The 144,179-nt window shown below is 34.4% G+C and overlaps 5 protein-coding genes, 1 long non-coding RNA gene and 2 pseudogenes across 8 annotated transcripts; 5 read left to right on the top strand and 3 right to left on the bottom strand.

Annotated features, from left to right (window-relative positions):
- The first annotated feature begins 14,915 nt into the window (after nucleotides 1–14,915).
- On the top strand, nucleotides 14,916–32,430 carry LOC130048025 (uncharacterized). The gene is made up of 10 exons (XM_056144013.1): nucleotides 14,916–14,921; nucleotides 15,675–15,716; nucleotides 16,433–16,529; nucleotides 16,680–16,737; nucleotides 18,147–18,342; nucleotides 25,086–25,122; nucleotides 25,964–26,023; nucleotides 28,051–28,206; nucleotides 28,635–28,720; nucleotides 32,302–32,430. The coding sequence occupies exons 1-10, from the start codon at nucleotides 14,916–14,918 to the stop codon at nucleotides 32,428–32,430; spliced, it is 867 nt and encodes a 288-aa protein (XP_055999988.1).
- Nucleotides 32,431–36,248: 3,818 nt separating this feature from the next.
- Nucleotides 36,249–46,024, bottom strand: LOC130052240 (uncharacterized). The gene is made up of 3 exons (XM_056156662.1): nucleotides 45,777–46,024; nucleotides 45,610–45,687; nucleotides 36,249–36,694 (listed from the first exon to the last, which is right to left on the bottom strand). Exons 1-3 carry the CDS (start codon nucleotides 45,976–45,978, stop codon nucleotides 36,270–36,272), a joined length of 705 nt encoding a protein of 234 aa, XP_056012637.1. The 5' UTR covers nucleotides 45,979–46,024; the 3' UTR covers nucleotides 36,249–36,269.
- Nucleotides 46,025–50,431: 4,407 nt separating this feature from the next.
- LOC130048019 (uncharacterized) lies at nucleotides 50,432–53,362 on the top strand. Its single transcript, XM_056144010.1, has 3 exons — nucleotides 50,432–50,658; nucleotides 52,155–52,283; nucleotides 52,575–53,362. Exons 1-3 carry the CDS (start codon nucleotides 50,432–50,434, stop codon nucleotides 53,101–53,103), a joined length of 885 nt encoding a protein of 294 aa, XP_055999985.1. The 3' UTR covers nucleotides 53,104–53,362.
- Nucleotides 53,363–54,070: 708 nt separating this feature from the next.
- Nucleotides 54,071–58,211, bottom strand: LOC130052237 (uncharacterized; annotated as a pseudogene).
- A 4,188-nt stretch (nucleotides 58,212–62,399) lies between these two features.
- LOC125675905 (uncharacterized) lies at nucleotides 62,400–67,509 on the top strand (annotated as a pseudogene).
- Nucleotides 67,510–73,826: 6,317 nt separating this feature from the next.
- Nucleotides 73,827–75,008, top strand: LOC130052235 (uncharacterized). The gene is made up of 2 exons (XR_008800601.1): nucleotides 73,827–73,864; nucleotides 74,734–75,008. It is a non-coding gene; the product is annotated as an uncharacterized LOC130052235 (long non-coding RNA).
- A 3,668-nt stretch (nucleotides 75,009–78,676) lies between these two features.
- LOC130052231 (uncharacterized) lies at nucleotides 78,677–86,092 on the bottom strand. Its single transcript, XM_056156647.1, has 2 exons — nucleotides 85,978–86,092; nucleotides 78,677–79,762 (listed from the first exon to the last, which is right to left on the bottom strand). Exons 1-2 carry the CDS (start codon nucleotides 86,026–86,028, stop codon nucleotides 78,731–78,733), a joined length of 1,083 nt encoding a protein of 360 aa, XP_056012622.1. The 5' UTR covers nucleotides 86,029–86,092; the 3' UTR covers nucleotides 78,677–78,730.
- Nucleotides 86,093–87,376: 1,284 nt separating this feature from the next.
- LOC130052224 (uncharacterized) lies at nucleotides 87,377–104,544 on the top strand. 3 transcript variants are annotated; one of them, XM_056156642.1, is made up of 4 exons: nucleotides 87,398–87,444; nucleotides 95,151–95,288; nucleotides 102,527–103,027; nucleotides 103,330–104,544. In XM_056156642.1, the coding sequence occupies exons 3-4, from the start codon at nucleotides 102,547–102,549 to the stop codon at nucleotides 103,908–103,910; spliced, it is 1,062 nt and encodes a 353-aa protein (XP_056012617.1). In that variant the 5' UTR covers nucleotides 87,398–87,444; nucleotides 95,151–95,288; nucleotides 102,527–102,546; the 3' UTR covers nucleotides 103,911–104,544. The 3 variants fall into 3 exon arrangements, with proteins under 3 accessions (XP_056012612.1, XP_056012617.1, XP_056012608.1); XM_056156637.1 differs by lacking the exon at nucleotides 95,151–95,288 and having other exon boundaries at nucleotides 87,377–87,444; XM_056156633.1 differs by lacking the exons at nucleotides 87,398–87,444; nucleotides 95,151–95,288 and having other exon boundaries at nucleotides 102,386–103,027.
- Nucleotides 104,545–144,179: the final 39,635 nt, after the last annotated feature.

Raw genomic sequence — 144,179 nt, 5'->3', positions numbered from 1 at the left:
TGATGATCCTGTTTTCACTGAATTGGAGAAGCGCATTCAAGATAAAATGTATGAAGTCAAACATTGTCGAACATCAAAATTATGGCTGTTATTTATTGAAATGGTTGCCATTTTGGAACGCTTCTTGGTTGCAGAAAGGACAGGGGATTGGCAGTTTCATGCAAGGTGAAGATAACGAACAGTGATCAATCTCATAATTCCTATAAATAATACAAAATAGAGAGTTGGGCAAACACGGACCCCTGGACACACCAGAGGTGGGATCAGGTGCTTAGGAGGAGTAAGCATCCCCTGTTGACCGGTCACACCCGCCGTGAGCCCTATATCCTGATCAGGTAAACGGAGTTATCCGCAGTCAAAATCAGTGTGCCAGACTGTTGAAACCCCTGTAACATCAACATGTTCATCTATCGACATTGCAGGAAATGTTGCCATATTTTGCAGCTACAGGTCACAATATGTATGCTAAATCTGTGTATTTGTATCTATCTCAAATGCAGGACCTAGACAAAATCCACCCAGAGGTATATATCTATTTCATGAAGCGAAACCATGTTTTACGTAGAACAGATCGGTATTGGTCACTGATTTAATTATAAAAACAAGTATTGATTAGAAGCGTGAAATCTACGGGAAGATTAACACGTGGAAGAGGAATGGGGGAAGCTCCGAGAGTGCAATGGCTTTTGTCTATGCCAACATTAGCAGAATACAATCAAGCAATTCAAACATTTAGTGACACAGGATACCAAATAAGTGACCAGCATGTCGTATGTCCAAATCAAAAAATGGAAAAGACATCAACGATATCAATGTATTGCGCGACTTCTTGAAAGATAGGGACCCGTTTTGTCTTACATGACAAGACTTTGCGTAACATTGAAACCGAAATGATTGGAGACGATTACGCAAATGGAGATGCTGCAAAGAGTATAGGGCGATGGAATCATACAGTCTTTAGCTGGACAATTGGCCTCATAAATTTCATTCAAAAAGAAAGATCAAGTGGTTCCTCTTGATATAAAAATAACATCGAACACATGTCACACAGTTCTCACTGATTGATCCTCAACTCATGTTTCAGAGGTTGACAGCCGTTGGATGAGAAACACTGAACACAACAGCTGAGTTGTTTCAATATGACTTTCAAGCTTTCCGTCATCAATGTTTAAAGTGCCCCGTAAGTCATGGGTGCAAAAATGGTAAATTGGTTCAGAAATACATTTGAAAATATAAGAATAAAAAATTATGATCGTGTGTGCATTCAATACCGAGATATTCCCCGTCAAAGTTAGCTATTTTTGCACCTGCCCGAAACCAATCAGCTGAACTTCCGGTTTTACAATATTTAGCCATAATGACGTGTGACGTCACAACCCATCAGTCTCAAACAGACCAGTATGGCAAATGCGAGCGATACCTCCGTTTCTGTGGACGAAATCGACCTCCACATATCATTTGCAGCGTCTTCCTTTTAAGATTATCGTAACGAGGCCGTACAGGACATCGTCCCTTACCAATAAGAGCCAGCTGCAATGGATTCCGATTATTTCGACGAGTTAAATGGAGAGAATGCTGAACGTGAACAACTTGAACTTCGTCGCGGAAGCACGGAATGGTAAGGCGCCGTTAGACTGTTTGTTTATAAAATAAATGTTGGGAAATACGAAATTGATCAATCATTTTTAACTGTACATCATTCTTAATTACTTTAATGATAAAATTACAGACGTCTAATCACCATATTACGCCTGTCCGCGTCGTATTCACAGGAATCATTTTGTCTGTAATAACAATGTTAGTGGTCGCACTGGTGTGTTCCATACCACCCCTTAGTAATTAGGGAGTGGCATGGTATATACCCTCAATTATCAATAGGCCTACTATTATTACAGACAAAATTATTTGTTCCTGTGGTGTATTTTCGCTCATTACTTCATTGGGAAAGAGGTGAAAAATAACATTGATTTTTCTATCCTCTCATGTGACACCCCCTTTATACTGTTATATCTGTACTTACAATTTTTCTAAGAATTTTTAAAAAAATATCATCTAGAGGAGAATTGTCTTACCTTTTCCCCATTATTGAGTTCTCTATTCTTTCACAAATCCACATGGTTTACAAATCATTTTAGGTGTCAATGTGGATTCTAATCCCATATGTCAGCTGCCAAGGAAAGTGTATGCTGCACCGAATTGCCAAGGGTTGATGAGAAGAGGAGAGTCATTCAACAAGGAACTGGCCTGCTTTACTGAACACCCTGGGTTTTCATCAGTGTGTTTAGATGTGCATGAGCTCGAAATGGCATAATACCAATACCCAGTATGGAGAAATGAGGGCAACAATTGAAGAGCAAATCAATTTTTTTTATTGATTTAATCAATACAAAATTCACATGACCATTTGGTCCGATTGCTAGTTTATCATTAGTGAATAATTCCAAACATTTCCCAGAATTACAGGCGTAACAGATATATAACACACAGGCAATTTGTTTGATGGTACTAAGGATACCTAGGGCACAAGGTGCGAGTCCCTCTACCCTCATGTGTTGTGACGGAATTCCTTTGCCTCTAAGGAGTATCAAGGATTCAATGCACCTGAGTGATTGTATGATTTAGTTGAAGCAACTTTATTTAAAAACAAATGTACGATTCATACATGATGCATACAAAAAAAATCAAGCACAACATTCTAACAGAAATGGCCCCAAAATAATACATCAAATTTCTAGAAAGCATCAGCTATACAAACAATATTTCAAATAAAATGTGTCCACACCCAGGAACGGGATGAGGACCCTGCTTTCATGTTCCCATTTTTTAACTCTTACAACTATTATATATACTATAAAGCTAATACTACATATACTATGCTAATATTTCATTCTATAAATTATTTGCAAAAATACACTGTTGCATGCAAGACCAAACAGATTGTTACCCAACGGTCAGACCCTATATCATGGTTGTTCCCAGTCTTTTTCTTATTTGTAAAAAATAACAAAATTTGTTTTCACAACCTACTACTCTATACGACTTTGGTTCAAATTTAAACAAAACCAAAGATAAAAGTGTTTCACAATGATTTAACATTTTTAAACAAGATTAAAATAGAGCACATATGTATGACCAACATATTTTTTATCTGCTTTACTAGAATGTCCAAATAGCTACTATTACGTTTTGTTCACATTCACACGGATGTCTCTTTCCAACTGAACATCGATGTAAAATGTAGCACTGCTTCTTCTTTATCAGGATGGAAAAATTCACTGCACAGTGAAGATGGTTGAGCTGGCAATGAGCATGGTAATGGTTCTGATGACCCTTGAAAAACCAAATAAGTCTCCTTCATCAGGACTGATGGACTGGAATAAATGGACACTATTTAAAATTTTATGTATGCTTTATATCCTTATAAATAAATTGCTCTATACTATATGTATTGTATTTTGATAATTACATTTGTAATAAAAATTCTCATTAACTTTGTTATTGCTGTTTTAAACGTGATTGAAAGAAAAGTGACAAATGCAAAAATAGTAAAAATGCCATGCCAATTAATTTTGATATGAATTATGATAGTGGAATATCTTTAGAAGTACATTCTTACTAATTGTTGGATCAACAAGCTTCCTACGAACACTTGAACTTCGGGAAACATCCGTCCGTGAAATGCGCACTACAAACAACAGTATACTGGGACGATCCTGTCCAGTCTGCACGGGTCAGTCTCACAAATCGAGTCTATGCTGCTCTCTGTCGCTCGTCCTTCGGGAAAACGTGGATGGAAACGGTGTCCGAGGGCCTGTTGTTGCTTCCTACAACTACACACATGCGTCCCTTACTCTTACTTGCAATTTCTCTTCGAATATTTCCTTCTTTTATACTCTCGTCTTGTTGTGAAGAAACCGTCAATGATGGGTTGTGACGTCAGATCCGGTATTACATTTTCAGTCTCGTTTTCGGTATCGTAAAGGTGTGAATTTACGAAGAAGGTTGTTTTTGCCCATTATATCGTTTATTGATTAAAAAATAACTGAAATAATTTTACTATCGGTATTTATTTTTAAAAATACATAAGATAAACCAAAATGTATAATTGACTTCCGGGACACTTTCAATCAAATGGTCTTTTAAAGCAGGCAGCAAAAGCCACGCTTGGTGAAGCTATATGTAGTACAGGTGGCTATCATGCTGAAGAACTTCCCACAACAAATGTGGTGAATGTTATCGATGGAGGCTCTGTACTGCATCGAATACCATGCTTCAAAGGACAGACGTTTTCCCGGATTTGCTCAAAATATGTTGATCATGTCAAAAGGCGTTTTCAAAATCCCATCATTGTTATGGATGGTTACATCAACTAAAGATGTGACTCGCATGAGACGCAGCAAACAAACACAATAACATTTACTGAGAACATGTCACTGAGAATAAAGAAGGAAACGTTTCTTTTGAATGAATCAAGTAAGCAACGCTTTGTTAAACTCCTTGTACGAAAACTACAGGAAAGCAATATTGAAGCCATACAAGTGAAAGTGATGCAGATTTGTTGATATGTCAGACAGTTGTTGATAAGGCAGACGATTACACAGTGGTTGTATATGGAGAAGACACTGATTTGCTGGTTCTGCTGTGCCATTATGCAAAAAAGTCAGAAACAATATTTTTTTCATCTCTGACAAACAAATGTCAATGAAAAACCACAGAGTTTGGGATATATCTAAAGCACGGTCAATTATGGGAATTGATGGTTGTCGTCATCTCCTTTTTATCCACGCTTTAACAGGGTGTGACACAACTAATCGTTTGCGTGACATTGAAAAACCTGCTGCTTTGAAAAAGATAATGAATGATATTTATCTAAAATCGCAAGGAGTTGTATTTCTGCAAGAAAATGCTAGCAAAGAAGATATAATCACGGCGGGAGAGGAAGCATTAGTCAGCTTGTATGATGTGACACCTCTAGAGGGTTTAGACATTCTCAGGTGGAGAAAATTTACGACCAAAACAATGTCAGTTAAGAGGCATCCTGTGGTCCAAGTGCAGTCACTTCCACCACCTTCTATTGCTGCCATGTTTCATTCAATGCGAGTTTACTAACAGTGTCGGTACTGGAAAAGCAAAACAGTTGTAGATTTCGATCCTACTGAATGGGGTTGGACGATGAACACTGGCAAACTCCTACCGATTTAAATGTCTAAACAACCTGCAACCGACTTCCTGTTGAAAATCATCCACTGCAATTGTAAAACTGACTGCGACAATAAGAAATGTACATGTAGCTGGCATAGCGTGTTCAGGTGGATATGTAAAAAGTAGAGGAATCAATTGCTCCAATTCAAGAAATACTCCAGAATCTGATGATGAGAGTGTAAACGAAACCTAAATTTGAAAATCTGTAATATTCCAAGTCTTTTACAATAAAAGAGATGTTAATTCCGTATGTATTATCTTTTTTTTTTCATGTTTATGTTGTAAACTAATTGCATCAATTGTACAAATCCAATCCTGTTATCAACTTACAAAATAAATTGATACCAATTGATTTGATATGGTTATTAAATATTTCTAGATTTTTATGATTTAAAAAAACCAATCTAATTAAAATCAGACTTCTTAGATCCGCGCAGTATACTCTGCGTAAGTAGATCTGACATAACCCGATTGGGGGTCATGTTCAGATGAACTTTATGTCAGCCAATAAGCGCGTCGGCTTTGAAATCGTCGGTGTTCACAATTCAAGGAAAATGGCTGCGATTGTTTGGTTTGAAAGAAATCGGAATTCCCAATTAATTTAATTTGGAAGTAATTCATATCGTACGTTTTGTTGTTTGTATGAACGGAATAAATTAGGCATTATTGCGAAAGTTTAAAATTCGTTATGCGAGAATATACAATTTTACAGTGTGGAATAAACTTCATGGGAGAGAGATTAAAGCAATTTGTTTACGAATTGCCAGGAACCGCCTAAATAGTTATCATTGTCTGAATGGCGCAATCTGGCTGGCTGATAGTTCTCATGAATATTCCGAGCGAAAGGTCATGTGAAAATGACCCTCTATGGGGTTATGTCAGATCCTATTGTAGCGATTGTGAGTGTATTCTAGGATCTGATTTTAATTAGATTGTAAAACAAATTAACTAAATTCGTTCAATGTTGGTTGTAAAGTCATAATTTCAATTGTACAAATACTATTCTGTAATTTGAGGTTAGAAAAAGTTGTTACCAATTGATTTGATAACATTATTATTTTCCCCCACATTTCCACAGTTTTTAATGACAATGATAATTAAAAAACCATATTTGACCCAAAACTATCTTTAATATTTCTTGTGAAATTGTTATATTACTCGGACAAATCCAATTCTGAAATTCGAGTTTAGAATAAGTTGATACCAATTTATTTGATATACTATTAGTTATTAAACATTGTCAGATTTCCGCGATTTTTCAATAAAAGCCCTATTTTTATCCCAAAATTCCTTCAATATTTGTTGTCAAAGTTTTTTGATCAGTTGTACATATTCAATCCTTTCATTTTGGTTCAACATAACTTGATACTCATTTTTTGATTTGATTTAGTTATTAAATATTTCCAGATTTCCGCGATTTTTCACTAAAACCACTATTTTTTACCCCAAAATTCAATCAATATTTGTTTTTAAAGTTTTTAAATCAGTTGTACACATTCAATCATTTCATTTTAGTTCAGCATAACTTGATACCCATTGATTTGATTAAGTTATTAAATATTTCCAGATTTCAGCGATTTTTCAATAAAAATCCTATTTTTTACCCCAAAATTCCTTCAATATTTGTTGTCAAAGATTTTAGATCAATTGTACACATTCAATTCTTTCATTTTAGTTCAGCATAAATTGATACCCATTGATTTAATTAATTCATTAAATTTTTCCAGATTTCCGCGATTTTTCAATGAAAACCCAGTATTTTACCCCCCACCCCCACCCCTAATTTTCGCAAAATATAGAAATTTATATTCTTAATATGTTATTTGTACATATAAGCAACTTTATTTTCAGTGGTACATGTAATTAGCTTTGTAGCAAATTTCTTGAGGTTTGGCTTAAATTTAAATGGATTGACTAGACTATATATCTTGATCAGGTAAACGGAGTTATCCGTAGTCAAAATCAGTGTGTCAAGAACGACCTAATAATCGGTATGAAACAAATTTGACAGCATTTCACCCGATTATAAGCTTCATTGGCAAACCAGATTGTCATAACGACCATAGAATGAATGCTGAAATCCCTGCACTATCAACTTGTTTGCCAATAGCCTGCCTCGATTTAAGAACTGATCATACGCAGAACAGGGTCTTGCGTATCAAATTAGCTGAGATACAAAAACATCATATGTAGGCAACAATGGAACACTGCTACATAAACATGGGAAGTTGACGACGGAGAAGCCGAAATCATCCCGATTACAATAAAGTTGAGTTGTTAATTTGCCGTTAACATCTATTTTCAATAAAATATCTAAGTATGAAGCAGAAGTGTACGACCCTGTGGTGTCTTATATCGAGTTCACAAGGATTTATCGAAATGACATATAAATGAAAATTATTATCGTTAATAGATAAAACGTCGTCGATATATCTAAATGTCGCATTTAAGTCCATAGCAAGATATTTTTTTTTTCTTCTCATCTAAAAGTTTTTGAATAAATTCTGCTTCATATGAATATAAAAACAGGTCTACTAACAAAGGAGCACAATTCGTGTCCATGGGAACTCCAACAGACCGTTGAAAGACCTGATCAACAAAGACTACAAATATATTGTCAATGAGGAACCCCAGCACATACTTATTTTCAACTTCAGAGTACTTGTGTGTGGTATTAGAGTGATTTTAACAAAGTAATTTCTAGGATGACTCATCTCTAGATATGAGTATTTCCGTTTTCCATTTTGTTGAAGAAGCAACTGTCTTTAATGTCAAAAAGTCTAGTCTTTACGTTATCGCGAGGAATGGTCGTGTAAAGTGTTGAAAATTCATACGTTTTGATGTTAATAATTGGAGAAAAGATTTTCGATTTCAAGTTTACTAAACGTTCTTCAGAATTTTTTAAAATCCACAATTGATTTACACCACTTCTGGCATATGTAGTGGCATAGTACGTTTAGCACAGTATAGTGGCACAGTTCCTTCACAGCTGTTAATATTTTCGTGAGGAGATAGAGGCTTGGTAGAACACTTACTGAATAGAGCAATGTATATTTGTTTGAATGGTTTTCATGGAAGTTTAGGAACCAGTGTAGGTATGGTAGCTCATATTCATCCGACCCATTGACTGCCAGTAATTTGCTAGTTGCTTCTAATTAAATGTGTTCTAGTAGTTTGTAGCAGTGCAGTTCTCCCAAAGCTCATTAGCATATTCTAATAGGGGACGAATAAAAATAAAAATAGTTGTAGGTCGCTAATTACGTAGGATATTTTGATCAATGAAAAGGTGAAGATAACGAACAGTGATGAATCTCACATCTCATATAAAGAATACAAAATCAAGAGTAGGGCAAACACGAATCTCTGGACATACCAGAGGTGTGATCAGGTGTCTAGGAGTATCAAACATTCCCTGTCGACCCACCGTGGGCCCTCTATCTTGATCAGGTAAACGGAGTAATCTGTAGTAAAAATCGACTTTTAAAGAACGGTTTAACAATTAGTATGAAACGCGTCAGACAGCATTTCAACCAATTACAGATTGATAAGGTATCTTCAATGATAGCATAGAGATAGGTGTCATCCGCAAATAGCCTTATGTTACTAAGAATGGTGAGAAAGGGCCAAGGACAGAGCCTTAAGGTACCCTTGCATTTGTTGGTTCAGTAAAGAAGGAAAACGCATCGACATTTACTTTTTATTGTCTGTAAGATTCTGCTCAACCCGTTGGGCAATATCACCAAAGATTCCATTAGTATATACTTGTGTAGAAGAACTTATGACACACTCTATCAAAAGCTTTCGAACATTCGCAAAATAGAAATCTCATTTTTTCAATTTATCTACATTTGAAACAATTGTATCATATATATCTACTACCTGCCTTACAGTTATGTCATCTGGCTGAAATCCAAACTGATATTTACATAAAGATATTTTGATCAAAATTGAGATGGTGTTTGAAGAGAATTTTTCCCCATGACTTTACATGTTACACTCGTTATGAACATGTGTCTGTAATCAAATGCTTGTAGATAATTCCCTTACTCTTAAATTGCAGTCATGATGGCTAAATTCAAAACGTTTTGGATTTTTCATATTGAAATTTAAGGTTTAATAACTTAGCTAGTTGCATTTTAATTGAAGATTATATTGGTTTTGATATTTTAAGAGAAAAGAGTTAGTTCCAGGTAGTTTAGCGATATTTAATGAACCAATTTTGATCTGCTACTTCTTGTTCATGCAAATAGACTAGGAATTATTACTTGTATACCAAAAGCAGGTAAACCTAGAGAATTTCTGAAAAATTGGCGCCCCATTAGCCATTTAATTGTTGTTTATAAATCAGTATCTAGGTGTATAGCTGAGCGAATAAAAAAGTATTAGGTACATTAATACATACAGATCAAACTGGTTTTATCAAAGGAAGATATATTGGAGAAAATATCAGATTGATTTATGACATAATGGAATATATAGAACACAACCAAATACCTGGACTATTAATGCTTATAGACTTTGAAAAGGCTTTTCATACTATCTCGTGGAATTTTATATATGACACACATGATTATTTTAACTTTGGAACCTCAATCAAAAACTGGATACATACATTTTATAGTAATATTAAATCATGTGTCATACAGAATGGAATTATATCTAATTATATCAATCCAGAAAGAGGCTGTAGAGGCTGTCTATATCACCATATCTTTTCCTGTTGTGTGCTGAAATTTTGGGTATTTCAATTCGCAAAAATAAATATATAAAAGGCATAAAGATAGTACATCGTTACTAGCTTGAAAATACGGATGTATATTTAATTGCTGTGATGAAATTTAGAAATTACTTTTAAAATTAAGGATTATCTCCCTCATGCATAGCTTTGATCCTTAGACGAATTTGACTCTAGTCTTTGGCACTTTGATTTTTTTTTTTTTAGTTCTTACAAGTTTATTGTTATTTCGGATTTTCAAATTTCGGCTTGAGCATCACTGAAGAGACATTATTTGTCGAAATGCCCATCTGGTGCATCAAAATGGGTACAGTATAAGTTTTGCATGGAGAAGAGTACAAGAGTTTACAATATGCAGACGATACATCACTAATCTCTGATAGATCACCTGAATCTATGGATGGAATTTTTGGAGAATTAGATTACTTTGCACCATTATCAGGGCTTAGAATGAATTTTCAAAAACCAAAAATGATATGGATTGGTAGTAAAAAATTCTCAAAAGATGTATATCATCATTCTAGGTGGAGTGATTGAGTGTATCTTGTTTAATGTCTCTCTCGAGATTTTTTCACTCATATGGAGACGTCACAAAGACCGGTGAGGGCTTCAAATTTAGGCTTATTCTCGGCGCTTACGGCCATTAAGCAGTGAGGATTCTTTAGCGTGTCACACGTACTGTGACACGGGACATCCGTTTTTAAGGTCATCTCCGAGGACCCGTGACATTCACACCTGATCCCGAGCGTTTGGTGACGGAACTGTCACTACCTGTTTTAACGACTTAGGTCTGTCGCAGTCGGGATTCGAACCCCAATCTTCCGCATGCGGGACAAACGCTCTTCCTCTAGACTACGGCGGCGGTTATTCTAGGTGGAAGTTTGAATACCACAACTTTTGGTCTTTAAGGCATCAAAGGTCTTGAGCCACGAACTACCAAAAATGGCCCATTAGATTTTAGTGAGTTTTACCAGAAATGCCCCTTAGGACGTCGACTTTCATAATACGATGAGAATTAATTATTGTAATGGTTTCGTACAGCGTTCTGAAGTTGAAGATGTTGGATACCTCATGAAGCCATTTTCCAGTATTTCTTCTTCCTGTGTGGTACTTTACCACTTTAAGTATAGTTTCGTATCGTTTACTTAAAAATGGCCAACACAATATGCAATATTTTTGAAGAAGAAAGATATGAATGTTAATTCATGATATTGTTTAGATGTTTTAAAAATCTGCTCAAAAGATAACTATCAAAATAATTTATGGCTAAAAAGAAAAACAAATTAGAATTTAGTTTCCATGACAACAATTTAAAAACAAGGTAGGCCTTTGTCAATTATATTATAGGGTGACATCTTATATGGGTTTGTCTGGAGCTCGTTTATGCCAGCAATCAAAAGCCTCCATATTTATCGTTCACACCGTTTCAGCCATTCTTTAGTCTGAACGGAAGTCCTATCAAGCTATATTTGTATCAAGCTTCAAACAGAATTTGATAGGTCTATACGACCACTTCTCCGCTTTGACGTCAAAATATATTGTCCTGTCGTTATAGATGTTTTAAGCTGTTATGACCATTTTAGTACCCGAAAAATGAAAGAAAAGCTATGCACGTGCATACACGGGCACGTGAGTACGACTCAGCATCAATGTTGATGTCATTCAATAGACATTTGATAGATATACTTACAGTATAAATTTCATATTGTTTCCATCATTTATAAGAAAGTTATGGCGATTTGAAAATCGTCCAATCACAATTTAGCACACGTGCATGCACGTGCCGGATGGTAATTATGACTATACACTTTTGTTAAGAATATCAAGATACATATACAATACAAGTTTGAAAAGATTTTGACAAAAAAAACAAAAAAGTTAGGGTCATTGAAAGAATTGAAACTTCAAAAGACAATGCACGTGCGTGCGCATGCGCGTTTGCAATTTTTATTACGTCGATCTGTAGATATTTGACATGTCTACCTATCCTGTAAATATCATTAAATTTCCTTGATAGGCATGAATGATATAAACGGTTTTGTATTATCCAATCAAATTGAAGCACACGTGCATGCGCGTGCAGAATTGAAATTTTGACGATGTGAAACGGTTAAAGGTCTCAAGTTATACCTGCAATATAAATATCAAACGATTTCATTGAAAAATAAAAAAGTTAGACGCATTCCAAAGATTGTAAACAAAAAATCCAATGCACGTGCATGCACATGCATGCATTTTCAGACAAAATGACGTTCGTTCCGCACATCTACAAAGAGTATTCTATCATCCTAAAAAGGTTTCGTCTTGATCCCTTCAGTAGTTTCTGAGAACACTCGTGGACAAAAAAGGGTGACAAGAATAAAGAAAGAATAATAATAATAACTAGACACGATCTCGTTGCGAGCAACGAGTAGGTCTTCCGTCCGATTTATTGATGCACTCGGAGTTAAAAAAAAAAAAAAAAAAAAGACAAATGAGTCCCAATTTAGTTTCCGACTTTAAGACACTTTAGATATAATCAATTTTTCATATCATAAGCTTCTGAAGCAAAGTTGCGGTGAAATTCGTTTGAAATTCGACTCTCCAGGCGAGCCATAAGGCCCGCGGGCCTATTTCTTGATGTCATTTGTTAGCCCTCTATAGACTCAACAACTTTAGTTCTATATGTCTTTACAAAATATTTACCTGTAAAAAGTTATTGAGATCGACCGATATTGACAAAAAATCGACTCTACAGGCGAGCCATTAGGACTATAGACCTATTTCTTGATATCAATCGATAGATCTCGATAAACTGAACAACTTTTGTTCAATATGTCCTTACAAAATATTTACCAGTTACAAGTTTTTGAAATCGACTGATATCGACAAAAATCGACTCTACAGGCGAGCCATGAGGCCCACAGACCCATTTTTGGATATTGATCGATAGGTTATGACACATTGAACAACTTTTGTTCAATAATGCTTTTCAAAAAATATGTCGTTTTAAAGATATGAGGCGTCAAATATTTACGATTTTGGCCCTTAAAATCTCTAATTACGTAACATATGACCTACTTTTTGATTGGATAAGATCAAGCTCGTTGAGATGAACATTTCCGCTTCTACAACTTATTATAAAATATTAATAGTTTCTGAGATATTCTCAAAAACATTTGGACCCTTCTGAACCCCTAATTTAAAGGGCCAGCCCGTTTTGCTTGATATCGTAAGAAAGACCTTGTCATTTTAAACATTTTTTGCTCAACAATTATTTAGAAATTCTTTACCGTTCTCGAGTTATCTCTACAAGAAATATTTAGGGGCCAAACTGTAGCTCCCTAACGGGGCCACATAGGGAAAAAACGAAATGTACATATTGTTTAGATTATCATTCTGAACAACTTTTGTTCAATAATGCTTTTCAAAATATTTGTCGTTTTCAAGATATGAGGCGTCAATTATTTATGATTTTGGCCCTTAAAATCCCTTATTACGTAACATATGACCTACTTTTTGATTTGATAAGAACAAGCTCGTTTAGATGAACATTTCCGCTTCAATGACTTATTACAAAATATTAATAGTTTCTGAGATATTCTCATAAACCTTTGGACCCTTCTGGGCCCCTAATTTAAAGGGTCAGCCCCTTTTGCTTGATATCGTAAGAAAGGTCATGACATTTCAAACATTTTTTGTTCAACAAGTATTTAGAAATTCTTTACCGTTCTCGAGTTATTTCTAGAAGTAATTTTTAGGGGCCAAACTGTAGCTCCCTAACAGGGCCACATAGGGTAAAAACGAAATATGCATATTGTTCAGATCATCATTCTGAACAACTTTTGTTTTTTATTGCTTTTCAAAATATTTGTCGTTTTCGAGATACAAGGGATAACAAATTTATGGTTTTGGCCCTTAAAATCCCTTATTACGTAACATATGACCCAAATTTTTATATGAATAGATTTGGATTGTTGAGATGAACATTTTTTCTTCTTTGACTTATACCAAAATATTAACGATTTTTGAGATATTTGATCTAGACTTTGAGCCCTTCTAGATCCCTAATTGAAGGGGCTAGCCCCTACATCTTGATATTTTCGAAAAGATCTCGTAAATGTGCACAACTTTTGTTCTACATGTCTTAACAAAATATTTGCAAGAAAAAAGATATTGGAGATGAAAGGTCAAAAATCGCCGAAATCGGCGACAAATTTTGGCATCCATTTTTTCAGGTCCAGGCGAGCGTTTAGGCAAATCGCCTCCGGTAAAATCGAATCCCCCACAAATCTTCTAAAATGTTTACTCTATCTTGTGTAGAAATTTCAAGACTCTAGCTTCAAAACTAACGGAGGAGATGCGTGGACAACAAGGCCCTTCAAAAAGTCACTAAAAGAGAGATAACTCCTGACCGGAAGTGACGTCAAGGACGAAATTTTGCAAGCAAAGTATCGTCACCAAAAGACATCTTTGCTGAAAATTTCGTGAAAATCGATCGAGAAATGGCTGAGAAAAACGCGTGTACTACCAAGGAAAATAATAATAATAATAATGAAGAAGAAGAACGCGAACAATAATAGTAAGGTCTTCCGCAGGAGACGGAAGACCTTAATAATAATAAGAAACAGAGTAAAACCAATATGTTCCCAAACTTCGTTTGGGGAACATAATAAAGATATCTACAAAGCGGAGCACATCCCCTCGCAATGAGTGTCTATATGATTTTTCTAGTTGTCCTGTAGTAACATTGACCTTTGCTCTCAAAATTAATGGGATTCTTCATCTTTTGATACATGTGAAGTCTGAAATAAATAGAGCAAAAAGTGTGGCTTAGAGTTTCTTCAAGCTCGTGTTGCACACGTACTTACATGTAACACACATACAGACCCGTTACTATATCTCCTCTCGCAATGAATAGCAGCATAGTGGATCGGGACTAATCAGGACTATAATCCTGTAGATTGAAGTGCTGTAGGAAGCACCATAATCGTAAACAATGGAGGTAATTTGTTTTATCAAAATTAAATTTGGAAACATGTTAGAGGTTTAACCTTTTTCCGAGTAGCATATAACAGTGCGACATTTAACTCTGGACACGACAAAATTCCGGAGTTTCGCCAACCCTTTTATTAAGGGTACACATAAACCCTTTATAAAAAAAGATGGGATTTTATGTTCACAAGACATGCACCAACATTTACACTTGTAACTATTATAGTTTTAAAGATATTTCACCTGAAATCATATGCCTAGTAGTTTATCAGGCTCAGCTCTGATATACATGGCCTGGACAAGGTGAGACAGTATCTGGAACCTAGGGCTGCCTTGTGCTCTGAGCTGAGATATATCCCTCCAGGCCAATTGTCAAGGAACTATCTCACCCTTAAATTTGAAATCATAGATTTCCCCATTAATTTTGTATTTTTCGTAAATAATTCAAAATAGTTATATTTAGTCTAACATCACCTCTTTTGGCCAATCCCATGTTTCTGATAAAAATTAGGAAGTAATATTCTTTATGTACAGTACATGAAATTATATAGAATCTCTTATATTATCCTTTGGTTTATTATTGTGCATTGAAATCTTTAATTCAATTACTTTGTATTTCACTATACCACCAAGGTAAAAAAATAAATAAATAGATAAAACCAAAGGGTTTTAAGGTTTAAATCAAATTGTGTCCATGTGACCAGTGTGTGTGTCAATTATTGTGTGTAAAATTTTTCAATTTTACTTTTATATTACATTTCAGGTACATATTAGCTTAAATAAAAATGCAGGACATCCAGGGAAGGTAAATACATGTAATAAACTATATAGAGAATGACTCATCATTTCAAGCCACGGCCCAGAGTTTGCATAACTCTCTCTCCAACCCATGGCTGCTTGATCACATATTGTAAAGTCGAGTATTCACACTCAATATATGATGCCGTGTTTAACCTGTTTGAATTCTACAAGCTGTGCACTGTGACTGCATCAGCAATAAACAGCAGGTTTTATGGAAACTGCGATTGGATAATCAAAGGTCGTTTCATAGGTCAATCTAACTCTATGCTTTACTTGCATTGATCAAAACTGTAATGAACTACGAGATATTCTCTTATCATGCAACGATGGCCAGATGGGAGAGAATCATATATATTGGCTGTGGTTTGCAATGATGAGTGATCTTTAAAAATGTCAGTGACCATGCAGTCATCAAAGAGAATGTGCATGATATTGTAAGAGTCTAATGTTTTGCCTGCACTTTCATAAAAGCAATGATTAAAATGTTACAATGCATGTGTTCTTGGCTCTGATTAATCGATGCACAGATCTTTATAATTCTTTTGTTTCTAAACAAAATATATAGTTTCAAATCACAAATATCACCTGGAAGAGACTGTTTTTCAATTACCAGTTGAAAATGTTATAAAGAACATATCCATTTACATATAATTATGATAATTCATCTAATATGTACATATGTATATGTATACTGTATTTATTTATGGCTTTATTGAATAGACTAAAAGAATAAGACCAGATGAGGATGCAAAAGTTTGGTGTCCAGCTGGATTAGATAAAGACGGATTTGAAAAACGGTTTATTAATGAAACAATAGGTATTATTACCTTGATACTTATGTACATGTATAAATCGCATCATTTATTTTACTTAAACTGAAAAGTAATATTTTTATATACAGTCTCTTTGTGTACTAATAAATGTCAAACTGTGTATGTCTATTCTTTGGTATAATTTAATTTTGCAGGGTTTGGTGTATTTACAACAAAGTTTTTCGAAAACGGAATATTTCTTTTAGTATACATGTATGTCGGTAATCGACTAAGTGAGAAAGACGCAGAGAGCAGAGAAAGGAAGCGCAGGAGGAAAAAACACAGTTACATGTTCTATTTCAAATGGAATGGGAGACGGGCGTGAGTTTAGTTTGGTTTTAATTTTATTAACAAACTGTCATATTTCAGAGTCAAAGAATATCATTGAGTTAAATGATATTTAAATAATCTTTCTGTATTCTGTACCCTATATACTGTTATCCCATTATGCTTAGTTTCAATCTGTTCGGTCCAAACTAATACACATGTAATTAATCTATTCAAATTTATTCTTGACTTGTACATATTTTACTACCCATTATTAGAGGTATAGAGATATGTGTCTGACTCTTTATTCCTTTGACGAGGATTGTTTGTTCTCTCTCGCATACTGTAAACAATCATGGATGTACATATGTACTACATTCTTTAAATTCTTCAGTTAAGAATTATTTTGAATGTTATGAATCTGCTTTGATTGAAAATTCACATGTACATAGCACAAATATAGTGCAGTATATCCTGTATTTGACATCTGCTTTGAATTACTAGTATTTTAGGTAAAAAATAATTTGATCTATTCACTAAATGTCTAAAAAATATTCTGACTTTCAAACTGCTGTTCCATTGGAAAATCAATATTGAACTGCCCAAGCAAATCATACGAACAATTAACAAGCATTACTTAATGCTGTAAAAGCAGAAACATTCCTTGGGGATTAAATTTTGTTGACGATATTTATCAATGAAATTTAATCCCTAACAAACTTTTTATACCAGTATACATGTATGTTCAGTATGATTATTTTTGAAACAACGGAATTAAATCCATATGAAACCATTTAAATTCACAAATCAATAAAATTTTAGTCCCACAAAAACTTCTGCCTTTACAGTAATTTCCGTAATATTTATCACTCCTCAAATTTATTAAGTTTGATTATTTGTAACTAGTTTGTTCATGTAGAACATGACTCACATATGATACACAATATAATCTTGGTTAATCAAAAAAAAAAAGAGACTTCTGTTACTATATTCAGACTCATTTAGGAACAATTGATTTTTCTAGGTTGATTTCAGATTGCCAAAAAAGGCAATGAAGAGGGAAATTTTATTGAGTATAGCAAAATGTTTATTGATAAGGGTCTTTGGTAAAAAAGTGGGGTTTTTTAACACCCATGTACCAAACATTTTCGTGCTTAGATCCAACAAATTTACCTCAACCCCAGTCAATATTTAAATGTTTATCGTATCTGTCCATCAATTCAAATGTTGACAGACAATCTTTGAAATATTGCATTTTCTTTCATATATATGCAGAGAACTATTTAAACAATTTAAAACGTTTTGCATATGCTGGGGTCGTACATGTATATTATAAGATTGTTTACATTTTGTAGTGTTGATGCTACAGATGTGACAGAAAGAATGTGCCATTATGTCAATGATGACAAGAGGGCAAATATAACCATGAAACTGAAAGTTTTTAATAAGTATCCAAGGCTGTATTTGTTTGCCCTGAGAGATATTAATGAAAGAGAAGAAATTCGATATGATTATGGTGATGATAATGCTCCCTGGCAACAACATTTACATGTAATGATTTTAAAGTGATGAATAATTTGTGCGTTCAAATTGACGTTTAAAACTATACTTTAAAGGACACATATCGTGTTTTCAAAGTATACAAAATTATATACATTTTGTCTTCCTTATGCTTATAGAAATTAATTGTAATAGTTCGTTCGCTGAAGTATTGCGATAATTAGCCACAATACGGACTTAAATCTAAGCCCCGATTTCAAAAAGCCTAGTTAATTAGATAGGTAGTCACGTGGTACAGTGACGTCATATGCGACCTTCGTCGATCAACTTCTTGTAAAAGTAGTGTTAGATATTTTTAAAAACTCGGGTTTTAGGGGCCTAATAAATTTACCATGGATAACATTTATTTCGATGTTAACAAATTTCCCGAGTCTAAATATCTTTTAGCCACCAGTGCATACAAATAGCGGCCCAAATGTAGCGAGGAAAGCGAGTATGAAATCTGCGAGTAAATAATGTTTACATGGGATCACTGTCTAAACACAATATGGTAATGTCATTTCTGTAAAGAACTGTAATTAGCGTTGTTGCTTTTTGAAAATAAACAGTGCAATTATTATTAAATTTATTTTGGAGAAGTTAGATCTAAATTATGATACGATTATGTATCATTGACAACTAGGCCTACTGTCACGGGTGCATTTCGAGAAAAAAAAATAATAAAAATTATCAAACTTATGGTGAAAATCCCAATACTTTTAGATTATTTTATTCAAGCAATTTTATTAATCATTATTTTTTTGTTATCTACACGTTATTACTTAGGAAGTGGGAGCGCTGCGTGCTGTACGTTAAAAAAAAAAAAATGAAAGCATTGTAATTCAATTCAAAGTTGGGAAATATCATATTTTATTATTTATAATTGAAAGTTCAATTATCTTTTATCTTCAAATTTCTTTTTTAAAACTACCAGTTGGTAGACACTGCTAGCGAAGTTCTGCCTATATGGTGTTACAAGGTGAAGGTCAGTTGGTGCGAGTGTGTATTGAATTTGAGAGCAGAACGGAAAGCATATGCCGTAGGCCTATATGTAACAGTGGGTAGCTTCGATAGAACCATTTTCTCGCAGTTTATCTACGTCTTTGTCCAAGTGCTTGTTTAAAAAAGTACAGGGACAAATTCTACTGGGTTTTTTATGGCAAAGTCGTTGTGCCGACAAAAAATATTCACGTCTTGTCCCTCATACCTTCCTTCGAAAATTGAAAAAAACCACAGTCCAAAGCCTCTCTACTGACAGCAAGTACACTCTTAAACGGCACAAAACACCCTAATGCAGTGTTATTTACAAGCCGTTAATGTGATAATTGTTTGTTTGTCAATTAAATCTAATCTGTTAATGAAATGGCTAACAACTGTTTTCAAATCTTCTCGCTCGAGGTCGCATATGACGTCACAGATAATGGCGCGTAAAATATCGAAGAAAATATGCATATCGCAAGATTTGAATTTCATCGCTTTCAAACTCGAAAACTACGCAAACTGTTTCCTTTAAAACACATGTAAAGTAGTTTTAGGCATGAAATGAATTAATTTTTTTGAAAAAATTAAAAAGTTTAAAAACATGCGATGTGTCCTTTAATCAGTGAGTAGCATACAGTACACGACACGAGTTTTATGCGTGTTCCACGCAACGCGATGGAACAAATTTGCCCCAAACACGGTGGACCTTTAAAAAATTGTCGTCACCTTTGAAGTCCTATTTTTCCGCGCGAGCTAGACATTGAAGTCCACGGCGGATCTCCGTGGATGTCACCTGTACCTCCGTCGATGTCACCGTGTACCTCCGTGTGATAAAACAAAGAAATAATTTCCGAAATGATTCACCCCAAAAACCTTTTCGCTTAGCCAGCATGCATGCCCTCACCCCATTACTTATTTAGAAATTAGCTATCAATCATTCAATTCTTGTAATTGTTGTTTAATGATACGTTGGTGTTTTCGGTACATATCCGTATGTAAACTTCCCAGCAGACGTTCACACCTTTTTATGAAACGCCCAAATTCTCGACATCTTGTATATGAACACCTGTGTTATTCCTTCCACTCGTCGGTACAATGTTTCACGGCACGTGCAGCACAATTTCACCAAATAAAAGAAGGGTCATGAACAACGACAATCACATGCCAGTAATTTCAATTTGATAAATAGCAGTTCAAAGAAATGTGTACCATAAGCAATGGTTTATTTTTACGTAAAGTTTTCAGTGTAATTAGGAATATGTGATTAAGGTCTGCTATATAAATGTACATGTTTACATTGGAGATGAATTTCATTATGTACTCAACTGTGAAGCAATGTGAGCAAAGAATCAAATTTTTATCACCTAAACAAATAAATATTAAGAATATCTTTACTTTTAAACAAACCTTTAGAAAACTCCGTAATAATAAAATAAAATGTTCTCCCCTACCTATTAATGCCCATACTTCACATTAACATGATTAATAATTACACGTTTTGTTTGAGGTTTTTTTCTAACTTGATAAATACTTTATTACACGCATGTATTATTTACTAAATGTATATATAACAGTTTTTTGTCTTTATATTTCTGTATACCATTGCATAATGGTAATGTGATCCAATGAATTGAATTGAGTACATGTACATGTAGTCTTGAAATATCACAAAGTATAGAGTTGACAACCATTGAAATAAAAATACAGACGTTTTGTCGTTTATTCGGTAACTCAATAACTTGCGCGTCTTTCTGAATGAAAGTTGTAAAACAAACGTACTAGGTCTTGGTCAGTTATAACATAATACGGGGGTAAAATTCATCTAATCTCCGCTAGCAATGGGTTTTGAGTCAACTGTGCCTTCGTGGACGAATAATCTCGGCTAGCGAAGATGGGGGAATAAAAGCCTAGATAGTCCGCTTGCATTAACATGTATTATGAAGGTGAAATCGAAGAATTATCCAGTAATTCCAATGATATAGCATGTATTTATTTTATTTTTGACTGAGAGGGAGATAGACAGCTAAGCACGTAACATCGTTTTAGAATGGGGGGGGGGGGGGTACAAGGTGAAATCGAAGAATTATCCAGTAATTCCAATGATATAGCATGTATTTATTTTATTTTTGACTGAGAGGGAGATAGACAGCTAAGCACGTAACATCGTTTTAGAATGGGGGGGGGGGGGGGGTGTCATTCATTAGTCTTAACCCGGACCAGCCGAAAAATTAAACATGTAATTATAAAGAAAACAAAATGGGAAATAAAAAACAATATCAGAATGAAAGGGGATGGATAATTAATCAGAAAGAAATTGTACTTTCAAGATTTATATTGAACGTATTAAACTTCCCGTATCTGCATACATTCATGAATATTATAATCAATGAATACCAATGCTCTCCCTCTCTCTCTCTCTCTCTCTCTCTCTCTCTCTCTCTCATTATCTAATGCATCTAAAGATTAAATTAAAGATTTTAATAATCGATAGCGTATATGAATAAAAGCAAATAATCATTTCTGTTTATATTGATATTAGTCTTTTTTTCATGAACTAGTTGCATTTGACACCGAGGATTTACATCCTTAAATATTGATTACAAGCACGTAGAATCGGAGAGGGTGTAATTTGAAAACTTGAAAGTTAATATTTAGCCTTGTAGCTTGTAGCGACCTACCCACTGCACGATTTAAGAAATTGAAGTCGGAAGGGGGAATTGAGACAGTTTCAGACTACTACCCCCCCCCCCCCCCCCCACACACACACATGCTCCCAATTTAAGGTTTTCGTAATCGGACAATTTAAGCACCATTTTTGTTGTTATTTTATTGCTTGTCAACAAATTTACACTACTTAACCGGCAACATACCCCTTCTGATACATTGAAAAATATAAGTAATGTTAGCACGGGGCTCTATAAAGTTCAATCTACAATTTGGTCATACTTCGTCATTTAATAATTTATTCAAAATTCAAAAAAATGTTTGTCGGGTTAGCGGTACTATGATGTATGACTATAACAATGACCTGTGTATAACTTGTACATTCCATGTAAATTCGAAGGGGTTTTCGCCTCAGTAGAACAATGGGGGTCAGCTAATCCGTGTATTTGAAATCAACAGAAGTGCTTAGCTTCTTGCGGAAAGTGTGAAATATATTGGGTCGGCGCAGGATACCCGTGATCTTAGACAAGATCTGATATCGCGCCGATCCAATATATTTCACACTTTTCATAAGAAGTCAAAACCCAAACCAGCTAACCGTAATTTAGTTATACTGTGACAAAGATCCTAGGAATTTGCATGGTATATACTAATTATACAAAAATCATTGCATTATCCAGACACTCACAATGAACATTTCTTTTTATGAAAACCTCTATCAAAGTACATCGAACATAAGTCTCGGTCAAATGTAATTAACTCGGGATTTTAAAAATAAATCATTTGATGGTTTGTATTTTTGCCTCTATTAATTACGTAATAAATTAATTCCAATTTGTCAATCATCGACAATGCTCTAATTTCTATATTGGATCAAGATATATTTGTCCCGATGCATATTAACACAATATGATGGAAGTAATTATGTTAAACTGCACATTTGTCGGAGAGAGAGAGAGAGAGAGAGAGAGAGAGAGAGAGAGAGAGAGAGCGCACATCGGTAATTATTAAATATCCCTATCACATGTTGTACATGTATGTTTTTCATTTACTGAATATACTAATTCGCATTCAAAACAGGAATTGCCTGCAAGTACGCAATATTTAAACATAGAATTTAAAGACTCCCCAAAAATACCGTACGGTTGCTCCACTGATGACTGAATGTGGGCGGAGCTTATCCATGGTCAATGTTATTTACCTGGAATGTACCTGGCCAAGAGATCGGTTGTTGTGTATATTTTTATGATATACACAGGAAATTTCTCAGGTTATTACAAATTATGCTTAGTGTCTTGATTTGTGCAAAAAAAAAAAAAAAAAATTAAGATTTCTACCTACATGCATACCGCATTTCTATTTCCCGTAAACCTTCAAACTTGGTCATATATATGTATTGCAAATGACAGGTTTAGCCCATTTCTAAACCTTTGCTTTTTAAAACTTCTAATTGAATTGTTATATATCGTATATAAATAATTTCCGAAATATAATATTACCTGGCGTTTCCAGGCACTTTCTGGTGTCCTGGGAGTTCGCGGTGTCGTGGGTGTAGTAGGTAAAATATCCATGTTTCGAGAGAATGAATAAATCCAAGTAGATCTGTGTACATGTACAACCAAATGAAGAATGGTCAAGATACCCCTCAATATGGGCCGTCTGTAGGGTTTCTGTAGCTGTAGTGTTTGCGTAATGGTGGTATCCCAAATAGAAGCTGACACGAAGTCTCCCCCCCCCTCCTCTCTCTCTCTCTCTCTCTCTCTCTCTCTCTCTCTCTTATCTTTATAAATATAAAACCGTGATAAATTATAAATAGAAATATCTCAATAACTCTCTCTCTCTCTCTCTCTCTCTCTCTCTCTCTCTCTCTCTCAATATAAAGCCGTGATAAACTATAAATAGAAATATCTCAATAACTTATTTATGCTTTTTTACTGTTGTTTGATTTCTGATTGTGTAATTTATAATCCAAGTGGTATCTCAAATAGAAGCATTTTTAAACTACTGTAACAGTTTTACGCATGGGCAATATAACCATTATACATGTTGATGTATCAGTAAAGAATTGTTCATGTTTTTATAAATGTAAAGCCACAATAAATCATTAATAGAAAATATTCCAATAACTTATTTTTTTTTTTTTTTATTATTATCATTGTTTGATTTCTGATTCTTTAATCTATACTACATGTATAAAGATGGAGAGAGAAAATACGATGATAAATTGCATTGTATAGTGGACGTTAGAAATTAAAATATTCTAGGTGCGAGTCAATGCTATCAAAACTCAGGTATACAGGGGCTTTCCTCGAGATCTGAAGACTGCCGGTCATCATTAGCCATGATTGTTATCAAAACATCTTTCTCAGGTAGCTGTAGACCACGGTCTCTGCAAACGTCAATCAACCTAAGCTCTATTGTTAAAAGTTTGATTGACCAGCGGCTTATCATTGATCGCGACACAGGTAAAATTTGGGGGCGTTAACTTAAAGTTGGGTCTTTAAGAATATATTTTAATGAAGAAAGAAGACTAAAAAGAAAAAAGTCAAAATCAGGTTTTCTTAAAAACATAATATATAGTGTTTGGTATCGTTGGAATTGGCTCAAAATGCTGAAAAACAATATAAGTATCAGGAGGGGAAATATTGACATTTTTTTCCTTTCTTAAAATTCCATTCTTATCTTGATTATTTGGCCTGCGGCACATTTTCACATCTCCCGCAAGGCGCCCGTGGCCAGAACAAAGCTCTTAGCAGCTGTGTGTATTCGGAAATAACACACACCGTGGAACACGGCGGACACGGTGTATCTTCGTGGATTTTCCACCGTGGTCTTTCCACGGTGGGGTGTATAAAACTCGTGTCGTGTACTGATACGTTTAAAATTGTAATGATCGAGTATTCTTATAGTTGAATAAATGAGGACTTAGAAGAATTATATGATGTACCTTGTCCATTATTGGTAACTTTTACTTCCAACAATACACATATGATTTGAAATTTTGATTATGGAACAGTTCAAGATCATTTGAAAAGTTCAAGATCAATTCAGAAGGCATACTGCTACTTCTAAAACACAGTATGTTTGGAATTTTACATTGATGCATTTAGAACACCAAGATGGAGATGGACATAACTGAAGTAGTAGGTGAAACAGTTTTAAATTATGACTGATACTATATTAACGTGTGAAAGTTTTGAATCTGTAATTATGAGTAAGGGGTCATCCATAATTGTCAACCACTTTCCAAAGTGTGCAAAAAGCACACTTTTTGAGACCCCCCCCCCCTCAAAAAGTGTACATCAACCATTTTCAAATTCCCAACAAGGAGATCGACAATCAAGTTTATGAGCAATTTAGTTCAAACAATGAGTTCTTTAATATTGGTACCCCTATTTCTTGTTATATATGAATGATATAATGTTTTATAAATGTGCAAATCTTGTGTACATAATAGATTTTTGTTTTTATAGAAAAAATAAAAGATGTCTCTTGTCGTCTTTTCACGATAAAATAAAACCGAACTCCGCGGATATATACGAAATAAATTTGGAAGAGAAAAAAGAGTGTACGGTAAAATTGTTGATTTTTTTTTACCTCCCTCCCCCCAAGCGTGCTTTTTGCACACTTTGGAAAATGGTTTACAATTATGGATGACCCCTAAAGTTAAATGTATTTTGTAATTTTCCGTTTGTTATAAAAGGGAAGGAAATGGGCCAGTCCTTTGTGAGTCTTGTGAGGTTCAAAACAGGTCCATTGCGAACGGGTTTGGCACACAAAAGAATCCCCACTGCTTAAAGGCCAGAAGTGCCTAAGAAGGGGGTCTAAATCCCTGACATATGGTAATATGTGTATCAATATGGGTGAGATAATGATGAATGGGATGTTCAACAGTCTTCACACAATTATTTTCTAATAGCCTTTCTTAACATTTCATGCTTGTATTTGAAAACCATACTTCAATTTTGAGTAATTATAATTCTTTCAGAAGATGATGATCCCTTTGATCTCAAAAAGCCAAAGAAATCAGAGAAAAAGGTAAGAAACAGTATGTTTAGTTTTCTGTATAGTGTTTTATGTGTAGTAGATGGCCTGAGACGTAATTGTACTCGTATTAAGATATCCTGAATGCTTTATAGGATTTTACATAATAGCTATGCATATATATATATTGCCAAATATGTTACATTTGTCACTGTGAATAATCTGATCAGAATCTAGTTGTAACACTTTTTCCATAAAGCAATCTTCTTTTTGTGTGACTATTTTAGGCTATAAAAGTAACTCATTGTTATATCTGTTAAAGAGACACTACAGCTCATTTTGCGCAAAAATCATGAAATGACAATTTTCCCAGCACTTTCTCAATTTTTATTGCATTGTTGAATGTATGAACTTTGCGAAAATAACATTTATCTAGAGTTTGAAATTCTATTTTTAACGTAAAAATTAATACTTTTTGATGGCCTATACAAAAAATATCGAAATATCTCCTCCTTTCGGTCTTCAGACGCATGCGCATAGACAGTAAACAATGCAGCATGTCGTCCAGTGAGAGAAAGTGTAGTGGATAGATCCAGAATTTTGACAAATTCTGTGAGAAAAGAGGTAAAAATTGAATGACGTAAAACTCATACATGAACTAAAATTTGGTTTGAGATCGTTATGACAGTTGGAAAACAAAGAGCTAGGAGAAACGCACGCAGGACTCAGTCAGTCAGTGGCGGATCTAGGATTTCCGAAGGAGTATGTGAGTAAAATATTAGCCAAAGTATCGGCCATTCTGGGTGCAAAACCTGGATTTTCACTCACAATTTGTGGCGAAAAAAGGAAGGAGGGGTGGGGGGGGGGGGGGTGGGGTGTCTTGGCCCCCTCTAAATCTCCCATTGAGACTAACCGCAAAGACACTGCTTTGAACACTGTTAAAAGTAAGTGCTATTTTTATCTGCATACGACACATGTTAATTATAAAAACATTGGTCAATAGGAATATGGGAGGGTTTTCTGTTAAAATAATGATTTATATAATTACTTATTTATATTATAATGAGCATGGAATAATCTTATATTTGAAAGGTTAGTGTGAACCCCCTTGAAGGGGAATTTAAATAATTTCCTACACAAAACCTTTGCTGTCATTCAAAATCACGTGATGTAAATAAGCATTCAAAAATCCGAGTCAGCATGAAGAAACCTTTGAATTCCGGACGATCTTCAAAGAGCAGTTGAGAGTAAATTGATGCATCCAAATTGTTCAAAATTGTCAGTTTCGATATGATTTTTATCATTTTATCAATACGTGTTTTAAAAAACACTTTATTAAAATGTGGAAAATGAGCTGTAGTGTCTCTTTAATATGTTGAACATGTAGATTCATTATTTTATATTTTGAAATTAACGTGGCAATGTATGTTTATAGCATAGTAAAATCACGAGGATGGTCAAGTAGATTATTTTTGCATTCAAAGAGTTACTTACAAACTTGAGTGATGCATTCTATGTTGCATATTTGGTTTTTGGTTTTTTGTTTTTTTTTTGGTTTATTATTTTTTTTTTTTTTTAGATCTCAGATACATAGTATGTATTTTGTTCAGATGTAATGCTAACATAGCCTTATAAACTTTACCTTGTTACTTGTGAAAGTTTTCATTGAAACTATTCAAACATTGTACACTCAGGTATGTGGTTACTTCATGCTTGTCAATTATCTCATTTGGAGATGTGACCAAGACCGATGGAGGACTTCAAATTCAGGCCCTTGCTCAGCGCTTACGGCCATTGAGCAGTGAGAGTTCTTTAGCGTGTCAAACTCACTGTGACACGGGATATCCGTTTTTAAGGTCATCTCCGAGGACCTGTGACATTCACACATGATACCGAGCGTTTGGCGATCTAACTGTCACTACCTGTTTTAATGACTTAGGTTTGTCGCGGCCAAGATTCGAACCCCGGCCTTCCGCATGCGAGGCGAACGCTCTAACCCCTAGACCATTGTGACAGTTTGTCTTTCGATACTACCTGAATGTCACTACATGTGTATAACAATCTATGTGTATGCTGATATGTGTGTCTTAGAAAGAGTGGAAGAAGGAGGTAAACATCAGGATTCACCTTCATCTCAAATTAAAGTACTCTTACTTTCAGAGAAAATGTCCAAGCATGATGAGAAAATAGGGAACAGTGCCATTGTTTCACTTACAGAAGCCAATGTTCAGGATTATGCATGTTCAGGTATAAAACAAATTGCATGTAATTACTTCTTGCTGTTAACAACTACAATGTGTGTAAAAATTGGTGTCATTTTGAAAGAGAGAAGAGGTTAGAAGAGAGAAAGAATCAATTTTGTTTAATTTTGGCACCTGAATGTCACTATATGTGTGTAAAATCTGGTGTCATTTAGAAAGAGAGAGAGAAGAGGTTAGAGAGAGAGAGAGAGAGAGAGAGAGAGAGAGAGAGAGAGAAGCAAGCATTCTTTACATGTAGTATTACATAAATATTTCTTTTTACATTTTGAAAATCTCCATGAATGTCACTACATGTGTATAAGAATTCAATGTATATAATGTTCTTTATCACTTAGAAAGAATGTAAGAAAGAAGTTTACAAGATAGAAATAATGTGCATATTAACTATAAACTTTCTAATGTGTTGTCTTTCAGGGGAAATGTCTAAGCAAGGACAGGATGTTGCAGTCAATGACTGTGATACATCTTATAATGCAAAAGTTGGAGATACGCTCCTGCAGGTATAAGCAGAATTTATAATTTGTAAATGAACACACAATAAAGATTGAGAGAGAGAGAGAGAGAGAGAGAGAGAGAGAGAGAGAGAGAGAGAGAGAGGGGGGAGAGAGAGAGAGAACAACCTGCTTCAGGATTTCAGGAATCTTAAATCTGTATATGAATTTGTTAAATGTAAAATGAGTAAGAGAAGAAAGTATACATATTTTTAAAAAACGGATGGCTGCATCTCTAATATCTTTGTGGAATTTCACGGAAAATATCCTGGCATGGCTTGTTTTTCAGACAGTGACACTGATGCAGAAGATGTGAAGGATTATACGCTTTTAGGTATGAACAAGGTTGTGGTCAGCTACAGAAGAAAGACATTAGAAATGGAGAGAGAGAAAAAATCTCAGTAAATGAGATCAGCTTGTATTTCAGATATTCTTTTCTGCAAAATTTGACGTTTTACCTGATTGTTACTACATGTGTATAAAAATCCATGTCATTTTGAAAGAGCGAGCGAGTGATTGACTTGACAAGGAATTGGTGTTTAACAAAATGATAAGGATGAAACCACAGTACATGCAAATATATACGGAAAATCTTTAAAAATATTCTTCTCTAGAACTACTGGGCCAGGAAAGCAGAAATTTACATGAAAGCTTCCCGGCATAGTGCAGATTCAAGTTTGTTAAACTCATGACCACTGGAGTTATGATGGGCCCACAATAGGGGATAAGCTTTACATAAGTAATGAATAGAATTTTTTTAAATTGTTCTTTTTAAGAACCCTTTGGGCCAAAGAAGTTTACATTTGCACGTAAGCTTCCTGAGATAGTGCAGATTCAAGTTTGTAAAAATCATGGTCCCCAAGGGTAAGATGGCGCCAAAGTAGATGGTCAAATTTTACATACAAATATATATATAATTGGGAAAATCATTAAAAATCTTCTTCTGAAAAATCACTGGGCCATAAAAGTTTATGTTTACATGAAAGCTTCCTGGGCCCGGTTTTTCGAAAGCTGATTAACTTTAACACAGTGTTAACTCGATGTTAACTTCTGTGTTAAAGTTAACCATGTGATTATAACTGTTTTTCAAAATGCGAGTTTGCGTTAACACTGTGTTAACTTTGTGTTAACTTTAATCCACCTCCAGTACCTGTGTTAAGTCTAAACACAGTGGTTAAAAATGGCCGCCTACTTCATTTTCTGTCCGCCTCAGACCAAAAATCATGAAAATTTCAAAGGCTTAGACATTCTGAGGTTTGTATTGATGCTGAACTATGACGGTGTGTTGTTTATGTTGTCATAAATTGATATATTCGTCAAATCTCATGAAATTTACCTAAGGGGAACAGCTAATGGAAAAAACTAGTACAGTTGGATGATGGTGTTACACTTTTCTGTCAGTGGCAATATCTTGCACGCATCTATAGATACTTTTGGCAGAAACTTTCAATAAGGGGGGGGGGTGTCAATAAAACTCGTATTATATTCACTAATATGAAATCCTGCAACAGGACCCATGCTTAAGATGTAATTTTACCTAATTTTGGCTTTCAAATGTCAAAGTGTATGCAAGCCCTTAGTTCATGATGATAATCTCCATTGAAACGCCAACTTTAAACACCATCGTCTGCACTGGCCTTGACCTTTTGAAAATCCCTTGTATCATTTACAACTGATTCAAATGAAGATTTGCATGCATGAAACGTACATACATGTATTTTCTTTTTGAAGGCTATCTAATATAAACAGTATTCCAATTCAGGCTAATACAGAATAGTTGTTAACACAAACTTAGGAAGAAGAGTTTTTCATTGTTGATATTCCAGATTAATCTCCCTTAGTAGAAATGGAGTGGTGGATCAAGTGTTATGTTTAAAATAAAAAGAATATTAAAATAAATAAATGCATAAAAAGAACATAGATATAAAATGCTATAGATATGTATGTGAACAGACTATCATAAGGTAAATTTATTTATCATTTTCTTCATGAATATTTTTAACTGTTTTGGGGGAAATAAGACTTTTAAAGAGTATTAAAAAAAAAAAAAGATATTCTTAGAAATTTAGCATTTTTTATAGGCTAGCATCGTCGTTAAACTCCTCCCATAAATGTTGTCCAATTATGAATCAAACAATATAGAAAACCATATGTTTTATTTCCTAGTTCAAAACATGTAGCACCTCACCCCCTTATTTCTGACAACATACGTTTACTGTTATTTTTACATGCAAAGTCTGACACCACCATTCCCCGCTTTTTCATATCATAGCACCAGTGATTGGTAGTTGAAATGTAAGCTTGAACTGAACGCGTATATTTTACTGATAAAGGATGAAACCGACCCCCTCCCCCATCACGCAACTTAGGATTTTAGGTTCGGTTCGTACAGAACAACTCATTTTAGGGGGGGGGGGGTGTATAAATTATTTTGTTTTGGCTTGTCAAGTATTTTCAGACAATTGTGAAGTCAACTTGTCGACTCCCTATAAACCCCCTTTTTGATCAACTATACAATGAGCCTGCTTTCTACAACATAAGCACCGTTTTTCTCAACTAGGCTTCTAAAGGCCTAGTATATATCATTATATCTAATACCTCTATGATTATTCAAATTGAATAGACTATAATAAATGCATTTATACAAGTATAAGTGCATGGCTCACAGTCACTGTCATGTATTTTGAAACAAAACAATACATGAACATTTCATCAGCTATCTGCCACAAACAAGACTTTTATTTACTCCTGCATTCTTATTGTTTACATAGGAAGTACATGTGCATTATGGGTAATCAAATGATTAGCAAGTGGTTAACTCGGTTAACACAGTGTTAACTAATCAATGTGTTAAATTGCTTTCGAAAAACAGAATTTACCCATTGTGTTAGCTAATCACTTGGTTAGGAGTTAACACTGCGTTAAACTTAACCACTGTGTTAAAGTTAACCAGCTTTCGAAAAACCGGGCCCTGACATATTACAGATTCAAGTTTGTAAAAACCATGGTCCGTGGGAGTAGGTTGGGGCCACAATAGGGATGAAAGTTTTACATGCGAATATATAGGAAAAATCTTTAGATATGAGCCAAGGTGACTCAGGTGAGCGATGTGGCCCATGGGCCTCTTGTTTTTAAGTCAAATGCTTAAAGGCCAATGTTGTGAAGGTGTGCAGTGTAGAAAACAGTTTTTGGATGATATCTCAAGTAGCATTTAAGATCTTCGCAAATTCCTTATATATCAATAACCCATTATTTTCTATGTGAAATACATGTACTTAAAAGTCGCATTATCTTATTGGATCCTAGTGAGATTTTCGCATGAAACTGCTGGTTTTTTAAAAATACCTAAATGTCCTATGCATTTCCTACGTCCTATATTATTTTCTTGTTCAAAGTTTCTTAATGATGTCTAAATTAGTATTTGGGATGTTGGTTTAAAACGTTGCTTGTTCTTTTCTTATTACAAATAAAGACCCCTTTTGTAATGAATGTACAAAATAAAATTTTAGGAAATTGTTTCATTAAGTAAGGAACGTAAAATTCCAAAACATTGTTTGCTGTACTTGATAGTAACAAAGTTTATATTATAGTTTCAGAATGTCCTACCATTGATCCTGGAAGTGAAAAAAGTATCTGAGAGTGAAAAAAGCTGCGGTAGCATAGAGAGTGAAAAATATCCCATGCTCTCTGGAAAGAAAGAAAAAGACATTTCTTTTTAAGGTGTTCCCAAAACTTCAAACGGAAACTTAAAAAACAAACTGCATGTCTGCTTTTTTATGAGAAGATGATTGCTAATATTGCAAGACATCTTGAACTGGCACACAAAGCAGAAGTTGAAGTAGCCAGGGATTTAGCTTTCCCCTAGAAAAGCAAAGAAAGGGGGAAAATGAGGGAGGAACTTGTGTGTGAATAAAGGAGACTTTGCTCACAACATATCTGTTTTCAAAGTATTAATGTGTGCATTATGTATAACGTTATTTCATTTCTAATTTTTGCCACTTCAAGTGCGCGCAGATTACATGATATCAATACCTTATGTGTGTACAGTTCATTTTTTGTTACTTGTCAAATCCTTTCACATTATAATAATGCATATATATGTCTTGTTTCCTTGCCCCTTCTTATGTGTGGTTTTATCTATCTACTTGCCAAGTGGCCTTTGGGTTGGGTTAATCCAATTCATTTTGCCTTGGATTCATGGCCTTGATTTGTTGTTGCTACCCACCCTTTTTTGTGGGCAGGCAATATTTTTATGCTAGTCTTTTTACATATGTGTATGCAATAGGGGGTCATCGTGTTAGACACCCTATCGGATGTTTTTATTTTGTATATATATGTTCTCTTTCTCAATGTTAATTTTATAGATGTATGTAACAGGGGGTCATCTAGTCATGATCTTAATTTTTACTTGGTTTTAATGACACCCTGTACTGTATATACTTTTCGTCATTTACTTTCTATTCTCAAACTAGTTCTGATTTGCCTGCTTTGAGGAAAAAAAACGATTCAATGCAGTCCACTTGGCTAGTGCTTTTGAGCTAAGGATAAAAAAAGACATTTCTTTTTAAGGTATCCCCAATAATTCAAACGGAAACTTAAAACACAAACTGCATGCCTGATTTTTTGTGAGAAGATGATTGCTAACATTGCAAGACATCTTGAACTAGCACACAAAGCAGAAGTTGAAGTAGCCTGGGTTTTAGCTTTCCCCCAAAAAGCAAAGAAAGGGGGAAAATGAGGGAGGAACTTGTGTGTGAATAAAGGAGACTTTTCTCACAACATATCTGTGTTCAAAGTATTAATGTGTATAACGTTATTTCATGTAATCACTTGTAAAACCAATTTTTTTAAATATACGTTTTTTTCTATGCACTGCATATGTAGATGCAATAACTGAGACTTAACATTTGAAAAAAAGTTGTTCATGATTCTTTGCAATTGTACGATGAACCTGTAAGTTATATAATTAAATATAATGCTAGATTTAATACTTGTCTTGTCATTCAGTCTCGAAATGGTGGCTTTCTAAATGGAAATGTTTACTATGTACTTGACCTATATAGCTTAGCCAGAAAATGAAGAATGTATGCTTATGCATGTAATATAAGTGTAGCGAAAAGTATAAGAGGGAACTTATACTGCCTCGCTAGAGAGCTAGGTTTTCTAGTGATGTGGTAGAATCTCTCTTGACTATGCAAGTTAAGCAACGGCAAGGGTGATCAGCACTTGACTGGGTGGCAGCTACATGTTACAAATTGGTGGCAGTGGTGGGATAGTCAAGTGACGCTATTCCGTTACACATTTTTTGTGTCAGAAGTGGGATAGCCATGTAGTGCTATCCCGTTTCATAAGCATAGGGGTAAACTGCAATTGTTCTTACAAGTACATTACCTTGACCAATTAATAGCACAGGCACCTGCAGTATGGATATTAGGCCTACTACCCCCCCCCCCCCCCTCTTCTACCAGTATAATAAAATACACCGATAGAAGGCCAATCTCTAAAGCTTACAAAAAGCATCAAATGATTACATAAATCGATAGAGGGATGAGATAGACAGGGAATTCACACATTTCAGAGAAATTATTGCCACAAAAATTTACAACGGGAGGAGGGGGGGGGGGGAAGTAATATCCATACTTTAGTTGCCTGTGATTAATGGAGCCCACACAAATCTGGGTGTCAACTACCTACATTAAAAATATTTTTAGATAATAATTCTATTTGTTATAAAACTTTGATTGGCTGGTTATTGAAATACACTATTGATATCCCACTACATGTGTATGACAGGAATATACTCAAAGTAAAGACATGTGTATGGAGTGGTTAATGAGATGAGATAAATACATGTAAATTCAAAATTTAACGCAAGTAATCGGTTTCATGTGTGTATCTGAACATTGACAATGTAGTGAGAATGATGTGTGTGTCAGTGAAGAGTCACGTGGTCAGATGAAGTGGAGTTCAGGTGAAATTTCAAATTTTTAATTAAAGGATTTCATGGGTAATAAACCCTGTTGGCACATTAGAGCAGGCTCTCTTTTACAAATTTGCTCAATATTGCTCTTCCACATGCTTAGAAAATAGTGTAGTGACTTTCAGGAGTAAAGTCATGTGTAGTGAGTTTCAGGTGTGTGTGTGTGCTATAGTATACATGTTAAAAGTCGGGATTGCATTTTACGGGGTTTTCTTTTTCTTCTTTTCCACAGCATGTACAATTATAACAACTTTTTGAATTTATATATGCGTGATCTAAATGTGCAAGTTGGTATGCGAGGAAATTTCTGTGCAAAATTTATGCAATGTAGTGTTTAAAATCCATGTAGCACAGAAATAAAGCATTATGATTAAGAAGCCCATAGGCCACATCGCTCACCTGAGTCACCTTGACCCATATCTAAAGATTTTCTCTACATATTAGTATGTAAAATTTTGATCCCCTATTGTGGACCCATCCTACCCCTGGGGGCCATGATTTGAACAAACTTGAATCTGCACTATGTCAGGAAGCTTTAATATAAATGTAAACTTTTCTGGTACAGTGATTCTTCAGAAGATTTTTAATGACTTTCCCTATATATTTGTATGTAAAACTTTGATTCCCTATTGTAGCCCCAATCTACCCCTGGGGGCCATGCTGTTTAGAAACTGAAATCAAGTAGTACCAGGATCTTATGTACACGGTTCCGATTTTATGGCATTTGGATCAATTATGGAGAGGAGAGCTTTGGTTCCAAGTGGACCCAGGCGAGAGTTAAGGTTGATATATTGAAAAAATTTATATTAACAATTGAGTATCAATTATGGACATGTATAACAACTGATAACAGTCTGACGGTTGATTAATATAAGACACTGGGAAGGGACTCTTATTTTATTTATTTATTATTATAATTATTTGTCATAAAAGTTGAAATCACTGTGTGTATCTATGTACCTAGAATTGTGATTTCTCTCATATATATATATATATATATACATATATATATATATATATATATATATATATATATATATATATATGTGTGTGTGTGTGTGTGTATATATATATATATATATATATATATATATATATAGACAGTTTAAGGCAAAATATATATCTTTACTAAATGTTACAGCTAAAAGATACAAATTTTGAAAAAAGGCCAGTGCTTGAAACATTCCTCGAACTTTTGATTGGGCTCGGTATTCGTGCAAGTTATTTCCGTAAAAAGAACCAAGCGATAAAGCTAAAACGTTCATAAAATCAAGCTCATTTGATCCTTTATTAACACAGCAAAATGTTACTGGAAAATATTGACCATGATTGTCGCTCGGGCGCGCAGAATACAACTACACGCGGACTTAAAAGTTCTTGAAATGACTGGAAGTACCAAATTGGATTGGGAACAGATTCACATCGCCCTCCCCTTTCTTTAAAACATATCTGTCTTTCTCGTACTTCATTCCTCTCCTCCCACAGCTTTATCGCCCTTTCCTTTTTTGATCCCCTCCTATTAAGCCCCATCCAATCCACTGACCCACACAGACACTATTTGTATGTAAACTTTATTTGTTAAATACTCCATAGTGAAAAACATGCATCTTGCCATGTGTTGCTTACGAGTGCACCAACAGGACTTGCGCTTGGATGAGTACGGATACTCAAGTTGTCGTTTTGATACAATGACAGTACGGCTATTCCTGATGTACTTTGAGATGCACCATTTCCAGTACTGGATGGATCAGTCCGACCCCTTTGTTCCCCGTTCACAAGTAGCTCAAAGGGTATATTTCCAACAACAGGTGTGACCCATGTTATTACGTAAAACCCAGTTCTGGGAATTCTGTATGTTCCACTAGATCTTGAATATCCAGTATTTGTGTCTGTGATTACTCTGTCAAAAATGAGGGTTTGACTTCTCCCTAGATAATTGACGTCATTTGAGAAACAGGCATGGAAAGCAACTGTAGTCGAAGACGTTCTCTTTCGAATTTTATCTAAAATGATAGTCGGTTTCAATACAAAAAAAGTAATAAACACCAAAACAGAATACAATCAGCAGTGAATATTGATAATATAATATGTAATTATAACTTTCCTAACGGGAATAATACCTTCGTGAAGTAGATTGTTACTGAGTTCATACTGCCATATTTTTATAAGTTGTGCATTAATTTGACAAAGGGTGAGAGCCATGTCATACCAACCTACATGTAATAGCCGTCGCTGCACAATAATTTGCAATCACTGCAAATTTGAATAATGTAGATTTTAAAATTTCATGTAAGAGATGCAACCGATGAAGCAAATCGGTCTCCTCTACCTATATGATGGCTACTTTGTGCCATGTCGTCTTTTCGATATTTAAGAGCGAAAAAAAACCAACAGAACGAATTGATGACAGAAATACTAGTTGCGTTGTTACGTCTTACAATAAGACATACGACAGAACAACAAGAGAATCGTTAGGCGAAAACCCCAACGTATTCAACTTACAAAGCATCAAATCAACCTCTAAAATTTTAATTATTCTCAATTATTTCCAAGGGAACACAAGAATTGTAATATGACATCTTCTATTTCATCAAAGTATAGAATGCACTTCTAGGAGGAAAATTTAAAAAAAACCTTCAATTATGCATCAAAGTAATTCCGTTGTTTTTAAGAGGCCGTCCACGGAGATATCAGGCAGTAGCTATAATACGGCTGGCACATGCAATTCCCCAAAATTTTATTCATACCCAATAAAAGTTAAGGTCATACGCCAATTTTATCGTATGTAAAGTGAATTTCACAAAAAACATTGTTAGATGCCAAAACTTGGCCTATTTCATAAATTGGAGGACACTATATAATCTATAGAAAATGATCATTTTGTAAAGTTAAATAATACCCAATACAATAAAATTTGTCCAGAACGTATAAACAATATTTGAAGGAAATTCCTTAATAATCAAGATGAAACAATAAAATTGCTGGGAAACAATGCTGTTGTTGAGCATTTACTGACAGAAGTAGCCAAAAAACCAGTAATTTGAGTTACCTCCCTTGGCGTAAAAAATGTAAAATGATCCAAAACTTGCGTAAATTGTAATTTTCGAAGAAAAAAGTATTTATTTAGAACATTTTTGACTTATCTAGATTTTTTTTATCAAGTGTAAACGTGGAATTATTTTTTTTTTAATTTGATAGTGAAAAATAAATATTCAGCCCGGACCTTATCAAAGTTTCGTGGGTAAACAGATATGGCTGACAAGTGATAGAAACGTGAAGTTTTTCTAGGAATGGTCCTTATTTTAGGGACTTGTCAACCCTTAATAATTGTTCAAAAGACATAAGTGGATATTCAAGATATTTTAAAGTTGGAACTGCGTGTAATATTCAACCGAAATTGACCCCTTGCTGTACAGATCGGGGTACTTCGAATTCGACGTAAAAGTTTAACTGTTTAAACTATCGTGCACGGTGCAGATGCTTACTAGTATGCCGAGGTCATTGCGATTCTTTGGGGATTTAATGGAGGCAACCACCACCAAATGTTGTTATCTACTACACAAAGGAAAGTGTAAAGCAGACAGAGCAGTAAACTTCAATGTTTGAAGGGAAATATTTTTCCTATTTCAAGTTGTTGTTAGTGGTTGTTCCCGTTGGAAGTGGTAAGTATAAATGTCGAATGTTCTCTGTTATTTTTCTTTGAAAACTGTCTTTGATTGCTAGACAATTTTGATGCAAGTTCTCATGATGTATCAATGCAAACAATTCATTTGATGAAATGATTCTTTTTAAAATAATACTGATAAAATGATAAATACCCACAGTAAAAAAAAACCAACAACATTAAATCAATCTGGGAGGGGGGGGGTGTGTGTGTTAATGTAGGGATTTTTGAAATCTGTACAAAACAATGTTCATCTACAAATCATTGAATTAAGAAACAATAGAATCACACAAAAACAAGATGAAAGTGGTGAAAAGTTCAGTAAGTGTTTATAAAAATGTTTATTGTCCTGCAAGCTATGTACATATCAGCATGCATGCATAAAAAAATAATATATATTAAAATTATTTCAGATTAGTTTTGACTGATTTTTTTTTACTATCTACTTTTCACATGTCTTTGTTTTTTGGATTCCTAGATTTAATAACTATTAAAGGATGAATGAATCAGTGTGAGAGGGTAGTATATGTACATGTATGTATGTGACAAAAACCGAATAATAAATATAAAAAAAAATAATGATTTATTCATGTAATTATGCAACTACAAGAACCATTATGTGTGTGGGGGTGTGGGGTGTTAAAGGTTGATGTACATATCATTGATATACTTTTGTTTCTTTCTCTAAATTTAAGCTGAATGGATTATAAAATTCAGGTGTTTTAACATGACACAAAATCTGATGATTGATTTGCATGCACACAGATACTAAAGTGTATTAGTGTGACATACATGTATATACCAATTACCAAAGCTTGATAATGAATACAACGCCCATTTCATTACAGATTTGGAAAATAATTATAGTCAAATCACCCCTACTGCAAGCCAATTATCAGACTGTATCAGTGAGTATATTTATTTATTTCAATCAAAAGATTTTAAATTCAGAACATGGTACATCTGACTTTGTCATAATTCATAAATTATGTAAGTTTAGAACTATTACAGATAAGAGCTTTAAAATTCCACATTTGACATGTATATTTCTTGAGACAAATCCTGACCAAAGGCATCCAAAGTTATGATGTCACAATCCGTTTGTTTTAACTCACTTGACAGACATACATGTTGAATATAAAAACTTTAACTTTGACAATAATATAAGAATGGTTAGAGATGGGGGTTGGATATTTCAGAAATATGTGTTCCTTATGTCATATGATAGTAACATTTTTACCTTACGTCCTTGACCCTTCATATTGAAGTTTTATGTGATGTCACCATGCTACACACAACACATACATGCATTTTTAATTCGTGACTGTTATCAAAGATTTTAACCCACTCGACAAGTTTTAAACTCTTTTCAGACAATTCTTGTTTAGATAATTTCAAATATGTATATATATATATATATATATATATATATATATATATATATATATATATATATATATAAGTCAGAGGTGATGTTTTGAAATCAGAATGTGGTTTAATTTTTTAATCAATGAATATATAGTTTTATTTTCTTTTAGCTCACCTGAGCTGAAGCCTCAAGAGAGCTTTTCTCATAAAAAATTGTCTGGATTCTGTTGTCATCATTGTGGTAATAATTTTTCCCATTTTCATCTTCTCCAGAACCAGTGGCCCAATTTAAATCAAACTTTGCACAAACCAAAAGCTCCATTGGGTGAATGAGATTCATTTTTGTTTAAATGAAAGGTCATGCCCCCTTTGATGGGAGATAATCAAGAAAAGACAAAAATAGGATGGGTCGTGTAATGTATGAAAATATGCAAGCATTCCCAGGTTGTGTAGATTGGAGTTAGTTCAATTCATGACCTGGGTGTAGGATGAGACTATAATAGGGGGTCAAAGTTTTATAAGGGATAATATAAGGAAACATCTTTAACAATCCTCTTATCAAAAAGAGTATGTCAATGATTAGTCATATTCATATGCAAGGATCTTCAGGTAGTGTAAATTTTATTTTGTTCAATTCAGGGGCTAAAGAATTAGGGTATGGAGGAGATCAAAGTATGATATGGGAATATACAGGAAATTAAAACAAATTCTTTTAAAGGTTAACAGGGCCACACTAAATCCTTTCAAAATGCAAATGTTCCTAATTTGTGTTGATTTCTATGCGCCCATGACTAAAGTCGGGGGTGGGGGTGGGGGGAGGGTGGCAATGTCTGTCTGGAACTTGCTCATGTTAGTAATAGGGCTCTCATATTTCATATTTTTAATCCTTATAATAAGACATTTCTTTTGGTATCAATTCTTTTTTACCTTTGTGTTTGACCTACTTTTAACAAAATATGACCTACAGTAGGCAATTCTCCTGAACTATATATAAGGTAGTCTAGCCTTTTATGTTTAGTATTTAGATATCTTATGGCAAGAACTTTCATTTGATACCATGCTGTTTGATATTGTGACCTTGGTTTTGAAGTTTAACCCAGATTTTATTATATTGATATTTTACATAATTATATACAAAATGTGTATATTCTTTATTACCAGACTTTTGATTTAGTACCTGACCTAAGTCTTTAAAATAGCATGATTTTCAAAAACTTTAAACTGGTATATAGTTTCTCAACCACTTTGGATTGGGCTTTGATGTAGATTTCACATATTATAGATTACTAATGAAAAGAGCTTTACTTTTGAACTTCTGACTTTGACCTTGTTGACCTACTTTTGAAAAACATTCATTATTACCAGATCTGTTATATCTTGAGGGATAAGGTATTGGGTTACTTTGTTTCACATGGAATGCCTAATGACCAGAATTTATTTTATATCATGACCTTTGACCTTGTGACTATATCAAACATATGATCTTGACTTTCTTAGTGCATTGCTTACAGTGCTATTTAAACATGTTCATCATTTTATTTCCATTAATTTACACAACTGTTGTTATTTAGATCTCAGCTGAGTCCAAGATAGGAAGAGGCTTTGGAGAGAACACAGAATTACTACAGACAAAAGACTTGTGAAGTTATAAGGGGAATTGCAGAACTCATAGCTCCACTTCAATCTAGATATGTTGACAGTTATTTCACAGAAACACTTTGTAGCTGACAAAGATAATCAAATGATGACCACTACTTTAACTCTATGGTTGCAGCATATTTCAATTTTTTGAAGTGACAAATTTTATTCCTGTTTGTGAACCAATATTCAAAAGAAACACTGCTATGGCATTAGACATAAATTAGAAGAGAGTGGTGGGGTGGCAAAATAAGATTCCATACTGTGAAATGTATCAATTGTTAATATATATGTATCAATATAAATTCAGTGCCTATTTTCATAATTTCTAGGGGGAAAGTTTGTTTGTAACAAATGTCAGAAATATGCACTAGCTCTTTCTTTGCAAACCATGCTACTAAGTACCAGGCATTAAGACATGATTTGTTTATTGTCATTTGTTAAACAGAGACAGATCCAGTGATTTGAAGGGGGGGGGGGGTAGTTACATGTAACCTTTTATACATCAGTTGAAGATACTTTATGAACATTTTCCATCACTGGGTAAAATTCAACAAACATGTTGTGTATCTGGAAGTGGTCAATATATATTTCAACATCAGAGTAAACATGCATTAAAGGGACTGACTCACGATTTTACCCAAAATTTTGTTTTTCACTTTTAATGATCAAAATTTACTGTCTAATGTGTTTGAAAGATTTTACATGAAAATTAAGGTTATACATCATCACAGAAGCTCATTTTAGAGAGTTTATTATTTGTTTCGTAAACAAAGATTGCGGTATGCTATTGTTTACGAAATTTTCAAAAGAAATGGATATCGATCTAAGTATTATTATATCTTTCACATTTCAAGCATTTTTGGGGTGAAATGTGTCATCTAAAAGTTAAAATTTGTTACTATGCAAAATTAAGATGCATTATATTGCAAAATCAATATTTCACTTGTTTGTTTACATAAAAAGACTCGAGTCTTTGTTTACATAACACATATTTAAGGCTAAAATATTGCTTTTATTCTTGCATTCAGAAGGTCAAAATCTTGGCTGTCAACATTAAATGAGCTATATTTCTAATGTTTAACATCAAAAATGAAAAATATTTTTATCAAAAATCGTGAACCAGTCCCTTTAAAGCAAGTCTGTCAATCTGATGTAGGCAGAAAATGGAATCTGGCATGTTATTTCATGAATGCAAAAGGAAATGCTTTACAAGAGAGTAAAAAAATTTCTGGTTAATGCTAAATAACTATCTAGATGTCCCAGAGAAAGGGAAAGGGTGTGTTCTACCCCCCCCCCCCCCCAACCGCCTCGGGATCTGCCAATGTCAATTTTGTAATGTGAGTGAATGAATTAAGATTCTTCATGATAGGCAATTGATTAAAATTTGATTTACTGATAATTTTAACTTCATATATGTGTGTTAATTAATTGACTATTATCTCAAATCCTGTGTCAGAAATGACCTCTAAAAATCAACATTGTAAAATTTTATATAATGATTTACATAGGCATTTTTTTGCCTTTATTATGTAGAATGTATACAAAGACATGAAATTTATTTCTGAATGTTCATAGGTTCTAGTGATTTTTCATGAATTTTAATCATTTAATCATTGATTGGTTATATGTACTTCATATTTATTTCTATTTATGTAGTTCAACAATCTTCATTTAAGTAGTTGACCTTTTCGCACTTATGAAAATTTAGAGATTTCAGTTCAACTTTTCACCATCAAACCTTGCTTTTCCCACTGAATTTATTTTTGTAACTTGAAATACACCTCTTCAAGTTTCTGGTTATACATAATTTATTTCTTTTGAGACATTGTATTGGGTTTTATGAGATCTTAAATTTTGATCATTATTTTGTAAAATATATTGGTGTGAAATATGTGCAATTTTAACAATTAATAAATTCATTCATTGGATGAATATACACACAAAACCCCTCTTAGTTATTGCATATAGTGTATATCTAACATATAAAATATTGCTTTCCTCTATTTCTTAGTTATATGACATTTTAGAGCTGTTCAAACATAGCACTTTTTTCCAATATTTCGTGACCTTTTTGCACCGAAAGTTATCTCAAAGTTGTTTTTCCATGTCGAACCCATACTAAACATGATAGAAACTTTTTATTTGGCAAATTTCATATTGGGGTCAGTAGGAACCTGTGCACAAAGTTTCATGAAAATCTGAGAGATAGCATGTGCCGACCTCTGCCTGATATCATAATGGACACCCTCTTAAACTTTAATATTAATTTATTTTCACTAATTTACGCAATTGAAATTGCTTCAATAAATTTGTGATATATTCATTTATATGCGAATCGGGCTTGTTACAGGTATGTTGTATGACATTATCTTCAACTTCAACCCCTCTAATAAGCGATGAATCCTCTAAAATAAAATGACTAGCGTGCATTGATCACAAGATATGAACATTTTAATTGAAAAAGCAGCTGTTTATGATGTCAAAAACCTAATCTCCAATTTGTCGTGAGGGATGGCCGTGCAAAGTGTTGAAAAGTTCTACAATCTGAAGTACATCCGTACTTGATTTGGAAAAAGTCGTGGGATTTCAAATTCACTAAAAGTTTCTATAGAATCCACATTTGATTTACGCCACTTCTCGCAAATGTTGTGGTAAGATACCTTTGAAGTTTCTCCTTCACAGCAGTTATAATTTCGTGAGGAGCAAAGATATGGACTTGGTAGAACATTTACTGGATCCAGCAATGTATCTTTGTAAGGGGGGTTGTGAAGTTTAGGAATTCAGTATACAGTTGTAGGTACGGTACATGTAACATATTCATCCATCTCATTGACTGGATATAAATGAATATAAGGGACACTTGCACTTAGGACGGGACCAGTTTCATACCGTGTTCAAGTTGATACAATAACACAATAGAGAACGTAGGTTGATCAGATTGTAAACTCGCAAATTCTGATAATTCTACAAAATGTCAAAATTCCTTCCGTGTCGAGCATTTCTGATAGTTTTTATACAGACGGGGACAAACAAGACCATTGATTTCTAAATCTCCACAACTCTTGAAGATCGATGGTGAACAGTCTGTGACAACTACTCCAGTGAATCATGCTGTATTTGTTACGTCCAGGGAAAACACAAACCAAACCGCATTGGTAGTTAGAATATGTGTGTGAAAACGTTTCCAAAGCCTAATTTGTCTTAACATAGTCTTACATATACCTGTAAGTGCAAGTTGTACTGTGTTTTAGAGACATGAGCTTCTCTATCGTCAACTTCCCATATTTATGTAGCAATATTCCATTATCACCTGCATATGGTGTTTATATCTCTCAACTGATTCGATACACAAGATCTTGTTCTACGTATGGTCATTCTTTTTTTAAAATCGAGGCAGACTACTGACAAACAAGTTGATGGTGCAGGGGTTTCAACAATCTCTTAGTAGCAACTCGAAAATTATATGGTCGTTATAACGATCTAGTTAGCCAATACAATATACCATTGGGTCAATACTGTTTGACGTGTTTCATACCGATTGTTAGACTGTTCTTGGCACACTGATTTTGACTATGGATAACTCCATTTATCTGATCAAGATAGAGGGCTCACCACGGGTGTGACTGGTCGACAGTGGATGCATACTTCTCCTTGGTACCTGATCCCACCTCTGGTGTGTCTAGGGGTCCATGTTTGCCCAACTTTCTATTTTGTATTTCTTATAGGAGTTATGAGATTGATCACTGTTCGTTATCTTCACCTTTCATAAACACCATAAGCAGTTGATAATGGAAAATTGCTATGTAAATCTGGGAAGTTGACGATGGATCCCGTTTGTCATAAAGTTTGAGTTTTTTAGATATGATATTGGGGAGACATATAATTATATATGAAATTAAAATACTGCGATGTGCAAATGGGAGTTGCAGACATGCAAAACATTTTTTCAATTAGCAGTTTCCATTAGTTTATGGTTATCAACTCTCATTGGAAGGGAATAAGCATTCGGATAATGTATATTATATTGCAATGAAAATTTTCATGTAAAGTCTCAATTTTCCTAAGAACATGAATAAAACTTTAAGCGGAGGATATACAGAAACTGGATTTGTTCGTGCGTTAGAGCAGTTTAGTGAGTGAAATCATAGACAAGTGAAAACTAGCAAAGTCACCATATGCTACTAAATAGTATAACCCTCTTATCATACATGTACAGTGTATATGCGTCCGAGGTGAAACACTTGCCTTTGTTCCTTGTTTGCACATAATAATTTTGCTCAGCTATAGAAATCTCGTGAAGGATCTTCTGTAGTGCAGCGAGTTCTGAAATAAAGTATAATGATAATAGGATCTCATATAGTACATTACTTTAATTAACATTATTTTAAAGGCGATAAGAAATTGCAGTTTACCTTTATTTTTTTGCTGGTTTTCTTTTTCTAACCTGGCTATCTGTTTTCGAAAAATAAACATTTGTTTGTTGATTTCTTCTGTTTTCTGGTGGAAAGCTGTTTTAAGCAAGATAATTTCTTGTCGTAAATCATCATATTCAGCATGTGATGGGGTAACGAGATGTCCTACCAAAGGAATGGTCATCAGCAATACGATCCGCATGATGTTTAGTCTTTGAATCAAGTGTCTTATCACCTAGCACTGCACTGACATATACAAAAACCGATTAGCATTAAGGACAATATATTCCTGTGAAGGAATATCCTCAAGGATATTGGATACCACAGTTAGATACATTTTGAACATAACACTAAACGATTTAAATTTGCGGCATTTGACATGATTAGGAAAGACCACCATTCTCCACCGGTCCTAATCTATTTTACATGTATTGATATTATGCAAAGTGCATATTCAAATTAACTATTACAAGAAGAAAGTTTAGCAAAATATAAATCTAATGAGTGAGGACAGGACCTTGGTCTCTTATTCGGATTTTCGTATTATGAATAAGTGTATTTTCAAAATCCAATTCATGTATAAAGTGTAGGGAGAAACTCTAAATTTAGACAAAATTGAATTCCTCGATCCACCCATTTATTATGTACGACCATCAGATCCGCATTCACAATCTCCTAAATTACATTGGTTCCATCTTGTCTGAACTGAGAAGCCATGAAAGAGTGCTTGATGATGGATGATCCAATAAACTATACTGGAACATCAGAGGTTTCTGCAATACTTTAGGTATGTAGAAACCGACAACAAAACTTATATACAAACTGATGCCATAACAATAAACTATGATGCGCTAATACTATGCAGAATCACACATACTTACCATAGCAACCCCAGGTTTACAGGGGGAGTTATTGGACTGTACAACTTGGTTTTCCATTGCCCAGTTTTCGTAATGAGGTTTTATAGGCAGAGAAATATATATCTTGAACTATATGAAATATTTTACACAGTAATAGACATGTGATATGACAACAGCCGACAAAACCTCGCAAATGGTATCATATTCTCTCCTAATGAATGTCCCGCTTGATTCAATTGCCTTGCAAAAGAAAATTAGAAGACCAACTAAAGACTGCATTTCTTAGAGAGTTGTCTTCTCCCAACCCTTAAAATGTCTACACCATATCAACTTAAGACTCCACTTTGGTTTGATCAATGTGAATGATCTAATATATCGATTTCAAACCCTAAAACGCAGCCTTGTTGTTGGATCTGTAGTTATATTATATCTTCAGCTAAATGTTAATCTAATTTCTCAGCAATTGACGCAAATTATAACATTTGTGTGGTACTATCTTACCAACAAAATTGAAATCATACAGGTAATAATGACCAACGGAATCCCCACCAGGCTTATGTTGTGTTAACCAAGGAAGGATGTTTCCCAGCTTTTACAACTAATTGAGCATACCATTAGTTATAGTCACTATTCACGTTTACTGAGTCCGAAAGCAAGTCCCTACCTCAAAATAATGGCTGTGTGATTAGCGAAACTCTCGATTTTCATGAATATTATGAAATGACACAATCAACAATCACGAAAACAGATTTGATATTTTATTGTCTGCACCCACAGGTAAAATATTTACAAGTATTAACAGACCAAAAACTTGCAGATCACTCTTTTAGAAGTCAAGTATATAGCTATATACATTTGAACATGTATTAAGTGAGATTCATCTCTTAAAGGGACTGGTTCACGATTTTTGAACAAAATATTTTCTATTTTTGATGTTAGATATTAAAAGTATAACTCATTTAATGTTGACAACCAAAATTTTGACCTGAATGCAAGAATAAAAGCTATATTTTAGCCTTGAATATGTGATATGTAAACAAAGACTCGAGTCTTTTTATGTAAACAAACAACAAGTGAAATATCAATTTTGTAATGTAAAGCATCTTTATTTTGCATAGTCGCACATTTTAACTTTTAGATGACACATTTTACAGGAAGAATGCTTGAAATGTGAAAATTATCATAAACCTAGATCGATATCCATTTCTTTTGAAAATTTCGCAAACAATAGCATACCGCAATCTTTGTTTACAAAACAAATAATGAACTCTCTAATATCAGCTTCTGTTATCATGTATAACCTTATTTTTATGTGAATTTTTTAAAAACATATTAGACAGTAGATTTTGATCATTAAAAGTGAAAAATAAAATTTTGGGGAAAATCGTGAATCAGTCCCTTTAACAACAGAGGCTATGCTTGCAACTTCTGTATCAATAAACTTATTTCGATTGGCTATTGTGTCTTTTTTTCAATATTAATCTGCAATCCTCGCAATATTCTGCTACGAGCCACATGATGTTTTTGTTCTTCATTCAAACGCATTATGGGAGTTCCCCGATTGACTGATGTATCTAATTAACATTAATCCAAATAAAGTTTGGATATGTCACATAATACACAGGTGATTTAAAGAGAAATGCTTCTCAGATTGTCTGTCCGAGGTCAGCATCAGAAAAGAGGTCAATCCCGTAGTGCTTAAAAATTATACAGAATGGCCCCAATATCCCTAACCCTATCTAATTCAACAATATAATTATAACTATTTCTCGTAAAATAAAGGCATATATTTCATATAAGAAATATATAGTCTTAAGTTGTATCTTAAGAAACATCTTATAACCACGTTTAGACATACATGTATCTTCGGGTGTAAACCGAAGCTACATGCATGTTAGTCACGACGTCTTAAGTTAAGTTATATGCTAGTAGATCTATGTCGAAAAATATTTGTAGTAATAAATAACAATTCTGAAAAAAGGCAATTTGACATTCCTATTAAATTTAAACATGATGTCTTACTATCGATCAAAATCTATAGTTTATCACGAAAGTGCGTGTCTACGTACTGTGTTCATGCAATTTCACTTTGTAGTGATTTGACCCGCAAATGGTATAGAGTATTGATTTTCTTCGTGCCAATTTAGAATCATTCGTGCATTCAATACTAGTATATGTATCTATAGCCACGGGCACTGGAAGTTAATGTAAATATACAGTATGTGCATGTATAAAAAAGGAAGGGTAGGACACTCTCTTTGAGGCAAATTCGGGTTTGGGTAATTGTGGACATTTCTCAAACGGCCTGACGCGATGAATCGTTCACATATGCCTTACTTTCAATATCTGTAGGGTTTCTTTTCGTTCCAATGCCATTCATTCGAAGAAAAAGATGTTTTTACACCTCCAAGTGTCTAAGAATTTCGCTAGACTGTGTTATTTCCGGTTTAATCGTACTGAATTGAAAGGTAAGTTCTGATTGGTCAATGATAAAATTAAAGTCTGAATTGACACATGTTATCTAATCCATAAATACATATGTAGTAAAAATAATTCTCAGGATTATTACTTCATGATGGTATTAAAGACTAGTAGTTAAGTACATGGGCCATGTTTGTTTTTATAGTTCAAATATTCTTATCATTATTTCAGAACCAATAAGAATGACATTATAAACTTATAAATGTTTATTACATTGACCAATCAGAACTTGCATTTCGATTCGGTGCGATTAAACCGGAAGTAAGACAGTCTAGCGAAATTCTTAGACACTTGGAGGTGTAAAAACATCTTTTTCTTCGAATGAACGGCATTGGAACGAAACGAAACCCTACAGATATTGAAAGTAAGGCATATGTGAACGATTCATCGGGTCAGGCCGTTTGAGAAATGTCCACGATAACCTAAACCCGAATTTGCATAAAAAAGAGTGTCCTACCCTTCCTTTTTCATACATGCACATACTATATATTTACATTAACTTCCAGTGTCCGTGTCTATAGCCGTAATCCTTAGAGCAAGTCATGACATCAGGAAAACTAAGCCCAATTTTTTTCGAAACCGAACTTCAAACGCCCCTGAAAGAAGTTGAGAGAAATGAAAATATTCTTTTCTATAAACTTTCCTCTGTAACAACTAACAGTTATAAAAACGCGTCTGGGTATCCAACTGTTCCAACGTAAATTCGTGCAATTCTACTAGACATACCAGAAATGTCGATGAATTAATGGAGAATTGGACAACATACATGTCTCAAAATGTGATTTCTTTCGTTTGAAGAACGAATCAGACAGAAATCAATTTCTACTTGTTAATTGTAATGAACGGATTATTCCGGATATTTCAAGCTTTCAATTCGAATACCTGTATTTGTATGTTCAGTCATGCGGTTCAATAGAACCGGTTTTAATCGACTAACGATGTAAAATCAGTTTAGGACTACACTAGAGCTGATAACGCGTTTAAATTGTGCAAAATTACCACGACATTACGGGGTGGGGTGGGGGGTGGGGAGTCAGTCGGATCAGATGCTTCACGTAATTCTGAATTAGATGAATAAGCAAGCGTCCAATATAGAACACACTATGGAGATGCAATTGGATCAATTTAAAGAATAATTTCGCGGAGCCGCAAAGTTGAAAAGTGCTTATGATATCACCTGGAAGAATTCAGGTAATAAAGATCAATATTAACATCAATAGAAGGTTTGTGGGCGTTGAGTATTGGAGAATATGAATACTGAAAATAACAAATAGAAGCCAATGATATTTGTCAAAACGCAATAAACTTATGAAAATGTCCGACGCATCTCCCTGTGGCTGGAACACAGTTAAAAATTACATTTCCAACCCTCTTGCAGATGATGAAAAGCGCATTAAGAAGGCTGAAAATAAGGTTCTTGGAGAGAAAAAACAAAACGAAAAGCAAAAGTCTAGAAATAATTCATCTAAAGGTGTTTGTGGCTTTGCTTCATTCAATTTTCCTTTTCCAAGGAAGCCATTTGGTGAACCATCACCCTTTCAGTTTGGATTCCCCTGAATGTTGGGTGCGAGATTCCCCATAGGATGTTTCCACTATGGGAAACCAAATCATCAAAGAAAAGGTGTTCAGAACTCAAACCCAGCTAATAGGATGGAAAGAGAATCTAATTTTGTACAAGATGAGTATTCTACGGAAAATATCTATTTTGATATCTCACAATTTGGTTATTGTTAAAATGCAAAGAAAACAACAAACTTTGTGTAAGGGTTGTCTTAAAGCTAGTATTCAATTGTGTGTGTGTGTGTGGGGGGGGGGGGGGGGGGAGGGGGGGGGGGTGATGCATGCAAGTTTACTATTGATACAATTTATTTTGGGTACAGGATTCCATTTTATTCTTTACCAAAGGGTATATTCTTCAAGAGCAATGCTTCTGACGAATTTGTACGAGGTGCAATACTTTTAATTACCAACTCATTAGTTATCGCGCTTTGATGACTCTTGTGTTTCATTGGTAAGAAAATGCACAAATTTCGCGAGCAAGTGCGAGATTACTGGGACATAAAGGAAACGTTCATACCCCCCCCCCTCCCTGTTATTAAAGTTAAAGTACATGTTGTGTATTTAAATAAAATAGCCATTGGTCAAACTACTTAGATATTCTAACACTAGTTTATCAAGGATGTTACATGGATTTTTTTTAAACTCCACTACAAATACTTTAAAAATTCCAAACAACGATGTCCTCTGTCCTAAGTCCATCAATATTTTGTAATTTTCAAAATAGTTTAGATGCAGTTTGGAAACGCATTTGTTGTGTTAATTAATGTTATAAACGTCTTTCAAAAATGCAGTTTGGCAGATATATAACTTATTTTAAAATATTGGAAAATGAGGGGGGGTATATGTACGGGGGTGGGGGTACATGTTACATGTACGTATTATGTTCTGAAGAGCCATCTATTCTTAATATAACTGGAAAATTTATTTTGAACAATATATGACACTGTATTTGCGTGTTATTATGTGTTATGTAATCACTTCTTTCTTTACTAGTATATGTACAGTATTTGTATATATTTTCCTGCTGCCCCTTGATTGGAAAATAAATATGTTCTATGTACAATAAGCCTTTTCACGATAAATCTCGCACATGCGCACAAATGCTTCCGGGCGGCAACCTTCGATCATGTTTACGTTGGTTACATGAATTATAATGACAAAACTTTGAATTTGAACAAACTAAAGGTAAATGATCTGAGAAATCTGGCGGTAGATGTTGGCATTGATATTAAAAGAAAGAAAAAAGAAGAAATCATTCAGGAATTGCTGTTAAGTCAGACTGAAACTTCGATTTTAACACCGATCGTACAAAAAGACGCACTTGAATCTCCGCTAGTAGGATCGTTTCAGGACAGCTTACCACCATTCAACGTTGTTGTTTATGAAAGTCCGGGTTTCTCGTCCATCCCTACTATAACATTTAGTGATATCTACAGTTATATGATCGAAAGATCAACAATATATGGTGGTACAGTAGGACATCAGAAATGTGGCAGAAACTACATATTGGTCGTTTAACCAGTTCCATATTTGGTGATGTATTGAAAGCTGGACCCAATCCAAAGTCTTTGATCAAGCAAATTGTGGAGGGGTCTAGTCTTCAGAAGTAAGTTGTGATAGTTTATGACTTTATAATACATGGGCATACGTGTGTATATAGGTAATACAGAATACAAATACAGTGTAGCATAATATTAGAACTAAAATTATCATTATAATGTTATGAATGTAATACATTTATTATGAATGATAATATATGGGGATAAAAAGCTTTAATATATACAATGTACTTGATCGCCATGATGTATTTCTTTTGTCATCATTTTATTTGATATATATATATAATTAAAATTGTTCGGACCTTCTTTCCCTAGGTTAAAATTCTGTGTATTTATAGGTATGCATCTCTGCCACCAGCTGTTCAGTGGGGACAACAAAATGAGGCAAAGGCAAGCTCAGAGTATGTCAATCTGAAGACTGCCACAAAAAACAATTTTAAAGTTGAGGATACAGGTCTCACTTTGTGCACAGATAACTCATTTTTGGGTGCCTCCAGTGACGGGAGAGTTTTTGATGGTGACAGCATAGGTGTACTAGAGATTAAGTGTCCATACTCCATCAAGGGAACTCAAGTAACAACAATGGAAGTGAGTGAGATTGTTGCAATGGGATGTCCAACTGTTTGTTTAGAATATAGTATGGAAGGACCACGTCTCAAAAATAGCCACAAGTTTTATGCTCAAGTTCAGGGAGAAATGGCAATTATGCGATTACCATGGTGTGACTTTGTAGTATGGACAGAGGCTGCTCAGAACAATATTTGTATTGACAGAATATATTTTGATTCAGAGTTTGTGTCCCCTATGATGCCTAGACTTATTGAATTTTATATGCATCACATTATCCAGTTACAGAGCTCCAGATAATTTCTATTATTTATCTACTTTTAAGATTTTTAATCTGTTCAAATTCTGTTTTCCTGAGATATAGTCATAAGAGCAATGCCACTTTGAATTTTATTCTCCTAATGGATAGCAGTAATTCTTTTCCCAATTCAGAATTTGATAAACTTCATAATGCATATTTCTGCAAAGAATCCTCATCCTTAAATATCTGAAGCTCTGAAGTTACATTTACAATGTATCATTTGAACTTATTGCTTTATAAAAGAAAAGTCTGACAATAAAGTTGAAATTTCATCATACTTGTACATGTATATATATTTTTTATGCTCTTCTGACAAGAAAAACAATTGATTTTTTTTTTTAATTTGATTTAGATAACCACACATATCATTGTTTGTTGTACAGTATACAAATGCCAAATCATGCAATGATCAACATGCATAATCAATAATTCATTAATCAATAATTAATTAAGTTTTGAAAGAAATTATTTCATATAATCTATCCCAAATGTATCAACAAGTGTCAATATCTTTGAAGAACAGTTTCAAATGACTGCAAGTGTCATTTTTATCAGATAGCAATGAATTTCTACATTAAACTAAAAAATATTCATTTGCCAATCACAAACCAACTGGAAGCATACCATAAATATGCCAAGCATGGTTTATAAATATACATGAACAAGAAACGTGTAACATATGTACAGAAGTAGAGCTGTGTACTGATCACTTAAATGAAGCATAAGAATAATTTTCCCTTTAACAAATCTCACATTTAATATCTATTCAAGTTTTATGTCATGTTCCACCATAAATGTTTTGTTCTCTTAATTATCAAATTCCAAAAATAAAAAATATGTTGACATGAGTTCAATCACAATAATTAGTTTGATATCATTTTGAATTACAATTTGTCATTTTCGTCAGTCTGAAATCAATTAAAGCAGCACTTCCTATAAAAATACACTCATGTACATAAATGGAAATTAATTTGTAATTAATGGCACATCAAGATTTGTCAGCCAACAAATCACCTGGAAAATTTTTGTGACTAATGGTTGCAAATTTATAGGCATAACACCATCCAAAATATGGAAGTTTTTAACTCGACCTATACTCCTCTCTACATATATTCTTAATGAGGCTATCTCCTGTGTTTTGAAAACTTCATCTGTTGAAAATTGCGGACATGTACCTCTAAATGGAGGAATGTTCAAATTACATTTTCTATTTTCCAACAGATCTCTTATCGTAAAACCTTTGTCCGCCATAACACTCATTTTCATCTAACAGATCTATAATACCTGAATTAATTGTCAGTTCTCTGTCAGATACCTTACCTGGCCAACCTTCAGATACAAAAGAAATAACACCTGATGGTGTGATGCCAACAAGAAATTTCACAGTTGTATGATGTTTGTAGTTAGAAAATGTCATACTCTGATTTACAAGACTAGAGGATTTCTGTATAAAAAGTTCTGTACAGTCGAGTATAACTCGAACAGATGAATACTTTGATTAAAAAGATAATGGCATTGTTCTGTCAATGATATCACGTGTAGGAAATGGATTTAAAGATTTCAGTTCACATGCAAGTAAAAAAATCCAGGTGGCAAAATATTTGGAAAAAGTACTGTCTGATATACCAAATCTATGGGCAATATCAGAGGTAAACAGTCCTAGTCTAAGAAGGACAGCAAGTAACTGGTCAACCAGCTTCAATGACCCCTTAGACTTTCTCTGTCTGTCTGCTGTCAGGTATGTGTTGGAGCCAATCCAGTACCTCATTCTCTCTGCCTTTGGCCTGATGGAGCTATATTTAAAAAAGGATTAAATTATGTATTAGGATTATACAGCAATAGAAAAACATGCAATGCAGATCTATATTTGAATGATGTAAAACTTAGCGAAAAGTAACTAAAATTACAAAGCTATGTACCACTATGTTCAAATGTGACTAAATTTGTATGCCTACTTGAAAAGCCACATAAACACTGCAAAAGAAGGCAGCCCAGTGTAAAACTTTGTCTTGGCATCATCGTTGGCAATCTTCTATACATTCCAAATGTATCTGGAGCGTTCTCTCTTGAGGTCGTCTAACTCCTTCTTCAAGGCAAGGTTCTCCTGTAGCAGAGGGTCAGGGTCACACTGTACACCTGTAATTAAAAGATAACATTAAGGATTGAGACCAGACAGATGGGTGTCTGATGACAAATGTAAATTTGAATAGTTTGGTCAAGAAAGGACACAAAACAGTGGTGGGAGAGTCAAGAGCCCCACAAGTTACCCGACAATGACCAGTATACACTAAAAAGTATGTGATTACTGATGTTTCTTTCATGAAATAGTTTATGATTTATAGATTTTATTTAATTTAATCTCTCATTTTTTGGGGGGTGGGGGTCTTGACAACAATAATTATAGTAGACCTCATTCATATTTTCGTAAGACATTGACTTTTGATCTGGTCAACATGTTCAAAATTCAAGCCTAAACAATTAAATTCTGTATCTATATTCAATCATTTTTAAAACCTCTTTGAAATGTTAATATTTTCTTTTTTTCATGTGTACCTTCATCTTTCAAAGTCTTTATATCAACATCATCAAGAATCATATTCTCATCATTGTTTTTGTTGATGTCTTGTATACAGTCGGGTTGTGATGTATAATAGCTATGTGAGTAAAGACTGAAGTCGTGGCGTTTCTGCATCGAAAGTCTCTCTGTTCTATCCGTCTCGTTGATGTCCTAAAAAAATGTTTTAATCATTTATATGCAAGGTGAAGATAACGAACAGTGATCAATCTTATATATTATATATGGTCATAATATATAAAACATATAATGCAGTTAAATTGTGATGTAACTCAATGTGAATAATTTTATCACAGTAGCTAACTCAACTGTCATTTCACCTTACAATATGACGAGAAAAAAAACAAAGTCAAACAACATGAGCGTTCTTTCATAAATTGTTATTCTTACAATTTGAATCAAATTTTAGGTTAGATATTGACCAAGGATGTACAGCAACTGGCTATTAGTGAGTCATCATTTCACTTTATGACTATTTATTTGCCAAATGTCTTTTTTTTTTTAAAAATTATTGCAACATTATCATGGGTCATAGCAACTTTTGGATAAAAAAAATACAGGAAAAATAGGATTTTATCATCAGAAAGTAGGACAAAATAGGATTTTCTAAAAACGAAAATATGACCTTTATAGGACAAATTTATTAACAATAGTTTTTAAAATTTGACAGACTCCACCTCCCCTCACATCTGTCCACAATTACCTTGATCACTCTTTACTTTAGAATATAAATAATTGAATTTCCAAAGTTACTAGTGTGGTGTTTAGTTTGGGACAAGTGGAACATAAATTGTAAATTTCGGGACTCCTGCACCTCTGAGGCCTTAGGGGTGGGACAAAAACTGCTAAATATTTACCAATTTCAAAAAAATTCTTTTCTACAACCACGCATGTGCAAGACAAATGATGTAGAGCAGAAAGGCTACTACTAAAATTGTAAATTTCATGATTCCCTGGGTAGAGAATCTGACCCCAGGCCCAGGGTAGGGTCAAACATAGTATATATATTGTTTAAGTGTAAACACTTAATTATATCATTGATACTAAATTGAAACTAAATGGATATTTTGGAAAGAAAAGATATTCCTTTACCAAAATTGTAAAATTGATGATCCCAGGGATAGGGGTTTTGGTATCAGAGTGGGACCAAAATGGCCAGTTATTAAATGTCAGAACATAAGGCATTAAGTACTGTTTCAATTCTTTTCAAATTTGGTATGAGACATTGTAAATTTGAGACCAATTCTTTATGACATTATAGTAATTTGAAGTTCATTTTTTTTCTTTGGTGATTTCATAAATCAATTTCAAGCATCAAAGCATCAGCAGAAAATTTGAACAGTTTTAAAAAATTAAGAGAAGAAGAAAAAAAAAACTGGACAAAGTGACCTCACAATTAGTTTTCAATGAAATACATAGTGAAAAATGGAATGACTCACTTATGGCCATACACTGAACAGTATATATACATGCATATATATGAATCTATATATTAATTCACATAGATTACAAAAAAAAAAAAAGCACATTGATTTCTATTTTATTAATAAAGAAGAACGAAGAGACTTTGGACAGAACTCATTTATCCTAATGAATTCATTCATCTCTACGTCAATGCGACAATAGTTAAAGATGTACGTTCTACTTGTGTAAAGTCATCTTAGAGTAAACATTCAAATCACCTGAAGTAAATTCCTTTTACTGTGTCTTTTCTCTCGAGCAGCCTGTGTCTCGGATGGTTCCCTTATCTTATACGAAAACAAAGTCGGGCAATAGTTGATGTCCGTGGGGTCGTCACTATGCCAAGAATCAACAAAATGCTCAGAGTATACCCTACTGTACTCATTTGGGGCCAAATTATTTCTGTTTATTGTCTTGATCCATGCGGCTCGCTTTCTTCTGTCTTTGCGAAATCTGAAAAAACTTACACCTTTCTCTTTTGCTTTACTTCCTTGTCGGTTCGAGCATTTAAATGTAAAACTTATACGGTACCAATTTTGATGCACCAGATGCGCATTTCGACAAATAATGTCTCTTCAGTGATGTTCAACCGAAATGTTTGAAATCCGAAATAAGTATGAAGCGTTAGAGCTTAATATAGCCAAAAACAGCGTGCCAAAAAAGTGGAGCCAAATTCGTCCAAGGATAAGAGCTATGCATGAGGGAGATAATCCTTAATTTTGAAATGAATTTCTAAATTTTATAATTTTGAAATGAATTTCTAAATTTTATTACAGCAATTAAATATTCATCAGTATTTTCAAGCTAGTAACGAAGTACTTAGCTACTGGGCTGTAGAGACCCTCGGGGACTAACAGTCCACCAGCAGAGGCCTCGACCCAGGGGTCATAATGTAAAACTTATACGGTACCAATTTTGATGCACCAGATGCGCATTTCGACAAATAATGTCTCTTCAGTGATGCTCAACCGAAATGTTTGAAATCCGAAATAACTATGAAGCTTTAGAGCTTAATATAACCAAAAACAGCGTGCCAAAAAAAGTGTTAAATACAACGCACTGAATGACCATGATTTGTTGCCAATATAAACATACAATGGAACGTGGATGTTGCCGTTCAGAAGTGTTTATGCGCATGTGCGAAGTACAGTCCCGCAGTTATCGTGAAAAGGCTTATTACAAAGTCCATGCCATATGAACCTGTCCTAATTGTATAAGATAGAATGTCTTCATAGTCTGACAGAATAATTTTAATAACATATAAATCCCATTAATTATAAGAAATGTTGTGTTGGATGTGCATATAGGTTTTCCCTTCATGGTTCTTCTTGCGATTGATGCTTTATATCGGTCAGATTTGGCAGATTTAGTACCTGCGCTCCTTCACATAGTTCAATAAGTTCGTCTGGTTTCTTGTAAGAATAATCAATTCCTAAATTTGATTTTAGAGTTTTAATCAGTGTTGTGGTTTGGAGTCGGTTATAATGTGTATTCGATACCATAATTTATCTTGCGTATATGCCGCCTAGGTAATGTTTACGTACATGGATGTTGTCCCAGTAGCACAACTTTACGCGCCTTTAATTTAAATGGTTTGATCTCAGAGGAATATGAAGTGCCTTTTGTTAATAATCCTCTTTCTGTTTTCCTGAATTCAAGTACCATGATATAAGAACAGCTTTGCTATATGTAGATTAGAACAAATGGTGTTTTAAGTGCATATCATCATATAGATATTTTCCAAGATCATGGGAAATTCTTGGGATTTTCTTGGAATTTTGATGGTGTTACGCGTAATTTTCATTTCAATATTTTCCCGTTTGGTCTTACTTCTGCACCATACATTTTCACCAAACCTTTTTTTTTAATTGGCTCTTTTTGGACATATATTATCATATAAACAGGATGTTACATGCAACTTCAATATTTCAACATACATATTAAACACTGTGTGAAAATTAATAGCAATATTGTACAATTACTTTGAAGATAAAGAGAGACTAGTACATGAAATATGCATAACTAATTCATTTAAGGAAGATACATCTTGCATTGAAATTATTTTGTCTTCTATCGTTTTCCATACTTGGTTATAATAATCAAGATTTCTTCTGCCACAATAAATTGATTTTTTAACGAACAGTTTTCTTCTCAAAAATTGCAAAAAATTATATAAAGAAGGGCCACTGTGCCTTGTATCTGAATTAAACACAAATTGTATATAATATTTAGAAAGCAGTATACAATAATTCAGACTTTCACACTTTTCTTCATAAAATCCAAATATTATGTCTTGATAAGAGATATCATTTATATTAAGTCATGTTTAATCTATTCCACGAAGTTTGTAAATGCTTCCAATAAGTACCAACATATTCACAAAAGTAAAACCTCTGCTCTATTGTATCTAAATGTCCACATAATATACAAGAAGGTGATGTTATAATTTTCATTGCATACAGCAATTTGTTGTGTGCTAAAAATCTGTGACTTAATTTATATTGAAAAGATTGTAATGATGTTTCCATTGATATTGTGAAAGGTAACTTGTAAATACTCTCTAACTCTTGCTGTGTAAATTTTGAATGAAAAATATTTTCCCAATTTGGTATACATGTTTGCAATTCTGCTATACTTTCCATCAAAATCCAGTAAAAATCTTTACAAGTCATATTTGATATGGGACTCCTATTATCATTGAAACTCAGTATAAGTGTATTTCTATTTATAAAAGAATTATCATTTTGTCGAATATGCTTTCTCCAACTGTAGGGTATTGCATTTCTTAAACAATAGTATTCAAAAAAAGAAGAAGATATGTTTAAATTGTGTGTTTCACTTAATTTTTCATGGCTAAACTTTCACCAAACTTACTAGGTCTTGGATCATGAAATGGCGTAGCGAAGGGAAGAAAATTTTGATGTAATTACATGACGATTTTGGTTGTCATAACGGGTATGTAAAAGCGTGTGAAATGTCCATACACTTTACAAGTTTACTTGGATATGCTGTTATCAGGTTTTATACCAAAGGCTAAAAGTAAGAATTTTTAAGCATATTTTTGAATTGTGAACGGGATACTATCCATATCCTTACACGATTAAACAAAGATTCAGATATGATTCAGAAAATCCACCTGTAAAGGTAAGATGTATAGCTAGTTTGGTTGGTCAGATAATTTCGATTTCTGTCGCAATTGATAGTGTTTCTCAACATATGAGTAAATGTCTTAGCATTGATACGTTATCTGCAACATTCTGGAATAGCATGATATTTTTGTCTGAAGAAAGTATTTATCAAATTTCATTTTCAAAAAATACATTTATTTAGAAAAATTTTAAATGGCAAAAAAATGAAGTGTACTTCAAGTTCCATTAGGATTGATTATACTGACGCAAGTGAGACATGATTTGGTGGTTATTGTCTACAGACAGGTAACGCAGTTTCCCATGGTGTATGAGAGGAATATGAGAGATAGAGCAGCTAACTAGTGGCTGTAGATAGGGTCTTATGCTCCTTATTGCCCTTATTGGAAGGAGTAAATATCAAATGGTTCACAGATTATACAACAAAGGTTGTGTCTATTGTAAGAAAAGGGAGTATGAAAACTTTTAACAAGAAAACGCAATGAAAATATTTGAAATTTGTCTTGAATACAAAATCCGTTTAGAGATAAAACGGATTCCAAGGAATATGAATGATTAAGCACATTATCTAAGTCGTATTGTTAATTTTGATGATTGGGGATAGCTCAAAGTCTCTTTGATGAAAGTTCTCGTGAATGGGGTCCTTACGACATAGATTTATTTGCTTGCGATTATAATGCAAAGTTGACAAATTTTGTTTAACATTTTGATATCTTTTTATGTTTGCAGTGGATGCTTCTACCTTGAAATAGACAGGTTGGGATGCCTGGATAGTTCCTCGAATTTATTTTTATTCCTAGGGATTTAGAATATAACAGTGCGACATTTAACTCTGGACACGACAAAAGTCCCGAGTTTCGCCAACCATTTTATTAAGGATGCAAATAAACTCTTTACAAAAAAAAAAGATGGGATTTTATGTTCACAAGACATGCACCAACATTTACACTTGTAACTATTGTAGTTTTTAAGATATTTCACCTGAAATCAAAAAATCCCATGGGATTTTTAGTGACGTATCAGTCCTTGTACTACAGTAGGTTTTTCCCCCATTAGGAGATGGTACAGAATATGGTATATACCCACACTATTATTAATCCAGACAACCGGTTCCTGTGAACATATTAACACCTGCCGACCTATGAAGGGTTGTAAATAGTGAATGTGAGCAACTGCATGTGAATGAGTATTTCATACTGTTCTTGTCTGTTTGTTGCAATAATATAGTCCCATCCAAATTTATACGGATGTTTTTGTGAAAGGGTTATATGTATATGTTAAAATTGCATGGGAAAAGGTTTAGTAAAGCAGAGCTCTAATATCCTATATTATTTCTCATGTTTGTTTTAGACATTTATTCACAAACACATACATGTAGGCATACATATAGGAGCTTATAATTACTATATATATTTAAAAGTTAATGTCATTCCTTGGCTTGTAAGTACATTTTAAGAATCATGACAAACAACACTTTTTAAGATACAATTTTCTGTTTTATTGTTATATTCATGGAATAAAAATCCTCATCCTGTGTTTTATTTGGGATATTTATTCCCATTTATGCTGAAATAGGATATTTACTGCCATTTCATGTTCATTATGGGACATTTCCTCCTATGGGACATTGTATCCCATATTAAGTTTAAATATGGGAGTTAAAATCCTATGGAAGAAATTATATTTTTTCTCCCATGGGATTTTGGTGGGAGTCAAAATCCCCCAAGTGGGATTAAAAATACCACCAAAATCCCATGGGATGGGTGCCAAGAACGACCAAACAATCAGTATTACAAGTCAGACAGCATTTGACCCAGTGATAGGTTGTATTGGCGAACTAGATTGTTATGACGACCATAGAATTTGGGACATGCTGACTTTAAGGTAGAGATGGATAGCTATCACGTGATTGACGTAATGCGCAGATCTACACGCGCTGTTTTTTCGGAATTATCAACGCCATCACATATCGATCATCTTTTACACAAAGCGTCTATTGCAAGCTCCAGTCAGCTCAGTATATTCCGTTACGCTACAACTCCAATATCATTCGTAGGGGAAAGTAGTCCCGGAGAATTTGACGCTGTACGGAGTTTGCGTCTATTGTTACAAGATGGTTGAAGAAGCAGACGTATCGGCATCGAAAGAATTTGCGCGATTGAATGGCAAGTTTACATCGAAAAGTAAGTCGTGGAGGTCATCCAGACTAAAAACTATTAATAGTCACAGGAATGTAAGAGAAATTAAGGATGACCATGAGTACAGTTTTAACGATAATACTCCGTGTCCGCCTGTCCCATCATCGGCATCGGTTTCTGTGCCTGAAGTAGCTGTAAGTCTAGACGTGAAGGATGATACTGGAGAAATTAAATGGCATGATGGCAGGAGAGTGATAGAACTGAAGCATCTTGCTGATCAGATGCAGTGTAAAGAATGTGGGTCACCTCTGCACTTGTCCGATATCACGTGCGAGACACGGTACGGGCTGGGGAGCGTTTTCAATATTTTGTGCAGAAATTACTTGTGTGGCCATGTCAGCCAAGTATCCACTGGAAAGAGAAATAACAATGGTGCTTTCGATATGAATACCAAAGTGGTCATAGGTTAGTATATAAAATTCAACACCCCATTCAATAATAATTACAAGCTTTAGCCTACCACGTACATGACTGTCCCAAGATTAGTAAATTTTGTCAGCATAGTGTTATAAGATTTTAAAAAGTAGTTCAAAAGTTCTTAAGTTTTACTCTTCAATAAAATAAATCAATTATTGTAAACCTTGATCAACTACATGTACAACTGATGCAATATACATGAAAGGTGAAGATGTTACATAGTATATAATCAGAGATATATTTCTCTGATATAATGTGTGTATGTAAAAATAGGTCAGAGTATTTGTCATATTTATGCATCTTCATTTTTTTAATATTCAACTTTGCATTTAGAGGGGTGAAATTTTAGATTCTGATGACTTTCAAAAGTTTTTTAAGCTGTTCATGTCACATAATTTCATTAAAAAAGTAACCTCTAGACCAAAAGTGATTTAGAGATTAGTGTGCACTCTTACTTTGCCATGCCTTATTTCATTATTATTTAAATTTTTCAATAAGGTAAGAAGAACTTCAATGTGCTGTCTGTTAGTAAAATGGAATAGCAAATATAATCATGATACTGAAAAATCTAAAATGGCAAGTGTGACAGACGCACTTTGAAAAACCTGATATAGAAAAGAAAAGTTAATGGATCAACTATCTTATTGTAATATAATCTTAATAGGATGCTTTGTACCATTCAAATCAATGTCTCCACCCACCCACCCACCCCCTCCATGTTACCTAACTATCCTTTTCTTACATAGTTTGCATCAAGAATACTTAAACAAGCCACCTTTACATTTGAGATTAAAATTATTTTTCAACCCCTAGCAGACTCTAACAATATGTGCCAATTTTTAGGGTACTTGATTTTGTATCATTGCTATATCAGAGTTTTGAATTCTTCACATTTGAAGAGACGTCTCTAATTACAATCACTTTGATGATTATGCAATCTTTGTTTTAAGTCTAATCAATCTATATAGTCTTTATTTACTCTTATAGGTATGGTTCCCATGTTGTGAACTTTTTAAGTGCTTGTAACATCCCACCAATAGATCCAAGTACAATAAAGAAAAAGGATAAAGAAATCCACCAATCCTTTTATAGGCAAGCTTCAGAATCTTGCAGTTCTGCATTAGCTTCGGAGTATGAAGCTGTTCAGCAACATGAACTAGAGTGCAGTTTTGATGATCGATGGCAAACCAGAGGTTCTGGGTGGCAGTATAGCAGTAACTCTGGTATGTAAACAATCTTTATTATGATTTATAGTAATATGAACATAAAATATGAAACAGGAACTTCACAAATTAAAATTTGGTTTGGGTAGGGGAATACAAACCTTAAAGTAGAAGAGGGGTACAAAACACAAAATTTTGTCTCAGTAATTTTAGTAACAGATAGACTTTAGTTGAATGCTTGACTAAATTTTCACCCAAAATGTCAAACTTTTGTAGAGAAGTGGTAATTAAAATTGGTTTGTAATATGATTTAAGTTAAAAATCTGATTTTGCTATCATTATCACCTGGCATGGGGGCTCTTTCATTCTCCTGCATTCTGCCTCCATTTTAAATGGAACACCCATATTGAATGGAACACAGTGAAAGGTGACTGGATCACAGTCCCCGAATGACCCCCACCCCCTCTTTCCCCTCCCTTTGTCTACACCAATGTATATACCCATTTTATAAATTGATTAGGCTGCATTGTTCCGATTTGACACCTTGGATCTTGTAGGTAGTATGTGCTATTGGTTAAAGTCATAGAAATATTATATACAATGAAATTTCATGTATTTTAGGGCACGCTAGTCTTGTAAGAATACAAACAGGGAAAATTGTTGACTTTGATGTACGGACCAAAATGTCCAGCACCTGTCAATACTACTCCGGAAGGAACGAGACAGTCCCTAATCACAATTGTAACTCAAACTGGAGAGGTATTTTATTGTTTTATTAACAATATGCATTATATGATATTGAAATATTTTCGGAGAGTTTTGAATATTATTGAATTGAAGGAAAATTTGGAAAGTTATTCAAACCATTTATTTTTTTTATTAGGATCTAGTAAAGCCATGGAGCCAGACATGGCCTCAACCATGTTGAAAAATCTTCGATCCAAAGGCTATGACGTTAAAACTTTTCATGGGGACAGTGACTCTACAACAATGGCCAGACTAAAACCAGATTTCAAAGATTTAAAGAAGAACAATGACAATGGCCAGACTGTGTATGTGCATGTGGAACACAGTGAAAGGTGACTGGATCACAGTTTGAAAAATCTTTCCAAGGACCTTTATAAACTCTCTCACAAACACAAAGAACTGAAGCCAGCAGGAGTAATTCCTTATTTAACCCGGTGCTATATGTACCCAATGTCCAGTAAGTGTGCTACAGCAGAGGATCTTGCAGAGAAGTTGGATATAATTGTACCACATGTGTATGGAGACCACTCCCTTTGCCAATCTGCATCGTGGTGCACTTACAGTACCCGCAACGTTATTCTTGACATGATAAACGATAGAACACGATACACGAACGGCTCCATGGCTTTACTCAAATTTATGGCAGTACAATTAATCACTGAAGGGTTGCTGACTTACTCAGATGAAAATCAGACCTCAAAATTTCCTATTTTTTACTCGCCATTAAAAATGCCCAAATCAAAACAGTAAAATTTTCAGGGGTTGAAATTTTTATTAATTGTGGTACTGACTACATATTCATTCTCATCTCTTCAAGACAAAAAAATAATAATGATCATATGACTTGAAAAATAAACCTTTAGGACCTAAATATATATGTATTTTATCTACCATTTTAAAGTGAAGTAATATCATTAAGGAAATGCAGAGATTTTTGGGAGTGAAATTTCATTTCCTGACCATTGACATTGTGCTTTATACCATTTTCTTTGTCTCAAAGATACGAGAAAGCATATGTAATCAAATAATTTTAGTTTGACAAATAAAAATTGTATGTCTCAAAACCTTAAATATATGTTTATGACGCTATTCCGATTTATTCAAATACATGTGATTTTGTATTGCTTATAGGAGTTGTGAGATTGATCACTGTTCGTTATCTTTGTCTCTTGTCCTTGCTCTTCCTCACCACATTAAGGATAGATTTCAAGGGTATTATTTGTGTTTACTTCTTTTGTTCATATTGAACTCTAAGTAGTCCTTTATATGTATAATGCATGTAATTCATTTACAGGAGCTTAATGAACTCTGCATGTCTGTGTAATGAGTTCAATATTTGCACAGCAGTTGCACCTCGACATATTGTATTTACAGATCAACAAAGATGCATTATTGCCTGGGAAAATAACACAGAAGAAGTCAATGGCCAAGGATAAAAGAAAGCTGTGGCAGAAAAGAAATAACTCCAAAATATCCCAAAATGTAGACGGTTGCTTTTAAACGTAATTAACTGATCAGATAAGGAAACCCAGACATTCACATACTACCTAATCAACATCTTCTGAACTATCTAGGGTAGGACTTTAATGTTTTGTATATCATTTTTTATGGCAAGATGTCAAGTTTCATCAGGCCAAAAATTAAAATGGATTTGTTTGATCTACTCCAACCGACCCATCAAATTTGCCCAATTAGTGGATCATGATCAACTAGAAAGAAAGAATGAATGAATGAAAATACAGTATTTTGCAACATGAGTTATCTCCCTGTACTCGCAACCTTATAACCTATTGTAGTAACATATTTTAATTGTCACCATGATGTGCTGTCAGAAACGTACAGTGTATACATACATGTTTACAATTTATAATCAACTGAAAATAATTCACCAATTTCAGAAAAAAGAATGCCCAGCATGATACAGCTAAAGCACTTAAGGAGGGACAGACTTATCAAAGCAACATATGTGCTTCTGATGCTCCAGACATAGAGTCCATTCCACCTATACAGTCTCTATCTGATATGCAGAACTTTGTTGTCTTTGACATCAAGCAACAGGACTGTCTTGATCTTCAGATATCACACAACTGTCAGCCTATGATGGAAAGGAGTCTTTCAATGTTTACATTGACCCTCGACAGCCAATCAGCCAGAAAGCAAGTGAGATTACAGGACTATCATACTGTTTTCATAAGAATCAGATGTATCTCAATGGAAAAGAAGTTAGAAGTGTCAGTCTCCATCAAGCATTGCTAAGTTTTTTAGATTTTCTGAAATTGAAGAACCGTCCCGTACTTGTAGGCCACAATATTGGATCTTACGATATCCCTATTTTGTCAAAGCTACTTTTGGAATTTGGACTTTTATCAACTTTTCTTCAGCTTATCAGTGGATGTATAAATACATTGAAAGTCCCAAAAAAGGAAATAATATCAATTACAAGCAGACCACCCTTATCAAGAAATTGCTTGATATAGAGTATGATGCACACAACGCATTGAAAGACTGTAGCAAGACGCCTTGCAAACTCAGGACTTGGACTGGACCATCTACACCTTGCTTTCAAAAGAGATCCAGATCATGGTGTGAACAGTGTTTTAGTAGAGCGTGGTTTTAAAGGGAGGACTGTTTGTGTCATCAAAAGTTTCTTTCAGGACATGTCTCCTACAGAGGAATAGAAAATGTGATAGTCTGCTATGTAAATGATGCTTTTTTTTTTTTTTTTTTTTTTTTTTTTTTTTTTTTTTGGTTTGTAATTATAAGATACTGAAAATTGAGGAAATATCTGTAAGATAACATTTTTAGATCACCTGAATTGAAAGTTCAAGTGAGCTTTTCTGATCACCCATTGTCCTTCTTTGTGTCCATCCATCTGAAACATTATTGTTTTTGTACATTCGGTATGTCTGTCTGTCAGTCACAAAATCTGTACATTTATTATACTGTAGCGGTCCGCCGGGTTCGATCGCCGGTGGCCAGTTACCTCAGTTGGTAGAGCACCTGACTAGAAATTCATGGGGCCCGGGTTCGAATCCCGGTCTGGTCCGTTGCATTTTCTTCCTTCCTGTTACATTTGGTGTCGTAGACCAGCCCCTGAAACTGACAGGTGAAAATGCCTGCCAGGGGATAAAGATCCTGGGTTGATGTCTTCAGGTGTGAGACATTAAAGGAGGGAGGAATGTAGCGGTCCGCCGTATTCGATCGCCGGTGGCCAGTTAGCTCAGTTGGTAGAGCACCTGACTAGAGATTCAGGAGGCCCGGGTTCGAATCCCGGTCTGGTCCGTTGCATTTTCTCCCTTTCTGTTACAATACATATAGTCATGTAGAGCAGGAAATTAAGGCCTCTATCAAAATTGTAAATTTCATGGTCTACGAGATAGAGTTTAGGACGTGGTCTTCATGTGAAGTTTTTCATCAGTATAGGCACCTTTAGGTGTGGGGTGGGGGGCATTTAAGTTTTAAGAGCATAATCCTGTTTTATATACTGTTTCTTAAAATTAGAATTTAGCTGAAGTATTCACAACGGGAATTTTATTTTAAGGTTTCAAAGCCCTTGGGGCTAGTGATTGATATTTTTGATTAAAACTCAGATGATTAATAAGGCACTTATGAGCCTCTTGTTTTCATGTACAAGGGTTTGTTCACTTTCCTGCTGGTACTTCAGCATAACAGTCATTATTATTGTATCGTATACATTATACAACAATTACATTGGTCACATCGATGTTGAATCTTTTCTCCATGTTTTTCATCAATGCACAAAGTGCAGTTCATAATGTCTGTGTTCCTGCTCATGCTTTCTCCTCTATACCATGCAATACATTAAAGGGGTGGGTGTAATTTAGAGTACTTTCAATTTGGGAAGTTGGGGACATTTGTTAGTGGATATTTCTTTTAAACCAAAAACAAATGCATGTAGAATTTATTTTTTTATTTATGTTAATTTTTATGTGATAAAACTCTGATTTAAAGTATCAAATATGGTGATGTATGATAGATTTCTGTATTCTGATTTTAAGTACATAAAGGTCAACCACAAGAGCGCATAGTTAAAATTCAAAATACATATTTCTGTATCATATTCCCTCATTTATAAAAGTTAAATGCAAAGAATTATGGAATTTCAGCAAGATTGTTTGGATGGATTCTGGACAATACCTCTTATTTCTTAAGAAATAGTGTATTTTGTTAAAAGGGGGTGGGGTTAGAAATTTGTTGCTAGTTTCATACTGAACCCCATTATGGTGTATTATATTTTTGTATTAAATTTAACTTACTAATTGACTAACTACTTAATGAAATAAAATAAGAAATTTGATGGGTGATTTTTTTTACAGCTGGAGCAAAAGTATGACACTTTGTGCAAATAGTGTGCACTATTTCAAGGTAATTAGCCAATGCAGCTTGGTTGAAGTAATCCTGTTGAATGTTTATAATGGCTGAACTTGAAATTGATGTGTAATATACAATTACATGAAAGGCTTTTTGAAACCATATGTGACAAGTTATGATCCTTTTTACAATAAAAATGTTATAGCTCTTCTTGTATATTGCTCTCTCCTTATTTTTCTTCACTTTTTACGATTTACAAAGACTGAAGGCGTCATTAAAATTGCCATATTTCTCAAAAACGAGGTCGATTACCTACCTTGATTTTTTAATATGTTTTATACAGTGTTTTCCCTAAGAACCGGCCGCCGGCCAAATTGACCGTTTCAAACGATTTTCTGGCCGGTTCAAATATAAAAAATCAAAAAATAATATGTTGTCAATTTCAGTGATGTTGATTTACATGATCGATCTTTGCAAAGAATGTATGCGGTAGCAATTGGTTGGCTATAAATATCTTTCATATTTCTTCCTTGTTTATGTTTTTATCGAGAGCTTTTTGAAACGGCGATTTTGATTGGACGATATTTTAAACTCTCACCTTGCGCGTGAGAAGCACATGGCAGTGAAAAATAATGAAGCGTCGAACGAATACATTACATGATTTCTTCCAGTCAAAACATCGCAATTCAGTGTTTTCCCTAAGAACCGGCCGCCGGCCAAATTGACCGTTTCAAACGATTTTCTGGCCGGTTCAAATATAAAAAATCAAAAAATAATATGTTGTCAATTTCAGTGATGTTGATTTACACGATCGATCTTTGCAAAGAATGTATGCGGTAGCAATTGGTTGGCTATAAATATCTTTCATATTTCTTCCTTGTTTATGTTTTTATCGAGAGCTTTTTGAAACGGCGATTTTGATTGGACGATATTTTAAACTCTCACCTTGCGCGTGAGAAACACATGGCAGTGAAAAATAATGAAGCGTCGAACGAATACATTACATGATTTCTTCCAGTCAAAACATCGCAAAGGTGTGTATTTAACACCACTGTGACTAATTTGCCTGAGGTAAAAATGTTCAACCCTTTGGTATATATTTAAAAATGTAGGTTAAAAAGTGGCATATGAACAAGGGTCATTTTGCCCCCTGAAATGCCTCAGAATGCAGGATTTTGCGTCTAATTTTCCAAAATTTCCATACCCCCCCCCCCCCCCCTGGCCTGTTACAATTCTAAATGGGCCTGTTCAAATGAAATGAATGGAAAACACTGCTAATGTTGATGGGGCGCGAAATAAATCTTTTAATTACAATTACAAGCAATACAAAATACCAGGTAGAGAGTTGGGCAAACACAGATCCCTGGACACAGCAGAGGTGGGATAAGGTGTTTAGGAGGAGTAAGCATCCCCTGTTGACCGGTCGCACCCGCCCTGAGCCCTATATCCTGATCAGGTAAACGGAGTTATTCGTAGTCAAAATCAGTGTGCCAAGAACGACCTAACAATCGGTATGAAACATGTCAGACAGCATTTGACCCAATGGTAGGTTGTATTGACAAACTAAGTCGTTATAGCGACCATAGAATTTTCGAAATACTGACTTCAATCGAGACTGTTGAAACCCCTGTACCATCAATTTTTTTGTCAGTAGCTTGTCTCAATTTAAAAAAAACTGGCCATACGCAGAACAAGCTCTTGCGTATCGAATCAGTTGAGAGATATAAACACCATATGCAGGTGATAATGGATTGATTGTTTTGATGTTTTCCCCCACACCCAACAATTTTTCAGTTATCTGGTGGCGCCCAGTTTTTGTTGAAGGAAGAGAGAACCCAGATACAATGTACCTGGGAAGAGACCACCGACCTTCCGAAAGTAAACTAGGAAACTTTCTTACTTACCAGCGCGAACGGGATTCGAAATAGTGTCAACCAGATGTGAAAGGCTGTGTGATTTTGAGCGAGATGCTATAACCACTCAACCACGGAGTCCCAGGTGATAATGGAATATTGCTACATAGATATGGGAAGTTGACAATGGGGAAGCTGAAATCATCCCGTTTGTCATACAGTTGAGTTGTCAGTTTGCCATTAATGTCTACTTTCAAAAGAATATCTAGGTATGAAGCAGAAGTGAACGACTCTGTGATGTCTTTTATTTCAAGTTCACAGGAATATATCGAGTCGACATATGAATGAAAGTTATTGTTAATAGACAAAACGTCGTCATCGAAATATCTAAATGTCGAATTGAAGGCCACAGCAAGAGATATTTTCTTCTCAAGTAGAAGTTTTTGAATCAATTCTGCTTCTTATGATTATAGAAACAGGTCAGCTAACAAAGGAACATATTAGTGCCCATGGGAATTACAACAGACGTACTGTTGGAAAACCTGATCACCAAAGACCACGGAGATATTGTCAATGAGGAACTTTAGCATATTGTGTCATAGTTTCTTTGTATTATTTGATAATTTACTAATTGAAAATAGAACCAATATACAAACATTTCGGAAAAAGATTTATCGACAAAGTACATGCTGTATTTATAATGCATAATCCAACAAGATGTCCGTTATATAAAATACAATATATCATGATTTCAATGTTTCACTATAGATCAAATATTATTTTAACGAGTCGGTTCCTCGTAGCCAGACCATCATTGGCAGGACCATTGTAGTTGGGGTGTACGATTCTTCCCCGGTCACGTGCAGAAATACAATCTGCGGGTATAGGGACCCCATGGACGATAACGCATGATGTGTAAAACGGCAACAGTCACAGCAGTAGAAAAGGGTTCCTCGTATCGAGGCATCTGAATCATGATTTAAGCACACCAAAGCTACCTTCAACTGTGGTTCCTGTTTCGATGTGTGATCTGTTGTACCTTTCCTCTCCTTGAGTTGATAACGGGTGTCAACAGACAGGTCGCAATAGATAACCACTATCTCCAAGGAGTCACCTCTGCCACAGCAACGGTCTCACACATATTTTTAACGCACTGTAGTCAAGTCAATATACAAAATGACCTCCACAAAATTGCTACAAAAGGTTTCATTGCTTTCAGTTATAATACATTACAGTCTTAACAAGATTTTAAAAATATACACAAATATAATTTGCAAAAGACGTTGAAAAGGGGTCTTTAATGTGACCACGAATCGTAAAATTTTAATTTTCATATATGCTACGAGTCGTCCTCGATATACAGAAAATATTACGCCATGATGACACATGTCCACGAGAAACGCTGTGAAACTAAGCATGGTCATTGTTACTTGAGATAGATATTATATAAACTGCAATAATCATTTATGTTACACAAACACATCAAAATGGAGTTCTTGGGTCTCTTAATGTTTATTTGATGCTGGGCGTAAGTATTTAATGACATAATTCGGGCCAATTAGGGGAGACTAGTTAAATTTGTGTATCAAAACAATCGTTAATTGTCCGATTCCAGATTTTTACCAGCAGAAATACATTACGTCCATAATCTTAAATCAAAGTCCAAAATTAAATTGTCTTATTGGGGTGGCAATCTTGGAAAAATAATCTATGGTGAGCCATATGTGACATTTTATGCATTATGTACGCATATAAGGTAAAACAATAAATTTCGATTTAGAATGTGTTTAGTCAAAAATGTAAGATTTCTTGTATATCAAAGGATGAAACAATTCATTCAACAATTCACAATATAATTCAAAAAATAAAAAGCACAGAAAATTATGGCTGTTATATATTGAGATGGTTGCCATTTTGAAACGTTTCTTGGTTGCAGTTATGACAGGGGATTGGCATCTTCATCTATCGACATTGCAGGAAATGTTGCCATATTTTGCAGCTGCAGGTCACAAATATGTATGCGAAATCTGTGCATGTGTATCTATCTCAAATGCAGAACCTAGACAAAATCCACCCAGAGGTATATAACCATTCCATGAAGAGAAACTACATGTATGTTTAGAATCGTGTGTGCTTCCTGGCCACTTTGACGCAATGTTAATAAATTTAAGTCTGTCATCACAAACCCCTTGTACATTAATTGAATGATAGGTGGTTTTTTTGCTTCTATTTCCGTACAAGTGTATATCACTAGATAGTGATTTAATTCTTATATCTCCATTTGAGTGAAATATTCTCGAGAGGGACGTTAAACAATATTTAATCAATCAAACACTAAATATCGGGGAAGTCTGTACTTAGCGATGACATCGTTGTCATCTAAATGGAGTTTTACGAAGAGATTTACTTTTACAATCGACGACTGCATTTACACATTTAAAGGGGCATGGACACGATTTGAGCTGAAAATTTTCAAATCTTATTTTACCATTTTTATTCTTTACAATGCTTAACTCAAGTATTTCTAATGGTCAACCAAAATTTGAATATCAGTTGTCAAGTTAAAAGTGAGATACAACACTTGGAGTTATTTGTTATGTAAACAAGGTTCGTGCCATGTTTTGGTTTTCATTAGACTGTTTAATAGAAAACAAAATGAGACATTCCAAACACTAAAAAATATTTCATTTTGTTACGAATTCACTTATGAATTAAAAAAATCTGCTTTAAACGAAACTTTAATTAGTTTATTTAACCTATGTAAACAAAAACATGGCATAAGCCTTGTTTACATAACAAGGACTTCACTGTCATGATCGTATGCAGGATTGGACTAAACAAGATGGCAGACGGCAGTTCCAAACAAAGGTAGGCTCTTAAAACTCTTCATTTTACCGACTTATTAGACGACGAATTTATTAGTTTAAAACACTGCCTGGCCAGGGAGGCATCATTAAGTTGATTGGTTGTTGGAATTCTTACTCATGTACACGTACAACTCTAAATTCATTGATCGAAGGTGACGATGTTGCCTCGATAGAATTCGAAGCGGGCGAAGATGTTTCTTATCATGTTTTCATGCATTTTAAGAAAGATACTTTCGGTAAAATAGTCTCTACACATATCTTTTGATGAAAACTTGAACCAGTGTATGCGATTTGTCCCTTAAATTGCCTTGGTTAGATAGATAGCTTGACTTGAATATTTGCTAATGTGAAGGATTGGACTATGGCCGTTTCTACGATAAACGTGCCGGATTGGACCTCAATTTTGGTTCAGGATTTGACCATCTTCTTATCTTTATTTTCAAAATCCTTTATATTTTCGAATCTCGACTTCACTTTATCATATTTTAGTTTGATTAATGTAGCTTATTAGATTCTCAGACATTTCCAACATGACCATGGTGTATTTTGAATTATTTATTTTACTGTTATCAAATTACATCGTCGTTTAAGTTCCCAACGACGACAGTTGCTACTGTAAAAATATCCATTCGCTATCTCCTTCAAATTGAACCAATATAGCAGATCTATACATGAATCATCAATCTTTGTGTACGACAGATGTTACGTTGACTGTTCGTATCCAGGATATATTTTGACCTATAAAACACGTGAGAAATTATCATCATTTTATAATCCTCTGTAACAATATAAATTCGACGTTTCCTGATTCCCCGCTTACATATTCCCTAATTCCAAACTCTGTTATATAGATTTTCTCCTTTGTTTCAGGTATCAAACCCTAGTGGTGAGGAATTCAAGACCAATTCTGAATTGCTTAGGCATGTAAAAAGGAAACATCAATCAGAGAAATTGTCTTCGTTTGTGACCAGTGCAACACACGCTTTTGCTTCCTGAATACACGAGGTGCATACATATACCATGGCAGCCGTTTTATATATCCGTTTATGTACATTGTGAAACGATTATTTTTACGGTATTATGCTTTGTTTAAAGAGATACTCCTAATCTTTTACAAATGTTGATTTGTCATTTCATTGAACCAGAAATGTTCTTAAGTTTTACGTGTTATTAAATATATTTCAATGTTATTGCGTTTGTATTGGACTGATAACAACTAGTGAAAAAATTGATTGAAGAGTAACCTCTCATCTGAGCAGCAAATATTGAAGAAGAAAAAACACCATGGACAAAACTGCCTATTTTCATTTAGGTTCATATTTCAGCTACAGGAGTGATATTGCGAATTTCTGAGAAAATATCCTTTTTATTTTCTTTCATCAGTATATGCACTCTAAGGTTGAATTCAATGTAATTACATGTACAAGAAACGAAAGGTTTTAAAATACAAAAATGCTGATATTTATTACATTCCAACAAACACTTTTACCGTAAGTAATTATCCTTGTAAGTGAGTTGGCCTCCATATCTTGCACGACATATGCACTCAAGATTATTAGAATTAAAATGATAGGGAAATGTTTCAAAAGATAATAAATCCCGCTTTTACAATCAAAACTGAATCCAGCAGAAGCACACATATGAAAGGCACAAGTGCATGTGGACAGATGATTAAGTATTGAAAACATGAACATCTCAACATCTTATAGTCTTTATTGTCATTGAACAGCTTTGTGAAATGTAAACCATCATTTGCTCAGTTTTAATGATTCCATGCCGATATCACAAATGTTAAGTCGTTGGAAATCGAACATGGTCTACATGTGTATATACAATATAAATATATTTGCTTCTGCAAAATGAAGACTTTTCAACATGTTGATCTTCGAGAACAAGGCTCCTTCTAACGTGTGGCAGAACTTTAGATTCAAGTGCGCGGTGAAAATGTCAAACACTTAAAGATTTTCGAGCTGGCTCTTCCGGCTTACTGATAGTTCCCTGCTCCACGTGTTCTTTTAGGTTTGTCAAACCATGGTTTTAGTAGGAGACATAAAATAGAACACACTTCATTCATTTGCAACTTTTAAGCTTAAGGAAGTCCGCTCCTGACTGGATCTGTAAGAAAACAATACATGTATTTAAGAAAGGGTCCAACCCTGAACCAAAATCGAGGTCCAATCCGGCACGTTTATCGTGGAAACGACCACAGTCCAATCCTGCACATTAGCAAATGTTCAAGTCAAGATATCTATCTAACCAAGGCAATTTAAGGGACAAATCGCATACACTGGTTCAAGTTTTCATCAAAAGATATGTGCAGAGTCTATTTTACCGAAAGTATCTTTCTTAAAATGCATGAAAACATGATAAGAAACATCTTCGCCCGCTTCGAATTCTATCGAGGCAACATCGTCAACTTCGATCAATGAATTTAGAGTTGTACGTGTACATGAGTAAGAATTCCAACAACCAATCAACTTAATGATGCCTCCTTGGCCAGGCAGTGTTTTAAATTCATAAATTCGTCGTATAATAAGTCGGTAAAATGAGGAGTTTTAAGAGCCTACCTTTGTTTGAAAATGCCGTCTGCCATCTTGTTTTGTCCAATCCTGCACACGATCATGACAGTGATTAACTCCACTTTTGGTAATTGTACTTACATGTATACTCCAACTGTCCTTTCAAAAGATGAAATTCTCCAAAACCATCAGTTTTAGGCAATTTGGTATCCCATTCGGTGGGTCGAATGAATGTGAGTTACCGTACCTATACTCAATTCCTAAACTACATAAGAACCCTTACAACCAAAGATATATCGCTGGATCCAGTAAGTGCTCTACCAAGCCCCTATCTTTGCTCCTCGCGAAAATATTTTAAAACAGTTGTGAAGGAGAAACTTCAAACTTACTATGCGACTACATTATGTAAGAAGTGGTGTAAATCGAATGTGGATTTTAAAATGTTCTAAAAATCTTGTAGTTAACTTGAAATCGCAAAACTTTTCTCAGATCAACAACATCAAAACCTGTGAATTTTTAACACTTTACACGACCATTCCTTACGATAAATTAAAGATTAGACTGTTTGACATCATAGACAGTTGCTTTTTCAACAAACATGGAATACGGAAATATTCCTATCTAGTGATCAGTCATCCAAAACATTACTGGTAAATACCACTCTGATTCCACGCAAAAGTATTCTGAAGTAGAAATAAAAAATATACTAGAGTTCCTTATTGACAATATCTTCGTGGTCTTTGGTGATCAGATTTTCCAACAGTCTGTTGGAATCCCGGGGGCACGAATTGTGCTCCTTTGTTAGATTAACTGTTTTTATATTCATATGAAGCAGAATTTATTTAGAAACTTTTACATGAGAAGAAAAAGTATCGTGCTGTGGCATTCAATTGGACATTTAGATATATCGGAATGTTTCATTCACATGTCGATTCGATATATCCCGTGGGGATCCGGGTTAGAATAGGTCCTCAGTACCCCCTTGCTTGTCGTAAGAGGCGACTAAATGGGGCTGTCCTTCGGATGAGACCGCAAAAACCGAGGCCCCGTGTCACAACAGCTGTGGCACGATAAAGATCCCTCCCTGCTCAATGGCTATAATAAGTACCGAGGTTAGGCCTAACTTTTGCAGCCTTTCTACGGCAGTGGTGACGTCTCCATTTGAGTGAAATATTCTCGAGAAGGACGTAAAACAATATTCAATCAATCGATTCGATATACTCTGTATCCTGCGAGCTCGAAATAAAAGATACCACATAGTCGTCCACGTCTGCTTCATACTTACATGTATTTATTTTTATTGAAAGTAGATATTAACGGCAAACTAACAACTCAACTTTATGACAAACAGGATGATTTCAGCTTCAGATGTTTATATCTCTCAACTGATTCGCAAAAGCTTGTTCTGCGTATGATCAGTTTTTAAATCGTAGCAAGTTATTGACAAACAAGTTGATGGTACAGGAATTTTAACAGTCTCGTTTAAAGTCAGTTTTTTTGTCAATTCTATTAGGCATTCTAGTTTTCCTTTTAGTTCTTACAAGTTTATTGCTATTTCGAATTTCCAAAATTTCGGCTTGAGCATCATTGAAGAGACATTATTTGTCGAAATGCGCATCTGGTGCATCAAAATTAGTACCGTATAAGTTTTACATTACCGGTACGACCACTGGGTCGAGGCCTCTGCTGGTGGACTGTTAGTCCCCGAGGGTCTCTACAGCCCAGTAGCTAAGTACTTCGTTACTATCTTGAAAATACGGATGTTTATTTAATTGCTGGGATAAAATTTAGAAATTCATTTCAAAATTAAGGATTATCTCCCTCATGCATAGCTCTTATCCTTGGATGAATTTGGCTCCAGTTTTTTTGTTTTTTTTTTGGGGGGGGGTACTCTAGTTATACTTTTAGGACTTACAAGTTTATTGTTATTTCGAATTTCCAAAATTTCAGCTTGAGCATCACTGAAGAGACATTTGTCGAAATGCGCATCTGGTGCATCAAAATTGGTACCGTACAAGATATAGGGCTCAAGGCGGGTGTGACCGGTGGACAGGGGATGCTTACTCCTCCTAGGCCCCTGATCCCACCTCTGGTGTGTCCAAGAGTCCGTATTTGTTCAACTCTATTTTGTATTGATTATAGAAGTTTTGAGATTGATTACTGTTTGTTATTTTCCCCTTCCATTTTACAAGAGTAGTATAGTATTATTTCCACGTAAAACAATCCAGAACTTACTAAGCCTGCGTATACACAACAGAAAATGAATGTATGCACGCATGAATTTAAGACAACACTTTTGAATTTTAGTTCTTTATTAAGATTGCATTCGTCTTTTAATTAATATTTCACTATTGCAATTCGGTTAAATGATTACGAAAACGTTCATACAAACCAGTAAGACATGTAACATTATCATTGGCAACAAACCAGTGCCCAAAGTGTTTCGCACGAACTATTTTGGCATCTATCCCGATGATGAAATTAAAATTCAATATCACAGCGTCCCTTAGCACTCGTCTATCCGGCTTTCTGTACCACTTCCCATCAATATATCTATCTAAAGGTAAAAAGTATATAATAAGATTTTCATAGTGTTCTTTGATCATATCATGCAAAACCATCTGATCATTATCTTTCTCCCTAACTAGATCTTCGTTTTTTAAACAGGAGAACAGGTTCTTCAAGTGAAAGAGACGACGTGTTAATTCTCTCCAAAATGTCTTCATCCGTTCATTTACTTTCATATAATAAAACCCAATAGCTGCTTCGAACGATTTTTCATAGGTTGGTATAATGGCTAAATCATACTCTTCTGTATGATTAATAAATGATAAAGGATTTCTTATCCACAATGCGTCAAGTTCAAATAGAAATACGGGCATATTTTCTTGTATTATCCAATTAACTACCAGGGTTCTGTAAATGCCAATCCGCATAAATCCTGCAGAACAGTACTTTTGCTTTTCGTTGATTCTTTTAAAGCTACTCAAGTAAACAACATTCAATTTTGGATACAGAGAACGAATTTCAAGGTATACACTTTCCTCAGTCACTACAATTAAGATATGCGATTCTTTGATTTTGTCTATGGTACTGCAAATCCAATTGGCGAGAAATGGTTTAAATGCTTTGTTCATAAATGTGACCATCACCAAGCCACCAGATTGTACTATTTTCTTTGCTACACTCACAACTTTGCGTTTATCATTTGTCTCAAGGGTGTCATCAGAAATCGATTGCTTATTTGAACACTGTAATAAATCTATATCTTCATTACATGTCGGTGGACGAGTTGGTCGATAAAATTCAAGGTACGTCAATACTCCAAATGCCATTATGATAAAAGATATCATTAATCTACGACGATGAGAAATGCACACCTGAAAAAAAAAAAACATTTCATTTTAATTTTCACAAGTTTTATATTGTAGTTAACATTTCCAAATGTAAGGATATTGTAACTAGAATAATAAAAAAGTAAAGCAAAAATTATCAGTTAGTAATGAAAAGTGGAGATAACGAACAGTGATGAATCTAATAAATCCCACAAGGAATACAAAATTAAGAGTACGGCAAAAGCAAAACCATAGACATACCAGAGGTGAGATCAGGTGCCTATGAGGAGTAAGCATCCCCTAAATAAAGGTAAATACCCATCACACCCGCCTTGACTCATCTGTCTTGATCAGGTAAATCGAGTAGCCCATAGTCAAAATCAGTATGTAATGAATGACCTAATAATTTGTGTGAAATACGTCAGAGAGCATTCGACCCACTGATAGCTTGTTTTTGCGAATTCCAGCCCAACTTTTGCCTTGGCCTCAAATTTGGCCACTTACGGTTCTTTTTTTTTTTTTTTTTTTTTTGGTCTCAACCAAACCCATATTTTTTATTCAAAATTTTGATCAATTTCATAGATTTATTATTGGGTTTAGTATTTCAAATTCGGCATATAAATGATGTTTTTGTTGTTTTGTAAATGTGCACTTTAAAATAATCATAAATTCCACCAATCTGATTGATTTTATTGAATATCTGTTTAATCAGTTTATTGATTGATTGATTGTATCTTGTTTAATGTCTCTCTCAAGATTTTTTCACTCATATGGAGACGTAATCAAGACCGGTGAAGGGCTTCAAATTTAGGCCTATGCTCGGCGCTAACAGGAATTGAACAGTGAGGGTTCTTTAGCGTGCCACACCTACTGTGATACGGGACGTACGTTTTTAAGGTCATCTCCGAGGACCCGTGACATTGACATCTGATGTAGAGCGTTTGGCGATGGAACTTGCACTACCTGTTTGAACGACTAAGGTCTGTGGAGGCCGGGATTCGATCATCGGCCTTCTGCACGCGGAGCAAACGCTCTAACCTCTAGACCACCACTGCAGTCTTTAAAGATAAATAGTTGGGCAAACACGGACCCCTGGACATTCCAGAGGTGGAATCGGGTGCCTTGAAGGAGTAAGCATCCCCTGTGGACCAGACACATATAACATACATGGAGAACTTTATTCGAATATAACTCCAATGTTATTTATTACAATTGTTTTGATTGGACAAAGATAAATCTAAACGAGAATTTACACATCGATAAATCCAAAAACGCTATATATACATACGCGCTTAAAAACAAATAACATAGTGCGGGTAAAGTATTCAAATTATTGAAGTTGATAATGCAGGGAACGAATTGGAATTATAAGAATCAAACATTCTTTTTGAAGAATTCATCGATGTGTAATCTCTGGAAATTTTACTCACAAACTTAACATAAGAGTGCTTCGCACTTTTATTCAAGACCCAAGTTTCGTGTCTTGATCTGGGAAACGAAAATTCTTAGCAGCGTGCGACCGCTCGATCATCTAGGGAAAATAGTAAAAAATAAAAATGCTTTTGACGACGTTGGAATTCTTGCCACGTTATCACACACTTCATGATTGTTGAGAATGGAAATGAAATTGTCATTCGAGGTATATATATATATATATATATATATATATATATATATATATATATATAATTTTTATATCATTCCTAAATAATTGTTTTTAAATTTTATTTCCCAGATCTATTCTATAACAAAGAAAATATTTCTTAAACTAGAGAAAATGGTAGCTACCGAGGATGGGTCCCGACTAAGCTCCATCTGATATGTTCTATGTATATATAATACATCACAGTATAAATATTGATAAAGATATATAAAAAGCATATTAGATTCAGTAAATAAATCTGATCTTTAGACGAATTTGACTCCAGTCTTTGGCACTCTGGTTTTGATTTTTTAGGTGTTACAAGTTTATTGTTCTTTCGGATTTCCAATATTTTAGCTTGAGCATCACTGAACAGACATTATTTGTCGAAATGCGCATCTGGTGCATCAAAATTGGTACATGTACCATATAAGTTTTACATTACGACCCCTGGGGTCGAGGCCTTTGCTGGTGGACTGTTAGTCCCCGAGGGTCTCTACAGCCCAGTAGCTAAGTACTTCGTTACTAGCTTGAAAATACGGATGCATATTTAATTTCTGGGATAAAATTTAGAAATTCATTTCAAAATTAATAATTATCTCCCTCATGCATAGCGCTGATCCTTAGACGAATTTGACTTTAATCTTTGGCACTCTGGGTTGTTTTGTTTTTTTAAGTTCTTCCAATATTTCGGCTTGGCCATCACTGAAGAGACATTATTTGTCGAAATGCGCATCTGGTACATCAAAATTGGTACCATATAAGGTTTACATACTACATGTATATATATAATTCATGTTTGCAGTAAAATATGAATGTACATATGAAAATGTTACATACGTTGTGCTGCCATAATGAGTCCAAGTCACATCATCTCTAAAGTTCATATCTGACTCATTAGGCAGCGCTATCAAAGCACTGAACCCTATTGATAGTGGATTTGAGCATTATAAAAAGAAGGGGTTCATATTTAAACATAAATGAATATCTTATACAGAGATACAAGTGATAATGAAAATATAAACAATTTTATATGAAATATAATGATAATCCATACTACAGTAAAACGTGTTGACAAATATATATAAAGTCAAAAAATAAAATCCAGTACTCAAACCTTTATCTATAGCGCTTTCGCCGTCAGTAGATTTTTAAACTTTTCTTTTTGAATTTATTGAAAGTATATATATATATATATATATATATATATATATATATATATATATATATTAAAAATCAGAATGACACAGTCCATAAAAAACAATTATTTACTGCTAGCGCTTTCTCCATGTCTACATGGTTCATCAGGCAGTTCAAATATGTATACAAAAATTGTTTAGTAACGTCTTTGTTATGACGTCAATTAAACGAGTCCTTTATGACGTCATAATAACGTTAATCGGTAGCGTTTTGTAATTGTCTATTTTGTAAAAATATTATGCTAAATTGTAGTTCAATTATTCAAATAATTATTTTCTATTAAGGCTTGGATTGAAAAGTTTAATAAAATAGTCCTCTTTGGCTTTGCGAGTTATTTCATTTTCAGTCCATATTTTAAAGAACGGGAACACTTCTAATATATATATATATATATATATATATATATATATATATATATTTATTTATTTATTTTTATTCATATTAAAAGTTGATTCGGCACAATTGTAAATAAATATTGAAAATCAGAATGACACAGTCCATAAAAATCAATCATTTACTGCGAGCGCTTTCTCTCTGTCTACATGGTTCATCAGGCAGTTCAAATATGTATACAAAAATTGTTTAGCAACGTCTTTGTTATGACGTCAATTAAACGAGTCCTTTATGAGATCATAACAACGTTAACCGGTAGCGTTTGGTAATTGTCTATAATTCCCACATATTTTGTAAAAATATGCTAAATTGTAGTTCAATTGTTCAAATAATTATTTTCTATTAAGGCTTGGATTGAAAAGTTCAATAAAATAGTCCTCTTTGGCTTTGCGAATTGTTTCATTTTCAGTCCACATTTTAAGCAGTAAATGTGTCATTCTGATTTTCATATATATATATATATATATATATATATATATATATATATATATATATACATACACACATACATAATAGGAAAATTTTAAGTATTGTATGTTAGGTGTGTAAATTTGATGATATGTTATATAAGATATTTAGATACATAAAATTATAATATTTCTTCAACTCTTTTGAATATGTTCAATTTTCAATGTTTATTTTTTTTTTATCCTTTTAAAGCATAGTAAAATATATATTTAATGAACTTTTGACATAACATAAAAGTCTACTGATGATTCAATGATTTCTTCAAGTCTGCACCACATTTTGTATTTATAAATTCTAAGAGCTATAAATATTGAATTCATGTTTCAACCTATGAATGTAGCATGGCTTCATAAATGTTTTGTTCTTAAAATTTCATAGTAAAATTTGCATTTTTTATCTTGAATGCAGTAATAATGGTTGCCATGAAAAAGAAAATGTAGACGATATATAGTATTTGTATGTTTGGATAAACTAAAATCAAACTGCATTTTATATTTACTGAACGCGTTTTTAAGGGGATTCACAAATTATGGTTTTGTTTTAGTAAACATATTTGAAAAAATATTCAACTGGCTGAATACCATTTTCTTTTACATATAGAATTCTAGCATCATACCAGTTTTCAAAAAAGAGCTCTCTTTTTTAAACTGAAAGGTCTTGTTTCCCCATAAAGATTGTTTCAAGTGTAGTTATTTCATTTATTTCCATTGAACACTTAGAATCACAAAATGGAAGTCGTTTAAGTTTGGTATGATTTTGCATTGCTAATTTATTCGTGTGTAACATATAGAAAATGTCATGTTTTTCTCTATCAAAATTTTCTAAATATATTTTAATATTGTCTTGTTGCACAGAAATTAACTTGGATATCCATGGATATTTAATTGCTTTTGCTTTAGACTCTACATCTACAATTGCAATACTACTCTGTTGAGTGGCCCCTATTAAAGTTCCCTTTATTTCATCCCTTTCCGTGGCCGAATGGTTTGAGCATCGCGCTCAATATCACACGGCCTCTCACCTCTGGTCGTCGCGGGATTCTCCCGCTCGCGCCGTTAAGTGACAAAGTTTCCCAGTTTACTTTCGGAAGGTTGGGGGTCCCTTCCCAGGTACATAGTATCTGGGTTCTGTCTTCCACAAATAAAAACTGGGCGCCACCAGATAATTGAAATATTGTTAAGACTTAGTGTGGCGGAAAACATCAAGTCAATCCAAATAAATTTGAAAATTACTCTATTAATGTTTTTTTTAATCATATCAACGCTAGGGTAAGGTAAGAGTGAGAGGTTATATATCATTTTTGATATAGCAAGACTGTTTATGATACAGGTTTTACCGAATATAGTTACATGTAATTTTCTTCTTTTTTTCCCACGATTCGAATAGTCTCTCAAGTTCTTTAACTTTATTTCCCCAGTTTTTCTCTGTACATTTTTGTACGTCATGGCCTATATAAATTCCTAGTAAGACTTTTATACAATAACTGTTAATCACTGTAAATTATGGGCTATATCTTTCAGATTCCCTAATAGTATGCATTCAGTTTTGTTAACATTAAGAATTAATCCAGATATATATCCATAGTTCTTTATACAGGTGACTGCTAGTTCTAATGATTTTTCATCGTGAAGTGCTAGCGTAGCATTATCAGCATGTTGTATCAATCTAATATCATTTGAAATTTTAGAAGGTTTGAATCCCATGATGTCAAGGTCAGACATTATTATAATTGATCAGATTTTTCCATTGTAGTTATTTCATTTTCTAGATAAATAATTTGCCGTTTACATGATTTACTTACACTTTTACTGTATTGTTGAGAATAGTTTTTAATTTTGATTTTAAGTGATTCCCATATTGATTGGGCATTTTCATTTTAATCAAATTATTTAATAATTTGTTTAATTTCCGTGACAAAAACATTATCTTCAAAAAGTGAGGTGTTAAATTTCCAATATCCTGATCCCCGTAAATTTGGATTAATATCATTCCTAGACAATTGTATTTGTATTATACGAAGAGACATTTCATTTTGAAAAATGAAATATAAATCATTTTGCACTGTTCACACTCGTTTTATCTAAATGCTACAGGTTAAATTTAATGGATATGCAACCTTAAACATGTTGGTTTGGGGAATACGTTGGAACCTATTATGAAACAATGTTTCAAAATATGGCAAACGTCTGATAAGAGCACGATATTCCAAGTCGAAAGGTATTAAGAAAATCGATATCATTTTCATCCAGTCATGGGAAATTATGAGTTAAATCTGATTATTAAACATATTAATCAATAGCATATATGTATATGTACTTTGGCGTTAGAATTAATATGTAGTAATTTTCCAGTATTGGTTTTTAATTTGTTGTTTTTCTACTGTATTACCGATAGTTACAGTAGTTGTAATTTGCAGATTATTTAGATAAAAGTAATGCGTATTCTATTTTATCTAAACATAGGTAAAACCAACCTGTCTAGTAGTGATTAATAATTCGTTTTCCAAAGAAATTGATATTGAAATACTTTCTGGCCAAAATAAATAAAACTGTCTTACCGCCATGATATTACCAAGTCCAAAATGGCCTGAAAGATAACGTCGCGTCATTCTACTGCATTTAGTTGAATACCTTTATGTTACTTCCTTAGATACCCAATCTCGAAGTCACGAGGTAGTCTCATACAATTTTTTACCTGAATTTTTGTTTGCTTTGTGATAACTTGTTACGGTATCATACACGTATTAAAGTGTTAAAAAAAGCTTCCATTGGTCATTTACACTAGTGTTATAGCGAGTCGGCCTACGAGCTCTTGAATAAATATTAAAATTAAAGCGCGCGAAAAAAAATTCGTCTGAAGCTGCAAATCTCATTGGTCACCACATTTCCTGAAGTTCTTCATAAAAATGGCGGAGACTCACAAAACCACGTCTCATTGATCTAAGATTAGAAACTTACGTAGATCATCTCAATTTTATTGTGGTGATTGCCAACAAGATACAATGCAACATGACACCAAATTTAAGTAATATTAATGATAGGCAGGGTCAGAAAATGTGTGACGCCATGGTCTATGATTTGAGTTCATAATACAACTAAAGCATTGACTGTCTGTTTATTGCATTTTTTCATCAGAAATACATAATGTAACGACCACTCAAATCTAGTTACTAGGTTCAATCCTTGGCATATCGAGTAATGCAAAGCACGGTGACTTTCCCCCCCCCCCCCCCCCTATTAGTTTACGGTTAATCTAGCATGTGAGCACAATTTGATTTTTTTTTTGGTCCTTTTTTGTTTTACATCCCATCAAGAATATTTTACTCACGTTGAGACGTCACCAGCAAACTGTAGTCTGAGGTGAATTACCACAAATTATCGCTCAGGGCCGTATCAGTGTGGGTTATGCAACGTGCCAACGCTTGCCACAACACGGGGCCTCTTTTTTAAAGGTCATATCCAAAAGCTTTTAACCATGATTCTCACTTCTAAATGCCAAGTGTTTGGCGAGGGAGTAAACACTACCTACATGTATGTTTACGTCTTTGGTATGACGCAGCCGTGGCACGGGCGGGCCTCGATTTTTAATACACTACATATATTTCCCGTTTTCTTTTAAATTTAATATCTTAATCCAATAGGCAGAGGTTATATCGGGAGCGCAAATGAAGGAGGAGAGGGATTGAGGTTTCGAACCCACTACCCCCTCAGTTTTATAGAAAATAAGTATATTTGCCTATCTTTAAGCAGGTCAAGCTGTATATGTAAAATGCCTAAGATTAATCCCTAGTCTCGATCCAAATTCTCAGAGAAATGTATGGGATGAAACTGACTTCCCTGGGAATAAATTCTGGATCCGCGCATACATATGTGTAGCTGCGCTAGCTCTCACGGTAGCATCTTCAATATGCTACCTTTGAGATTTGGATATGTATGTATTTATATCCCATGTTGTCATCCATACTGCCGTACCTAACAGCGATAAGACTCGTGTGTTTCCATCCATTATCGGTATTGATCTTGGGGTAAGTTTATTGTTTGAATAATTTTCTTGACATATTTGTCGGTGTTAATATATAACTGTCTTAATTTTGTTATAGTTATACAATGTAAAAGTCAATTTAGATTTATTTTCTATTGATATCAAATTATTAGCCATCGTGAATTGGCCAAACCGGAAAAATATATATTGTCGATAGCTTTACTTTGCAATCACGTCAAAAGATCATTATGGTTAAATCAAGACTGATATGTCGCATTAAAATGAAAAACAAAACACATATTGCCATTGTATGCTGTGGCCCGGATCTGTTAACGATACTGTTATATATATCTGTACTAGTAAAAAAAAAAAAGATGGCGATCTTTGTCGCTGTCGTCAATAACAATGTTCCAGAAGTCTTTTATCTACTGGATGTTTGCATTTCATCAATTACACACTGGATAGACATAAGGAAATATAATCTTAAATTTTGATAAATAAAAATATCAATAAAGAAACTATAGCAGTAAGTTTTGCTATTGTAAATGGAACCGAACATCAACCCACTCCCTATCCCCGACTTTTATCAAAATGTAAGTACTGTATACAAAGGGTAATAAATGCGATGTTCAGACCTTTTGATCATTTTGTATTTATCATCATTTGTTAATTCTTGGTGGTAAAACTTTTGTATCTTTATTACATGAGAGTTAAGGATATCGATTTTGATTTAGGCCTATTTGGCAGTGAAATAAATTATCAGTCGACAAGTTTCCACATGGTTGATAGGCCAGAGTCATACTCATAACAACCTAGATATGTGAAATTGCACTGAAGATAGTCGACAAATATAGTTCACCACAATGATAATGAAGTTTGCATTCCTTTGCCTAAAATAATGTGCATTCGATATAAATAAGAAATGATAAATGAAAATATTTTCAAAAAAATAATAAATGATAAATGAAAGAAATATGAAAAATAAAAGAGAATAAATAAAAATGTTTGATAAAAATATCAAAAAGAATACAAAAGTACACAATGTGGCCGAACAAATAAAACCCCCAGAGAATTAGCAGCCTAGGAAGTCAAATAAATATCAGGTATTCCGTACTGGTCATATGAAGAATAAGGGTAAAATAAACTATCACAAGAAACTGCATCATTAGTGACTTATGCACATAACCAGTTTATTATGTTAGATAATTGTCCTGCGTGGTCACCCTGGACATGAGATTTTGATAATTTAAACATTTTAGATGTTTATAATTCACTTTCCTCATCCTAAGATCAATACATGTGTGTATATAATACACTTTATTTGCTTAAAATATAGTACATTGGTAGAGACATGACAGTTGACAAAACAGGTAGAGTAGAAAGTATTAGATTTTAATCAATTCATTGGAAGAGAGTCCTTCGGTAAAATTCATTCTAACCAGATCCGCTACGTGGGTCTACATAAAACAAGGGTCGAATTAAAAAAAACAAAACAACCAAAAACGGAAGATACCACACATGTTATTTAGTAAAATGTTTGTAATAGTATATCCACAAAACAAAACACAATACATTTTGAGCATTTCTATAAAAAAAATAATAATAACAAAAAAACAAAAAAAAAACAAAAAACTCCCCAAAACCCCATTCTTTTCATTACATGTTTATCATTTTCTTTATGCCTCTATCGTAATGGTTGATTGATTGATTGGATGTTGTTGAAAGTCTCTCGAGAATATTTCACTCATATGAAGACGGTGAAGGGCTGCAAAATTTAGGCCAATGCTCGGCGCTTACGGCCATTGAGCAGGGAGGAATCTTTATCGTGTCACACCTGCTGTGACACGGGACCTCGGTTTTTGCGGTCTCATCCGAAGGACCGCCTCATTTAGTCGCCTCTTACAACAAGCAACGGGGTACTGAGAACCTATTCTAACCCGGATCCCCACGGGACCTATCGTAATGGTACAATTGTTATACATGTATATTGTTTCATATATATGTGAATTGGATAAATAGAAAAACTTCAATGTGGCAGTTGAAAATCTATAATAAATAATTTGTTTAATCATTTTATTTAGGAATAAAGTAAGAAATTTAATATTTGAACATTTTAACAAAATATCAAACTGACATTATACAAGATTATATCCTTATAACAGTAATCAAATTTTTCATAAATAGTCAGTTATACTTCAGGTTTAAGAGGCATTATCTGCGAAGTGATGACAACCATTTTTTCTCAAAATATCACAATGGCATAGGAATACATATCAAGGAGCAATAAACACATTTATTTTGTACATAAAACAAGAGAAACCTAATAAAACTACGTTAGATAACCGCTTTTAGTGTTAAGAAATATGTAAGGTTGGTTGGTGGTAGATTGTTTACCGTCCTTCTCGAAAATCTTTCACTCACATGGAGACGTCACCATTGCCGGTGAAAGGCTGCAAAATTTAGCCCCATGCTCGGCGCCAATGACCTTTGAGCAGGGAGGGATCTTTATCGTGTCACACCTGCGTGAAACGGGACCTCGTTTTTTGCGGTCTCATCCGAACGACCGCCCCATTTACTCGCCTGTTACGACAAGCAAGGACTACTGAGGATCTATTCTAATCCGGATTCCCACGGGATGAAATATGTATGGAAGAATTATTGGCTTGCAAGCCAATAATCATTTAATCACTAAAATTACATAGTAATGTGCCTGCTTTGAGGTTAACAAATATTTGAAATAATTAAATACTAGTGTTATTACTCACACGGGTAAACGCGTTATCAGCTATTCGGTTGTTATCGGACATTCGGTTGAAAGTGGTTTCTAACTGGTAAATTTATATGCTTGAAATCATTGTGATTGACGTTCTTTTAGGGCACGACAACCGGTTTGCGTTGAACCGTAAATATTAAAATTCAAGAAAAATGCGCGGATGTATTATATAGTGTTGATGTAGAAGAGTAGGAAATTTACAAAGTAGAATTTACCAATTTTGTTAGGCATTTTGGTTACAATTTTTATTGTAAGTAAATGCAACCCGACATTTTCTGCAATTTATCAACCATTACTTACTGTCGACAATATAACATATGGTCAGTGTCGTTGAAACAGGTTTTGTCAATCTACAAGCAATAGTTTTGATTTTAATTCGTTATCGGAAATCCGGTTGATTGTTTTGAATGTTAACGGAAACTCCGGTTTTGGTTATCGGTAATTAGGTTGATGTTAATGTAGAGGTTAGTAAGAATCGCACGAATTACTCAGCATTGACCATTTAATTAGTTGTATATGAAATAAAATACGGCATTTATAAAGACTTCTCTTCTAATAAAAAGTGCAATTAATAGCACATTTTCGAGTTACTGTCGGAACACCGTTTTTACCCGAATTTTACACGCGCCCTCAGAATTGGTTAGCCCTAGGCATTTCCGGTTTTAAAACGTCAAGTTTGGCAGGGTCTATAAGCCCGTGAACTGATACAATCGGTTTCAAAATGATGAAGAGAACTTTTTTAATCGATTTTTTTATGGAAAGTGACAGATCTTAAAAGTTCTATTTTTTCGGATCGAGGGGTCTTGTTTCTTTTGTAGAAAAATTAATTTAGTTTGTACAGAGTCGTGCGAGATTGCAGTGGGACTGAAGTTAGAGAGGTAATATCACTTGAACAGTGTCGTGAATAAAATTATATTAAACAAAGTGTTTTAATTTGTTTATAGAATTTCGGTCTGGTAAAATGTGATTCGATCCAGTAATATTGAACCAATTGCCCAGTAAGTACCAGAAGAACTTTTGATGCAGTGACAGATTTAAAGTGGGAAGAGGGGGGGGGGGTCCAACAGTCCTCCCTCCTTTAGCCACTAATTCAAAAATAATGCAAGTAAAAACTCAGATTTCTCACTCAAAATGGCTGAGTATTTTGGTTAATACTTTACTTTAGTCCCACCCCCACCCCCGTTGAAAATCCTAAATTAACATCGAAGAAAACGGGATTAATTATAGTAATTTCATCACATGGAACAAGTGTTGCAATATTCTCAGCCAGACATTCAAACTTGCAATATATTATGACTTACACACAGGATTCTGTATACAGTCTTACAAGAGCGAAAATGGGTTCAGATTATTCACTTCAAACCATATTGAAAGTATACAAATGTCATAACTCAGAACAGTTGCCATTAAATCAGACTGCATTCCAGTAACGAGGCAGATGTCAAATCCTTACAATGTATGGGTGCTGGTGCACTAGTCAGGACAACTTGTGTCTGAGGTTGTACCTGTTTTTGTGTTGTTTCAAATTTGGTGCCAATTTTGTCATATATTAGAAATAGATTATATTACTGCTAAGCAAAATTAGAAAGTAAAAGTATCGCACCATGTCAGATAGCATTCCCATTGTGGTATCATGTCATCCAATCATCAATATATATTTGAATTTTCATGTTTTTGTCTTTTGTTTATCGTAATTTCTCATTTTCCAAAAGCTATTAATTCCTTTCGTTTTTGTAGTAACTGTTGTTGATCATTTTGCAAATTGTCTTGATATTTCAAAGCTAGCATTTTTGTACTCTGATTGGTGGCTATGTTTTATTATCATCATGAACATTTGAACATCACCACTGTCATTGTTATGTTATGAATTGATCATGGATTGGTAATAATATCTAAGCAACTGATATTAAAGTATTCCTAGAGGGTAAATATAATTAATCTAAGAAATATTCAAAACAAATTAGAAGACAGATAATATACTTTATTTGAGATTACAGTAGCACTAGTTTGCATTTGAAACTTAAAACAGCTCAATTTTCCAGTACATTACGATTCAATAGAACATAAATAACAACATTCTATCATTAAATTATAATACACTTTATAAAGAGGCTCCCACATTTTCATGAATATTCTCTAATCGTTTGTACCGATCTCGAATCTATTATTGCGATAATGGACGTGCAAATATTCAATGACACTCCAGTATGCCGTTTCACGCTCCCGTCACTGAATGTACACGCGACTCTCTGGACAAACAACATCAGGGTTCTAGGATTTCGACTTCAAGTCCAAGAGCTCTGTCATTTCTTCCATTCTTTTATCTGTCTATACCTCCATTTCTGTTTTCTTGATTTTTCGTGGTGACGAGAAACCAATATAATTGCGACTAAAACAAAGTTTCCGATATCTGGAAAAAGAATAATGAAAATAAATTTTGTGGCTGCACTGAATATTTTTAAACACAATACTAGTGTTTTAATGTGCAACTAAGGGGGCGGCACTTCGGCACCGCATTTGTCTCTACTTCACTTGGGGAAAAAAAGGGGGGGGGGTCTGATTTCGAAAACATTTTTATAGGCCTACCAAACGAAACATTACTGAAACATATAGGTTAAATAAAGCTTTAAATGAAAGCAGTTATATTACACTCCATTAGGTTGCTACCCAAATATAATATCTATTTCCTAGCATATAAAATTGAGATCCCCCCTCCCTTTCCTAGCACCACCAACACTAAAAGTATTTAAGAGTTTTTCGCAGTGTTCCACTATGTTTATTGTATTTTTTAATAATTTGTTTAGCAAACTTTATAAACATTTTCAGAATGTATATATGTATACATGTATGAGAATGAATAGTGAACAGTCATTGTATTAATTTGTAAAATATAAATTACAAATCAGTTCATGCTACTGTGACTGCGAGATGGATGGCTTGAAAGAACTCGTACTCGAAAGAACTCGTACTTTTCAACTTCAAAGGCTGTTTATAGTTGTTGTAGGCAAACAGTCAGGTAGGGGTTTAAGTTTGGAGTTCAGTCTATAACTAGGCCTAGTATAAGTCTATGATGTTTCGAGGGGTCGTAATCTTTTTGTTTTATCAACTTTAATCACGCTTTTCGGATCTTTTGTCTGTGCCAGAAAGGGATAGAATATAATGTTTTTCGTATAACCATACTTTCCCTTCTTCCATGAGTCCGCACCCTGAGCAGTAGTATCTTGCTTTTGATCCCTTCGTTTTTTCCCCAACAGATGCTATTTTACCGGAAGTATCGAAGGCTAACCAAATCTTGAAATCACGTGATCACGTTATATAAAATCTAGAATAAACACTCGAAAATGTGCTATTGCCCGTTTTTTGCTTTTATAAACAAGTTGTATGATATCTTCATCGGACTTTGCTTATTTTCTATGTATATTAATTACAATAAAGTTAGATTTTAAAAAACTATCAGATAAAAAAAAAAATACGTGGGGTTTTGTATATTTTTACCTTATAACAGAGACATGAATACTCCGCAGGTACGCAACTGAGTACACATTATTTATGAGAGAGAGAGAGAGAGAGAGAGAGAGAGAGAGAGAGAGAGAGAGAGACTGTCGTTAAGGTATTTGTGCCTAAAATAACTGCATTATATAGTCCCGGTTTATGATTAAATCAGCATCATAATGTCCATTCAATCATTTTGAAAAAATTAACATCATGCTGAATATTATTTTAATGTACATGTATATCATACAGTGTATGCACATGTAGTATACGGATTAGGATATTCTTTGTTCTTGGCACACTGACTTTGACTACGGATAACTCCGTTTACCTGATCAAGATATAGGGCTCACGGCGGGTGTGACTGATCAACAGGGGATGCCTACTCCTTCTAGGCAACTGATCACACCTCTGGTATATCCAGGGGTCCGTGTTTGCCCAACTCTCTGTTTTATATTGCTTAAATAGGAGTTATGAGATTGATCACTGTTCGTTATTTTCACATTTCATCAGTAACATTTACCATACATGTTTATACCATGCTGTCGAAAACAACGGTGAAAAATCGTATAACGATTGTAAAGTCAGTGCACGTAATGCACACGATGAGTTGGCATAATAAAACACTTTTTACATGTGCATTGCTCTTTGGTAGGTAGTACATCAAAGTTTAGTTTTTAGTAGGTTTCTATAACATATACATGTATTTTCGCTTGGTTGTCTCTGGTAAGTTTATGAATTTATGCGTTTTTCTAATTGTATAGCGTTAATATTTCAGATGTTAAATCATTAATGACTTTTTGTCTGCATTTAATAATATCATTTGGATGATTATCTGTACAATGTTATTATCATTATTTTATTCATTTATAAAGCGCACAATTACATAATGTTTGTGCTAATAATGTTCTACTATTATTCGAAATGGCATGTCCAGAAGCTACAGCTCGTGAAATCATCCATGGTATCTGAAACCAAAATATAAAATTTGGATTCAACGAGGGCTTAGATTTTTTAAATGTTTTCAAAAATTCACAGTTTTAGGAAAAAAGTTTTTTTTTCCCCGATCATTTTATAACTTGACATAAGTCCAAGCTCCCTCTTCCTAGTATAAAATGCCCCATATCTTACATGCACTACCTTACTATTTTGTCCGACAGTTAATCATGCATATACAAATTGCCCGTGGGGATCCGGGTTAGAATAGGTCCTAAGTACCCCCTGCTTGTCGTAGGAGGCGACTAAATGGGGGGCGGTCATTCGGATGAGATCGCTTTTAAAAACCAAGGTCCTGTGTCATAGTAGGCGTGGCACGATGAAAATCCCTCCCTGCTCAAAGACCGTAAGCGCCTACCATAGGCCTAAATTTGCAGCCCTTCACCTGCAATGGTGACGTCTCCATATAAGTGAAACTTTCTCGAGAGGGACGTTAAACAATATATCAATCAAATTGTCACCAGAAAAACTTTTTCAATTTCCATTAGATCCATCAACTCAGTATCCAGCAGATGAGGATGACGCAACGCATCCCTCTTACTTCCTTCCGGACACTTAACAACAAGAGTTTCACGAATTTTCTATCACTAAAACACCAATTTAGAGTCTAGTTAATGCTGCATAAGGTATTTTGAAACACGATGGAAACCTTATTTCCGATAACATAAATACTGAAAAACCAAAGTTTCCGATAACATCTACTTTATTGCCGACAACACGTTTTTATCCCACCCGATGCTTTTAATCAACTTTGCTGTTCGCTTACTGTAAGTTTATTTCGATCTATCATTTTCTGAAGGAGTATCTAAATCTAAAATTGCAAATCAATATCCCCTCTTGAATAAATACAATTCTTTACTGCTCTAGTATCACATTTTTGATAGATTTTTACAGAATACATAACGAAATTTTTATTTTCGGTGCTGTTAATCTTTTAAAAGTGCGCTTTTAGCTGTTGAAAGGATGACCATATACCTATTTAGTATTACAATTACCGCTGCATAGAATGTGTCTTTATCAATAAAATCCACGTGTGAACTTACCCTATATTTCCCAAAGATACTACATCATTGAACCGAATTTCCGATAACAACCGAATAGTCGATAACGCGTTTACCCGTGTGTTACTGAAACATATATTTTTAATTGAATTCAAGTTTTGGTGACAAAATTACAGTTAATGCCCCCTTTAACATGCCTAAAATAAAATCAGTCTAGAAAAATATTTTTGTGTTATTGCTAGAGCAATTTGTAATGACAGGTTCAAAGGCCAATTCAAACAATCAGTATTTTTTTTATCCTGCTACTGAAGGACCTTCAATGATATAAAACGTGTACAAATGTACAAGAAAATGCAGATTGTCAAGCAAGGCCAGGGACATGCTATATATGTCTCTGGTAAAGCGTAGAATCTATTTCTACGCAAATCACTGTGATAGAAATTCAAGAATCTGGACAACTCGCCCTCAAGACAACTCGCCCCCTCTTAGGACAACTCGCCCTCTCTCAGGACAAGTCGCCCCCTTCTCTTGAGACAACTCTCCCCCAATATTATATATAAATATATTATCACATTTTATTTTTATTTTGTGTGTGTGCGTTATCTACACCTTTAACCCTATAAAGATACGTCTTTTTATTTCATACTTTATCACGAATGGTAAATTCTAATAGAATTATACAGATTTGATTATTGCATTTCAGAAAAAGTTATATTTTTCATAAATCAATTGGCAAGGAAAATTATATTTGCTGATCTTCAGGTAATTGATTAAATGTCTCCAATACTGAGAAAATTTGGGGGGGGGGGGGGTGAGTTTTTTTTTTTTTTATCGATAATAGTATACATAAGTGTAAAGGTGAAGCATGAATATTCTGATACATGTAATTATCTTTTAATGTGTTTCTCAACTAATTCCCGTTGAAAAATAATAAAATTCCCATTTTAGAAATTTTATAACGGCTTTGCTTTACTGATTCTTTTTACGCGGGGTGATTCTTTTTACGCGGCGATTTCAAAGTGCAAAGAACTCTGATGATGAGTACCTCATAACGTTTGAAGTAAATTTATAACAGCTTTGGGGAAATCAAATAATTAGATTTAACAACAGACGCAGATTATTGATAATTATACTACGTCAGCTGTAGACCAAGCTAATACTCTCCCTATACCAAATGCTAACTTGTTTCCGCTGAAATTATATATTTTATATGTAAATAAAAGTGATGATGAATTTACTGAACCCAAACACTGGATTTTCACTAAAATCTTTCGTCTTGCATAAAAAGACACGAAGTTCGGTGTTTATGTGAACACGTCTTATTGTCTGTGATGTATATACTATCTATAAGAAATTCATTAATTTTTGCTAAAACACCTCTTGGATTTAGACCAAAAATAATAATTGTAAACATGTATGATATGTATGATATGAAGGAGCGAGATATCTCAAGAGATGGGGGCGAGTTGTCCCGAAGAGGGGGCGAGTTGCTTGAGGGCGAGTTGTCTTAGGGGCGAGTTGTCCCGATGAAGGGGCGAGTTGTCTTGGGGGCGAGTTGTCCTGATACCAAATTCAACATATTCCCTGAGTGTTATTTGAATAATAGCAAGCGTAGCGAACTCTAATGGTAACGCGTGTTTAACAGAGAATTAGTTCAAAATCCAAAGTTTTGGCTTTGCCCCATATCGTGGCCCCAACCTAGCCCCAAAGGACCACAACATAACTGAAAATGAATTCACATTACACAGAGATGCCTCAACACCAATATAACTAACATGATCTTGCTGTTCTGGATAAGACGAAGGTCAAAGATCGTGATATGATATGAATGACCCTGCCATAAGACATCTATATACAAAATATAAAACCTCCATCTTAGATAGTGCAGGATATATTGAATAGGTTAAATTTTTATTAGAAGTAGGTCAGACTTCCGGGCCAAGGTCAAACACCATAGTAAACCAAGGTCTTGTCATAAATATAAAAGCTCCACCTTAAATACATGTAGTTCAGGAAATGTTCATTAAGTAATTTTTTTTTTTATAAAGTTGGTCAAGGTAATAATATCAAACACGATTGTATCACAAGGTCCTGTCATAAAGAATCCATATACTAAACTACATTTTGAACAGGTAAGACTTTTATTAAAAGTAGGTCAAACTTTTTAAGTATTTTTATGCGAAATTCTCGAGTCCAAAAAGTTTTCTATAAATAGCAAGATATAAAGTTAGCAATAACTTCAGTGGCAATAATGATAACACATAATGTTGCATCTTGCTAAAGATTTAAGATTTGCAATGTGCACTTATACTATACACGCTGTACATACAACCATAGATATACATACTGTAAGTGTATGCATATTTGTTACTTCTGTTGTCCACGCGTGCACTATATCCATGCATGCACGGTGTTGACATTTTATTACACATGTAGCCTATGTATTGAGCTGGGGGGTATGAAAATAGACTGACCAAGTAGGAAACTGCCATGCCAGTTTACTGTGTCGCCTGAGTGGCTCAAGGTTTAGTTCATCAATGAAGTATAACCTTATGAATCTATTTCTATTGTGCAAAATACAGGGGGTGGAGTTGATCTTTTTTAACGCATAAAAATGTTACTTCCTCGCCTGTAAATTATATAAAAACATGACTGAGTAAAGTCGAAAATATGTGTATTTTAATTTTAGTTTTGCCGAGTCTGACTAGCTCATTTAAAAGTTCTTTGACACATATTAAGGATATTGGAATAAATGTACATGTTTGTACCTGTGTATTCATTTTCGTACAGTGAATAGTTTACACAATTAAATTGTCAATATCTGACGTTCAAAATTATTACCGCAAAATTTAACTGTATTTTGCTAGTTGCATAATGTTTTAAAGTTATCATATAGCTTTTATACGTGCATGCACATAATTATGTATGTTAGTTAAAGGCATGCATGATACATCATTTCTAATGAAATCCTTAATAAATTCAATAACTTTATGTGTGGATCTAAACATTGTCTGCAATTCCACAGCTGTCAGTGATGACGATTGACCTAATCGAGATTTATATACATGTAAAACTTTTACGGTACCAATTTTTATGCAACAGATGCGCATTTCGACAAATAATGTCTCTTCAGTGATGCTCAATCGAAATGTTTGAAATCCGAAATAACTATGAAGTTTTAGAGCTAAATATAGCCAAAAACAGCGTGCCAAAAAAGTGGAGCCAAATTCGTCCAAGGATAAGAGCTTTGCATGAGGGAGATAATCCTTAATTGTGAAATGAATTTCTAAATTTTATAACAGCAATTAAATATACATCCGTATTTTCAAGCTAGTAACGAAATACTTAGCTACTGGGCTGTAGAGACCCTCGGGGACTAACAGTCCACTAGCAGAGGCTCGACCCAGGGGTCATAATGTAAAACTTATACGGTACTTATGTATTTTTTAGTTAAGAAGTTTTATGCAACCTGCTAAGCAATATGCTAAGTAACATTTCAACCTCATTTGACCTCAAATATGCATGGTAATGGATAATGGAAGAAGAAAAAGCCGACGAGGGATTGAGCACAATGAGTATTTTTGCACACGTTAGCTAGATATAACACGTGTGTTTTTTGCAGTTGAGAATCATTACTTAGGGGTGTGATTTTTCCTCTTTTCACAGGAAATGCTCTGATTGGCTCAATTCTAATAAAATGAAACACTCTGGTTTTGATCTAAAATGACAGAAAATGATATTAACATGCATTTATATTATTGTGTGTTAATAGCAATGGCGGATATAGACGCCCCATTCCCTTCTGTTTTTTGTTTTCATTCATGTAGCAATATTTTATTATCACCTGCATGTGGTGTTTACATCTCTCAACTGATTCGATATGCAAGAGCTTGTTCTGCGAATGGTCAGTTTTTAAATCGAAGCAGGCTATTGAAAAACAAGTTGATGGTGCAGGGGTTCCAACAGTCTCGTTTCCAATCAACATTTCGCAAATTCTATGGTCGTTATATCGATCTAGTTTGCCAATACACCCTCTCATTTGGTCAAATGCTGTCTGACGTGTTTCATGTCGATTGTTAGGCCGTTCTTGGCACACTGATTTTGATTACGGATGACTCCGTTTACCTGATCCCGATATAGGGCTCACTGTTAGTTATCTTCGCCTTTCATGGCTATTTTGACTACAGATTACTTCGTTTTTAAAATTGGCTCACATCGGGTATGGTCAGTCAACATGGAGTGCTTACTTCTCCAAGACAACACCTGTCTCACCTCTGGTGTGTCCAGGGGTCCGCGATTGTTCTACCCTTAATTTTGTATTCTTTATAGAAGATAAAGAATCATCACTCTTTGTTATCTGCTCTTGTTCATAGAATCGGAACCTCTGATATATCCAGGGGTCCGTGTTTGTCCAATCTCTTACATTTGTATTCCTTATAAGAGTTACGTGATTGATCACTGTTCGTTATCTTCACCTTTCATCTGCTTGAATTTCTTAATGTAAATACATTGATTTCGTACAGTAGATCATTGAGGAGGACACTACGTCACTATAATCGGACAAAACCTGTATACTTCAGGAGGCCGCGTTTTTCAACTTATGGAAATTTTAAATGAAATCAGGTAAAAAAAAAGAAAAGAAAAAGAATATAGATAACATTTTGAAAGATTTCCTAGCGATAGACAGATTGATAGAGGAATGGACAAGTAATTGCACAGGATCTTCTGGCTTTTTACCACTTTTCTCGCAACAGAAGCGATGTTTTTCTTTGAGAAAACTTGATATCCAGCGCAAGCTGTAGCATGTATTGTCTCATATGTAGAGTGTAAATGAAATATAAAAAAAAATCAGACGACAAATAGACAGGCAGAAAGTGAAGGGACTCCAAGCTTCACTTCTGGTATTTGACCAATAGCTAAACACTAAAGTAAATATTAGTATATCATGCAAGTGAAGTAATTGACTGTCCACTAGAACAAAATGATTTTATATATCAATGGAGAGAGAAATAAAGAGCGATTTTCCATATTATTATTATTATTTAGTCATGTTCTCGTAAGCTGAAATGCGTTTCAAGATTAATTAGAGTGTAAATATGTACATCACGTAAGACCGAAAAACGAAGATACAAAAAGTTCTATTTTTGGTACACTGAAACAATTAAAATGGATAGAGGTAAATTATGGCATGTCAGGTGTTGTAATATTTGACCTTTTTCATTTGTACTGTACAGATTTTCATTTGTATTGTATAATTTCCACTTATATTGTATGATTTGTCATTTGTATTTTATTTTTCCAATTGTATTGTATAATTTTGCATTTGTATTCTATATGTTTGATTGGTATTGTAATACAATGTATATTCATTTGTATTGTATCCGAGGGATCGCTTATTTTGATTTGTTGTGACGGATTTCATCGGTCAAGAGTTAGCTTTCATCTTGGAAAGAACGAATTGATAATTCCAGATGCTCAACCACATGTCTAACTGGTCCCTATTTCCAGGATTAGATAAATGCGAGATTGACAAACGAGGGATCGAATGATGTTCAGTAGAATTTGCTTAAGAAATAAATTTGAATTTTGAAAATATATTTACGTGCGGGTATGAACGGCGATGCTTTATGGCGCATATTTCATGAAGCGCATAAAGTGTTGCAGTTCAACCTCTCATGTGTTTTTAAAAATGATTTTTTGAAGATATATATATATATATATATATATATATATATATGTATATATGAATTTCAGATTCCCAGTCAATGAAATAGACATTATATCTATCAAGTTATATATATGTAACATTAGTTTTATACCGACCGTTTCAACAAAATTAAAGAAGTCTTTCAAATGATAAAGACAATAATCCCTATTATAATGTTGGCCCCACACAGGAGCCAAAACCCCTACACCCTGGATCATGAACTTTACAATTTTTGTAAAGGACTATCTGCTCCTTTTAAATATCCATTCAGTTTCCATTTAATATCAATAGGATTTATGATGTTTTCAAAAAATATTTTACACATATACACTGTTTATCAAGTTGGGCCTCGCCCTGGAGTCGGAACCTCTACGCCGGTGATCATGAAATGTACAATTCTAGTTAAGGCATTCCTGCTCTACATCACTGTGCATTTAATTTGTATTACAGATATGCGGTAGTAGAGAATGGTTTTTGAACTTGATCAATTTTTGCCCCAGGAGTGCTGACATTTACAATTCAGACCCCCCTTGTTCCATATATGTTTCATACCAAATTTGAAAATGATTTGAATGGTAGTTATCAATAAGTTAATTGTTTTAAAACCACAACGGACGATGACGGATGCTGACAAATTGTAATAGGTCATATGAATTTACTCGGGTGACTGATATATAATACAAATGAAAAATTATACAATACAAATGGAAAATATAAAGTACAAATGATTAGTTGATCGATTGTATATTGTTTAACGTCCCTCTCGAGAATTTTTCACTCATATGGAGACGTCAGCATTGCCGGTGAAGGGCTGCAAAATTTAGGCCTATGCTCGGCGCTTACGGCCGTTGAGAAGGGATGTCCAGATCTTTATCGTGCGACATCTGATGTGATACAGGACCTTGGTTTTTCGGTTTTATATGAAGGAACTCCCCATATAGTCGCCTCTTACGACAAGAAAGGAGTACTTAGAAATTCTTCTGACCCTGATTCCCACGGGACAAGTGAAAAAAATATACAACACAAATGGAAAATTAGAATACAAATGAAAAATATACAATACAAATAAAAAGAATATACAATACAAATGAGAAAGATCAAATGTTGGAACGTTTGGCATTCTATAGTAATTATGACTATTTTGTTTTTGTTTTAGATCACAGCGAAGACTTTAAAATGATAATATTTGGGCGAAGGCATCGTTCCTTAATTAGTTTGATCGCGGTGCTATTTATTGGCTGCTGCTATCTGTACTATTATCATCATAAGACAAGTTACGGATTAGTTGAAAAGAATGCTGATGTTTTCGTGGACCATATACCCGTAATAAACATTAACGCAAGTGCACTTCGAAATAAGGAGTTTATTTCATGTCGGGAAAGAAAGCAAAAATTAGTGAAATCAGTCTATAGTTTTAGTAATGATAAGTGGGTTAAGAACGCTGACGTGTGTGCTGCTTGCTTTAATTTTCCAAGAGCCTCCCTGAAAACAGACTTTGGTGTCACACCAATCTTTGTGTATGAAAGATCTAAAGACATATGGGTATCCTCGTCCTTGCAAGACAGGGGTTCATTCGAATCGGAGAAATCTCAGATTATCTTTAAGATGATGAAAGAGGACCATTCCTTGCAACTTATTGATATTGGCGCAAACATTGGTAAGACTGTTGGAATAGTTTGTCGTTTACATTAAAGATGGCTATGGTTACTTGAATATTGAATATTAGAATTTCTGCATATTGTTGACAAAGCAAAAAATCAAATATTTTTAAAATAAACCTTTCAGTTTTCTTTACATTTATCCATGTTGTTTATTTGTGTATTTCTCTCAACGTCTCATATTTTCTGAATGTCTAAAGTGCTAAACACTATGTCATATGAAATGAAGCAAAAAGAAACAGTCACATGTCGCAACAAAATTAGATTCATATTTCATTGGATTTCTTTATGATTTGTCTAGGTGTGTACACATTGAGTGCAGCTAAAGCCGGGAGACGGGTGTTAGCCGTTGAGGCTCTGGATCGTAATCTCCAACATATCTGTGCATCAATAATGGAGGGAAGTCTGCAAAACAATGTGCATTTAGTTCATAACGCTATTACAAATGGACATACTACAGTTAACCTAGGTGTTGATGAAAACAACATGGGTGGAACATTTGTTGATGTAGAAGCAAGTCATATAAAAAAACTTAAGTTAGGTCGAGCAAAAGGTACATATGGAAAGGTGAATACAATTACAATGGATGATTTATTAGACCTACCAGTGATTCGACATTTTCAGAAAGTATTTTTGAAAATGGATATAGAAGGATTTGAGGCTAGAGCCCTTCAAAATTCATCCAAGTTTTTCGATAAAGTAAATGTCTCTGCATTTATTATGGAATGGGAATTTCATAGTGGACAGAAAACAGCAAACGAAATAATTGAATTCATGACGAAAAGAAAATTTAAGCCATTTTCTGTCAGTATCAATATGACCCCACTGGATCTTGCAAAAAATACAAGTTGGGGATATGATGTTCTTTGGTTACCAAATTGATGTTCATTTTGGAAATAAATGACAGTTCATTTTTGTGTATTTAAAACGGAAGATGATCGGAAAAAGTGAAACAAGGGTAAATAAGTAGTTGGAGGGAGAATGAGATATGCTCCTTGTGTCTTGATCATAAAGCTATCGTTCGGAGTTTCTTCTTTCCGCCTTTAGATAACCAGCTAATTAGTGTATTTTGAATGCTACACGAACTTGAAAAAAATCTTCCAATCTCACGAGGCAAATCGACGCTCAGTCATCCAGAATTCCTTCCTTCTCAGGAAAACTAAAGATGTCAACTTCATGAATCATCTACATACTTCAAAACAAATTGTATCACTACATGGAAACTGCCACGTATTTTAGGGGAAACATTTAACTAATGCAAATAGAATTTCATGTACAAAACTCACTCGATTTCCAATCTATTTACAGCTTCTGATCCAACGACATTTTACTAAAGCAAACAAATTGCATCGTTAATTATAGGGAACCAGTTACGGTTACTTTTTGGGACTACTCGTAGTTCATTTGCTTGTACTATGTGCTGATTATGGTAACATACATGATTTTATTGTATTCTTTTTATCAAATTTGTGATGAACTTTGCATATTTAACTGCTAGTAAAATATTTTAAGAATATATTTTTCTTGTAAATGTTAGCTTTGTGCTATTTACGGGTACTTTTTCCAGTATTTTGATTTCAAAGTGAATTGCTCACTTATTAAATCACCAGTTGTGAAGGTGGTTGTGAAGGAAAGTCATTGCTGGACTAGACTGGGCACTTGTGACTTGGACGTACATTGTACACTCTAGACTACATGTTACATTTGATATCTTTTATATTATGACCCCTGGGTCGAGGCCTCTGTTGGTGGACTGTTAGTCCCCGAGGGTCTCTACAGCCCAGTAGCTAAGTACTTCGTTACTAGCTTGAAAATACGGATGTATATTTAATTGCAGTGTTAAAATTTAGAAATTCATTTCACAATTAAGGATGATATCTCCCTCATGCATAGCTCCGATCCTTGGACGAATTTGGCTCCAGTTTGTTTTGGCACTCTAGGTTTTCTTTTAGCTCTGACAAGTTTTTTGTCATTTCGAATTTCCAAAATTTCGGCTTGAGCATCACTGAAGAGACATTATTTGTCGAAATGCGCATCTAGTGCATAAAAATTGGTACCGCATAACTTTTACATCTAAAATAGTTTTATTAAGAAAGAATTCAGATAGTTTAAAGATACAGGAAAACCTCTGGAATTTTCATACCTGAATGAATTCTGTGTTTAATTTTAAGTTGATATAAAGGCATCAACTGTACTTGTACTTTGATTACGCATAAATTTATTTTGTTTACATGTAAGTCTCTTCATTTGTAATTAGAGGTGTTTTGACGCAATATATTTTTCAATGTGAAAGGTGAAGATAACGAACAGTGATCACTCTCATAACTCCTATAAGCAATACAAAGTAGATAGTTGGGCAAACACGGAACGCTGAACACACCAGGGGTGGGATCAGGTGGTCGATCGGTCAGACCCGCTGTAAGACCTATATCCTGATCAGGTACACGGAGTTATCCGTAGTCAAAATCAGTGTGCCAAGAACTGCTTAACAATCGATATGAAATACGTCAGACAGCATTTGACCCAATAATAGATTGTATTGACGAACTAGATCGTTATAACGACCATAGAATTTGCGAAATTCTGACTTCAATCGAGACTGTTGAAACCCCTGTACCATCAACTTGTTTGTCAGTAGCTTGCCTCGATTTAAAAAACTGACTATACTCAGAACAAGCTCTTGCTATGAAATCAGTTGGGAGATATAAACATCATATGCAGGTGATAATGGTATACTGCTACATAAATATGGGAAGTTGACGGTGGAGAAGCTGAAATCAACAAGTTGTGGGGGGTATACTGGAATCGGGTTGTCCGTCTGTCTGTCCGTCCGTCCGTCCGTCCGTCCGTAGACGCAATGGTTTCCGGGCTCTAAAGCATTATCCTTTCCACCTACCGTCACCATATCATACATATGGACTACCCATGGGATGAAGATGTTCCCTATCGATTTTGGGATCAAAAAGTCAAAGGTCATGCGCACTGGACATCGAAGTAGCAATATGGTTTCCGGGCTCTAAAGCGTTCTCCTTTCCACCTACAGTCACCATATCATACATATGGACTACCCATGGGATGAAGATGTTCCCTATCGATTTTGGACTCAAAAGGTCAAAGGTCACGCGCACTGGACATCGAAGTAGCAATATGGTTTCCGGGCTCTAAAGCGTTATCCTTTCCACCTACAGTCACCATATCATACATATGGACTACCCATGGGATGAAGATGTTCCCTATCGATTTTGGGGTCAAAAGGTCAAAGGTCACGCGCACTGGACATCGAAGTAGCAATATGGTTTCCGGACTCTAAAGCGTTATCCTTTCCACCTACAGTCACCATATCATACATATGGACTACCCATGGGATGAAGATGTTCCCTATCGATTTTGGGGTCAAAAGGTCAAAGGTCACGCGCACTGGACATCGAAGTAGCAATATGGTTTCCGGACTCTAAAGCGTTATCCTTTCCACCTACAGTCACCATATCATACATATGGACTACCCATGGGATGAAGATGTTCCCTATCGATTTTGGGGTCAAAAGGTCAAAGGTCACGCGCACTGGACATCGAAGTAGCAATATGGTTTCCGGACTCTAAAGCGTTATCCTTTCCACCTACAGTCACCATATCATACATATGGACTACCCATGGGATGAAGATGTTCCCTATCGATTTTGGGGTCAAAAGGTCAAAGGTCATGCGCACTGGACATCGAAGTAGCAATATGGTTTCCGGACTCTAAAGCGTTATCCTTTCCACCTACAGTCACCATATCATACATATGGACTACCCATGGGATGAAGATGTTCCCTATCGATTTTGGGGTCAAAAGGTCAAAGATCACGCGCACTGGACATCGAAGTAGCAATATGGTTTCCGGACTCTAAAGCGTTATCCTTTCCACCTACAGTCACCATATCATACATATGGACTACCCATGGGATGAAGATGTTCCCTATCGATTTTGGGGTCAAAAGGTCAAAGGTCACGTGCACTGGACATCGAAGTAGCAATTTGGTTCGGTTTGTCATGCCATTTGATTTTTACACTCAGAAAAGAGGTAGTTTATACCTATTACCAACACCCTTTGGGAGATTGGGGTAAGCGGGGGGTATTCTTAGTGAGCATTGCTCACAGTACCTCTTGTTCTGTTTGTCATACGGTTGAGTTTTCAGTTCGAAAGAATAGTTTATTTTCAGACAAAAACTCCAAAGTAACACACGATATTGGTATGCATATCCTGAGAATAGGGGATGAGCTTGCATAGTATAATGTCCAATGTTTACTAATCTCCTAACCCCATATATCAATATTTTCAGTATTTTATATATACAATATTCGTATTGCGCCATATGAATAATAAATGAAAGGTTTCAATTCAGTTGATGTTGGGTTTTGCATTTCTTAAGCAAAATCAAAGCAAAGTTTCCTTAGTAATTTTTCTAACGTCGAAACATGAATGTCCTTGGGGAATAAGTATTATTTATCAGCAGGAGGAGGAGAGGGGGATTGGAGCCAATTTATCAAAATTTTCACCTACGACCCCCCCCCCCCCCCAACAGGAATGAAATGTTTATGACCCCCCCCCCCCCCCCGTATGAATACATGTACAATGATTGACTGACTCATTTTAAGAGGACAACCATTCGAAATTAAGATATTTGTTTTCAGGACTAAACTATTATTTTTACGATGGCCAAATAAAATTATTTATTTTGATGATTGTGTTATGCTTGAGCCCAGATCAGTCTAGATCTTGGAGAAAACATTATTTTTTCTCCATATAGAAAATATATGGCTCCCATCAGCCACGTACCTCAAATCAGTTGACTCTACACTTAGTAATTGTTTCGGCAGTGATACCAGGTTGTGATATTGAACTGATTGATTTGATTGATCAACATATTGTATTTTAGCTGCATACAAACCCGCCTCATCAGGAGTCTATTTGTACTTTACAATTGTCATGCAGTTTGATTATTTTACAATTGAGAATTAAAGCATATCCCCTAAATTTATGTTGCATCTGTATGCCACGATATGTATAATAGAGGATGTGCTAGTATTTTAAAAGCTTTTGCTTTTTTTTTTTTCGAATTCCAGGGTTGTATTTGGTGACAAAAGAAGGGGTTTACCCCGGTTTTTTTGTTTTTTTTTTTTTTTGGCATTTATTTACACAAGATAACGGAGTAGCTTGATCGTAGTTATCTGGTACCACTTGTATGTTTTGATTGATTGCATTATCAATATACCCCTCTTTAGAATGTTTGCTTTGAAATATTCATGACTTTCTTGAAATAAATCTCAACTATTTGTGTTTCTAATACGACGTATGGTTTCACCTTGAATAAATCCCTTTAAAACTGGAGGATTAGGTCCACTTTTTTCTTCCAAATATTGTTTATGTTACTTTGATGTACGTTTTAAAATCTAGGATGTGAGTTTCCTTTCCTTAATACACCGTAGTGTCCAAGATATGCGTTTCATTCACTGATATTTCATATGTGAATTTAAGTATACTACGAAACTTGAATTTAGATTTCGCAAGAGTCAACAACCTTTAAAATCTTGAAATCTTTGTCCTGTGTCTTCTATAAGAACAGAATCACTTCTCTGTATGGGAACTTTGATGTCAACAATACAGTTTACGTTGCTCAATGAAAAGTGAAGATAACAAACAGTGATCAATCTCATAAGTCTTATAAACAATACAAAATAGAGAGTTGGGTAAATGCGGTCCCTGGAAACACCAGAGGTGAAATGAGGCGCATAGGAGGAGCAAGCACACCCGACCCCCCACCCCAACTCCCCAACAGGTCACATGCCGCGTGCCCCATATCCTAATCAGGTAAACGGAGTTATCCATTGTAAAAACCAGTATGCCAACAACGGTTTAACAATCGGTATGAAACACGTCAGACAACATTTGACCCAATGACAGGTTGTATTGGCAAACTAGATCGTTATAACGACCATAGAATTTGCGAAATGCTGACTTTAAACGAGACTGTTGAAACCCCTGCACCATCAACTTATTTGACAGTAGCCTGCCTCGATTTAAAAACTGACCATAGGCAGAACAAGCTCTTGCGTATCGAATAAGTTGAGAGATATAAACACCATATGCAGGTATATTGCTACATGATCATGAATATGGGAAATTGATGATGGATAAGCTAAAATCATCCTGTTTTTCATGAAGTTGAGTTGTTAGTTTGTTGTTAGTATCTATTTTCAATAAATATCTAAGTATGAAGCAGAAGTGGACGACTCTGTGATGTCTTTTATTTCGAGTTTACAGGGATATATCGAATCAACATATCAATGAAAGTTATTATTGTTAATAGATAAAACGTCGTCGATATATCTAAATGTCAAATTGAAGGACACATGAAGAGAATTTTTCTTCTCATGTAGAACGTTTTGAATAAATTCTGCTTCATGGGAATATAAACGTATGTAAGCTAACAAAAGAGCACAATTCGTTCCAATGAGAATTCCAACAGAATGTTGCACGACCCGGGTCCTTATTCACAAAGTCGCTTACGATTAAGTTGAAAAAATAATTCGGTCTAATAATGAAATACTGATCACAAGGTTATAAGCATGTATTCAAGTTTGATAAACCATAGATGTACTTTACATATTAATTAAGAAAGACTACAATAAATGAAAAATAAGAACATTACAGTGTTTGTAAATTTGTATTTTAGTCCTAAAATATTTTGTGAATAGGACCAAAGACGACGACGATGTTGTCAATGAGGAAGTCCAGTATATTTTGTTTTCAACTTCAGAGTACTTGTGCATGAAATCAGAGTGGTGTTTTACAAAGTAATTTTTGGATGACTGATTACCATTTATTTATACAGAGAAAAAGACAAGCAAAATGAGTTTAAACTTTATTTGGCGAGTATTGGCTGTGGCAGAAAGCATAAATTTATGGGATGCCATTCAATAACAACTCATATGGGCAAACCCACACAAAAGCAACATCAACACAAAATGCAACATGATCAACAAGTTCAGAAATGACCAACCCGGGACAACCGCGGATGGTTACTTAATTAGAGTATATGAAATTAACCCAATATTTAGCTCAATTATGCAATGCATTGTGATAAATTAGATTATATTAAATAAAATAGATTCCCGTGTTGAATACAAGATTTTACTACACACATACAAGGCACTAAACGGATTGGCACCGGCCTATATCAGCGACCTCATCACTGTGTACGAACCAAAACGATCTCTGCGTTCATGCAATTCACGATTGCTAGAAACAAAACCACGTTCGTACAAAGATCTATGGAGATCGAAGGTTTGATGTAACAGCTGCCACACTATGGAACAGTTTACCGATACACATCCGTTCGTGTGGCAATGTCAAAAGTTTTAAGACAAACCTCAAAACATATCTTTTTAGGAAATCTTATAACCATATTTTGTAATATATTCTTTTTTAAAGTAAAGGCTGGTTTGTCGCGTGAACTCGTAATGTTTAAATTGTTTTATTTTATTTGGATGTTATATTTTATGCTATGATTAATCTTATCATGTTTTACATTTTACATTGTTAAAGCGCTTAGAGTAATTACAAATTATATAATGCGCTATATAAATGCCGCATATTATTATTATGTCTCCGAACACATAGTGTCGGAGACATATTGTTTTTGCTCCGTTTCTTATTATTAGGGTCTTCCGTCTTCAGCGGAAGAACCTTCTATTATTCTATTGTTTCTTTTTCACTTTTTAATGTCTTCCGTTGAGACGGAAGACCTTATAGTGATTCTTATGTTTCTTTTCCTCTATTAGTAGGGTCTTCCGTCTTCAGCGGAAGAACCTTCTATTATTCTATTGTTTCTTTTTCACTTTTTAAGGTCTTCCGTTGAGACGGAAGACCTTATAGTGATTCTTATGTTTCTTTTCCTCTATTATTAAGGTCTTCCGTTACCAACGGAAGACCTTCTAGTGATTCTACTGTTTATTATTATGTCTCCGAACACAAAGTGTCGGAGACATATTGTTTTTGCTCCGTTTCTTATTCTTCTTCTTATTATTATGTCTCCGAACACAAAGTGTCGGAGACATATTGTTTTTGCTCCGTTTCTTATTAAGGTCTTCCGTTCTTCACGGAAGACCTTATAGTGATTCTACTGTTTCTTATTAAGGTCTTCCGTTCTTCACGGAAGACCTTATAGTGATTCTACTGTTTCTTATTATTATTATTAAGGTCTTCCGTTCTTCACGGAAGACCTTATAGTGATTCTACTGTTTCTTATTATTATTAAGGTCTTCCGTTCTTCACGGAAGACCTTATTGTGATTCTACTGTTTCTTATTATTATTAAGGTCTTCCGTTCTTCACGGAAGACCTTATAGTGATTCTACTATTTCTTCTTTTTATTATTTTTTTGACCAAATTTTGTGCAGGAGTTTTCTCGAAAACTATACAGTGGTTTTCAGTGAAACTTTCAGGAAAAAATGCATTATATTATGAACTTTGTTTATCACCAAAAAAAATTGGGAAAATTCCATTTCGGTTCCAAGTTATAGACAATTTTCTGATTTTCAAATGGAACTTTGTCCGCGAGTGATCTACAAGAAAGGCTAAAGATATGAAGATATGAACTGGAGACTTATTAGAGATGATAGAAGATGACTTATAGATTACCAGAATCACTATTTCCTACGTCTTCATCACTTCCGGTCGCTACCGGAAGCGAATTTAAAAAATGGATTTTTTCAACTTTTTTGTTTTTTAAATGTTTTTCTTTGATAAAAGTAAGATAAATAGAGACTCTTTATAGAATGCTGAATATGATATTTGTTTTTAAATTGATCAAACCAAACTCTAGATATTCGTAATTTTCATTTTGAAGCGATGGTCCTCGCTAGCCTTTAGCGTAGTGGATTTTCATGCGGGCGACCCGGGTTCAATCCCCAGATTACTCAAATATTTTTTCCCACTTTATAACAAATGAATAATTTAAGGTTATCTACTGGACACGGAAAGAACGGAAGACCTTGTTGCCATGGCAACACGTTTCTAGTTATTCTTATTTTCTTCTTATTTTTCCTCTTCTTTAGTGAGAAATTTGTCCGCTCGATTTTGTGAAAGTACTTCGTCTGATCCACTTCAAACTTTGTGAGCTGATAGGGGGTCATTACGAGGGGTGCAATCAACTTTTCAAATTTTCGAAATGGCCGCCGTTTCACGATGGCGGCCAAAAAAACGTCAAAAACTCAAGGTTGTCGGATTTCAACCAAATTCTATTTTTAGGGTAATTTGCTGACCCCAAGTCCATTTCCACCATTAACAATTTTTGTCGAGCCGCCATTTTCAAAATGGCCGCCATACACCGAAATATCTGAAAGTGTTAAAATCTCTACAACATTAGGGTTCTGGGGTCAATTGAGGGTCCACAATTCATTTCTAGCATCAGTATTTCCTTCCAAGCAATTTTCAAATGTTTCAAAATAGCCGCCATAGCGGCCAAAAATCAAGTCCGTCGGATTTCATCCAAATTTATTTTCTTGGGTTCTTTGAGGATCCTGAGTGCATATCTGGCATCAAAAATCATTTCTGACATGGGGAGGTGTTCGGAGACATTTGTGTTCGCATCCCAACACAGTTATAGCTCGTTATTAAGGTCTTCCGTTCTTCACGGAAGACCTTATAGTGATTCTACTGTTTCTTATTATTATTATTAAGGTCTTCCGTTCTTCACGGAAGACCTTATAGTGATTCTACTGTTTCTTATTAAGGTCTTCCGTTCAAGACGGAAGACCTTATAGTGATTCTACTGTTTATTATTATTAAGGTCTTCCGTCTCCTGCGGAAGACCTTACTATTATTGTTCGCGTTCTTCTTCTTCATTATTATTATTATTATTATTATTTTCCTTGGTAGTACACGCGTTTTTCTCAGCCATTTCTCGATCGATTTTCACGAAATTTTCAGGAAAGATGTCTTTTGGTGACGAGACTTTGCTTGCAAAATTTTGTGCTTGACGTCACTTCCGGTCAGGAGTTATCTCTCTTTTAGTGACTTTTTGAAGGGCCTTGTTGTCCACACATCTCCTCCGTTAGTTTTGAAGCTAGAGTCTTGAAATTTCTACACAAGATAGAGTAAACATTTTAGAAGATTTGTGGGGGATTCGATTTTACCGGAGGCGATTTGCCTAAACGCTCGCCTGGACCTGAAAAAATGGATGCCAACATTTTTCGCCGATTTCGGCGATTTTTGACCTTTGATCTCCAATATCTTTTTTCTTGCAAATATTTTGTTAAGACATGTAGAACAAAAGTTGTGCACATTTACGAGATCTTTTCGAAAATATCAAGATTTAGGGGCTAGCCCCTTAAATTAGGGATCTACAAGGGCTCAAAGTCTAGATCAAATATCTCAAAAATCGTTAATATTTTGGTATAAGTCAAAGAAGAAAAAATGTTCATCTCAACTATCGAAATCTATTCATATAAAAATTTAGGTCATATGTTACGTAATAAGGGATTTTAAGGGCCAAAACCATAAATATTTTACCCTTTGTAATTCGAAAACGACAAATATTTTGAAAAGCAATAAAGAACAAAAGTTGTTCAGAATGATGATCTGAACAATATGCATATTTCGTTTTTACCCTATGTGGCCCCGTTAGGGAGCTACAGTTTGGCCCCTAAAAATTACTTCTAGAAATAACTCGAGAACGGTAAAGAATTTCTAAATACTTGTTGAACAAAAAATGTTTGAAATGTCATGACCTTTCTTACGATATCAAGCAAAAGGGGCTGACCCTTTAAATTAGGGGCCCAGAAGGGTCCAAAGCTTTATGAGAATATCTCAGAAACTATTAATATTTTGTAATAAGTCATTGAAGCGGAAATGTTCATCTAAAGGAGCTTGTTCTTATCAAATCAAAATTTAGGTCATATGTTACGTAATAAGGGATTTTAAGGGCCAAAATCATAAATAATTGATGCCTCATATCTTGAAAACGACAAATATTTTGAAAAGCATTATTGAACAAAAGTTGTTCAGAATGATAATCTAAACAATATGTACATTTCGTTTTTTCCCTATGTGGCCCCGTTAGGGAGCTACAGTTTGGCCCCTAAATATTTCTTGTAGAGATAACTCGAGAACGGTAAAGAATTTCTAAATACTTGTTGAGCAAAAAATGTTTAAAATGACAAGGCCTTTCTTACGATATCAAGCAAAAGGGGCTGGCCCTTTAAATTAGGGGTTCAGAAGGGTCCAAATGTTTTTGAGAATATCTCAGAAACTATTAATATTTTATAATAAGTTGTAGAAGCGGAAATGTTCATCTCAACGAGCTTGATCTTATCAAATCAAAAAGTAGGTCATATGTTACGTAATTAGAGATTTTAAGGGCCAAAATCGTAAATATTTGACGCCTCATATCTTTAAAACGACATATTTTTTGAAAAGCATTATTGAACAAAAGTTGTTCAATGTGTCATAACCTATCGATCAATATCAAAAAATGGGACTGTGGGCCTCATGGCTCGCCTGTAGAGTCGATTTTTGTCGATAACAGTCGATTTCAAAAACTTGTAACTGGTAAATATTTTATAAGGACATATTGAACAAAAGTTGTTCAGTTTATCGAGATATATCGATTGATATCAAGAAATAGGCCTATGGTCCTAATGGCTCGCCTGTAGAGTCGATTTTTTGTCGATATCGGTCGATCTCAATAACTTTTTACAGGTAAATATTTTGTAAAGACATATAGAACTAAAGTTGTTGAGTCTATAGAGGGCTAACAAATGACATCAAGAAATAGGCCCGCGGGCCTTATGGCTCGCCTGGAGAGTCGAATTTCAAACGAATTTCACCGCAACTTTGCTTCAGAAGCTTATGATATGAAAAATTGATTATATCTAAAGTGTCTTAAAGTCGGAAACTAAATTGGGACTCATTTGTCTTTTTTTTTCGTTTTTTTTAACTCCGAGTGCATCAACAAATCGGACGGAAGACCTACTCGTTGCTCGCAACGAGATCGTGTCTAGTTATTATTATTATTATTATTTTCCTTGGTAGTACACGCGTTTTTCTCAGCCATTTCTCGGTCGATTTTCACGAAATTTTCAGGAAAGATGTCTTTTGATGACGAAACTTTGCTTGCAAAATTTCGTGCTTGATGTCACTTCCGGTCAGGAGTTATCTCTCTTTTAGTGACTTTTTGAAGGGCCTTGTTGTCCACACATCTCCTCCGTTAGTTTTGAAGCTAGAGTCTTGAAATTTCTACACAAGATAGAGTAAACATTTTAGAAGATTTGTGGGGGATTCGATTTTACCGGAGGCGATTTGCCTAAACGCTCGCCTGGACCTGAAAAAATGGATGCCAACATTTTTCGCCGATTTCGGCGATTTTTGACCTTTGATCTCCAATATCTTTTTTTTTGCAAATATTTTGTTAAGACATGTAGAACAAAAGTTGTGCACATTTACGAGATCTTTTCGAAAATATCAAGATTTAGGGGCTAGCCCCTTAAATTAGGGATCTACAAGGGCTCAAAGTCTAGATCAAATATCTCAAAAATCGTTAATATTTTGGTATAAGTCAAAGAAGACAAAATGTTCATCTCAACAATCCAAATCTATTCAGATAAAAATTTAGGTCATATGTTACGTAATAAGGGATTTTAAGGGCCAAAACCATAATTTTTTTACCCCTTGTATCTCGAAAACGACAAATATTTTGAAAAGCATAACAAAAGTTGTTCAGAATGATGATCTGAACAATATGCATATTTCGTTTTTACCCTATGTGGCCCCGTTAGGGAGCTACAGTTTGGCCCCTAAAAATTACTTCTAGAAATAACTCGAGAACGGTAAAGAATTTCTAAATACTTGTTGAACAAAAAATGTTTGAAATGTCATGACCTTTTCTACGATATCAAGCAAAAGGGGCTGACCCTTTCAATTAGGGTCCCAGAAGGGTCCAAAGCTTTATGAGAATATCTCAGAAACTATTAATATTTTGTAATAAGTCATTGAAGCGGAAATGTTCATCTAAACGAGTTTGTTCTTATCAAATCAAAAAGTAGGTCATATGTTACGTAATAAGGGATTTTAAGGGCCAAAATCATAAATAATTGACGCCTCATATTTTGAAAACGACAAATATTTTGAAAAGCATTATTGAACAAAAGTTGTTCAGAATGATAATCTAAACAATATGTACATTTCGTTTTTTCCCTATGTGGCCCCGTTAGGGAGCTACAGTTTGGCCCCTAAATATTTCTTGTAGAGATAACTCGAGAACGGTAAAGAATTTCTAAATACTTGTTGAGCAAAAAATGTTTAAAATGACAAGGCCTTTCTTACGATATCAAGCAAAAGGGGCTGGCCCTTTAAATTAGGGGTTCAGAAGGGTCCAAATGTTTTTGAGAATATCTCAGAAACTATTAATATTTTATAATAAGTTGTAGAAGCGGAAATGTTCATCTCAACGAGCTTGATCTTATCAAATCAAAAAGTAGGTCATATGTTACGTAATTAGAGATTTTAAGGGCCAAAATCGTAAATATTTGATGCCTCATATCTTTAAAACGACATATTTTTTGAAAAGCATTATTGAACAAAAGTTGTTCAATGTGTCATAACCTATCGATCAATATCAAAAAATGGGACTGTGGGCCTCATGGCTCGCCTGTAGAGTCGATTTTTGTCGATATCAGTCGATTTCAAAAACTTGTAACTGGTAAATATTTTGTAAGGACATATTGAACAAAAGTTGTTCAGTTTATCGAGATCTATCGATTGATATCAAGAAATAGGCCTATGGTCCTAATGGCTCGCCTGTAGAGTCGATTTTTTGTCGATATCGGTCGATCTCAATAACTTTTTACAGGTAAATATTTTGTAAAGACATATAGAACTAAAGTTGTTGAGTCTATAGAGGGCTAACAAATGACATCAAGAAATAGGCCCGCGGGCCTTATGGCTCGCCTGGAGAGTCGAATTTCAAACGAATTTCACCGCAACTTTGCTTCAGAAGCTTATGATATGAAAAATTGATTATATCTAAAGTGTCTTAAAGTCGGAAACTAAATTGGGACTCATTTGTCTTTTCTTTTTTTTTTAACTCCGAGTGCATCAACAAATCGGACGGAAGACCTACTCGTTGCTCGCAACGAGATCGTGTCTAGTTATTATTATTGTTCTTTTTCTTACCGATTTTGTGCACGCGATTTCTCAAAAACGGTTGGATAGATTTTTATGAAACTTTCAGGAAAGATGTAAAATAGGATTGTCTAGAACGGTTTTTTTTTTGGTTTTGCTAAAATCACTTCCGGTCGCAAGTTACGGCTGTATTTCCGTTTTTCAAATGACATTTTGTCCGGGCGTTTTCTCATAAACGGTTAAAGATTGAGTCTTCAAACTTTTAGGGATGATAGATGGTGACTTGTAGCTATGTAGTAAGGTTTATCATTGCCATCCGTTACTTCTGTCCGTCACCGGAAGTGAATAAAAGAAACGTCAAATTTCAAAATTATGCTTTGAAATAAAACTTGCACAGATTAATTCGGTCTCTTTCAGTGTTTCAAAAAATGTTACACTTACCGGAAGTTTAACCAACAACTTCCGGTTTTTAGAGAAAAACTTCCAAAAATTGATATTTCTTTGTCTTCGCATATCTCGCTTATCTATCAACTTTTTACTACGATATTTACAGATGTTTTTGACATTATCCAACTCTGGAGTACCCTTTAATCCTTTTTCAAAATTCACTTCCGGTCGCAAGTTACGGCCGAATTTCCGTTTTTCAAATGACATTTTGTCCGGGCGTTTTCTCATAAACGGTTAAAGATTGAGTCTTCAAACTTTTAGGGATGATAGATGGTGACTTGTAGCTCTGTAATAAGGTTTATCATTGCCATCCGTCACTTCCGTCCGTCACCGGAAGTGAATAAAAGAAACGTCAAATTTCAAAATTATGCTTTTGAAATAAAACTTGCACAGATTAATTCGGTCTCTTTCGGTGTTTCAAAAAATGTTACACTTACCGGAAGTTTAACCAACAACTTCCGGTTTTTAGAGAAAAACTTCCAAAAATTGATATTTCTTTGTCTTCGCATATCTCGTTTATCTATCAACTTTTTACGTGCATGGAATAATTAAGTCTCTTTCGGAGTTTCAGAACATGTTAGACTTACATCCTATCTCGTCAGAAAGTGGACGGAAGATCTATTCGTTGCTCGCAACGAGATCATTTCTAGTTAAGGTCTTCCGTTACCAACGGAAGACCTTCTAGTGATTCTACTGTTTTTTCTTCTTATTATTATTATTATTATGTTCCCCAAACAAAGTTTGGGAACATATTGTTTTTACTCTGTTTCTTCTTATTATTATTATTCTTTTTCTCGGTACTTTTTTGTCCGGTAGTGTTCTCAGAAACTACAAAAGGGATCGATATGAAACTTTCCAGGATGATAGTATAGCGTTTGTAGATGTGCATAGTGATAGTCATTTTGTTTGCACGTGCATGCACGCGCGCGCACGTGCATTGCAATTTTGGTACAAAAAATGGAAAATCAGAATATTGAAGGAAACGATATAAAACCTAAATAGGATGATAGTATATCATTTGTACATATGAAAAATAATAGTTATTTTGCCAGCACGCGCACGCATGCGCGTGCACGCGCATTACAAAATTTGTACGCTAACTTTGGAATCGGTCTAACTTTTTTGTTGTTCATTGAAATGGCTTGAAATTCAGATAATAGGTAGATATTGAGACCCTTAACTGATTTACATAGTCAAAATTACCAATTTGCACGCGCATGCACTTGCGCTTCATTTTGATTGGATAATGCTAAAACGTTTGTAACTATCTTATTTATGAAGCGAATGAGATGATATTCACAGCATATGTAGACAATATGTGTATCTATATGTTGGTGTAACAAAAAATGCCAACGCACACGCGCATGCGCGTGCAACGTGTTTTAAATGTTCAATTTTTAAAGAAAGATAACGTTTTTGTTTTTCATCAAATTTTATTCATATTAGGGGTTTAGATGTATCTTGGTACTCCTTACAAATTGCTGTGGTTAGAATTACTGCTCATCACGTGCATGCACGTGTGCTGATTTCTGATTGGACGATTTTAAAATCGCTATAACTTCCTTATATTTGGTGGAAACGTTATGAAATTCATACTGTGGGTATATGATACAAATGCCTGTTGAACGACATCAACAAAAATTCGGAATCATACACGCGTGCGCGTGTATGCACGTGCAACGCTTTCTTTCATTTCTTGGTACTGAAATGACCATATTGAACGTACTACATGTAATTAAAGGCTAAAATCAAATGATTTTTTCCTATAGATTCACAAGGACATCACTTTTTAATTGGGGGAGGTTTGGGGAACATATGTAACGGTCCCCGTTACAATTAGAACTAGTTTTTTTTCCTTTCGTCTCCGAGACCGTTGGATGGATTTTCCTGAAACTTTCACAGGTTATAGGGAACGATGGTACCTCGAGGCAGTTTTTCATTTTTTCAAAATTCACTTCCGTTCGTCAGATACGCCCGATTTTGCGGTTTTTGAAAGAAACTTTGTCCGGGGGTAAACTTGAAAACCACTAAATATAATCGAATGAAACTTTCAGGGATGATAGATCTATTTTCTCTATAGTGCATGCACGTAATATTTTTTGTCGCCGTCACTTGCGGTCGTCACCGGAAGTGATTAAATAAATCATCAATTTCAAACTTTTTTCTTTCAAATTGAAACCTATATCGGTTTACTAGGTCTCGTTCTAATTTTCAAAAAATGTTGACCCCACCGGAAGTTGAATCTCCAACTTCCGGTTATATCAAAGAAAGGCTATTCATTCTCTCATTTTTCAGTGCAATAAATCTCGGTCATAAAACAAGTTAATGATTTGAATTTTACATATGTTATAGACATTGTAAATGTCTAGAGTATATTTAAATATTTTTGTAAAATTCACTTCCGGTCGTGAGATATGGGGTGGACATATTCAAACCTTGTTTTTTAAGTTTCTCAATAATTAACATAGATAGACGCTTGAAACTTATAGAATTGATTAACTAACATTAGTCCATTGTACACATACATTCAAATTTTTTGTCCGTCACTTCCGGTCTCTACCGGAAGTATTTGAATAAATGTCGATTTTCCGATTTCTTGGAGTCTGGATATATTTTCTTGATATTTTCAGGAATAATGTCTTATGAAATGACCTTCCTATAATTATTTTTGTTTTTACAACATTCACTTCCGGTAGGAAAATATGGCCGATTTTCTGTTTCTCAAAAGGAATTTTCTCCAGCATTTTTCTTGGAAAAGGTAAAATATAGGTTCATCAAATATTCAGGGATGATTAATCTCCGTTTGTAAGCGTGCAGTAGGGGGTTGAACATGTCGACCGTCACTTCCTGTCGTCACCGGAAGTGATGAAAAGAATCGCAAATTTCAAACTTTTTCCTTTAAATTGAAACCTATACTAGTTTATTGATTCTCTTTCAAAGTGTCAAAAGAATATTGACTCTGTCGGTAGTTAAAACGACTACTTCCGGTTTCTTGATAAAATACCCTTTTACTTTTCGTCTCTTTGTCCTCATAAATCTCGCTTATATTTGAAGTCTTTCATATGATTTTCAGATGTCTTAATAAAAGTATCAACTTCTAAAGTTCTGATAATTTTGTTTTTCAAAATTGACTTCCGGTCGGTAGTAACTTACTACCTTTTCTTTCTTTAGTCTACTTCTTTTTTGTTGAGAACTCTTTCAGATAGAGACGTGAAATTTTCAGGGAATATAGACAGTAAAGAGTCGCTGTCATTTATAGGAAAAAGCATCTGAATAGTACTTCCGGTCGTAACTGGAAGTTACGAGAAAGGAGTAAAAAATTCGATAATACATTTCTCATTCATTGTCAAGGCACATTTTCTGATACATTTAAATGGTTTTCGTAGGAATAGAAACTCTTTACCGGAAGTGGTATAACGGAAGACCTACTCATTACTAGTAATGAGTGTCTAGTTATTATTCTTTTTCTCCGGTACTTATTTGTCCGGTAGTGTTCTCAGAAACTACAAGAGGGATCGATATGAAACTTTCCAGGATGATAGTATAGCGTTTGTAGATGTGCATAGGGATAGTCATTTTGTCTGGACATACACGCACGCGCGCGCACGTGCACTGCCATTTTGGTACAAAAAATGGAAAATCAGAATATTAAAGGGATCGATATGAAACCTAAATAGGATGGTAGTATTTCATCTGTAAATATGAAAAATGATATTCATTTTGTCTGCACGCGCACGCATACGCGTGCACGTGCATTACAAAATTTGTACACTAACTTTGGAATCAGTCTAACTTTTTTGTTGTTCATTGAAATGGCTTGATATTCATATCATAGGTAGATATTGAGACCCTTAACTGATTTGCATGGTCAAAATTACCAATTTGCACGCGCATGCACGTGCACTTCATTTTGATTGGATAGTACTAAAACGTCTGTAACTATCTTATTTATGAAGCGAATAAGATGATATTAACAGCATACGTAGACAATATGTCTATCTATATATTGGTTAAGAAAAAATGCCAACGCACACGCGCATGCGCGTGCAACGTTTTTCAAATGTTCAATATTTAAAGGACGATAACGTTTTTGTTTTTCATCAAATTCTATTGATATTAGGGGTTTAGATGTGTCTTGGTACTCCTTACAAATTGCTGTGATTAGAATTACTGCTCAGCACGTGCATGCACGTGTGCTGAATTCTGATTGGACGATTTTGAAATCGCTATAACTTCCTTATATTTGGTGGAAACGTTATGAAATTCATACTGTGGGTATATGATACAAATGCCTGTTGAACGACATCAACAAAAATTCGGAATCATAAACGCGTGCGCGTGTATGCACGTGGAACGCTTTTTTCATTTCTTGGTACTGAAATGACCATATTGAACGTACTACATGTACATGTAGTTAAAGGCTAAAATAAAATGATTTTTTGCTATAGATTCACAAGGACATCGCTTTTTAATTGGGGGAGGTTTGGGGAACATATGTAACGGTCCCCGTTACAATTAGAACTAGTTATTATGTTCCCCAAACAAAGTTTGGGAACATATTGTTTTTACTCTGTTTCTTCTTCTTCTTATTATTATTATTATTATTATTATTATTCTTTTTCTCCGGTACTTTTTTGTCCGGTAGTGTTCTCAGAAACTACATAAGGGATCGATATGAAACTTTCCAGGATGATAGTATAGCGTTTGTAGATGTGCATAGTGATAGTCATTTTGTTTGCACGTGCATGCACGCGCGCGCACGTGCATTGCAATTTTGGTACAAAAAATGGAAAATCAGAATATTGAAGGAAGCGATATAAAACCTAAATAGGATGATAGTATATCATTTGTACATATGAAAAATAATAGTTATTTTGCCAGCACGCGCACGCATGCGCGTGCACGCGCATTACAAAATTTGTACGCTAACTTTGGAATCAGTCTAACTTTTTTGTTGTTCATTGAAATGGCTTGAAATTCATATCATAGGTAGATATTGAGACCCTTAACTGATTTACATAGTCAAAATTACCAATTTGCACGCGCATGCACGTGCGCTTCATTTTGATTGGATAATGCTAAAACGTTTGTAACTATCTTATTTATGAAGCGAATGAGATGATATTCACAGCATATGTAGACAATATGTGTATCTATATGTTGGTGTAACAAAAAATGCCAACGCACACGCGCATGCGCGTGCAACGTTTTCTAAATGTTCAATTTTTAAAGGACGATAACGTTTTTGTTTTTCATCAAATTCTATTCATATTAGGGGTTTAGATGTATCTTGGTACTCCTTACAAATTGCTGTGGTTAGAATTACTGCTCATCACGTGCATGCACGTGTGCTGATTTCTGATTGGACGATTTTAAAATCGCTATAACTTCCTTATATTTGGTGGAAACGTTATGAAATTCATACTGTGGGTATATGATACAAATGCCTGTTGAACGACATCAACAAAAATTCGGAATCATACACGCGTGCGCGTGTATGCACGTGCAACGCTTTCTTTCATTTCTTGGTACTGAAATGACCATATTGAACGTACTACATGTAATTAAAGGCTAAAATAAAATGATTTTTTGCTATAGATTCACAAGGACATCACTTTTTAATTGGGGGAGGTTTGGGGAACATCTGTAACGGTCCCCGTTACAATTAGAACTAGTTATTATTGTTCTTTTTCTTACCGATTTTGTGCACGCGATTTCTCTAAAACGGCTTGACAGATTTTCATGAAACTTTCAGGAAAGATGTAAAATAGGATTGTCTAGAAAGGCCGTCACCGGAAGTGAACAAAAGAAACGTTAAATTTCAAACTAATGCTTTGGAAACAAAACTTGCATAGATTAATTAGATATCTTTCGGCGTTTCAGAAAATGTTAGACTTACCGGAAGTTTAACCAGCAACTTCCGGTTTTTAGAGAAAAACTTTTTTAAAAAACGGTCTTTCTTTGTCCTCGTATATCTCGTTTATTTATGAACCATTTAATACGATATTTACAGATATTATTGACATTATCCATCTCAAGAGAACCCTGCACCACTATTTCAAAATTCACTTCCGGTCACAAGTTGCGGCCGAATTTCTGTTTTTCAAATGATAGTTTGTCCGGGCGTTTTCTCATAAACGGTTTAAAATTGAGTCTATAAACTTTCAGGGATGATAGATGGTGACTTGTAGCTCTGTAATAAAGGTTTATCATTGTCATCCGTCACTTCCGGCCGTTACCGGGAGTGAACAAAAGAAACGCCAAATTTCAAAATTATGCTTTTGAAACAAAACTTGCATAGATTAATTAGGTCTCTTGCGGCGTTTCAGAAAATGTTAGTCTTACCGGAAGTTTAACCAGCAACTTTCTGTTTTTAGAGAAAAATTTCGAAAAAACGGTCTTTCTTTGTTCTCGTATATCTCGCTTATTTATCAACATTTTAATACGATATTTACAGATACTATTGACATTATTAATATCAATAGAACGCTATAATACTATTTCAAAATTCACTTCCAGTCGCAAGTTACGGCCGAATTACCGTATTTCAAATGACATTTTGTTAGGGCGTTTTCTCATCAACGATTAAAGATTGAGTCTTCAAACTTTCAGGGATGATAGATGGTAAACTGTAGCTGTGTAATAAAGGTTTATCATTGTCATCCGTCACTTCCGGCTGTCACCGGAAGTGAACAAAAGAAACGTCAAATTTCAAAATTATGTTTTTGAAACAAAACTTGCATAGATTAATTAGGTCTCTTGCGGCGTTTCTGAAAATGTTAAACTTACCGGAAGTTTAACCAGCAACTTCCGGGTTTTAGAGAAAAACTTTGGAAAAATGGTTTTTCTTTGCTGTCATATCTCTTGCTTATAAAGAAGGTGTTTTTGTGATTTTCACATATACATGTATAATTGACATTATCCATCTTCAGAGTATAGTGAATAATTGTTGTTTTTTTCAAAATTCACTTCTGTTAGTTAAATATGTACGATTTCCGGGTTTTTTTCTCCAAGTGTTTTCTCATAAATACTCAAAGATTGAGTCTTGAAGCTTTCAGGAAAGTTAGATAGTGACTTGTAGATGTGACATACGTGTTTTAACTTTCTTGCTGTCACTTTCGTCATCCGCCGGAAGTACCATAAAAATATGTAATATTTCATTTTTTAAATTCTAATCCTCAAAAAATTATTCAATAGTGTAATAAGTCATATCATTTCCACCGGAAAGAGTCTTCAAACTTTCAGGGATGATAGATGGTGACATGTAGATCTGTAATAAGGTTTATCATTGCGATCCGTCACTTCCGGCCGTCACCGGAAGTGAACAAATGAAACGTCAAATTTCAAATTTATGCTTTTAAAACAAAACTTGCGTAAATTAATTAGGTCTCTTTCTGCGTTTCAGAAAATGTAAGACATACCGGAAGTTTAACCAGCAACTTCCGGTTTTTAAAGAAAAACTTCGGAAAAATGGTTTTTCTTTGTTCTCGCATATCTCACTTATTGATCAAGTTTTTAATACGATATTTACAGATATGATTGACATTATTCATATCTAGAGTACCCTTTAACACTATTTCATAATTTACTTCCGGTCGCAAGTTACGGCCGAATTTCCGTTTTTCAAATGACATTTTGTCCGGGCGTTTTCTCATAAACGGTTAAAGATTGAGTCTTCAAACTTTCAGATATGATAGATGGTGGCTTGTAGCTCTGTAATAAGGTTTATCATTGCGATCCGTCACTTCCGGCCGTCACTGGAAGTGAACAAAAGAAACGTCAAATTTCAAATTTATACTTTTGAAACAAAACTTGTATAGATTAATTAGGTCTCTTTCGGCGTTTCAGAAAATGTTAGACTTACCGGAAGTTTAATCAGCAACTTCTGGTTTTTAGAGAAAAATTTCGAAAAATGGTTACTTCTTTGCTATCATATCTTTCGCTTATAAATCAAGTGTGTGATATTATTTTCACATGTATCATTGACATTATCCACCTTTAGAGTATAGTGTATTATTGATTTTTCCAATTCACTTCTGTTTGTTAAATGTCTACGATTTCCGGAGTTTTTTTTTTCTTCAGGCGTTTTCTCATCAAAAGTCAAAGATTGAGTCTTGAAACTTTGAGGAATGTTGGATTATGACGTGTAAATGTGACATACGTGTTTCAATTTTGTTGCCGTCACTTTCCTCATCCACCGGAAGTACCTTAAAAATATGTAATTTTTCATTTTTCTAAATTCTAATGCCCATAACATTATTTAAAAGAGTGTAAAAAGTCTTACCATTTCCACCGGAAGTTGGTTGTTCGAAACCGGAAGTTGTCCGAAACTCAGTATTTTCATGGAAATTTTTAGTGTGGGTTCTTACGTGGTCAATGTGGAATTTTTAGTTGTTTTATGGACTCCCGATATACTCGAAAGTGAATGAAACAAAACCGAAATTATTTATAATTGATAAATCATGTCTTACATGATTCAGTGTTTATTTTTTTCATGTATAGTCGTTCTTCACTAATTGAATTCTCCCAGTCAAGATCCTATCTCGTCAGAAATTGGACGGAAGACCTATTCGTTGCTCGCAACGAGATCATTTCTAGTTCTTCTTATTATTTTCTTCTTCTTGTTTTTCCTTTTCTTTAGTGAGAAATTTGTCCGCGCGATTATATGAATGTGCTTCGACTGATCAACTTCAAACTTTCTGAGCTGATAGGGGGTCATAAGGAGGGGTGCAATCAACTTTCCAAATTTTCAAAATGGCCGCTGTTTCAAAATGGCCCCCCAAAACGTCAAAAAATCAAAGTTGTCAGATTTCAACCAAATTTTATTTCTAGGGTAATTTTGTGACCCCGAGTCCATTTCCACCTTCAAATTTTTTTTTCGAGCCGCCATTTTCAAAATGGCTGCCATATACCTAAATATTTGAAAGTCTTAAAATCTCTACAGCATTTGGCTTCTGGGGTCAAATGAGGGTCCACAGTTATTATTTAGCATCAGTATTTCCTTCCATTCTATTTTCAAATGTTTCAAAATGACCGCCATTGAAGAAAATGGCGGCCAAAAATCAAGTCCGTCGTATATCAACCAATTTTAGTTTCTAGAGTTCTTTGAGGATTCTGAGTGCATATCTGGCATCAAAAAGCATTTCTGACATGGGGAGGTGTTCCGAGACATTTGTGTTCGCATCCCAACACAGTTATAGCTCGTTATCATTATCATTATTATAAAAACACTCATTTTTACAACAGCAAGTTTCACCAAAGCACAGTCACAAATCACAGAACAGTTTCAAATTCACTGGCAACACAATTGTGAATAGATATGGATCATGGGAGTTATGATAATAGCAATCATTTGACAACAGTCACAGTTTCACAAATTCAGTCACAGTTCAATTGCACAGAACAGTTTCAAATTCACTGGCAATACACTAATACATATAGAATCAGTGGTGTGCGCAAACGCCTTCATCACAAAAGATATGCCAGGACATCTACCATCTCGTATACTAAGGCAAGGAACGAGTATCCGAAAAACACAAAAAACAGAAGCCAGTATCCAGACCTTAAAAAACGTCCCTATAGCATATGAGATGGGTGGGTGGAAGTTTAAACAGATGCCATAATACAATGGCTATCACAAAAAGATACTTCTCAAATTATTTCATCGACTGCTCTGGTTGAAGTCAGCATCAGAAAGGAGGCCGATCCTGACGTGATTGCATATTTGTACTTAATTATTGCGGCCCCAATATCCCACACCCGAATTTAATGCGAGTATTTCTCGTAAAATAAAGGCATCTATTCATATGAAAAATGAATATTTCCGTTTTCTATCTTTGTTAAAAAAAACCACTGTCTTTCATGTTGAATAAATCTAGTCTTTAATTTATCGTAAGAAATTGTTGTGTAAAGTGTTGAAAAGTCACGCGTTTTGACTTTGTTGATTTGAGAAAAGTTTTGCAATTTCACATTTACTAAAACCTCTTCAGAATGTTTTAGAATCCACATCTGATTTACACCACTTCTGGCATATGTAGTGGCACAGTATGTTTGACGTTTCTCTTCACAGCTGTTAATATTTTCGTAAGGAGCAAAGATAAGGGCTCGGAAGAACAGTTACTAGATCCAGCGATGTATCTTTTTGTACGAGTCTTTATAAAGTTTGGGAATCCAGTATAGGTACGGTAACTCATTTTCATCCAACCCATTGACTGGGATATTAAATGTGTCTTAAATTGATGCATGGTTGTGAAGAATTTCATCTGTAGTAGGTCTTGCGTTCGTATAGTCTGTACTTCGCGTTGTGTTTGTTTTATTTTATTTTGATAGTGGCGACTTCGAAACGACCCAACTACACTATTAGAAACTTGAAAATAAATTCAAATAGAAATGAAAATAAGAGAAATAACACTTTACGAATTTATTACCAGTATGAATGTGACAAATACACACTCCTAAAGCCTAGAACTTAGCCTAGAATCTATCAAGAAATCTCCCAAACCAAAGGTAATATAATGATTTAGTTAGTAAAAAGGGCAAAGTAGGAATAATGGAAGGAGAAGAGTAGCTAGCAAGGCCAGCTGTCTCGCTTCGACGAATAGTAAGCTGCATGGCTTTATACAGCAAATTAAACAATAGAAACTGTCATTAAAGCTATTGGCTAAAAGATAAAGTGGGCGTGGTCAAATACAACGGGTGAATAATTTACATCGGGATTGAAATCCAGAGATAAAAGTAAATATATTATCTATTGGTGACGTTTCACCCAAGTAAGTATAATCTCGCGAGAGTACCGCTTGTTTTCATCTGCCCGTGTAGCACATTCAAAGTAAAACCCAAACTACGACACATCTTTTGAAATGAAAGCTGGAGTACAAGTACGATTACCAAAGGCGAAATTAATGCCATGGTCGTTTAAATTACAGTTGTGATAATGAGCCTTACAAGCAAACATGGAGTTGTTAGAAGCTCTGCCAGGTGGAAACATTAAAGATAATAATAAATAAAACTCAAAAATAAAAATGTCTTAAGTTCAGGTAATCTTGTATTTCTGCGATCCTCATAAAAGTGCCTGACATTAACATTGTATAATGTTCTGACGTCACATTCATAACTGTATTATGTTTAACGTTGCCCACATAACGTCACGAGGATGACGTCATAATGGAACTTGTTTACAGTGTTTAAAATTCTACTGACGAGTCCGCATAATAGATAAAAGTTTCAGGATTGGATTTTATTTTTTGACTTTATATATATATATATATATATATCCAAAGTCTCTAATTTATAAGAATACTAAAAAAAACATTAAAACACTTTTCGAAATATTTCAGCCGTTTCACCAGCCTTCATCAGTCGTGTTTATTAAAATGCATAGCAACTAACGTTGAACAATATTTCGAAAAGTGTTTTAATGTTTTTTTTAGTATATATATATATATATATATATATATATATATATATATATATAATCATGATTATTGTTTTTCTTTTCGGACATTTTGGATCAGCTCTTTGGACGAATAAGACATGTCCTAATTCGTTTGTAGATTAGTGTAGTTGTAGTGCTAGATGTATTTATATGTAGTGTTTATTATTATGCTCTGTTGATATTGACCACATTATGTAATTCTTTTCGTTTGTCCTGAAGAAGGGACAATTTGACAATCTCGTTGTTCGTGTCGTTGGTCATTTTAGTGCTTTGTATAATTTTTTGTATTTGACTTTGTATCCATGTTGTGGATCCGACACTCTGAGGTATCGGGTGTTGTTGGAAATTTAGTGCTTCTATATATATATATATATATATATATATATATATATATATATATATATATTTTCAATTTCATCTCTTCGTTTTTCTTTAAATGTTTGCGGGCATATATCAAACATTCCGGCCCGCAAACATTACGTCACAATAAAATTTCTACGCCGTTAATTTTCAAATTTTTCGTGTTTTTCATCTTTTACTCAGTTAAACCGATAACGTTATTGTTAAAAATAAAATTATTGTTAGTTTCTAAATGAAATTGAAAGTATATAATAAAAAGGTTATAGACTTTGTATGGGAAATATGACGACCTCGTTTTTTGTCGCGAACGGACCTCGCAAGCTCGGTCCGTCTACGCGCCAAAAAACTCTGTCGTCATATTTTCCCATACAAAGTCTATAACCTATATATATATATATATATATATATATATATATATATATATATATAGAAAGAGAGAGAGAGAGAAAGAGAGAGAGACATCATCTTGAGATATGGACTTTTTATTTGCATAATTTTGATAATCTAAATATAATGCAAAATTTTCGTCTAAAAGCATGTTACAGGGGCACATTGAAATTGTGTGGGCTACAATATATCCATTGAATGATATCTTAATCAAAGCAGCTGTAAATTGTAACACTATGTCAATTCAAAGGAATTATCTAAAAATGGTCATAATGGGATACATACAATATTGAAAAGATCTACAGTAACATGCAATTGGCTTTTTCTTTAAATATATATTTATAAAGAAAGAATTAGGGTACCCTCTTTGACTTCTTTTTTTAACCATTTATTTCATTAAGATAAAAACAATACTTGTACGGGACCTTCAGTACTTAAGCCTTTTCAAATTTGATCAAAATCCTTCAAGCGGTTCTGGAGAAAAAATTAAAATGTGAAAAATGACTCAAATTCATTTTTTCAGCATTTGATATAAATATTTTAAAGAGATAACGAAGGGATTATTTGATTTGAAACATGCCATACAGGAGGTTTTTCAGGCATGCAAAAACAATTTGTTAAACGGCCGGTGTGCAACAAATGTTCTAGATAATGACGATACCTATTAAATGATATCGCGTTTTAAGGGCCCATCTATCAAATAAGGGGTCAAAGGTATTTCTAAAATATTTCGAAGGCTATTACAAATTTGTTGTTATTGCATTGTTTTAAATAAAAAAGGGATTTATAGTTAGATAATGTATGGAACTTGGATTTGTTCTATCTTTTCAATGAGAACTGTTTTGTAAAGCATTATTGAAAACCAACTGCTTAGACTATTATTCCAAAAAATGCTATTGAAGTTTCTGTCATCCCAAAATACACTTTGTTGGACACCACCGTGATTCTACGCACAAGTACTGAAGTTGATATTACAAAGATGCTGTAGTAGTTCTTCTTTGACAATACTTACGTAGCCTTTGCTGATCATGTCTTTCAACACTCTGTTGGAATTACCATGGACATAAATTGTGCTCTTTAATTAGCTCACCTTTCTATATTCTTACTAAGCAGAATTTGTTTTTAAAAAACCTTCTATATGAGAAGAATAAATATCATTGTGTGGCCTTCATCTCGACATTTAGATATATTGACGACTTTATATCTATTAAAAATGCTTATTTTCATTCATATATCGATTCAATATATCCCAGTGAACTCGAAATGAAAGACACTACATAGTCTCCCACATATGTTCTATACTTGGATATTTTATTTAACTTTGTTAAGAACAAACTAACAACTCAACTTTATGACAAACGGGGCAACTATATAGCTTCTCCATCGACGACTCCATTATAGTGCTCACGATCGGCGGGAAAGCTTGCTCCTCCTGGACGCTTTATCCTGCCCCTGATGTGTCTAGGGGTCCTTATTTGCCTTTCTTTTTTGTATACTTTAAGGGGTTTATGGGATTGGTCGCTGTTGGTTAGCTTCAGTTGTTCATAGGTATGTAAAGAAACACTTGAACTGCATAACATCTATTTGAAACATAAATATTCGAGTACATTGCAACGTCCAGTATATTTTCTATAAGCTCCTATCTCTACTCCTTAAAGTCTACAAAGATATTAATTGCTGTGAATGAGAAACTTCAGACATACTGATCCACACCGTAGTAAATAAAACGTAGATTCTCAAAACTTAAAAAAAAAGTTTTAAGAAATTTAAGAAATTTGAACCACAAAACTTATTTTTCAATATCAACAACATGAAAATGAACGACTTTTTAATTTATCTCTTATAAGTTTATTATTATTTGGAATTTCCAAAATTTAGGCTTGAGCATCACTGAACAGACATTATTTGTCGAAATGCGCATCTGGTGCATCAAAATTGGTACCGTATAAGTTTTACATTACAACCCCTGGATCGAGGCTTCTGCTGGTGGCCTGTTAGTCCCCGAGGGTCTCTGCAGCACAGTAGCTGATTACTTCGCTACTAGCTTGAAAATACGGATGTAGATTTAATTTCTGGGATAAAATTTAGAAATTCATTCCAAAATTAAGGATTATCTCCCTCGTGCATAGCTCTATCCTTGGACGAATTTGGCTCAAGGTTTTGGCACTCTAGTTTTCTGTTTAGCTCTTACAAGTTTAGTATTATTTGGAATTTCTAAAATTTCGGTTTGAGCATCACTGAAGAGACATTATTTGTCGAAATGCGCATTTGGTGCATCAAAATTGGCACCGTATAAGTTTTACATAATACCATTCCTCGCGATAAATTTTTGACACCATGAAATCTTGCTTCTCCAGTAAAATCTCACTTCAGGGACATTAGGAGTAATTCTCCGTAAGCTTGAAAATTTCCTTAATAGTGATTGATAGGTAACGTCACCGATTTTTCTGAAGTTTAACATAAAGTGATTATTTGATACCTTCTTATAGAATGTGGCACCAAAATTCGTAATTGAGATACGGTAGCCATGGTAACAAGAACACCTTGAAAGTGGCCTCCAAGATGTTTTAAAATACTCTATTGTGGCATGATTTTGAATAAAGAAAACATTTTTTTTTGGTGTGCAAATTTATTTATTACTTGCTTAAAAATTAGGTTCAGCATAACAAATACACAATGAAAGATCACTAAATCAAAATTGAATTACCTATTGTTTGTGAAGTTGAAAAATCAATATTTTGGCATTTTGATTATTCTTTTAGAAAGTTCAATTTAGACCCATTTATGACACCATTTACAGATACATGCATCAACAGATATCGATGAAAGTGAAGTATGATTTTATACATCCCTTTAACACCACTCTGATTCCACGCAGCGCAAGTGATTTGTATTTTTCAGTATTTTAAGACACCACAGGAGTGAAAAACTCTCGAGGGGGACGTTAAACAACATAAAATCAATCAGTATTTTCATTTATGTAAATTTTGATAAACGAAGATTAATACAATTGCCTTTTTACATCAAATAATAAGGACTTAATTTAATTTGGGACATATTATGTACGTTATAATCTGGTTTCGGTCAGTTTACGCTTCTTTATCGTATACATGTAGTAAATTCATATAGATGTACGTATGTTCAGTCCTTTCTTTCGTATACATCTATAAAACCTACAAATACCCAGCAGCAATTATTTCAATATATTTAGAACACTTAAACCAGTATGATGGTTTGAAGAATCCAAATGATGTAGCTAAGGTTTGAAATTACAAAATAGAGAAATATATGAACTTTGTCTTCAAAATTGCTCGGTATTGTGTCAAAACATGATACAGTATCTTGGACTAGAAACCAAATAATAGGTCAATGGAGTTGTGTTCGTTGTATTTGTTTTGCGATAAGCGATGTTTTTGTCATCTTGGGTATAAATTCACATGCCTTGCACTGAACGCACCGCGTCAAATGGGTAAGTTCAAATTTTAGGTGTACGATATCTTGATCTAGGCAACTGTAAATCATAACACTATGTCAATTCAAAAGAAAGATGGGGGAATGGTATTAATGGGAATAGTACAATCAATGATACATTTGCCAAAATTGACAAATACAATTAAGATGGGTATACCTTCGTAACTCAATGAATCAATGAGATATCGGTATATTAATTGATTAAAATTTTGAACTACCACGCTACCGGAATCTATACACGACGATATTTGTCCTCATTTTTTGAAAGTGGGACATAACCTTACTGATAAAGGAAATCGATCTAAATATAATGGAAGTTAAGTGGTGGATGTTTGCAACGTACACCGAACATGCGTTGATATTGTTGAAATTGATCTCAAACGTTTAAGGTGAGGATCGCGACTTTCTAGATGAAAAGTTCACATAGAGTGGAAATTTTCAGAGATAGAAAAAATCTCTTTCAACTATTCGGAGCAAAAAGTCAGAATTTGCCCGATTCACATATTTTTAATTACGTCTATTTTAGCCTATTTTCTCATATACTGTTTTAATCCCGTGGAGATACGGGTTAGAATATAGGTCCTCAGTATTCCTTGCTTGTCGTACTTTTTATAATAATTTCATAAAATCTGTTCATGAAAAATTAAAGTAATTGGATTTTGCAAAGATTTTTTTTGTTTGCCAAAGCAATTGTTTATATACTACGGAAGCGTATTGCTGCCAATTGATATAAATTTTTGCTATGTCGTACGTACGAGATACTTAGTCGTACGAACGAGATTTTAAGTCGTACGTACAAGATAATAAGTCGTTATTACGAGATAATATGTCGCACGTACGAGATAATAAGTCGTTGTTACGAGATAATATGTCGTACGTATGAGATACTAAGTCGTACGAACGACGTAATAAGTCGTATAAACGACACATACTAAGTCGTACGTACGACATAATAAGTCGTTATAACGAGATAATAAGTTGTATTTACGAGATAATAAGTCGTACGAACGACATAATAAGTCGTAATAACGAGATTCTAAGTTGTAATCACGAGATAATAACTCGTACGAACGAGATAATAACTTGTACGTACGAGAAACACTAAGTCGTACGAACGACATAAGTCGTTATTACAAGATACTAAGTCGCAATAACGAGATGATATGTCGTAATAACGAGATAATATGTCGTAATAACGAGATACTAAGTCGTAATAACGAGATACTAAGTCGTACGAACGACATAATTAAGTCGTAATAACGAGATACTAAGTTGTACGACGTACGACATAAGTCGTAATAACGAGATAATAAGTCGTACGAACGAGATACTATGTCGTAATAACGAGATAATAAGTCGTAATTACGAGATAATAAGTCGTACGAACGAGATACTAAGTCGTAATAACGAGATAATAAGTCGTTATTACGACATACTTAAGCCTTATGAATGACATAATTTCACCAAACAACAAATATGTACGGCGTAGAAACAGTTGACATGCTTGTGAAGTTTTATTTCAAGATAGGATTTAACTACAAAGAAATTTTGGAGTCGCTAGATTTTTATAATGGGGTCGTGATTAGTATTAGAAGCTTGAGATGTCTTTTGGCAAAAATGGGTTTGTTTCGCCGGAAGGGTTATTCGAATATTCTTGCTGTGGCTATGTTTATAACGGAACAAGTTGACAAATTAGGTCAGTTACAAGGATATAGACTGTTACACTTCAAGTGTATCAAGAATGGTTTTGTTGTGAATCAGGAGAGTGTTCGATTGTTGCTTCAAGTTATTGATCCAGAGGGCGTTGAAACAAGACAGAGAAACATACTTCAGAGGCGAAAATACTTATGCAGTGGACCAGATTTTGTATAGCACGTAGACTCTTATGATAAATTGAAGCCATACGGATTTTGCATAAACGGTTGATATTGATAATTTTAGCTTGAAAATCACCGGAAGTTTACATGAATTAACATAAACCTTCAAGTTATCTGTAACCTGCATGTACTCATTTATCTCTCGTCCAGGTTTTTTCACATTGTAAACAATGTAACAAAAGTGTTTACTAGTACATGTATATGTAATAAAGAATGTGTTTCTTCTGGTTCGGTTGCCTGCATACATTATATAGCTCCTAATCGTATAAAGTATACATGAAATGTCTTGGGAACTGTATATAGCGAATTCACTTCTTGCACACTACGATGCCTCAGCAGCCTTGTTTACGAAAATTCCTGAGATTCTTCTTCAAAAGTTCCTAGGACATATCTGAAATCTAGGGAAATTTTAAGGTCATTTTTAGACAAACTTTGGATGTAAATCAAAGCTGTCTTAGGAATATCCTACACTAAGGCGTCTTAAAAGTGATTATGACATAATAATTATATCATAATTATACACTGTAGTTATAATAACTAAAAGAAGAATGATTTCTATGTAAAAAGAGCGAAGAGAAATACAATTTTATAATTCAAATATAGTTTAAATCAATATATATATATATATATATATATATATATATATATATATATATGAGAGAGAGAGAGAGAGAGAGAGAGAGAGAGAGAGAGAGAGAGAGTCAAAAATCAAATGCAGTACTCAAACTTTTATCTAATCTATCTATAGATAAAAGTTTGAATACTGGATTTGATTTTTGACTTTTTTCTCCCCCGATACCAAGAAAACTGAATTGATTGAATAATATATATATATATATATATATATATATATATATATATATATATATATATTGTAACATGTAGCGGTCACCCAGCCAAGTGCTGATCAAGAGAGACACTCTACCACGTCACTAGAAAAGCTAGCTCTCTAGCGAGGCAGTATAAGTTCCCTCTTATACTGACCGCTACACTTCCCCCCATTCGGGAAAGCTGCGTGAGTCCTCTCTAAGTGTTTAGCACCTGCACAGTAACGGCACCCGCCGTTCCCGACGACGACAACCACCGTCATCCCCGGACAAACCCACGTCCGTACCCAGAGCTCCGAAGAGACTCTACCTGAAGCAGGTCTCCCGTCAACACCAGAGTCACTACGCTGCCACCAATTTGTAACTTTCTTTAGCAAGTTTCATGGACGTTGATTCTGTTTTAAGTTTATAAAATGGAAATACGCTGTAGTTGCCTCTAGCACAGGTGTCAAAGTGTTCACTGCATGGGGTATTTCTTGTACTTAAAACAGAATCAACGTCCATGAGACTTGCTAAAGAAAATTATTTCATTAAACTGTTTTCTCCTAAACTAAACAAACTTTAATCAATGCATATATGAAAAATTCTGATTGTTAAATCTCTTAATTCATCAACTTTTATCATGTAAATGTTTGTCCAAGTCACCTTACCCGAACTTTTGTATTATGACGTCATGTATCTATTCCCTCCTCGCAAAGACTATCATGACGTCATGACGTCACAATAGACGTCTCTAAGATAAACAACTTTGTATTCATTATTAATTTATATTTACATTTGCAACTGTTTTCTCCTACATAACACTATTACGAGCAATACGTATTTATTTCTGGATAAATCTACTACGGGGTCAACAGAGGTCACGGCTGTGCGTATGAACATTTGTTAAAAGTAGGTAACAGGTACAACTTTTACTAAGGCAATACACATCTAGCAATCGCTCTCACTTACTACAGAAATCTTTCAATAGATGAAATCAACATCACAAAATGTATTTACGGTTTTATTTGTATTCCAAGCAGTAGACTTTCATCAATAATTGATAAAAGCATTTCTGTAAACAATATCTTTAGTTACTAGCCTACTAGGCCTAATGTATGTCTAAAATTTCGTCTGCTACAACTTCACCCTGGTCATCGGTGATGCGGAATTGTACCTACTGCTAGACGATGACATTAGGCTTTAGCAAAAAGGTCATTCACAGGATGTATGGCCGATAAGTCGTCAAAGTGCATTAAGACCTACACACCACACTGCTTCCGTGCCACAGCAGCCATAGTGCTTGATGTCGGTTTCCAAGTTTATGTCGGGACATAGAAGCGAGGCGTCGTTAAAAACCTATTACAAAAAATTATCGAGTCAAAAGAAGCGTTCAGTGAGCTCATGTTTATCAACAATTACATATCCAAATCCAAACCGTCCCTTACCTTCGTGCAGTTCCACATTCTCTGCGATGTTCAGTTCTTTCCGGAGATTCATCTGAGCTGCGTCCTCTGTCCTGTCTATAAATGATTTGCCTACACCTGACGACTGCCGCCCTGTTCTTCATGTTCCTCCATCTCAGTCTTCTGTTAACTCCGTAATATCCACAGAATATCTTTCAAAGTCGGTCTTCAACGTCTTCACTTTTCAAAAGTCAAAGCGCATCACAACTGTAAGTGTAACACTGCGCATCCCCGTTTAAATCATAATTCCCCCACCCCCTAAAATTAGACATATGGAAGAGTTTTCCATTATATACTCCCGAGTTAATGTATAAGTATATGTTGATATACTTGCTTTCTAGCGTCTTAATAATTAAAACAGTTCTTCATTTTATAGAACTTTGTTTTGTGTTGTCGTCATTTTGAACATCTATGACGCTTCGTTGTGGACGTCAACAATTTGAAATGTATGGAAACGTGTTGTTAACACAATTCAGCAATGTTACCGACCAAAAATGTAAATATAAGTAATAAGGTATCATTTTAAAATATTTATCGGGATATAAATACGGGTTGGTACATGATCAAATTTTCCATAAAGCCCTTCGGGCTTTATGGAATTTGATCACGTGACCAACCCGTATTTATATCCCGATAAATATTTTTAAATGATACCTTATTTCTTAAGTATTCACCTGAGGATGGATGTTAAAATCTAGAAAGCGCTAGTGATTTAAATATATTTTGGAACTGTATATTTTCCTGCTTGTTTATTGAATTATATATATATATATATATATATATATATATATATATATATATATATATAAGCACTAAAAAGGCCACGACACTGTTTACTGATCGTCAGTAAACACGTTTTACAACGAAACCACCATTTTATCACTCAGTACAACAGTGTATCATTCTTGTTACCAATGTAGATTATTGATACTTGTCGTTTTTTCGTGGTGTGTGTTATTTGTTTATGTACATGTAATATATGTCTCTTGATAAAGACGCGGGTTGCGTCGAAAATTTGAGTTTTAAATAACCAACAGTGTCGTGGCCTTTTCAGTGCTTTTATAAATTCTTTATTGGCCTTGTATCTTCTCAGATCCGACACTTTAAGAAAGTAGGGTGTTGTTGGGTTTTCGTGCTTTATATATATATAAAAGTATATATATAAAAGCACTGAAAAGGCCACGACACTGTTGGTTATTCAAAATTCAAATTTTCGACGCAACCCGCGTCTTTATCAAGACACATAAATTACATAAACAAATAACACACAAAAACGACAAGTATCGATAAACTACATTGGTGAGAAGAGTGATACACTATTGTACTGAGTGATAAAAATGGTGGTGGTTACGTTGTAAAGCGTGTTTACTGACTATGGTTTAGAGAGTTTGTACCATGGTCGGGTCGGGATGAAAATAAAATTATTCTTGAAAAATTACAAAAATCAGAAAAATTTAGAGGAAAATCTTACAAAACAATGTGATTATGGAATAAAATGGTGGGAAGATAATGATATGGAGTGATTGAGTTCAAAACAATATATATATATATATATATATATATATATATATATATAGATACTAAATATAACCCATATATATATATATATATATATATATATATATGGGTTATATTTAGTATCTTTAAATAGAGTTCCTTTTCATCATTCGGAATTCTTAAACGAAGTGCAAATTAATTCCTCTCTGAAACTCTTATTCATTGACTTTGGACTTTGACAGAGGACCCAGAGGTCGTGGTTTATACAAACTTAATATTTCATGATACAGTGTATATAATGAAGACACTGCATGTCTTGTATATTATGGAACAATTGTTCTTGAGAACCAACCTATTTTTACTGTTCTTTGCACATCGTTCCTTTGACAGGAGTGTGGCACTTCAGTTGAACAAATTAGATTCCACTCAACCTACACGTATGAATGTTTTGTGCCAGGTTTGGTTGAAAATTGGCCCTTTGGTTCTAAATAAGTTTAAAATCATAAAGTTTACAGATGGACAGATAGACATAAATAAATGGACACCAGACAACAGGTGACCCAAAAAGTGTTTTGCTTCAAATGAGCTCAAAACTAATGAAGACCTTGTTCCTGTTCAGCAAGAAGCATTGATCTAGTTTTCTTTGATCAACTTCCATGAGTACAATCTGTAATTTGATTTACATGGCCTTGACCTAGACACTTTGAAATTCATAATACTCTGTCAGAACATAAACGTACTTTGTGTCAAGTATATTGTCACAGTTTCAGGAATATCTCTTGAGAAAGTTTTATAAACTTGATAAAGACCCAGGTGCAAGATCATAAACAAAACAAGTATAAACTTGATGTTTTCTGTCATTGTAAAAGTTTTCAATCCAAAATATGACTGTAATCAAATTCTAAGACCTTGACCTTGATAAGAATTAGAATTGGTAAAACGTTCATAGTAAACCATTAAGTATCATACAAGCTTTTATGAAAAGCAAGAGTTACTATACTGTCTCTTGGTTATATGTCTATGCACGGTATAAAAATTCCAATGAACATGCTCTCCATCAACGTTTGGAGAAATTACAAAAGCTTTAAATTATAGTTTCCAAAGTATTCAGTTTTCCTTTGGAGACATAGGGAATGAAGGTCAGGACAATGCTAAATTCTTGCTCTGTACTGGTATAGTAAAAAACCCTACTCTTTGAATCAATAGCTTTTACTAAATGTAAAAGACTAAAGTATTCATGAGTGTATTTTTTATGCTTATTACCTCGTTAAAACCACTTTTAGAATATATCGTACGTACGACTTAGTGTATGTCGTTCATACGACTTATTATCTCGTTATAATGACTTAGTATCTCGTTTTTACGACTTATTATATCGTTATTACGACTTAGTATCTCGTTTGTATGACTTATTATTTCGTTATTACGGCTTATTATCTCGTTATAACCACTTATTATGTCGTGCGTACAACTTAGTATCTCGTTATTACGACTTATTATGTCGTTCGTACGACTTATTATCTCGTAAATACAATTTATTATCTCGTTATAGCGACTTATTATGTCGTACGTATGACTTAGTATCTCGTACGTACGACATATTATCCCGTAATAACGACTTATTATCTCGTACGTACAACTCAGTATCTCGTACGTACGACATATTATCTCGTAATAACGACTTATTATCTTGTACGTACAACTCCGTATATCGTACGTACGACATATTATCTCGTAATAACGACTTAGTATCTCGTTCGTACGACTTAGTATCTTGTACGTACGACATAGCAAAAAATTATATCAATTGGCAGCAATACGCTTCCGTAATATACAGATGATTAAATTAAAATAAAAGTTGAAATTCAAAAACAAAATCTACAATAGATATTTAATCCAAATTGAAGTGTGACATTTAGAAACTAATATGCTTACAAATTATAAAAAAGACGTCATCAATTTTTGAAGAGGCATCTCAAAGGGAGATGTTTTTTTACCAAATTTTGAAGGAAAATTGACAATGAATAAGAATACTTTTTTTTTTTTAAATTGTAGTGTCATACATTTCCTTTTTACTAGATAACCACATTGAATTGAAAAAAAAGGTTTGTCAATTATATATAATTAATTCAAGGGTGGTTTCAAAATATAATTATAAGATATGAACTATAATTACTTCAATGATCCTGATATAGAATTCGGTATTGCAGCTTGAGACGACAGATTTTTTATATGTAATGTGCAAATCATTTTTCTTTTTACCAATGTAGCCTTTTGAAACAAATTTAAAAAGTCGAATATCTGAATAAAAGCATTATGATTTGTATTGATAAGAGACTAAATACCTGTAATTATTGGAAAAAATGAAGAAATTTCATTTTATTAAGTTTGTAATTGATGTAGAACATTCTTTCAAATAATCCGGATATCGATTATCGTCTTTGGCAATAAAAACACATTGAAGTCGATGATTAAGGATTTACAGAAAATCTGCGTATTTAAGGAATGTGTGTATATATCTGCTCTTTCTTATATTCTCTAACCCATTATAATTAATATTTCATTTAATATCGATTATTGTGTGTTCTCTTTTGTCGTTTGTCCATTATATTTGTAATAGGTCTTGTGAAATACATATACACAAACTCTTAAACTATCAATTTTATTCAAAGAATATATATAAAAGATAAACTTATGTGAATTGGCTGAACTCAAATAATTTCCGTTAGTTGTTCAAATGTACATTATGCATCAGTAGATTACCCACAACTCTATAATGTTTGGACAACTTGGGAGTTTCTGTACATTGCATCACTTAATCACTGAAATAATGTATACGGATATGTCACGAAAGGGTTTCAGTATGTTATGTTCGTGTCAAAGTTTATTGTAGAAATCATCACTTCTCGAAAAAGTCCAATAGACGTGATCACAATCAATGTTTCTCAGTGTTGTTCATTCAATACGGGTTTTAGTGAATTTTTTTTTGATGTTTCACTGAAAGATTGAACCATTGTTTAAAGATTTAATTTTCCCTTTTTAGCCGTCGACTGTAAACTAATGCATGGTGCAAATCTTAATTATTAATATGAATAAGAATACCCAGGATATAAGCTTTATTTAGATGTAAAGGTTTTTAAAATAACAGTGTAGATTGTCTATTAGCTCGCGGGACAGTTTCTACAGGCAACTGGCCCAGAAAATGGATGATTTCAGTAGGAGTCCCAAAATCTGGCATTCCAATAAGGAATATATAAGCAAACCCAAACTATTTCAAAGATCTAAAACCTGCTTTGTGTCATACGATAGGAGCATGAAGTTGGTATAGAATTTCAAAAATGCTAATACCAATGAAAATATTCATAAATTCAGGGTGCTTTCCTTTCAAAGAACAAACAGCCCATGCGTCTAGCAAATTCATATTCAAATACATTTTTCATCTTCTATTAATGCACAATATATATTAATTTCATTTTGCTGGACAGATGGTCACACCTTTTCCTAAGCAATAATCTGGATGAAATTCAAAAGTTATCAAGCTCTTTTTTTGAAAAAAGAAGAGAAAAGTATTATTCATAACGTAATGATGCTATCAAACAAGCAATAACTTTAAAAATCAATTGGTATAGTATGCTTGGCATATATATTGAACTTGAAACACAGATCAAACTTAATTCAAATTACATTTAAAACAGAGATTATTTTTAACCTTTTTATGTACACAATGTTACAAATGTACCTTGTTCTTTGACTTATTTTGGCGGTTAGATAGCTTTCCGCCAAACTTTCACTCACCAAATATGCACCCTATTGCGAATTCAGTATTTGGAGGGCCTCCGTGGCCGAGTGGTTAGAGCATCGTGCTAAAAATCACACGGACTCTCACCTCTGTCGGTGCGGGTTCGAATCCCGCTCGCGCCGGTAAGTGAGAAAGTTTCCCAGTTTACTTTCGGAAGGTCGGCGGTCTCTTTCCAGGTACATTGTATCTGGGTTCTCTCTTCAACCAATTAAAACTGAGCGCCACCAGATAACTGAAAAATTGTTGAGTGTGGCGGAAAACACTAAATCAATCAATCAGTATTTGTAAGAACGATAACTCTTTCTTGTCCGCCAAAATTTATTCCAAATTTGAATTAGTTTGCAGATGATAATGGCATTTTGCAACTTATATATCGGGAGTTGATGGAAAAGCGGACGTAATCCCGTTTGTCATAAAGTTGAGGTTGTCCTTAACAACTATGTTCAATATAATATCCAAATATGAAGCAGATATGGAAGACTGTGGTTTCTTTTATTTCAAGTTCACTGAAATATATCGATTCAACATATGGATGAAAATGAACTTCATAATATGTAACAGATGAAAAGGTGAAGATAACGAACAGTGATCAATCCTATAATTCCTACAAATGATACAAAATTAAAGGTAGGGCAAACACGGACCCTTGGACATACCAGGGCGATATCAGATGAATAGGAGGGGTAAGCTTCCCCGGTTGACCGGTCACATCCGCGTTGGACCCTATATCTTAATTGGGTAAATGGAGTATTCCGTAGACAAAATCAGCGTGCGAAGAACGACCGTATTTAGTCATGTCAGTCAGCATTTTACAATGACAGGTTGTATTGGTAAATTAAATTGTTACATAATAATGACCACAAAATTTGCGAAATACTTACTTTAAAGGCACATGGATACGATTTGAAATTTTCAATTTTTTTTTTCATTTTTGATGTAAAACTTATACGGTACCAATTTTGATGCACCAGATGCGCATTTCGACAAATAATGTCTCTTCAGTGATGCTCAACCGAAATGTTTGAAATTCGAAATAACTATGAAGTTTCGGAGCTAAATATTGCCAAAAACAGCGTGCCAAAAAAGTGGAGCCAATTTCGTCCAAGAATAAGAGCTATGCATACAATGCTTGACTAAGGTATTTCTAATGGTCAGCGAATGTCAGTTGTCGAGTTACAAGAGAGATACATAGCTCGCAATTCTTTGTTATGAAAACAAGGCTCGTCCCATGTTTTTGTTTACATGAGTTAAATATTACTAAAAGTTTTATTTAAAGCAGATTTGTCAATTTACAAGTTAATTCTGATCATAAAACAATTTGCAGTATTTGTCACATTTCCTTTTGTTTTAGACATGATATTTTTTATTAAGCAATCTGTATATATAAACAAACACATGGTACGATCCTTGTTTACATAGCGAGAAAATGTGAGTGCTGTATAGA

This window comes from Ostrea edulis, chromosome 1 (genome assembly GCF_947568905.1).
Source record: "Ostrea edulis chromosome 1, xbOstEdul1.1, whole genome shotgun sequence".
NCBI lineage: Eukaryota > Metazoa > Mollusca > Bivalvia > Ostreida > Ostreidae > Ostrea > Ostrea edulis.
Note: the sequence above shows the minus strand (reverse complement) of the source record. Positions and strands in the feature narration are given on the sequence as shown.

Coding starts and splice junctions, on each gene's coding strand:
- LOC130052224 (XM_056156633.1), top strand. CDS start 102,472: ATGTTGGAACGTTTGGCATTCTATAGTAATTATGACTATTTTGTTTTT. Junction 103,028..103,329: donor TGATATTGGCGCAAACATTG/GTAAGACTGTTG, acceptor TGATTTGTCTAG/GTGTGTACACATTGAGTGCA.
- LOC130048019 (XM_056144010.1), top strand. CDS start 50,432: ATGTCCGACGCATCTCCCTGTGGCTGGAACACAGTTAAAAATTACATT. Junction 50,659..52,154: donor GGTGAACCATCACCCTTTCA/GTTTGGATTCCC, acceptor GTGGTACAGTAG/GACATCAGAAATGTGGCAGA. Junction 52,284..52,574: donor GAGGGGTCTAGTCTTCAGAA/GTAAGTTGTGAT, acceptor GTGTATTTATAG/GTATGCATCTCTGCCACCAG.
- LOC130052231 (XM_056156647.1), bottom strand. CDS start 86,028: ATGACGCGACGTTATCTTTCAGGCCATTTTGGACTTGGTAATATCATG. Junction 79,763..85,977: donor GACTTGGTAATATCATGGCG/GTAAGACAGTTT, acceptor TTTTTTTTTCAG/GTGTGCATTTCTCATCGTCG.
- LOC130052240 (XM_056156662.1), bottom strand. CDS start 45,978: ATGCGGATCGTATTGCTGATGACCATTCCTTTGGTAGGACATCTCGTT. Junction 45,688..45,776: donor AAACCAGCAAAAAAATAAAG/GTAAACTGCAAT, acceptor ACTTTATTTCAG/AACTCGCTGCACTACAGAAG. Junction 36,695..45,609: donor TGTGCAAACAAGGAACAAAG/GCAAGTGTTTCA, acceptor CTATCATTTTAG/ATAAAATTCGAAAGAGAACG.
- LOC130048025 (XM_056144013.1), top strand. Junction 16,738..18,146: donor ATATTTCTTTTAGTATACAT/GTATGTCGGTAA, acceptor TACATTTTGTAG/TGTTGATGCTACAGATGTGA. Junction 25,123..25,963: donor GGACATAACTGAAGTAGTAG/GTGAAACAGTTT, acceptor TAATTCTTTCAG/AAGATGATGATCCCTTTGAT.